We start from the raw sequence: 135,051 nt of genomic DNA on the forward strand, positions 1-135,051 counted from the left end.
GTCTTTGGCAATTGCTATTGGTGGTAGGAAAGGTTTCTTGTAGTTGTTGAAGGAAACAAGTTCAGTCTTGGCAGCATTGAATGTGACCATCCATTTTTGTCCCCATTCCACTACGGATTGGAAGTTGTCCTCTAGTGTTTCTGCCATTTCTTTAGATATGTGCTCATTTGTTTTCCTGTCATGTCTGTTATAGAGCATGGTGTCGTCAGCATATATACCCATCTCAGAGACAATTTTGTCAGGGAGGTCATTTATGAATATTAAGAATAACAGAGGTCCAATGATAGACCCTGAGGCACTCCCACATTTATATCATATTGTTTAGATGTACGACCGTCAAGTACAACCTGAATTTTTCTCTTATCTAAGAAGGATTTAATTATGTTGTGTATTCTTCCAGTGATACCGTATGATCTAATTTTCTTTAGAAGACCCTCATGCCATACCCTGTCAAAAGCCTTAGATATATCTAGAGCTACCGCTCTACCCTCCCCCGCTTTGTCCAGTGAATGGTATATACATTCTGAGTTTACAGTTAGGATGTCTGCAGTGGAACGGGCTTGCCTAAATCCATATTGTTGGTCAGTCAGAAGTTTAGCATATGTAAAGTGATAGACTAGAGCTTGGTTAATTATGGTCTCAAATATTTTTGAAAAAAGTGGGAGGAGGCTAATGGGGCAGTAATTTACTGGGTCAGTTCTTTCGCCAGAATTCTTGAAAACTGGTACCACAGAAGCAGTTTTTCAGCAGGCAGGAAAGCAAGATTCATTAAGGCATTTGTTGTAAAGTTTGGAGAGAACCGGAGCTACTTTGGTGGAGCACTTTTTTAATAGCACAGCCAGGATGAGATCAGGTCCACATGCTTTTGCAGTGTCAAGATTTCTTATGATAACATGCACCTGAGAAGGGGTGATTTTCAGATCGTCTAGTGTGGTGTCTGTCCGCAAAGGAAAGTCAAGGAGGGGGTGGTTAGCAGAGTCCAGTGTGGAGTGGAGGCAAACCGTCTGGCAAACATGTTAGCCTTCTCAGTTGCAGATGATTGTTGGATAGTGGGGGAATTGTTGATTGCATATTATTTACTACACTGTTGTAGATTTTCCAAAGTCACAGGTTCCTAATTTCTGTGCTGCAATGCGTTTTTTTGGTGGTTTCAGTAAATTTTCTCTTAGCTGTTGCTATTTCTTTCTTACAGTTATTTCTGGCTTCTATATACTTCTGTCTGTTTGATGTCGGTTAAATTTGCAGTATGCATGCTGCCTTTGTGCTATGGCAGCTGCACAAGTAGAAGTAAACCATTGAGGAGAGTGGGGGCTTGCTATAAAATTTCCATGTGGGAACATGTGCTTCAATTGCCGTTTTGAACTATTCAATGGTCTCATTTGCGCAATGTTCAGCAGGAAGTGAAAAGATATTTCTCCATGGGGCGTCCCTGATGAGATCCCTGATAGCTTCCCAGTCAGTCTTTTTATAATATCTCGTTGTTTTGAGCAGTGGCTCTTCAGTTTTTGCTCTAGAGTTTAGGGCGATTTCAACCATTACCACTGCATGATCAGTGTTCCCAAGAGGGCTGTGGGCATTCGTTACATAGTCATCGGGAACTGTGGTCAGAAACAGATCTAGAAGTGATGTGTATTTTTCTTGCTGGTCTGAGAAACAGGTTGGAAATGTAACCATCTGTGATAGAGAATAAGATATAGAGAAGTTATGTGTTGTGGTACCAGCTGCATCTGTGTGATTAGAAAATCCAAACCAATTATTGTGGTGGACATTGAAGTCACCAAATACATGCACTTGTGCGCTAGTGTTGAGGGAAAGTGCTGTATCTATGCTGTCATAGGGAATGAGATATATATATGTTGTGCTACCAGCTACGTTTGTGTACGTAGAGAATCCAAGCCAGTTACTGTGGTGGACATTGAATACATGTACTTGTGCACTAGTATCGAGGGAGAGTGCTATATCTATCCTGTCAGAGACTTTGTTTATTAGGGTAACTCCTGGGTTGAGGGAGAGCGGTAGAGAAAATAAAAGTAGCTAATGTTATGTTGCATGTTAAGTCTAAAGCACATAAAGGCTTGATCGTCAGATTCTAGTTTAGTTTCTCTAGTCAAGGGGAGGGGGTTTCGAATTTAGACCCCAAGCCCGTGCATATGTCTGTCAGAGTCCTTACGGCAGAGTGGGAGATATCCAGGCATGTTAAAGTAGTTAGAGGGGATGGAGGAGTATAGGTTAGTCTCACTTAGTGCTAAGATATCTGGGGTGTTTGTTAGGAGAAATGCTTCAACATCATTTAAATTAGTTCTAAGCCCCCACGGATGTTCGTAAATGCAAGCATCAAGGGAGAAGGCAGGTTGGTTTTGTTTGAGTTTTGGCCTTGTTTTAGCATAATTTTTTAATGTACTGTCATTTTTATTTTTAAGAGTTTCAGTTCAGCTAAGGGGTGCTGAGCAAGTGGTTATACAGAATACCAAACATGCAACACAAGCAGACCATCAGTTGTTCCTCCATCTACTAAGATTATGGCCTCAGGATAGCCCACCGGGGATGAATGCAGGGCCCCTTTCCATGCACCACATGGCAGTACAAACATCCCGATATTATAGAACTGTTGATGGAGCAGCTGATCGGCCGGTCGATGACGTCAGGAATTCAAACTTGGATCTCCATGGTCTAATGATCTTCTAGACAAAACGTTCAAGTTATAACTTAAAAAAAAATTCCCTGGAGGGCCACAAAATCAACAATAAAAGTTCTGTTAAACACTGGAACACAAAATTTTTACGTAATCACTGGACATCCATATAAACTCAATATTCAATATCTTTTTTTTTCAAAAGCCCCCAAAAAACACTTGTAAGGTTGAAAAGTTCAACTATAATTACAAAATGCTTTTTCAATAAAAATGCATTCATACAGACAATAAGATCTTTTAAAATCATATTTATACAAACAAAATTCCTTATAAGAGTACACAGTAGCTTGTTTCTGGATTCCCGTTTGTCTGCATTCTCGTTTGACAAATTTATATTAACAAATCGCACATTAAACAATGACAATTATTAACCGAATGTCGTAGTATTTTATCCTAATCTACATAAAAGCATTCTTAGGAATTTTGTGTTTACGTTTCTTGGTTTTATTTTTGTTTTGTTTTTCCCTGTCTTTTCCTTTTAGTGGCATATCTTCTTTCTTTAATACATTTTTGTTTTACATTGTCGTCGTAGTCGTGTTCATCCTTCGAACTCAAAGATGACCATGACATCAGTGAGTAGAAGTATTGTTTTTGTGCTTCCGGAGATGACTTGTAAGGACGATCCGGGCATGGAAGGCTCTCCCACAATTAGGACAGTGGTGAGCAGGTGTTGTGGGGACAGAGCTTGTTGCTCTGGCTTTGCAGGTTGCATGCTTCTGTTCTGCTTTGAGGGTTCTTCTCTCCTCACCTGTTTCAGCTCTTTTGTTGATGAGGTGACGCCAGTGAGGTCTGTCTGATGCAAGCGATTCCCAGGACTCGGTACTGATGTTGAAGTCTTTGAGGGAGACTTTGAGGTTGTCCTTAAAGTGTTTTCTTGGTGCTCCGACTGCATGCTTGCCTTGGCACAGCTCGCCATACAGGAGTTGTTTTGGGATTCTTTCAGTTGGGTCTTTCGAATGGTAGTAGTTATGCTGGGAATATTAGCACTTTTCAGGACCTCGGTATCAGGGACTTTGTCTTGCCATCTGATATGGAAGAGATTTCGGTAGAAGTGGTTCAAAGTTTTTTCATGCCTCCTGTAGGTAGTCCAGGTTTCTGAGTCATAGAGCAATGTGGTGAGGACAACTGCTCTGTAAACCTTCAGCTTGGTGTCAATGTTGATTCCTCTCCTTTCCCAGACTTTGCTTCTGAGTCTCCAAAATGCGCTGCTTGCCTTGACGATTTTGTTGTTGATTTCGAGATTGATTGTGGCTGTCCGAGATAGAGTGCTGCCCAGATATGTGAAGGTCTCAACCGCTTGAAGGTTCTGCCCCTTGACTGAGATACTTGGCTCATGATACAGATTTCTGGAAACTGGTTGGAACATAACTTTGGTCTTCTTGGTGCTAATTGTGAAGCCGAAGTTGTCACAGGCTGCAGAGAATTTGTTCATCTGGTCTTGCATTTCTCGCTCGTTGCTGGCATTGAGGGCAAAGTCATCAGCAAAAAGAAAGTCACTTAGTACAGCTTCCTTCACCTTTGTCACAGCCTGCAGTCTCCTTGGGTTAAACAGCTTTCCATCTGTTCTGAATTTAATGTTAATGCCTGGTGACTGGTCGCTGAAAGCGTCAAATAGCATTGCAGAAAACATCAAGCTGAACAGTGTAGGGGCAAGGACACAGCCCTGTTTAACTCCATTTGTTATCAGAAAAGCCTCCGAGGGTTCACTGTCGTCAAGGACGCGCCCCATCATGCCTTCATGGAATTGACGAACTACTCTGATGAAAGTACTTGGGCAACCAAATTTCTTCATTATTTTCCACAGACCATCCAGACTGACTGTGTCAAATGCCTTGGTCAAGTCGATAAAGGTTGTGTAAAGGTCTTGGTGGTGTTTGATTCATTTCTCTTGAAGCTGACGGGTGGCAAAGATCATGTCAGTGGTCCCCCGACCGGCACGGAAACCACATTGACTCTCTGGCAGGAGTCCCTGTTCCAGGTGATCAAGTAAGAGGTTGAGGAGGATGCGAGCCAAGATCTTTCTTGCTATGGACAGGAGAGAGATACCTTGGTAGTTGTCGCAAGATTGGCGATTTCCTTTTTGCTTATAGATGTGAACGATTGTGGTGTCTTTAAACTCTTGTGGTAGTTGTTCCTTCCTCCACATGATCTGATACAAGCAGGTCAGCTGCTCCCGCAAGGCTGCACCACCGGACTTGTAAACCAGCTGGGATGGCATCTTGACCTGGAGCTTTTCCACTGGTTAACTGTTGAATGGTTTTGCTGACCTCTTTGATTGATGGGGGGGGGGCGGTCGAGCTGTTGATTGATGGGGACTTGGGGGAGACGTTCAATTGCTATATCATTGATGGCTCCAGGGCGATTAAGCACTTTGTTGAAGTGGTCAGCCCATCTGTTGAGGATTTCCTTCTTTCTCATGAGTAGAGTTGAGCCATCGGCACTGAGCAGAGGAGAGGATCCCGAAGACTGTGGTCCGTAAACTGCCCTTAGTGCATCGTAAAAATTCTTTGTATCGTGTTTGTCTGCGTAGCCTTGGATTTCATCTGCCTTGGCACTGAGCCAGGAATCCTACATTGAACACAGCTTGGATTGGACTTTGTTGTGCATGTTAGAGAAGGCAGTTTTCTTTGCCACACAAGCTGGGTCATTTTGATACGCTCTTAGCAGGCAGTGTTTTTCCTGCAACAAGTTGTGGATCTCAGGATCATTCTCGTCAAACCAGTCCTGGTGGTGTTTGGTGGCAGGACCTAGAACGTCAAGAGCAGCAGAGTGAACAACATCTCTGAAGGATGTCCAGCTCTCTTCAACGCTGTTGTGATTGAGATTGAAGTTAGCAAGTTTACTATGTATGCAGCTCTGGAATTCCTCTGCTGTTTTAGGACATTTCAATTTGGCTGTTTTTTTATCCTGAGGCCTTCTCTTTGGTTGGATGAAGAAGTTGAATTTGGAGATGATGAGGCGGTGGTTGGTCCAACAATCAGCCCCGCACATAGCTTTGGTCAGTCTCACGTCCTGCCTGTCCTTGACTCTGGTAATGATATAGTCAATTTGATGCCAGTGCCGAGAGCGTGGATGCATGCATGTGGTTTTATTGCGATTTGGGAAGCGGAACATAGTGTTTGTGATGTTGAGATCATGTGATGCACAGGTTCTAAGGAGGAGGAGTCCGTTGCTATTGCATTTGCCTACTCCATGCTTTCCAATGATGTTGTGCCAGGCTTGATGATCTGTACCGACACGTGCATTGAAGTCGCCAAGAATTACAAGCTTCTCCGACTGAGGGACTGAGGAAATGGGAGAGTCCAGCTTTTCATAAAACTTGCCTTTGACCTCATCAGGGTTAATCATTGTTGGGGCATAGGTGCTGACCAACGTAACGCTGGTGTTGCGTCCAAGAGGTAACTGCATTTTCATTAGTCTGTCGTTGATACCTTCAGGAATGCTTGCTAGTTTTGGTATGTGAGTTGTTTTGATAGCAAAACCCACACCAGCTTCACGCCGCTCCTCAGCACTGTGCCCACACCAGAAGGTGTAGCCTCCACCCGTTTCGGTCAGTTGGCTTTTTTCTGCAAAACGAGTCTCACGTAAGGCTGCAATGTCAATATTGTAGTGAGCAAGCTCATGCGCTACAAGCACTGATCGTCTTTCAGTCGATTTGCATTGTATGTGGGTGATAAATCGTCTAGCATTTTTCCGTACCTTAGAACTCTATTATTCAATTATGCTTTCAATAGATATTCATGTTTGTTTTTATTCATTTCCATGACTGCCACTTTTTTAAATACATTTTTTCCCGTGCTTGTAATTTTCTTTTTTCTTACTTTACATTTTTTTCTATACTGTTAACTTGCCTAGCATTTTTTAAAGACCTTTTTGTTCACATAGATATTTCTTAATTATGCTTTAAATATATATTCGTGTGTGTGCTTTTTTTTTATTATTGTGTTTTTTTTTTCTTTGCGGCATATCGTCTCTGTTTTATTTTTAAATGCATTTTTTCCTTTCATGTGTGATTGTATGGTAAATTGTCTAGCATTTTTAGGACTCTTGTTTTTCTTTTATTTTCTCCATGTTGTGTTTGTGGTTTCCCAGGTTCGGTACCTCTCCTGAAATAGGGACTGATTACAGCAATCAAATTAACGTCGATGTTGTGTTGTGGGTACATATTGGAGACACATATAACGGGCACTCAGAACAAAAGATGATAATAATATTTATATACATTACACACAAAGTTCATATTTATAAGGCATAGGAGATGCGAATTCATTATTGAAGGAGTAGAATGTGTAATACAGTTCTTTTACATTAGAGGAGAAGAATAATGGAGGAAGCAGACAATTAATACTTGGAAGGGGATTATACAAATGTTCGTTTACAATGATAGACAAAACACATTTACCTTTTCCTTTTTGGGTGAAATGACGACAGACGAAGACAACAATTTACAAATATAGATGATTCTTTATACATACCAGCTGAATGATTGATGATGGTCAGGGATTCAAGCCTTTACGACTATATGGTCTCCTCTTCCCTCCCTCTCACCTCCAAGAGGGCATCAACTCTCACTAAATCGCTGTCCAACTCTCGACTGCTTACTGACTGTCTGTCTCCTAACTTTGAACCCTGTCTCAATATATTGAGAATCTCCTTTCTCGATGACATGAAATTTATTCATGTGGATTTTATCTATGTATGTCCAAACACACTTTTGGTAAACAAAGAATTCCCAGTTTGAATCGTTCAATATCTAACCTATTTGTTAATCATTATTTCTTAACTTGTATTGTCTATTCTTTTAACTGACATTTTTAATATCCAGTTATTTCTAAAAGAATGAACAACTGACTGCATTCATAAATCAAATATCTGACATAAATAATATTTAGTTATTTGTGAGAACAATGACAATAGTTCTGCATTCCTTTTTTAACTTTTCTTACTGGGTTCGATTCTAACCGTTTCCAAATTTCAGTTTGAAACTTATCTGGTTTGCCTTCTTACTTACTGGGGTCTGTCCCTTCATAACACACACATATATATATATATATATATATATATATATATATATATATATATATATATATATATATACATTGTTAAAAATGACAGAAAGCATCTGTTTATATTTTTCATATTATCTTTTTGTATATACACTACAGGTATGGTTTTATGGTCCAAACATTTTTTCTTCTTGAAATCTCCACAGTTTGAACTTTTCATGAAATCTTTTCACATCATCAGGAATATGTGTCGAATAATAAGGAATTATGGGAAGATTTATTTAAATTTTAGTTGAGGTGTGAACGAAGTTCGTTGTGACTACTGACTGCGGTGGGAGCATTGGTGTGGTAGGGAAAAGTGAGGAGATCATGCCTGTTCTAGGGTCAATGTCAGGAACAGGTGAGTCTGAAAGGAGCGGGTGGAGGAATTTACATCAAACCGCAAAAACCTAGACTGAATCAGATCATATTTAAGAATAGTACCAATACACTCAAATGCCTCGCATAACTCCTCCTCCCCCTCTCCCCAAACCCATCCGTTCCTGCCACTGATACTAGAAAAAAGCATCCCCTACCACACCAACGTCTCCACCACTGTCAGTAGTCACAATGAACTTTGCTTACACACCAACTACTATTTATATAAATCTTCACATAATCCCTTACTGTGATGTGAAGACGATTTCACAAAAAATTCAAACCGCAGACACATCAAGAAGAAAAAAAAGTTGAATCATACATCCATACATTTGATATACAAAAAAGATGATACGAAAATTTGAAAAAATAAAAAAGGTATTACTTAACAGAAGCTTCCTATTGTTTTTAACAATGTCTAGCTGAATGAAAAAATTTTGCCTAAATACACTCAATATATATGGACACACAAATGTATATATATATATATATATATATATATATATATATATATTAGCATGAGTGCCCGTTATTGCCCGGGTGTTTTGAGGTGTGTTGAGCAAAAAAAAAAATGGTAGTAGGAAGGCAGGCTCGAACACATAGGGAAATGTACACAGACAGACACACACTTTCACTTCTATAGATATATAGATATATATATGGACACACACACATGTATATATATATATATATATATATATATATATATATATATATATATATATATGGACGTGTATACGTGTATATATATATATGTATATATATATATATATATGGACACACACGTGTGTATATGTATATATACATATATGCATATATATATATATATATATGGACATACACACGTATCTATCTATCTATCTATATATCTATAAAAGTGAAAGTGTCTGTCTGTGCATGTGTCTGTCTGTGTATATTTCCCTACGCAATATCTCTGTCAATTTTCAGTCTACAGACTCGAAATTTGATATACAGGGTATTGAGATTTGGGAAAATCTTTGTAATACGTTTTCGGACAGAAATTTGGTTTAAAGGGTCAAAGTTCAACCATTTGACCTTTGAGAACTCTACCAAACTCCTCCGTCAATTTTGGGTCTAAACAATTGAAATTTTAGATATAGGTTCCTTGGACATGGATCTAACTTAACAATTTAATTTGAGCCCAAAACAATAAATGTTAAGGGGTCATAATAGGGGTCAAAGCTAAATAAATTTGACCGCTTCAGTCTCTACCAAATTACTCAGACAATTTCTGGTCTAAACATTTGAAATTTTACATAAAGTGTATTCAGAGATAGGGCAAGCTTTTTAATCAGTTTGGGTCTAAAATTTGAGTTACTAATATATAAATGTATGTATATCTACCTATATATATATATATATATATAAAAGTGAATGTATCTGTCTGCCAGTCTGTGTGCCTGTGTGTCTGTGTACATTTCCCTATGCAATAACTCTGTCATTTTTCAGTCTACAGACTCGAAATTTGATATAGAGGGTATGGAGATTTGGGAAAATCTTTGTATTCCGTTTTCGGCCAGAAATTTGACTGTTAAGGGGTCAAAGTTCAACGATTTGACCTTTGAGAACTCTACCAAACTCCTCTGCCAATTTTGGATCTAAACAATTGAAATTATAGATAAAGGCTCCTTGGACATGTACTTGATTTGAGCCCAAAACAATAAATATTAAGGGGTCATAATAGGGGTCAAAGTTAAAAAAAATTAGCCACTTCGGTCTCTATAAAATTACTCAGACAATTTCTGGTCTAAGCATTTGAAATTTTACATAAAGGGTATTCAGAGATAGGGCAAGCTTTTTAATCGGTTTGAGTTGAAAATTTGAGTTACCAAATGTATGTATATAAGTATGTTTGCATGTCTGCTTAAAACTTTTGACAGAGGTGATGTATTTTTACAAGATTAATATCGTTTTGAAGTTCGATTCTTCAGACGACAAATATCGAAAAATTTGCTAAAAATATTAATATCTTAACCTTCAACTGGGCACTTTTCTACAGGGAGGTCGCTTTTTTCGCCAATATTTTCGAAAGCCATTCTCTCCTTTTGATTATCTAGCGTTAATTTAAACCTACATCACTTCCGGTTTAGTGGTGGTCGTAACAGTAAAGATGTCAGGTTTTTTCCCCGTTCTTTTCCTCTTTTGCGGTACGGGTTCGAGCCTGCCTCCCTACTAGCACTTTTTTTTTTTTTGCTCAACATACACCTCCACACACCCAGGCAACGCCGGGCACCCATGCTAGTATATCTATAAAAGTGAAAGTGTCTGTTGGTCTGTCTGTCTGTCTGTCTGTCTGTGTGTATGTGTCTGTCTGTCTGTGTACATTTCCCTACACAATAACTCTGTCAATTTTCAGTCTACAGACTCGCAATTTGTTATACAGGGTATGGAGATTTACAAAAAACTTTGTAATCCATTTTTCAAATTTTGCTGGTAAGGGGTCAAAGTTCAATAATTTGACATTTGAGAACTCTACCAAACTCTTCTGCCAATTTTGGGTTTAAACAATTGAAATTTTAGATATAGGATCCTTGGACATGGATCTAACTTAATAACTTGATTTGAGCCCAAAACAATAAATGTTCAGGGGTCATAATAGGGGCAAAGTTAAAAAAATTGACCGGTATTTTTTTTTTTTGCTCAACATACACCTCCAAACACCTGCGCAACACCGGGCTGAAATGCTAGTATATTTATAAAAGAGAAGTTGTGTGTGTGTGTGTGTGTGTGTGTGTACATTTCATTCCCAAACTACTCTCTCAATTTTCAGTCTACAAACTCGAAATTTTACATTAGGGTATTGAGATTTTGGAAAATCTTTTTAGTCCGTTTCTGGCCAGAAATTTGGCTGTCAAAGGGTCAAAGTTCAATGATTTGACCTTTGGAAACTCTACCAAACTCCTCCGCCAATTTTGTATCCAACCACTTGAAATTTTAGATATAGGTTACTTAGACATGGATCTTACTTTATAATTTGATTTGAGCCCAAAACAATAAATTGTAAGGGGTTAAAATTGGGGCCAAAATTTAATAAAATTGACCTCCGTGGTTTCTACCAAATTACTCAGCCAATTTTTCCTCTAAACATATGAAATTTTACATAAAGTGTATTCAGACATAGGGCAAGCTTTTAATCGGTTTTAGCCAAAAATGTTTGGCTGTCGAGGGGTCAAAGTTCAAAAGATTTGACCTTTGCAGTCTCTAACAAACTATTCAGCCAATTTTGTGTCTAAGCATTTGAAATTTTACATAAAGGGTATTCAGAAATGCAGTAAGTTTTTTTAATGAGTTTTTGAGCGAAAATTTCGCTGTCAATAGGTCAAAGTTGAAAGAGTTGATCTTTGCAGGTTCTACCCAACTCCTCCACCAATTTTGAGTCTAAACACTTGAAATTTTAGATGTAGATTACCTGGACATGAGTCAAACTTTTTAATATATGCATACATATGAACATAATGTTATGAGCAAAGCTGGGCTATATATATATATATATATATATATATATATATATATATATATATATATATATATATATATATATATAAGTAATGTGATCTATAATTTAAAAGTTTTAAAAAATTTTTAAATTTAAAAATCAAAATTTAATTAAATTAAAAATCAGTTTCATAAGAAGGAACAACAACAAAGTCAATTATCTGTACGATCGTTTCGGAAATCCGTGCTTTTTATTTGTGGTATACATGAAGTCACGTAGAACAATTATACATAGTTTTTTTGGTAAGCACGGTCTCCTCATCAGCAAATTTAGGAGGATTTCTATTGAATTGAAAAGACACCAAAAATAAACCTAGCATTAACAGTAAGGCAGATGAATCTGAAAAATTGAAGTAAAAGGTTTGGATTTAAAATTTATAAGAAAATTAATAAGAAAATTGGTATAGGTTAGAGATAGAAATGAGTAGAAAAAATATATATTTTGAATTTACATAATAAATTTGATTTAAAAATATATAGATATATAATTACCTTTTGGTTTTTCTTTTTTTGAAATCAGGAACTGTATTTAAAGTAGTCATTTAGATGTTTGCTATAGCTTTTTATTTTATTGAATGATGAATTTTAAAAAGGGCGACGCTCGTGCAGTAAATTGTTTCCGTTAGCGTATTTTGATTTAGAGACGCTACAGTTAATATCTATAGAGAGAGAGTATTTTTTTTTTTTTTTTTTTTTTTGCAAGTTTTTAAGGGGAGATAATTGTCATGGCTTTATTTATTATTTGATTTACGAGTCTAAGGGCGGTAATTGGTTTAACTTAATTTATTAGAAAAAAAAAAAATCTATTTTTACTAATGAGTAATTTTTAATGATTTAAGGTGGTTTATATTTATTAAATTTAAACCAACGTTTATGATTACACGATAGAATCTCGTGTCTTGAATTTACTAGTTTGGTTGTGCTTTTTATATCTTCATATTTTAAAATTTTTAGGGTTTCTTTTGTACATAATGTACAAAATTTATCTCCTGGTTTATATGATTTGCAAGTCTCAATTATTTGCCATTTTAAGTTGAAAGAAATATTGCTATTTTTTAGTTGCCAAATATAGTTGGATAGAGTAGTTTGGTTTGATAGAGAGTTATTTTTAAAAGAATGTTTGTGCGTTGAAATTCTATGTTTTATTGGGCCGGATGTGGAACCAATATATATTACCTCTTGATTATTATGATTATTTTCCGTTAGGTCTATTGTTGGATTATAATGTGGTGGGTTGGTTAATAATTGATCGGTAGATTGATTTAAGTTGGTGTTATTATTTAATCTGGTAGTTGAGTTATGGCTGTTGATAGGTTCTTGTATATTTGGAGTTTTTGATACTGTGCAGCTATAGATAACATTTTTAATTTTACATGAGCCTTGTAGGGGACATTTATTTTTTCTTCTACAGTTACAGTCCGATGTATTTTGTATAGTTGCATTTTGTAGTTTATTAATTTTATTATTATTAGAGCTAATTATTTTCTGATGAAGGTTGGGCATAGTAGAGTAAGAGACTTTAATTGTGTTCTTATTGAAAATCTTATTATATCTATGGGGGGCTTTAAAGTTCTTATCTAATATTTTAAAAAATTCTCTAGCTATGTTTGTTTCTAGGTTTTTGGAATACGGGGGGTTGAACCATAGGATCTCCTTGTGTCTATTCTTACGTTTGCGGGTTTTAGTTTGTTGTTTATTTATATTATTATCTAATATTTGTAGTTTGGTTTTATCTTTTTTTGTCTCCTGGTTATTTTTCTTAACTCGTATACGGGAAGACATTGCCATATTATATGTTATTACGCTCTTAATAGGTTTATTTTTAATGCAGTTTATGTTTCTATCATTTTCATTTATGAATTTAATTTGTGAATTATATCCAGAGTTTTTAAGGGCTTCATTATAGTATTTTTCATTTTTGGTAAATATTGATTTAGTAGAAGACAGTCTAGAAATTCTTAGAGCGATATTGGGAACTATTGATTTTAATATTGATTTAGGGTGGTTTGATTGATTATATATATATATATATATATATATATATATATATATATATATATATATACTGGCAGTTCAGCCCGGCTTTTAAGCCCCCCTCTTTGGGTCGAGCACTGTCATAAATAATCTCACCCGCTAATTAATTGGCTGAAAAAATGCAAAGCTCGCTGTTTGTTTATAAACAGGTGGTTTGAGCACTATAAAAGTGGTGGACGGATGTTTGTTTAAAATAGACATTTGGTGAGGTTATTTGCAGACATCGCTTCCGTGGTCGAGTATAGAACTGCCAACTGTCAACACGATGGTTCTAGGTTTAATCCTTGGCTTGGGAGAGGTGCTAGTTTAGCGGCATCTTTAAAAAAATACTTTGCAAGTATGTGACTAAGGTAAAATAGTTTCGCTTGTTTTCTTTTCCCTATAAGAGGAATGTTTTCCATAATGTTTTATTGTTAAAGTGTTTTTTATTCAACAAGTCTGAAGAAAGGCTGTTCTTGTGAAAATTTTCAAACGACATAATGTTTGAATTTATCCAAATGGTCCTGAAACAATTGTAACTAACAATGAAATAAACTTTTTGTTGCTATTAACCCATTTTTTTAAGTCTTGGTTTTTTGTTAAAACAGTACATATATATATATATATATATATATATATATATATATATATATATATATATATATATATATATATATATATATAGACACACCCATGTATATATATATGGACACACACATGTATATATATATATATATATATATATATATATATAGACACACCCATGTATATGTATATGGACACACACATGTGTATATATATATATATATATATATATATATATATATATATATATAGACACACCCATGTATATATATATGGACACACACATGTATATATATATATATATAGACACACCCATGTATATATATATGGACACACACATGTGTATATATATATATATATATATATATATATGTATACATATATATATATGGACACACACATGCATATATATATATATATATATATATATATATATATATATATATATATATATATATATATCCATATATAAAAAATAAAGAATTACAATAAGTTTACCAAGGTAATCAAAATGGTAAACTTAAAATATATTATAAATATTAAAGAGTTAATATTTACAAGTAAAGTAATCTCAACCAGATGTAAAAGCTCAATAAAACCGAAAAGGAAATAGAGCTTATAATATGAACAAATTATTAATAAAACATGTTAAAAAACATCTTGAAAAAGAGTTAAAAACATATTTAATTTAAAAAAAAAAAAGCACAAGATAAGTGGATAGTCCTTAATCTGCGGAGTTTCGAAGAAATACTCTCCTTCTCATCAGAGGGCAGGAATTAGCAAAATGCAGGATCGGATTTTGCATATAAAAAGTATATAATGAAACTACAAGTAAGTCACAGATCTTACTTGGTTAAAAAAAGGGTGAGGTAAGGGGAATAGGAGGTAAAAGAAAAATGATAAAAAGATTTCACATGAATGGATAGTCCGGTGAAGGGTAAAAATCCAAAAATGGTAAAATCCAAAACGGTCGAATTTAAAATTTCCAATCCAATGGGTAAATTCTAAATGGTCCAAAATGATCCAAAAGGCAGAGTTCATTGGAAAAAGCGCAAATGGAATGAATTCCAAATCATTAAAAGAAAAAGCACTGGAGAGAATATTTAAAACACATCTGTCAAGGCTGGAGGAATCAAGTAAATTAAGGTTTAAAGAAAAAAAAAAAAAAACGAAAAGCGGTGAAAGTTTAAATTTGAAAAGCAAGGTCAAACTGACCCAGACAAAAAGCGCGAAAGTTAGCGTTAATAGTTAGGTCAACTTAGATATGCACGTGAAAGTCCCAGAATTAAATTAAGAAAACTGGTCAGAAGAACAAATAAATGGCTAATTTTATGAAATGGAGCGTCTATTATATTAAAAAAAAAAATGAAAGTAAATAAATTAAAAATAGAAAATTAAAAAGTTAAAAAAAAAGAAAAAAAAACCCTGTATATACACACACATATATATATATATATATATATATACATACATACATACAGACACACAAATGCGCACATACATGTATATACATACACACACACGCATATAAATATATATACATATATGTATACATATACAATAACACACATACACATATATATACATATACAGTTGTGCACAAAAGTATTCGACCCCTACCAAAATTGTCTTATTTCTTTGAATGGATACTTCAATAATCTTTAAAACCTTCTTTAACGACTAAGTTTGAATAAACTGTATAGTTTTCAACAAAAAATAATAAAAAGTAATTAGTGCTTGATAATATAAATAAATTTATTTACAAAAATAAAAAATATGGATGTTGCAAAAGTATTCGACCCCTTTTCATTAATACTTGGTTGAAGCTCCTTTGACCTTGATTACTGCAAGTAAACGTTTCCTATATCATCTAACGAGACTTCTACATCTGTCCACTGGAATTTTAAGCCACTCTTCTTGACAGTACAGTTTTAATTCAATCAAATTAGATGGTTTTCTTTTATGTACCGCAATTTTTAAATCATGCCATAAGTGCTCAATCGGATTTAGGTCTGGAGACTGGGAAGGCCATTCTAGAACTTTCATCTTATTATTCTTTAACCATGCCTTAGTGCTCTTTGAAGTGTGTTAAGGATCGTTGTCCTGTTGAAAGGTATACGTCCTTCCATGCCCCAACTGGTTCGCAGATGGAACAAGATTTTCTTTCAGTATGGACTGATATTTTACTGCATCCATTCTTCCATCGATTATGGTTAATCTTCCAGTTCCATTCATACTGAAACAGCCCCACACCATGATTGATCAACCTCCATGCTTAACGGTTGGAACGGTATTCTTCACATTATAAGCAGTATTTTCTTTTCGCCAAACATAGCGTGGCTGGTTGTGTCCAAATAGTTCCACTTTCGTTTCGTCTTAACAAATTATATTATTCCAGTAATCAATAGGCATTTCTTGGAACTTTTTTGCAAAATTTAATCGAGCCTTTTGATGAGCTTTGGAGAGTAAGGGCTTCCTTCTGGCAATACGTCCATACAATCCGGCACGATTTAATGCCCTACGAATAATTGACAAGTGTACATCTGAGCCAGCATTCTTCAAATCGTTCTGCACGTCCTTTAGGTTAAATTTAGAGTCTATTGAAACTTGTCTAACAATTTTCCTAGCCCCACGTGTCGTAATTTTTCTTGGACGACCTGATCTTGGAATACTTGATACAATCCCTTTTACTTTCCATTTTTTGATAATGGACATAATAGTCGACCGTGGTATAGAAAAACGTTTGGAAATTTTTTTATAACCTTCTCCAGACTGGTAGGCATCGATTACTTTCTTTTTAATGTCTTCAGAGTACTCTTTGTTCTTTGTCATAGTTGCAGATTTGTTGACGTTGAAAAAGAATTTTTTTTACTTGAAACAATTATTCAATCATTCAATATGACATTGAAGTTCAATTTGAACTGATTTTAGATTCAGTAGAATCATAAATATTATTTATAGGAAATAAATACAAGGTCAGACTAAAATAATAAACTTAATGACGCTTTTATTTAAACTTTAAATTAAAGGGGTCGAATATTTTTGCAACATCCATATTTATATTTTTTTTGTAAATAAATTGATATATATCCTTAATCTCGAATTACTTTTCCTCATTTATTGTTGAAAAATATACAATTTATTCATAATTAGCCGTTAAAAGGCGTTATGAAGATTTTTGAAGTATAGACTCAACGAAACAAGAAAATTTAGACAGGGGTCGAATATTTTTGCGCACAACTGTATATACAAACACACACGCATGCATAAATATATACACATATCCAAAAACATATACAAGTTAAACAAAAACATACATACTTACATACAAATTAAGGGGAGGGACTGGCCGGTATCTACAAACTCCGGAATAAGGCAAATAAATGTGTATGTAAATGCATATAGTAAAATATAAGTAAACAAATACATAGAATAAAAATGAGTAGGTTGATGTATATATTTAATTAATAGGTATACTTATACCATAAAACGGAGACAGCAGATGGAAAACCGGCCAAAGAAATAAAGAAAAACAAATAAAATTTAAAATATAAAAAGCTTAGAAGGAAAGATTATAAATAAAAAAAATTTTTTAAATAAAAATTATGGGAAAAGATATATATTTGAAGGGTTAAATTAATAGCTATGTAATTTCAAATTTACCATATTTAAACTTAGACATATGTTTGCAATAGGAGATCAGTTCGTTTTTAGAGTTTATTATATTATTACTTTGAGGGGAGATTATAATAGTTATAGCTTCAGATGTACAGAGGTGACAAGACTTAGATCTTGGAGTGTAAGACTTAACTTTTTTTAGGATGGTCCATTTAATTGAAAAGTGGGTATTGGCAGAGTTAAGCTTTTTAACCAGTGTAGTTAGAGAAGTTCCCTGGTTATTATTTGAATTTTGGTTATTGAAAGAAGAAGTGTGGTTTGAAATTCTTTTCTTTATTAAAGTTGAAGTAGCACCTATATATGTATATGTTTTATTAATAGCTCGGGGTCGAGAATTAATATTAATTTGTTGATTTATACTGGGAAGAGAATTTAAATTTTGTTCATTTTGATGAACAGGGTAGGACAGTGATTGTTGCAGGACTGGTTTGGAGGGGATAATTAGTGTTGTCAGTGTTAGGATGGCTGCTATGAAAAATATTATTATTATTATTATAGCTGGTTGTATGATTGAAAATAGAGGGGCTGGTTGATTCGTTTGTTGGATTAATAATTATATCAGAGGGAGGGTCGGAGGAAGGATAATTTGGTGGCAAAATGTTATTGTCTATTATGGGAGAATTGTGTGGGAGCTCTGTAATTGTGCATGAATATATTACATCTTTATGGATGCAATCATTATTGAGTGGGCAAAGATGTTTGTTAATACAGTTGCAGTTGCTTTTTGGTTGGATTGGGAAAGATATTTTTTGGGCTGATTTAATTTTTTTGTTATTACATGCTAAGATTCTTTGTGCTAAATTAGGCATAGTAGAATAAGAAATTCTTATTGAGTTTTTATTAAAAATTGAACTATATCTTTGAAAGAGTTTTCTACAATATTGAAGAATTCTTTAGGTATATTAGTTTTAACATTTACGCTAAATGGAGGATTAAACCAAATATTTTTCTTTCTCCTAGTGCGACAGGGTGGGTTAGAAGTATTATGATTAGCATGTTGGTTCGGATTATATTTGTGGAGTGGACCATTGCTATTGATAGCAGCAGATTTTGTTATTTGAACTGGTTTCTTGCGAGTCATATTGTGTGTGATCACAGATTTAAGACGGCATACAGGTGGAGCATAATGGTTATATTGAATCTTTTCATTGTATCCTGAATTTCCTAAGGCATTATTGAAGAAAGTAGCATTTTGATTAAAGGTTTTTTTTATCGGCTGAGAGCATAGAAATTCTTCTAGAGACGGATGGTACTATAGATTTTATAATTGAATTGGGGTGGTTAGAAGATTTATAGACGTATAAAAGCGTAAGGTTGGGTTTATGATAGGGGCTGTAAGTTTCAGTATTAAGATTAAGTGTAATGTCTAGAAAATCTGAAGTTTTTTTATTTGGTTCAATAATTATAGAAAGGCCAAAATTATTAAAAAAAGTTATGTAATTTTTTAATTGTATTATTGTACTCTTGGCCTGGCTGTTGTTGTAAATAGAGCATCGTCTCTATAAAGGCCCCCTTGGATATGTTTAAAGTGGTATTTAAGTTCATTCAGTAAGAAGAGTCCCACTAAATCTGCAACCTCAGCAGAGTCAGAAGCACCCATTAAGATGTCAAAATTATTAGGGGTATCTTTTCTAGTCCAAAACTTATTGTTAAATTGTATAAGGGATTTTCTGGCTAGGAGAATTAATTTAATTTCCAAATGAGTTAAGTCAGAATTTCTTTTAGCAAAGATTAGGGCCTTATTTAAGAGGATCGGTGAAATTGATTGATAATAATTGTTGATGTCAAAGGTTATGAAATTAAGGAGGTGTTTATTTTTGAGGTTACAGATTTTTATGTAGATGTTTTTATTTGTTTTTTGTTAGCGATACTTTTTGAATGAATTCAATTATTCATACGAAATTGCATTTTTACCTAAATTCGAGTTGGGAATAATTTTTCTTTTGACCAATTTGGTACCCCCTTAAATGGGGAGTGGCATATATATTATTTTTAAAATATAATTATCCACTGACATGTGTTTCGTCGTCTACGACTCATCAGAGTGGCTGAATCAAGCAAGACTCGAAATCGGGACCCCATGATAAGAAGCCTAAACCTCAACCACGCGGCTGCCTCACCTGACTACTAAATGTATCGTGTTTTTATGTAGATGTTTTTATTTGTTTTTTGTTATATATATATATATATATATATATATATATATATATATATATATATATATATGGAGAGAGAGAGAGAGAGAGAATAAGAATTTCGATATCGAAAATTATTCAAATTTTCAAAAAACTTTATAAACCTGTAAGGAAGGTATACAAAATTTTAATTATTCAACGAGGAGTACAAATAAAACAAGAAAAACTTATTCTATGGAGTTTCGAAGAGAACAATTCTTCACATCAAAGGGGAAATGTTTGCAAAATATACAAAAAATTTTACAGGAAACAAACAATGAAATTTATTATATTTGCATAAAAAAAAGTCATTTAACAGTTTTTAGACAGTTTATAGTGATTCAAAAGGGAAAGCCAGAAACAGGAGAAAGGAGAAAAAGTATATGATAAAGATCTGATAGGAAAGACGGAAAATTCCAAAACAGGAAAAATGTGTAAAAGGTATGTTGAAAATCTAGTAGGAATCCATAAGGAAACCGAAATATAGATGTAAATGTCCAGGTTAAAATGGGAAAAAGCATCAGGTCATGCAGCATTCGTTTTTTAAGTAACGGTCCAAGGAAATTGAGGGTGTTAAGATGGGGATTTTAAATGAGATTAGGAAATGGAGTAGTAAGAGAAAGAAAAATGAAAAAAGAGAGGTAAGGATAAAAGAGAGGAAGAAAGAATATTAAAAATTCAAAAGGAAAGGGGAGAAAGAGAGATAGGCATAGTTGAGGGGGAAGGCAATAAAGTAAGGAGGGAAAGAGGCAGGTAGAGTAATCTTTCTAAATCTGTTTTTAGAACAAATAAATATAAGTCAGTAAGGGTCAATTTCACCCAGACAAAATATAATTCAGGTTTATTTATATATATATATATATATATATATATATATATATATATATATATATATATATATATATATATATATATTTATACAGACATACAAACATATAGATAAACATATATGTATAAACATATAATATAGGCATATATATAAATATATACACACAGACACATATAGTCATACTTTATATATATATATATATATATATATATATATATATATATATATATATATAGAGAGAGAGAGAGAGAGAGAGAGAGAGAGAGAGAGAGAGCGAGAGATTAAAACGGAACAAACCGAATTATGTGTTCATCAACGTATCGTCTTTATTTCTAGACTTCCTCTGGATGAAATAAAATACAAATCGAAATAAATACGAAATGTTGATGAACACATAACTCGGTTTGTTCCATTTTATTTCTCTAATTTGTCTGATACTATTTCCATTATTCTCATCATATATATGTGTGTATGTGTGTGTGTGTGTGTGTGTGCTAATAACAGTATAGTTACATTTCAAGATCCAAATATTTATTTTTCATGCAAAATAACTCCTCCAGCATGTTTAAATTTCAGTACATTTTTTCAGGTCCGTTTCATTATGCAGAAACATACACATATATCTCCTCCATACACACACATATATATATAATATTTTTGCAAAATCAAGGCAACAAAATATGAAATGAGAACATCATGTATTGTATTTCCTTTTATTACAATTGTTTCATAACTATTTGGACAAATTTAAACATTCCATTATTCAAAAATATTCCAAAAATAGCCCCTCTTCAGACACTAAAATACATTTGTTATATTTATATAAATATATTCATAATCCCTATTTTAATGGATCAAGCAGTTGGATTCATCTCTTTCAAATCATTTTATTTTATTTTATTTCCTTCGAATTGAATAAATGCCCCATTTTTGTATTTTTTCATTTTATATGATACAAGCACCTTCAAAATTGTCAAATCGGACCTATACTGCAAAAGCACCTTTAAAATTGCCAAATCTGACCTATAGTGCACAAGTCCTTTCCAAATTTTCAAATCGGGCCTATACTGCACAAGCACCTTCAAAATTGTCAAATCGAACCTATACTTTATTTGTTTACGCTGTTATGGGTTTATGTTTGTGTACAGATGTGGAACCGGAAATGGTTACAACACCCGTTATAAGACCACCTGAGTTTTATAAGTATATAGATTTCTGCAATTTCCTATTTTTATATTCATTTTATCTTTTAATGGTTTTTCTAATTACTTTTTCCTCTCTGATTTATTTTATTGATTTATTCCCCAAATTCTATTCAACACGTTCAAATTTTATATTTCCAACCATTCTTATCTCGATTTGCTTCAGTTTTGCATCAATTTTTATTTGCATGTTACAATATATTTGTTGATTTCTCCTTCATGTTTTATGTCTTAAGAAAAACTATAATTAAAAGTTTTATTTAAATAATAATTAAAATTTAAATTCATCCTAGACCGGTTATGTAAATAATTTAAATGTTAAATCTTTCTTATCAAGTTTTATCGTAATATAAACATTATATTTTTATTTTTTAATCTTTACTATTTCGTATTATCTTTCTGCTTATGTGCATGTATGCATATGTGTGTATATTTTTTTTTTTTACTCTTTTATTCACTTATTCGTAACAACTATCATCATCGTCGTGATGAACGTTGAGGATTTGTGCCGTTATGAACGCATCTTCAATTTAAAAGCTGTACTAGCAGCGAAGTGAACGTCTGTCTATTCTATGTGCTGTGTATTTGGGATTTTTTTACTCTTTTATTCATGTTAAATTCACCTATTCATAACAACCATCATCATCGTCATCATGAATGCTCCATCATGTATATTCTACATGTGTGTGTATGTGTATGTGCATATGTGTATGTATGCATGCATGTTTGTATGTGCATGTTGTCATGTGTGTTTGCTTGTGTTCTTGCATATGTATGTTTGCGTGCATCTGTATGTATGCATGCTTGTATGTGTACATGTATATGTTTATTTCGATGTGTGTGTGGGGTGGAGAGGACTCCCAAAAGCCTTGTTAAGGCAACCCCTCTGGGTGAAGCAAATCTCTGATTAAAAAAAAACATAAAGCGGGAGACCAGTACCCGCATTAAGCTGATCTGCAGTTTGACTTGTTGCTGGCTATCTTGGTCATGCTTGTTGCTGGATCTCAACATTTTGAATCGAGAGAGAGACTTAGCTGCCGTACAAAGCTAAAACTCTGTAACCTTCTTTGTATAGATACTTCCTCAGGCATTTGTCTATAAAAAATTGTCCGTGGCAATGGAAAATTTGTCACGCATGTAGCCCTGAAATGCTGGAAGCATGTAATAATTGATCTGCCATCATTCTATATATGCATATGTGTATGTATGTATGTATGTATGTTAATATATGTACTAGTCTATGTATGTGTATGTATATCTATTTGCATATGTATGTATATATGTATGTGTGTATATATTTTTATTTATTTATTTATTTATTGTGTATATATGTTTATGTATGTTTGTATGTATATACGTATATATATATTTGCGTGTATGTATGTATATGTATATATGCATATATATGTATGTGCATAAGTGCATATATATGTATGTGTAGGTATATGTAGGTAACTTTATATGTATGCATCTCTCTCTCCCTCATCTACATCAATGACCTCCCTAAACACATACTTAAATCATTCGTCGACATCTATGCTGATGACACGACCATCTATGGCAACACATCAAAGGCTGTAAATGACAAAGTTCTCTCTGATTCTCTCTCCTCTGATCTCGAGCGCGTGGTTCAGTGGGGGAAGATGTGGCTGGTTACCTTTAATGCATCCAAAACCAAACTCCTATCTTTACATCATCAACGCTCTGATCCCCAGCTGGCATCAATTGTGATGGATGGCTCTCGTCTGGGTGAGGCCCCGTGTTTTGACAAGCTTCTGGGTTCTGGGTCCTTTACTCCTGATCTGAAATGGAACACATACATCAAGTCTGTTGCCAAGGTCGCTGGAAAGATGGTGGGATCCTTCTACCGCTCCAGAAGATATCTCACTACTCATGCAATTCTCTATCTATATAAAAGCCAAGTACGTTCAAGGATGGAATACTGTTGCCATATCTGGGCAGGAGCTGCTAAAAACAGCCTATCCTGCCTTGAGAGAGTACAAAATAGACTTCGTGGTTTAGTGGGGATGCCCTTTTCTCTACCCTGCAACCTCTCTCCCACAGAAGAGACGTTGCGAGCCTATCCTTGTTTTATCGTTATTTCCATGGCAGGTGCTCGTCATAACTCCAATCTCTGGTCCCCCCTCGCCAATCTTTCACGAAAAACACCCGTCTAGCTGAATCCACTGTGAAAAGTTTACCCCACTCTATATCTGTGCCTAAATCAAAACGCGGATTCCATGAACAAAGCTTCTTTCTTAGAACTGCACGCCTGTGGAACTCTGTTCCATCTGCCTGCTTCCCACCAGACTACAACTTGGATGTCTTCAAGTCCAATGTTAACAAATTCCTAATGAACCGCCCCCTTAATTAAACACTTCATCAAATCTCCACACTAATGTAATGTACTTGCAATAACCCTTATCCCTGAGTGGCTTCCGGGCCTTAATAAGTGGTGATCACTGAGTAAAAAAAAAAAAATGTATATGTGCATACATGTGTACGTATATGTATGTGAATATGTATATGTGTGTATGTATTTGTATATGTTTGTATATACGTGTATGCATATGTATGTATATGTGTGTGCATGTGTGTATGTATATGTTTGTATGTATGTGTCATATGTATTGTGTATGTATGTATGTATGTATGTATGTATGTATGTATGGATGGATGGATGGTTGGATGAGTGCATGTGTATATGTTTATGGGTATGTATGTGCATGTATGTGTGTACATGTATATATATGTATGTATGCCAAGGACCGTCTCCAATGTCATGTCTGCTTGAGCGTGTGAATTCGCTGGCAGGACTAAAAGAAAAAAAAGGTTATCTTCGGACTCATGGACTTTTAGTGACTCATCTGATAAGACGTTGCAATCATCATCATCATCATATATATATATATATATATCTTATTAATATTTTTTAACCAAAAGTTTTATATATTAAAATTCCGGTAATGTTAATATACCAATAAAATTAAAATCAATATTAATTGGTTCAATTAATTAAGCTTCATGATTATGGTTTTCATAATCGAGTATGAATGTGTGTGTGATTTGATAAACGCATGTTAGATTTGAAATATATATATATATATATATATATATATATATATATATATATATATAGTAATTTATAAAATATATATGGCGATTAAGCTACACTGAATATTCGGCATTTCATCCACTCTAGGATTCCTCAGGCTTATACATAAGCCTGAGGAATCCTAGAGTGGATGAAATGCCGAATATTCAGTGTAGCTTAATCGCCATATATATTTTATAAATTACTAACTAGCTCTACCTACGTATTGAGCACTTTTGAAGTAAATACTTAAAGTTTACGCATAAATCTATACTTTCGTATATTAATTTTAGGTGAGTAAATGAAGTAGTTATATATATATATATATGTATCCCCGTCTGGTTGATGCAAGTATTAGATTGATTTGTATCGCACAGACACATGCACACACGCATACACAGGCACATGCACACATGCCCGCATGCACACACACACATGCACAACTACACAAATACACCCATGCACATGCGCGCACATACATACACACACACACACACACACACACTTTGATAATAGTCAGAAGTAGACAGTTTTAATGCTTCAAAATCACACAGAAGGAAACTTTGAAGTCTTTTAAATAGTCAATTTATTTAGAATAAGTAAATAATTTTTGGCTTATAAACATGTGTCAAGTGTTGCAAAACATTATTTATTAACAACATCTACGATTTATGTAAACACAAAAGATTTAGCACAGGAGCATAAGTGTAAGACAATCGTACTACCAAAATAAAAAAGATTTACTTAGATTTAAAACAGAATTTATCACTCAAAAGCATGCATAGATGTGTTACAAAACATTAGTAACAACATATACGATTTATATAAACAAAAAAGATTTAGCACGGTAGCATAATAAGTGTATAAGAACAATTAACATCTACGATATATGTAATGTAACATGAAAAGAATTTTTGGCTTTATAAACATATCTCGATGCGTTGCAAAACATTTTTTATTAATAAAATCTAAGATCTCTGTGACTCTTCTAGACATGCAAGCAAAGAGGAAAAAGATGTTATGTATTTTCTTTTTATTTGTGGACGTTTGTTCCAGTAATTAAGGGTAACAGTATTTAAGTGTCTGTGCATGTGCGGTTAATATGTATGTACTTGTTTTTTCTGTTAGCATTAATGTCTCCTGCAAAGAGCGATGCCATTTTGGTGAATTTTTGAAGTGTTCGTTTATGTAAGCAATATATTCATTTTGGAATAAAAGAATGTCAGGTCTCAACCAATCAGATTAGGTGGAATATGGCTGGAGAGATGTTATTATTTAATAGCCGAGAAAAGGGAATGGTAATAGTATGTCTATGTGTTTATGATCAAGTTACGAAGGGTGAAGCCCCATATCTGTCGAAAATGCAGAATTCCTCCAGATGATGACTGGGGGGTGATAGAAGGACTTCATATTTAGGGGAAAAAATAGGAACCACTTCCTCTAAAGAGGGTTGTGATGGTTATGGTGAGAATGAAATGTAGGATTTTATTATAACAAATAAATATGTCTAAAATGTCGTTCTAAAGTTACATAATATAGTGGCTAATAGTCTAGACATAATAAATTTGTGTGTAGCATCGGTTGTTGCAAACCTACGGTACTTTGGTCCAGAGGGGAATTTCTACAATCAAAATATTATATAGGAGATATATATATTTAATTAAATACTTGCCAAATTTATGGAAACTTATAAACTATTTCCCCATGTTTCTAATTTATACTATTTGTGATTTCGGTAACATGATGATGCAATTTATACTTTATAATTGTTTAATATGTACCGAGCGAATATATTATTATAAGATATTAGTTTAATAATATCTTATGAATTTCTATCAGGTGCTTGAAATAAAGTAATAGTAAAAATAATAATCGTAAATAATTTCCTTGTAGAATTAAAACATTTTCAAAACACTTTAATTCAAACGTTAAATAAAAACTGTCTAGCTTTACAATATGAATCAGGATGGCTGCCAGAACAAACACACAATGTTGAGTTTTCTACAAATTTTCTTTTTTTCTTCTTGTGGCATTATCTTGTCATGCATTTTTTCTTTCTAAGCAAAGAATATCTCATTTTTCTAAGGTGTATATGCACAAAAAGAGTCGGTATTGACATAGTAATAACCAATTTTTTCTGCATAATGAAATGGATCTCCAAAAATCTATCAAAATTTTAACATACTGAAGGAGCTATTTTGCATGAAAAATAAAAATTTGGATTGTGGAATATAACTTTACTCTTATTCCTTTGTATATGCTCTGTTATATTTAACATACATTGAGCTTCTAAGCAAAAAGGATTGGTATACACAAAGAGTGAAATATAAATGAAAAAACATATTTTACCAAATATATATATATATATATATGAAACTTTGAATTAAAACAAAAAATGTAATTTCCTGCTCGTATGATTTGTCGAAACTGTGTGACAGCTTGCTAGCGTACTGTGTCCGTGGAAAGAGACATAACAAGGTTTATTTCTTTTTTTTTCCACATAGCTGTTGAGTTGGCCATATTTGTTAGCATGTTCAGATTTGAGTCAACAGATGATTTGTTTCTAGCAGAATAGTTATCTTGACAATTCCACAAGGAGGGTAAAAAACATATACATAATTATTCATGATTAATTTCATCTACATAATGATTGGAGATAGTTGGAGAAATTGTATGTTGAAGTTAACTCCATGATTGTGTGTATTATATTAGAAAAGTTGAGGCAAATTCATGTTCATTGGTTATGACATGATGGGTCTTAGTTTGGATATTAGGACTGATTTTTTGATGCAGATGTTAATACTTTGTAGTTAGTTTAACAGTCCTGTTGCTGTTGCATGTGTTGATATGTTCATTGACCAATTAGCTGTGGTACAGTGTCATATTGTTATTGGTCTTGTGTGTAGTTAGTTTTTTAAGTACATCATTGTGAGAAATACAATATTCTAAAAAATCAGCATTCATTAAAGGTGGAATAAGATAAATTCATGATACAACACATTTTTCTTTGTCTTTGTTATTTTCTTTTGAACAGGTGTCAATTTGTGGCTTCACTAATCCGGTCATACTTTCTTCTGATCTAGATAGCTCCATGGAAGAGTTGGTAGACTGAAAGTATGATGGAGCCATACTGTCTTGGGAATCAGTTATAGACTGGTTTTGTTGCAAAGAAGGTATGGTAGATTGCAAAGATGGTGTGGCCATACTGTCTTGAGAATCAACTACAGGCTGGTTTTCTTGCAAAGAAGGCTTAGTAGATTGAAAAGATGGTATGGTCATACTGTTTTGGGAACCAACTACAGGCTGGCTTTCTTGCAAAGAAGGTATGGTAGATTGTAAAGATGGTGTGGCCATACTGTTTTGGGAATCAACTACAAGCTCGCTTTCTTGCAAAGAAGGTATGGTAGATTGTAAAGATGGTGTGGCCATACTGTCTTGGGAATCAACTACAGGCTGGCTTTCTTGCAAAGAAAGCTTTGTAGATTGCAAAGATGGTGTGGCCATATTTTCTTTTGATTCAGGTACAGTCTGGCTTTCTTGTAAATGAAGTTTTATAGATTGCAAAGATAATGTGGCCATATTTTCTTGGGGTTCTTGCAAAGACAGCTTTGAACATTGCAAAGATAATGTCTCCATGTTGTTTTGTAATTTAGGTGTAGCCTGATTTTCGTGCGAAGAAACCTTGGTTGATTGTAAAGCTGACATGGACATACTTTCTTGGAATTCAGCTCTTTGGTGACTTTCTTGTAAAGATCTGGTACACTTGAAAGATGATGTAACCATATCATCTTTGGAGTTAAATGTTGACAATCTCTGTTTTTGCGAAGAATGATAGCTAGATTGCTCACACAAACTCTTTTCATTCTCTTCCTGATCATCCTGGGACTCATAACCAGAACATGCAGAAGAAAAATCAGATTTTAGAGAATTGTAGGATTTTGCCATGGCTGCTGGTACACTCTGGGAACGAACAAATTTTCTACATGTACCCATTTCTATGTACTTGGTTATTTGTGCGAGAGCATATTTATGTCCCCACTTAATGGGCTGCAGTGAATTTAAGCCAAAAGGCAATTTACATTTATCTTCTGCATAAATGATGGGAATCACTTGCCAAGGTTGTTTCTTGTCTTTATTCAAAATCGAATTCATTACACATTCATTAGCCATATAATTGGTTTCATTGTCACCAGTTTCAAAAGCTTCCGTACATAAGATAAATATGTAAGAACATCTTTTAAAAATTTTCTCCAGACGGGCAAATTTCTCAGGGTGTTCTAAGAAAATAAATTGAAACAATTCAGCTTTTACAAAATTACCATCTTTTAATTTAATTTTATTTATTTCCATAACAATAGATTCTGCTTTCTTATAATCCGTTTCACAGTAAAGTATCGCAACATCATAATATTCATCCTCTCCAGTTTCCAAATTGAATGCACAATCGAGATTCACTGAATGTATTTCACCTGAAAAATGAGAATTCAAAAAAGAGATAAGCATTTTAAGGAGAGAAAAAAAGAAAGAATTTTAATATTTGACAATCTTTCAATGACGAAAAGCCAGAAAAAAACAATGGTTGAAATGTTGTGAAAATGGCAACAACAAAGATTACATTTCTAGGCAAGATGAAATGGAAAAATTACATGGAAGATGCTGCCAAGTCTGCCACAAAAAAAGGTAGGTTTCCTTTACTGGACAAGAAAATTTCTCACACACTTATATATCTAGTAAGCCATTTGCTTATGCATAAAGTACTGCTGCCACGTTTGGATTGGCATAAAGTACTGCTGCCACGTTTGGATTGGCATAAAGTACTGCTGCCACGTTTGGATTGGCATAAAGTACTGCTGCCACGTTTGGATTGGCATAAAGTACTGCTGCCACGTTTGGATTGGCATAAAGTACTGCTGCCATGTTTGGATTGGTTCCACATTATCTGTCAAGTTTCAGCTTCTATCGCATGCAAATACTGTGCTAGTTGTAAAAATAGTTCCATGGAATGTGCTCTGATCAACTTACTGCTCTTGTATTGCATCAATGTAAATGCCTTCAATAAAAAAAAATCACACCACTTCTCTGCAGACGTCCCCAAAATCTTTATTTTGAACTTTAATAGCACCTTTCTTTGGACTGCTTTCTTTTCAAATTTCTTTTCTCAATTATACTAACATACAGCAATTTAAATGTAATGCAAACAAACACCTTATTGCCAAGTTCCTACCCAAGTTACCCCTACCCAAATCTGGCCCCTATCACAGTAACCCCTATGCTTCAGTAACAATAATATTTAATCAAGATGAACAACAGTTAAAAAAAAAGGAAACAATTCAAAACATGTACACAATTTACTTTGAGGGGTATTCTATTGATGTTCTGTTGTCATCAAACCATTCTCCCAGGAATTAACTCATAGTCTAATATATGTTCATTTATCCACCCAAGCATTATTTACTCCTCTCGAAGATAGTGTAGTGTATATTCATTCATTACATATACTAATAAAAGAGTATATTATTGATAGTAATAAGATCAATTTTCAAAAAGTGGCAATCTCCAAGAACAACATAAATACAGATTACTAGTAACAGATGTTGTGACTCATCGGTCAGAGGATAACTGATGTAAGTAAGCAAATTTGGACAGAAAATTCAGTACAAACTCTATTTCAGCAGGATAAATGAAAAAAATAAAAATAGTGATCAGATTCTCTTAAATATTTCTTTTTTTTTTAAATCATTATTTTTCTTATTTTGTTAAAGCTGAGGATAGAGTATCCTACTGAATGCCAGACATTCACCCACTATCTTATACATTCCAACCGAGATTCTAACCGTCCCTTTAAGTACAATTGTTTGTATCACTCTTGCACTTGGTTTACTGAGTATATTTACCAGGTAGTTTTAGCAATTCTTTTTCGTGAGTTCAGTTGTTCCTATAATTACTGGAATGATCTTTCTAAGATTCCAGTTTCTTTTTTATGTCATAAGATTTCATTATCTTTTCCCTCTTGTTTCTGTTTAACCCAACATCATTTGGGACACTAACTTCTAGTGATGGGACAATTCTAATATTTTTCCCAATGCTGATACAATTACCGATTCCGGTTCTTTAAAAATCTCTAATCATTTAACTATAAAATTGTTATTTTCCCTGATTTTCGTAAAAACACATGTTAAATATGCAGATATTTTCCTAAACGTCAAATTACAATTGTGGAGGATGATCTATGAATTTTTGCTTTACTGGTAATTTAAAATCAATAAATATTGATTATTTTATTATTATTACCAGCAATGGAAGATTTTGGTTTAAACAAAATCAAATAAAAAAGACAATTAAAAGAATATTTTTGGCATCGGAAAATAGGCATCAATTTTTCCGATTCCGATACCAATTTCGACACATCCAAATCTTCTGATTTTTCTGATTCCGATTAACCGTCCCAACACTACTAACTTCTTCTAAGGTTGCTTTTTTCTCATTATTGTCCTAATACATTATCTCAGGTTTAATAGCTTCGTTTTCTAGGTATGTAGCTGTAGGAATTTTATAGTCAAAGTGTGGGTGCTTTTTCTGGTATGCATGTTCCCAGGATTTGCTACTGCATTCGATATTCAACATTTACAGATGATCCAGTGGAGATATTTAGACGCTCCCTTGTGTTGCATTGTATAGTAGCTGTCACTCAGCAGAACCTGGATGTCAGGTGGCTCACACTCTCTACTTCTGTGTGGCAGAACCTGCACTTGTTGTCATTGCTGAGACCACTCATCTTTTTAAAAGCATTGATCATCAAGCCATCATCTATCATTCAATATCAAACCCAATACTGCCCAGTTTCATTACCCAACACTTGGAAGCATAATAGCAATAATACAGTATTACATTTGGTAAAGTGATATAAATTAATTAGTGTTAATTACTCTAAATAAAACAGATGTGTTCAAACTTCAGGGGAAAGAATTTCAACGTGTTTTGTTATAGTGTTGCATACTAGATAGACATCTCAGTGATACTTGGGAACAATAATAGTAACTAGTGAGACCTGTAGAAATTCCACAGAGCACTCATTCATATATTGATGTTGGCATTCTGTAGATGTTCAGCATAAATGGAGACACTCTGATATTATTGTAGCTCTTTTCTTAAAACTGCAAAAGTATTTATTTAAGCTAGCAGGGACGTCCGGCAAAGCCCGATCATAAAGTACACTTTCAAATATGATATTTTGATTCTTACAAATATCGTATATATTATTATAGAGTTAATGTTCTATTGACTTTTATCTATTTAGCATTTCAGCCTGGCGTTGCCCAGGTGTTTGGATGTGTATGTTGAGCAAAAAAAAAAAAAGTGGTAGTAGGAAGGCAGGCTCGAACCCATTTTGAAGCGCGACCCTTCAGACGACAAATATTGAAAAATTTGCTAAAAACATGGATATCTTCATCTTCAACTGGGCACTTTTCTACAGGGAGGTCGCTTTTATCGCCAATATTTTCGAAAATCATCCTCTCCTTTCGATTGTCTAGCCTTAATTAAAACCTATGTCACTTCCTGTTTGGTGGTGGTCGTAACAGCAAAGACGTCAGGTTTTTTCCCCATTCTTTTCCTCCTTAGCGGTAGGGGCTCGAGCCTGCCTTCTTACTACCACTTTTTAATTTTTTTTTGCTCAACATACACCTTAAAACACCCAGGCAACGCCGGGCTGAAATGCTAGTATATCTATAAAAGTGAAAATGTCTGTGTGTGGGTGTGTGTGTGTCTTTCTGTCTGTGTACATTGCCCTAACAACTAACTCTGTCAATTTTCGATCTACAAACTAGAAATTAGACATACAGTGTATTGAGATTTGGGAAAATATTTTAATCGGGTTTTCGCCAGAAATTTTGCTGTCAAGGTGTACAAGTTTAATGATTTGACCTTTGAAAACTCTACCAAACTCCTCCACCAATTTTGGGTTTAAAACTTGAAATTTTAGATATAGGTTACTTGGACCTGGATCTTACTTTATAATTTGATTTGAGCCCAAAACAATAAAGGTTAAGGGGTCATAATTGGGGTCAAAGTTAAAATAATTTGACCTCTGCAATCTCTACAAAATTACTTAGCCAATTTTTGGTCTAAATATTTGAAATTTTACATAAAGTGTATTCAGACATAGGGGAAGCTTTTTAATCAGTTTTTCGCCAAAAAGTTGGCTGCCAAGGGGTCAAAGTTCAAAAGATTTTACCTTTGTGATCTCTAGCAAACTGTTCAGCCAATTTTGGGTCTAAACATTTGAAATTTTGTATAAAGAGTATTCAGACATGCAGCAAGCTTTTTAATCAGTTTTGGGGCGAAAATTTCACTGCTCAGAAATCAGAGCTGAAAGAGTTTACTTTTGCAGGCTCTAGCAAATTCCTCCACCAATTTTGGGGCCTAAACACTTGAAATTTTAGATGTAGGTTACTTGGACATGGATAAAACATTTTAATTTGATTTGAGCCCAAAACAATAAATATTAAGAGGTCAAAATTGAGGTCAAAGTTAAAAAAAAATTGACCTCTGTTGTCTCTACCAACTTTTCTCTGTGGTAGTTAAGGAAGCCTTTTATATAGAAAGGCATTGCTGTACATATTCACACATTTTAATATATACATATGCATATAAAATTATGAACAGTACATAGGGCCTGAGCAAAGCTGGATGGAACTGCTAGTATATATATAAAAGTGACAATGTGTGTGTGTGTGTGTGTGTGTGTGTGTGTGTGTGTGTACGAAATAACTCTGTCAATTTTCGATCTAGAGTCTCGAGATTTGACATAAGGCGTATTGAGATTTGGAAAAATCTTTTTAATCTGTTTTCGGACAGAAAGTTTGCTGCCAAGTGGTCAAAGTTCAACGATTTGACCTATGAAAATTCTACCAAACTCCTCCACCAATTTTGGGTCTCAACACTTGAAATTTTAAATGTAGGTTACATGGATATGAATCAAACTTTTTAATTTGATTTGAGCCCCAAAAAATAAATGTTAAGGGGTCAAAATTGGGGTCAAAGTTAAAAAGATTGACCAAGCATTTTAATCAGTTTTGGGGCGAAACTTGGTTGCCAAAAGGTCAAAGTTGTAAGAGTTGACCTTTGCAGATTCTACCAAATTCATCCGCCAATTTGGGCTCTAAAGACTTGAAATTTTAGATGTAGGTAACTTGGGCATGGATAAAACTTTGTATTTTGATTTGAGACCAAAATAGTAAATGTTAAGGGGTCAATGTAAAAATTATGGTCTATACGGTCTCTATGAAATTACTCAGACAAATTTTGGTCTAAACATTTGAAATCTTACATAAAGTGTATTCACACATAGGGCAAGTTATGAACAGTACATAGGGCCCAAGCAAAGCCGGTCTGAACTGCCAGTATATTGTAAAGTTGCGATTTTAAAAAATAAAAAATATGTCCATGCATCAGCTTGAATTGAAACCAAAACCAAAACTCATCAAAAAAATATATGTATGTATATGCATATATATATTACTTGAGTTCCTCCAGCTATAATCAAAACTGAAAATAGATTACTGGAGTGTCATTAGCTATAATCAAAACCGAAACCAAAACCAAAACTTATGAAGATTCTTGGTAAAATTATTTATAAAAAAATTGATGACTTAAGTATTATCGGCTATAATCGAAACCAAAACCAAAACTTATGAAACATTTTTGATAAAATTATTATTATTTATAAAAACATAAATGACTTGAGTGCCATCAGCTATAATCAAAACCGAAACCAAAACTTATGAAGAATTCTTGGTCAAATTATTTATTAAAAGAAATGGAAGTTCATAATAATTAAACGACAGTCACTCGGATGTAAATGTGACACACAAAATAAATAATACACTCTATCCTATTAATATATAAATTTTTATTTATTAGACTGGAGATTAAGTGGAAAAACACTCTCGATCCCCCTATCACATAAAAGGAACATAATTTCGTAATCATTGTTATGTTATTATGCCAACGATATATAAACAATGATAACGGTATTTAAGAAGTTAACAGTTTTAAATAAGCAGAACTTACAGCTTTTTCTTTTTACATGTTTTATTTATATACAGAACTTCTTTAAATTTTAAGCAATAACTTTTTATAATATTTAACTATATAAACCTTAAACATTTTTAATTTTAAATAATATAAACAGAACTTTTTATAATTTTTTATTTTTAATTTTAAACAATATAAAAAGAACTTTTTATAATTTTAGACGGTAAATTTTTACTTGGTTTCTGCCTTAACATTTTCCTTTAAAATGATGACTTCAAAGATTTCTAGGTATGCTGAAAACGAATATTGCATTTAAAGTTTTCATGAAAAATATGCAAATTTCATATACAACTATGATCAGCACTTAACACATAAGAAATTATATTGTTTAATATCTGGAAAACTAGTACATTTAAATGCGATATTAGTTTTCAGCATATCCGAAAACCTATAAAAGTCGTTATTTTAAAGGAAAATGTTAAAGTAGACACCAAATAAAAATTTACCATAAACTTTTTTAATTTTAAACAATATAAACAGATATTTTTATACAATTATCGTTCACAAATGCTTTTGATTATACGGGGAAAGATTTTCCCCCTTTTCTTTTCTTCGCCACATAAATTCCACCATATGCATTTCAAAAGTTTCTGTTTCTAACTTCTCATTTGTTTTATTGTTTGCTTTTGTTTTTTTTTTAAATTCTATGGTTTGCGTGTGTATCGAAGGGTCAATTGGGTCAATAATTTTGTTATGTTGTAAGAAATTCTGCAGAAATAAGCAAGCTTTTTATTGGACAGTTTATCCGCCAACGGATTTGTTTTAACCAATCAGATTGCATGTCATAACTGCCGAGAATGTTCTCGGTGCCAAGTTCCTTTTCAGACCAGAATCTATAAAGATGTAGAGTTGGACACACGTGAATTTCTCACTCGAATCGAGGCAGCAAAATTACTTGTTGCTTCAAGACGTTTTAATGTCTAAACGCAGAGCAGAACTTTATCATTGCAATTACCAATGCCCTTAAGTAGGGCGAATTTATATCTGCACACTTGTGCTACAATTTAACATCTGTCCATCTTGGAAGTCACCTCAACATCAACAACCTGCACACTACTTTGTCAGCGAGAATTCCACCCAGCCTTTATCGAAGACGAACTATTGTTCCCTTCAGGAATGTTACCAGCCCATAGTGGCAGATAGCTGAAGATGATGCATCTTTTGCAACATGGACCTTTTTTACTTTAATAAAATTTACGTTGAAGTTTTAAGGTGAGATTGTTGTAATTTCTGTTTGGTTTTCTTCCATTCTGCCAGGGGCAAAAACCTTGTGAGAGAAAATCTCACATTGTTGATATTTTCCATAATCGAAGTATAGACTGCCCATCCATCTGATAAAATTTGTGTCCCTGGTAGGATCCACAAAGTAATTATCGGGAAAAATGTTTTCTGATCTGTGCTGTAATATTACATAGGTTTGAGCTATGTTCGATGGCCCCAAAACCAAGACCCTCTTCTCGACTCATCTTGTTATACTTTCACTTAAAAAAATAGGATTCATCTACTTCTACTTCTTTCTTTCTATCCATTGTTTCTTTTCGTCCCTCCCATCCACTATGATTTTTTTTATATATCAAGGCCAAGAGGTCACTCGAGGATAAGGGTTAAAGAGTGTACAGTAGAAATTGGACAATATAGTAATCGTTAGTAATGGAAATTCGGTAAATTTGTTAACAAGTGGGACGGCTCATCAAGAACTTGTTTACGTTAGACTTGAAGACAACCATATTGTAGTCAGCTGGAAAACAGAAAAATGGAAGACAATTCCACAGGTGTGCAGTTCTAAGAAAGAAGCTTTGTTCATAGAATCTACATTTAGGTTTAGGCACAGATAACGAGTGGGGGGAATTATTGACAGTGGTTTCAGCTAGATGAGTGTTTCTTGTGAAAGTTTGGTGAGGGGGGACCATAGACTGAAGTTCAGTCAAACATTTTCTATGAAAATAACGATACAGCAGAGACAAACTCACAACATCTCTTCTGTGAGATAGAGGTTGCAGCGAAGAGAAAAGGATATCTCCTACGAGACTACGAAGTCTATTTTGAACTCTATCAAGGCAGGACAAGTCCTTTCTAGCAGCTCCTGCCCAGATGTGGCAACAGTACTCCATCCTTATCGTACCTGGCTCTTATATAGATAGAAAATTGCATCAGCAGTGAAATATCTACTGGATCGATAGAAGGATCCCACCATTTTTCCAGCGGCCTTGACAACAGATTCGATGTACCTGTTCCATTTAAAATCAGGAGTAAAGGTCAAGCCCAGAAGCTTGTTAAAACTTGAGGCCTCCTCAAGACGAGAGCCATTCATTTCAACTGATGCCAAATGGGAATCAAAACGTTGCTAATGTAAAGAGAGAAGCTTGGTTTTAGATGAATTAAAAGTAACCAGCCACTCCTTTCCCCATTGTACCACACGCTCAAGATCAGAGGAGAGAGAATCGGAGAGAACTTGGTCGTTTACTGACTTAGATGTGCTACCATAAATGGTAGTGTCATCAGCATAAATGTCTACAAATGATGTAAGGATGTGATTTGGAAGATCATTAATGTAGAGCAGGAAAAAAGTTGGGCCCAGGATGGACCCCTGAGGGACTCCAGCATTAATACTGTGAGCTTCTGATTTTTGCTCATCAACTACTACTCTTATGAACCTGTCAGAAAGAAATGATTTAATAATTGAGAAGACATTTCCAGCTATACCATAGCTAGAGATCTTGTGAAGTAAACCTTCATGCCATACCCTATCAAATGTCAAGATATGTCAAGAACAATTGCCCTAGAAAGGTTGCCTCCGTCGAGAGATTTGCTAATCCTATTAGATATAACTGTAAGCAGATCTGCCGTACATCTAGCAGAAACCATATTGTGTGTCACTAAGAAGGTTATTTTTGATGAGATGGTTGATTACTTCTCTATTTATCACAGATTCCAGCAACTTACTCATGACGGACAGGAGACTTATTGGCCTGTACTGAGAGGCGGGGGTGAACGATCACCTGAATTCTTAAATACAGGGCATACTGATGAGATTTTCAAGGGTGATGGGAAGCAATTCTCCTTAAGACAACGTTTAAACAGTTTTGTAAGTATGAGCGCTAGTTCTGGTTGAAGTTTTTTGAATACTATAATTGGAATACCGTCAGGGCCGGGTGCTTTACTGGAATCAAGGTTTTTGATTAGTTTGGCAACATCACATACAGATATATGCATATCACATAGCGTGGTTTCTGACACAGGAGGAAATATTGGAGGTTGGCAGCCTTGGTCGCAAAGGGTAGAATTAGCTGCAAAGTTCTTGGCAAAGAGTTTGGCTTTATCTGATGCTGATGAGATTACCTCAGGTCCATTGATGATAGATGGGATAGAGCACACCCTTCTGTTCAAGACCCGGTTTGCTATTTGCCAAAACTGGTGGGAACCAAGCCGCTGCTCAGCTACTTTGGATTTGATGGACTGAGCATACAACTCTCTTGCATTCTTTATTATTATCTTACAATTGTTGCTGACAGTCCTGAAAACGGCTTTAATTTCCATACATTTATTACGTTGAAAGCAGTGAAAAAAGTGATTTCTGTGCACAATGGCAACAGCACATTCTGGGGAGAATCATGGCTGGCTGTTAGGTTTTTGCTGGAACTTTTTTGAGGGTATGAAATGGTCTATACCTACAATTAACCATTCCGTCAGGTCTGATACTATACAGAACACATCCTTTTTAAACATGGAACACAGAGGTAGATCTGATATAAATGTACGGAAGCTATCCCAGTCAGTCATAGTGTATCGATGGAGAGGTACGTCTGGGGACTTATTATATTTCATTTTTATCTTAATTGATACAACAGAGTGGTCAGAAGATCCAAGAGGAGACAGAACAGAAACTGAACATAGTTCAGGGCAAGTTGTGAGAAAAAGGTCTAGTAGACTCGCATACTAGCCGTCATTGTCGGGCACATGGGTGGGTTTGTGAACGATCTGAATGAGGCCATAAGCAATCTAGAAATCATGACAACCTCCCCTAACCTCCCCTCATCATCAGTCTTGTTTGCGTGAGTTAATCATTCCACATTGTACACATTGAAGTCTCCACATGCGTGAATATTAGCTGAAGGATAAGCAGATAGGACTTGGTCAATTTTCTCAGATATGCTTTTAAAGATAGTAACTGCGCTGTTGTGGGGTCGATAGAGAGTAAATATAAATGCAGTACTGTGAGCTAGTGCAACCCAGAAGCAGATATAGGGTAAGTTAGGATCTTCTCTGGAGATGTCCCTACCACATGAAAAGCCATCTTTAATATAGGCACATATTCCATGCCAATGGCGATTTTGGGGGTCAGATCATTTTTTTCTATTTAATTCTTTATTATTATTTGTTTATTTATTTATTGTTTAACGCTTAGGACTAGTAAGTTAACGATATTTGTATATATTGAGTATTTCAAGTTAAAGGCTATCGTAGTTTGATTTATTTATTATGGCGATCTTGAGGATCAGATTTGGAAGTTAAGTTAGAGTATCCTTTAATTACGAACCCATCTAGGGAAATAGTCTGTCCAATGCCAGTTTCGCTTAAAAATAAAAGGTCAGGTTAGTCTCCTGTAATTGGGTTTCAACCTCTTGAAGGTTAGAACGTAGACCCCTGATGTGTGAGAAGGAGACATGGTAGTGGGGGTCTGCTTGGAAGTTGGAGATCCGGGTTTAATCATATATTTTTTCTTGAAACTTATCATGATGGAATTTTGAGATTTGTGGACTAGGTCGTTAGACTTGCTCAGAGCAGGACAGAGAGGGGAAACTAAGAGAGAAAAAGAAATGAAGAATTTTTTTTTTTTGTAGAACATGATAAGGTAAAGCTGTAACAATTACCCACTAATATGGCATCGAGAGGCCCCGCCAGAAGCTACTGCATGGTCCAGAATCCATTCACCAAACTGCAATACAGCAGCCCCAGTACTTTGCACCTGCTGATAGGACAGCCTCCTTAGTGGTTAATCCAAGGTTCGGGTCCCTGACTATCAGGCGGATAACATCAGTCCAGATAAAACGTTTACCTCCAGCACCCTTACTAGTGACATGGCTACAAGGATAGACATAGAAACAGAACATTTCTGCCACCTCTGCCAACTGTTCGCGCAAAATACTGCCAACCTAGAATACAACATGGTCCTTTCTCTGCAATGATAGGATGATTGTGGCGACCTTCTTCGCAGACCTCATGGATAAAATTCATCAAGTCAACTATTATATGTGTATCTGCATCACCTATTTCTCTTCTTATAATAGTCTGCAGTAACTCGAGGTTCTAACAAAATACAAACTAAAAAAGAGAATACACATGTTTAATTAAATTTTAATTTAAATCGTTTATAATAAATCACATGATTCAATTTTCAATAAACACATGATTAATAATCAGTCATCAGGGAAATAGTTATATTTATATTGTTTAAAATTAAAAATTTAAAAAAGGTTTCTATTGTTTAACTAAAATAATAAAAACTTCTATTTATATTGTTTAAAATTTTTGAAAAAGTTCTGTATATATGTTTAAAATAAATAAAGTGTTTTTTTATTTCTTTAAGTTCTGTTTATTTTTGAAAAAGAACTTCTGACCGCTATCATTGTTTATATATTGTTGGCATAGTAACATAACGGTGATTAGGAAATTTGGTTCCTTTTATGTGATAGAAGGATCGTAAGTATTTTACCACCTAGTCTCCAGTCTTGTCAGCTTTTTATAGATTAATTTTTAGAATCTAATTATGTGTTTTATCCTGTCCACCAAAAAAGTCAGTTGTAAAATCAATGTTTTTTTTTTACTTTAGTAATCAAGTAAAAAATGGAATTCTCATTTGATTAAATAATTTGAAATAAAAAAAAGATTTTTGTTTCAATTTAATTATTTTTACTGTGCAATAGAAAAGGGGAAATTAATCAGAATTATTCAGACAAACAAAAAAGAAGTGAGAGAAATTGTGATGTTTATTTACATAACAAATGGTACTCTTGCAGAGAAAGGACCATGCTGAAATAATAACGTTATTTCGAAATCCATTTTGAACATGGTGAGAGGGTGTTTTTTTTTTGTTGTTTTTTTTTAACTAATCTGTAGTTTCACCTAGCAATTTAATAAACAAAAGATACTGTAAAACTTGAATTTAATAATAAAAAAAACTTGCATGGTCCTTTTTCTACATAAGTACCTGTATTGACAAAACTCTTATCCAAAAACAAATAAATAATAAAAATTATACATAAAATCTTAAAATATACAAATGTATAAAAAAAGAAAAAATAACTTGTAAATACTATTTAAAAAATAGCGTAGTAACATACAAATGATTTTTTCTTTTAATTTAATTTTATTTACAAACAAATAATAATTTTCAATTTTACATTCATTTAAAATTTACACAATAGAATACTCCTATAAACGATTTGTTTTTTTTTCTATAAATTTTTATTCATAAACGTTAATACGTACATACAAATTTAACTCATTCGAACAGAAAGTTAAAAACGCCATGTTTTTTGTTTTTTTTAGCTTTCATTGGTAAGCAATATTTCTTTTATCCAATCAGGATGTGGCTAGAGTTTTCATCATCCAATCAGAATTTTGCCAGGTTTTATCTTACCAGCGGTACCAAATTTTTTTGTTTTATTTCATACGTTTAATAGCCATTTGGAATATTCCATTTTTTTAAGGGATGTCAAGATGATAACAGTCGAAGCGACAAGCGTAATAATATATAGGTAATACAGGATTACATTTGGTAAATACACAATCCAAATGTACACAATATCGTAAATAGAGATATATTATTTAAACGTTGCATTAACTTCAATGTGTGTTTACAGTGCTGTATACTAGACAAAGAATTCAGCATTTGGTGAGAAAAATAGGGAGGAGAATAGCAAGAGAAATAGAATGATAAAGAGAGAAATGAAGTTTAAAAGAAAGACGTTACATACACTTTTTACCTCTTCTGTTTATTGTTTATGGTCCTAAGTCCTGTTATCTATATATATAAAAGCGAAAATGTATGTATGTATGTGTGTATGTTTATGTATCTGCTAAAAACTTTCAACAGACAGAACAAAAATTCACAAATTTGATCTCGTATGAAAGCCCCATCCTTCGCCCGACAAATATCGAAAAATTGGCCAAAAATGTTAATTTTTTCACCCTGAAATCAACACTTTTCTACAGGGGGGCAGGTCAGCAAAAACCATCCGCTCATGACGAGACCGGTTCTACGCATGCCTCAGACGACGTCATAACCTGATTTAGTTTAAATATTTGAAGAACTGACACAATTTCATGTACGTCATGTTAACTCAGTTGGTTAGAGCGTTGGGTCATTATCTAAACGTTTGGGTTCGAATCGTGGTGTGAGATGTCTTTTTTTTTTTTTTCGATTTCTTAAATTTTAATATTGAAGCGGGGTTATTTAAGCCATTTTTCATGTAACATTCGTTTTTCTGGGGTTTTTTTTACCTCGCTTATTCTTAGGTTTTCATTAACACACCCCAACCCCGATTGACCACACACACCCAAAAACACCCAGCCAACCCACCGATTTTTTTAATTTTAATTTTGAAACAGGCTTATTTAAGCCATTTTTCATGTGTTTTTTTTTTTTTGGCTTTTATTTTTCAGAAGTTTTACGTTCATTTTTCTGTTTTCTTTTTTGTTTTTCCGATTTTTACATTTAACATCGTTCCTTTGCCTTATGTTAGTTTTTTTGTGTTTTTTTTACTTCGCTTATTCTTATGTTTTGATTACCCCCCCCCCCACTGCCCGGGTACCCCCCCCCCGCTTTATTTTTCAGATAAGTTTTAACGTTCGTTTTTCTGTTTTCTTTTTTTACTTCGCTGATTCTTATGTTTTGATTATACCCTCCCCCCCACACACACACACTTCCCGTGTACCCCCCCCCCCCGCTTTATTTTTCAGAACAGTTTTAACGTTCATTTTTCTGTTTTCTTTTTCTACTTCGCTTATTCTTAGGTTTTCAATAACACCCCCCCACTCCGACTGACCACACACACCTCCAAACACTCGGGCAACGCCAGGTACCCCCCGCTATAAAGGCAAAATGACCACGCATGTTTTTATATGTCCACAAAAGGCTTTTTTCGTGGGTGTTCTCGCGTCAGTTACATTTATTTAGAAGTTTCCTTATACTTCCTAGATTATAATATCCTAGATTATAATATCTTAGATTATAATATCCTAGATGCACAAATGGACAGTATCTCTACATTTAATTTGATTGACTTTTAAAAAATTCCCTCTATTCTATCCTTTCACGTGTTTGTTTGTCTTTTTTTTGTATAAATAAAACAAAACTAATCGAAACAAACTCATTAGCCAGCCTTCTCGGCTGGGACATCCAGAAAGGCAACTAGCTTTGATCAATATGGGGGAAACCCTTCATATTAGACAATTGCTATTCTTTTGGACACTGCCAGAGCTCCCCTTTTTGGGGGGGGAGCTGGTTTTCCCCAACATCATGGAAAAACAAATAAATAAAACGGCAGAAAGTGGGAAGCTTAACTGGCCTGCAGCCAGACGTTCATTTCTGCGCCTGCATGAACTCATTCACTTAACTATTAATTTTTACAAGTCAACTTTTCAATTGACATCACTAAATTTGAACGCTTTTCACTTCCTGTCGCATCATAGCATAGCAGTAAGATGTTTTCTTTCACTTTCTTTTCCGCCTTCGTGGCACAGGTTCGAGCCTGCCTACTAATATATTTTTTTCCAGCTCAGAACACACCTCCAAACATCCGGGCAATGCCAGGCACCCCTACTATTCTATCTATATATATAAAAGCGAAAATATATGTATGTATGTATGTGCGTATGTTTGTGTATCCACTAAAAACTTTCGACAGACAGAACAAAAATTAATAAACTTGCTATCATATTGATGATCCACCCTCCGGACGACAAATATCAAAATTTTGGCCCAAAAGGACAACTAGAAGTGGGTCAGCTAACCGATTTTCTGCAGGGAAGGGGGAGTCAAAAAGTGACATTTTAATGTTAAACATTACGTATTTTTAATTTGATTTATAAGTGCCCCGAAAAAAGGGCCACAACTCTACCACATAAAGGGTACACGGGGCCCGTTTTTTTTTTGAGTCATTCAAAAACTGCTGAGTCATGTCACGTGATCTTGACGTCAGCAAGCTATAATGGCGACGTTTGTATTAAGAGACTGTTAGTATCGGATAAATTAAAAGATTAACTGTCAGTATCGTACAAATTATTATATAATCTTACACGTTATGAAAATGTTTCCAACGTGATTAACAGGTTAAAAATAGTAAATATACGAGAGTATAATGAAAAAATTAAGCTTAAAAATATTCAAGACATCATTATATTTACGCTAAAAAATAAACAGCCATTTTCTTTTTTGTATTATTAGCACATGACCTTCTACCTCTGTTAACCTGGAGGGGGGGGGGGCGGACGAGGCCGTTTGAATTAGCTAAAATTACTTGTATAATCGATATTACATTTCTTTCACTAAACATTTCATAAGCAAAAATCATAAGTAAATAAAAAAATTACGCTTAAAAATATTTAGCAGTAGACGACCGACGCACAACAAAACAAAACAAAAAAAACGGCCATTTTCTTTTTATATTAGTTACATTATGACCTGATTCTACTTAAAGGGAGGGAGGTGGGAGGCACAATATGAGTTAGTGGGAAGGGGGGCGAAAGACAAAACCGCTTTATGCCTAAGAACAGATACTACACTTTGATTTTAGCCAAAAGACCAAATAAAAAAAAAAGATGCGTATTATATATTTTTTGTATATTAACTAATTCTATTTAGAGGGAGGAAGGTGGGAGGCATAATATGAGTTAATGGGAGGAGGAGGGGGTGAAAGATGAAACCGCTTTATTTCTAAGAACAGATACTACACTTTGATCTTAGCCAAAAGACCAAGTAAAAACAAAAGATGCGTATTGGATAAAATTGGTGTATATGTACTAGCAAAATAACCAGCGTCGCCCGGAATTGTATGACATAGCACTAGCACGACATATATACTAGCTGATTACCCGGCATGGCCTGGGATTGGATAAAATTCATGGAATTTTTCCCAGCAGAACACTCGGCGACATCTGGGATTGGAAAAAATTGGTTGATATATGAACTAGCCAAATGCCCAGCGTCGCCCGGGATGGATTACATAAGTGGATATCTGTACTAGCAAAATACACGGCATATCCCAGGATGTGATAAAGTAGGTGTATATGCACTAGCAGAACAACTGGCGTCGCCCGGGATTGTATGACATAAGTGGATGTGTACTAGAAGAATACCAAGCATCGCCTGGGATTGTATGACATAGGTGAAGTATAGCTCCGATTCAACAATTTTGAAAGTGCTTGTGCAGTATAGGTCCGATTTGAAAAATTTGGATGTTGCTTTGGCATTATAGGGCCGATTTGACAATTTTGAAGGTGCTTGTGCAGTATAGGTCCGATTTGACAATTTTGAAGGGGCTTGTGCAATATAGGTCCGATTTGAAAAATTTAGAAGGTGCTTGTGCAGTATAGGTCCGATGTGAAAATTTTGAAGTTGCTTGTGCATTATAGGTCTGATTTGACAATTTTTAAGGTGCTTGTGCAGTATATTTCCGATTTGAAAAATTAAGACGGTGCTTGTGCAGTATATGTCCGACTTGAAAAATTTAGAAGGTGCTTGCGCAGTATATATGTTATAATATGCAAGTGACCTCCCTTGGATGTAGCTTCATTGTCAAATTCCATTAAATTAATATACATTCATTGTTATTATATGCAAGTGACCTCCCTAGGGTGTAGCTACATTGTCGAATTCCATTAGATTAATATAAAATCATTTGTGTAATATGCAAGTGACCTCCCCTGAGTGTAACTTCATTGTCGAATTCCATTAGATTAATATACAATCATTGTCATAATATGTAAGTGACCTCTCTTGAGTGTAGCTTCATTGTTAAATACCATTAGATTAATATGCAATCATTGTCATAATATGTAAGTGACCTCCCTTGGATATAGCTCCATTCTCGAATACCATTAGATTAATATACAATCATCATTATAATATGCAATTAGATTAATATATAATCATTGTTACAATATGCAAGTGACGTCCCTTGGATGTAGCTTCATTGTCGAATACCATTAGATTGATATAAAATCATTGTTATAATAAGCAAATGATCTCCGTTGTGTGTAACTTCATTGTTGAATTCTATCAGATTAATATAAAATCATTGGTGTAATATGAAAGTGACCTACCTTGGGTGTAGCTTCATTGTCGAATTCCATTAGATTAGCATAAAATCTTTGGTGTAATATGCAAGTGACCACCCTTGGGTGTAGCTTCATTGTCAAATTCCATTAGATTAATATACACACATTGTCATAATATGCGAGTGACCTCCCTTGGGTGTAGCTTCATTGACGAATACCATTAGAATAATATACAATCATTGTCATATGTAAGTGATCTCCCTTGGATGTAGCTTCGTTGTTGAATACCATTAGATTAATATAAAATCATTGTCATACTATGTAAGTAACTTCCCTTCGATGTAGCTTCATTGTCGAATATCATTTGATTAAGATAAATCATTGTTATAATATTCAACTTACCTCCCTTGGATATAGCTTCATTGTTGAATACCATTAGATTAATATAAAATCATTGGTGTAATATGCAAGTGACCTCCCTTGGGTGTAGCTTTATTGTCGAATTCCATTAGATTAATATACAATCATTGTTATAATATACGAGTGACCTTCCTGTGTGTAGCTTCATTGTCGAATTCCATTAGCTTAATATACATTCATTGTCATAATATGCAAGTGACCTCCCTTGGATGTACCTTCATTTTCGAATACCATTAGAATTATATACAATCATTGTCATAATATGTAAGTGACCTCCCTTGGATGTAGCTTGGTTGTGGAATACCATTAGATTAATATAAAATCATTGTCATAATACGTAAGCGACCTCCACTGGATTTAGCTTCATTGTCGAATATCATTACATTAATATAAATTAATTGTTATGATATGTAAGTTACCTCCCCTGGATGTAGCTACATTGTCAAATTCTATTAGATTAATATAAAATCATTGGTGCAATATGCAAGTCATCTTCCTTGTGTGTAGCTTTATTGTTGAATTCCATTATATTAACATACAGTCATTGTTATAATATGCGAGTGAACTCTTTTGGGTGTAGCCTCATTGTCGAATTCAATTAGATTAATATACAATCATTGTCCTAATATGTAAGTGACCTCCCTTTGATGTAGCTTCGTTGTGGAATACCATTAGATTAATATTCAATCATTGTCATAATATGTAAGTGACCACCCTTGTATGTAGCTTCATTTTAGAATACCATTAGATTAATATGAAATAATTGTTATGATATGTAAGTTACCTCCCTTGGATGTAGCTTCATTTTAGAATACCATTCGATTAATATGAAATAATTGTTATGATATGTAAGTTACCTCCCTTGGATATAGCTTCATTTTAGAATACCATTAGATTAATATGAAATAATTGTTATGATATGTAAGTTACCTCCCTTGGATGTAGCTTCATTGTCATATTCTATTAGAATAATACAATCATTATAATATGCAAGTGACCTCCCTTGGGTGTAGCTTCATTGCCGAATATCATTAGAATAATATACAATCATTGGTTCAATATACAAGTGACTTCCATTGGATGTAGCTTCGTTGTCGAATACCATTAGAATAATATACACTCATTGTTATAATATGCAAGTGACCTCCCTTGGATGTAGCTTCATTGTCGAACAACATTAGAATAATATACAAATATTGTTATAATATGTAAGTGACCACCTTCGGATGTAGCTTCATTGTTGAATACCATTAGAATAATATACAATCATTGTCATAATATGCAAGTGACCACCTTTGGGCGTAGCTTCATTGTTGAATACCTTTACAATAATATACGATCATTTTTATAATATGCAAGTGACCTCCTTTGGGTGTAGCTTCATTGTCAAAATCCATAAGAATAAAATACAATCATTGTTGCAATATACGAGTGACCACCTTTGGATGTAGCTTCATTGTCGAATACCTTTAGAATAATATACAATCATTGTCAAAATATGCGAGTGACCTATTTTTGGATGTAGCTTCACTGTCGAATTCCATTAGATTAATATACAATCATTGTTACAATATGCAAGTGACCACCCTTGGGTGTAGCTTCATTGTCGAATACCATTAGATTGATGTACAATCATTGTCATAATATGTAAGTGACCTCTCTTGGATGTAGCTTCATTGTTTAATTCCATTAGAAAAGTATACAATCATTGTTATAATATGGAAGTGACCTACCTTGGGTGTAGCTTCATTGTCGAATTTCATTAGATTAATATACAATTATTGTTAAAATATGCGAGTGACCTCCCTTGGGTGTAGCTTCATTGTAGAATACCATTAGATTAATATAAAATCATTGTCATATGTAAGTGACCTCCTTTGGGTGTAGCTTCATTCTCGAATACCATTAGAAAAATATAAAATCATTGTTATAATATATAAGTGACCTCCGTTTGATGTGGCTTCATTGTCGAATTCCATTAGATTAATATACAATCATTGTTATAATATGCAAGTGACCTCACTTGGATGTAGCTTCGTTGTCAGATCACATTAGAATGATATACAACCATTGTTACAATATGCAAGTGACCTCCCTTTGATGTAGCTTCATTGTCGAATACCATTAGATTAATGTACAATAATTGTTATAATATGCAAGTGACCTCCCTTAGATGAAGCTTTAATGTCGAATACCATTAGAATAATATGCAATCATTGTTATAATATGCAAGTGACCTCCCTTGGATGTAGATTCATTGTCGAATATCATTACATAAATATACAATCATTGTTATAATATGTGAATGACCTCCCCTGAATGTAACTTCATTGTCGACTACCATTACATTATGCAAGTGACCTACCTCCCTTTGATGCAGCTTCATTGTCGAATACCATTAGAATAATCTACAGTCATTGTTATTATATGCAAGTGACCTCGCTTGAATGAAGCCTCATTGTCGAATACCATTAGATTAATATAACTTCATTGTAATATTATGCCAGTGAACTCTCTTCGACGTGGCTTCCTAGCTGGATATTTGTACTAGCAGAATAACCAGCATTGCCGGTGATTGGATAAGAAAGGTGGATATACGTAATAGCAAAATACCCGACGTTGCCTGGGATTGGATGAGATAGGTGGGATGTTTCCTAGGAGAATACCTGGGATCGGATAAGATAGGTGGATATTTATGATAACAGAATACCCCATATAGGAAGATGGGGCGATTATGTCGTAAAATGATAAAAAATTATTGTCCAAATAAGTAACATATCCAAGAATTATGAAAAATGACGAACTGTAAGTTATTTTATTGGTGTGTTTGTAAGGAAAAAAAAAAACAGCCAGACAATGTCTCAAAGTTATTATTTTAGTAAGAGGAAGGGGATTATGTGAGTTAAATCATGAAAAACGATTGTTGAAATTAGCAACATATTCAAGAAATATGAAAAGTGATTAAATGTAAGCTATATGTGTTTATAATGAAATAAACAGCCTGTATATAGTCTGAAAGTGATTATTTTAGTAAGAGGGGGTTAATTATGTGGGTTAGATGATAAAAAATGATCGTAAAAATTAGTAACATATCCAAGAATTATGAAAAATGAGTAAATTTGAGTTATTTGTTTGGTGTATTCTTAATGAAATAGAAAGCCAAGATGATGCATCAAAGTTATTATTTTAGTAAGAACGGGGCTATAATTAGTGTTAAATCAAGAAAAATGATTATCAAAATTAGTAAAATATCCAAGAATTATAAAAAATGATGACATGTGAGTAATTTTATTAGTGTGTTTGTAATGAAATAGACAGCTCAGACAATGTCTCAAATGTATTATTTTAGTAAGAGGTGAGCAATAATGTTGGGTAATTATGAAACATGATTGTCGAAATAAGTAACATATCCAAGAATTATACAAAGTTATGAAATGTAAGTTATTTTATTTGTTTGTTTATAATGAAATAAACAGCCCAGAAAAAGTCTCTGAGTTATTTCTTTAGTAGGACGGGGTCAATTATGTGGGTTTAATCATGAAAAATTACTGTCAAAATTAGTACCATATCCAAGAATTATGAAAAATAATTAAATGTGAGTTATTTGATTTGTGTATTTGTAATAAAATAACTAGCCAGATAATATCTCTAAGTTATTATTTAGTAAGAGGAAAAGGATTATTTGGGTTAAATCATGAAAAATGATTGTGGAAATTAGTAACATCCAAGAATTATGAAATATGATAAAATGTGAGGTATTTGATTGGTGTGTTTGTAATGAAATAACCAGCTACACAATGTCACAAAGTAATTATTTTAGCAAAAGGAAATGATATAAGATGGGATCGATTATGTGGGTTACATCATTAAAAATGATTGTTGAAATTAGTAACATATCCAAGAAAAGTGAAAAAGGACGAAATATGTATTATATGATTGGTGTGTTTCTAATGAAATTACCAGCCCAGACAATGTTTCAAATGTATTACTTTAGTAAGAGGAAGGGGACTATGTGGGTTAACTCATGAAACATTATTGTCGAAATTAGTAACATATCCAAGAATTAAGAAAAATGAAGTTTTAGTTATTTGATTGGCGTGTTTGTAATGTAATAATCACCCCAGACAATGTCTCAAAGTTATGATTTTAGCAAGAGGAAGTACATTTTGTCGAATAAATCACTATAAACGTTTTTTGAAATTAGTAACATATCCAAGAATTATGAAAAATTATGAAATGTTAGTTATTTGATTTGTGTGTTTGTAATGAAATAGACACCCTAGACATTGTCGCATGGTTGTTATTTTAGTAAGAGAGGAGCGATTATGTGTGTAAAATCATGAAAAATGATTTTCGAAATTAGTAACATATACAAGAATTATGAAAAATGATAAAATGTGAGTTATTTGATTGGTGTGTTTATAATAAAATAACCAGCAAGACAATGTCTCAATGTTATTGCTTAGCAAGAAGAGAGGGGATTATGTGGGTTAAATAATGAAAAACTATTGTCAAAATTAGTAACATATCTAAGAATTATGAAAAATGATAAAATGTGAGGTATTTGATTGGTGTGTTTATCATGAAATAACCAGAGACAATGTCTCAAAGTTATTATTTTAGACAGAGGAGAGGGGATTATGTGGGTTTAATCATGTAAAGCGATTGTCGAAATTAGTATCATATCCGAGAATTATGAAAAGTTATTGTAAGGTATTTGGTGTGTTTATAATGAAACAAACAGTCCAGATATTGTCTCAAAGTTAGTATTTTAGTAAGAGGGGGTCGATTATGCAGGTTAAATCATAAACAATGATTGTCGAAATTAGTAACATATCCAAGAATTATGAAAAATGATTAAATGTGAGTTATTTGATTGGTGTGTTCGTAATGAAATATACAGGCAAGAAGATATATCAAAGTTGTTATTTTTTTAAGAGGAAGGGGATCGTGTCGGTTAATGAGGGGGGGGCGATTATTTTGGTTACTTTATTAAAAATAATTCTCGAAATTAGTAACATATCTAAGAATTATGAAAAATGGTCAAATGTGAGCAAATTGATAGGTGTGTTTGTAATGGAAAAAAACAGCCATATAATGTCTGAAATTTATTATTTTAGTAATAGGAGGTGGCGATAATGTGGATTAACTCATAAAAAATTATTGTCGAAATTAGTAACATATCCAAGAATTATGAAAAATGAAGTTTTAGTTATTTGATTGGTGTGTTTATAATGAAATAAACAGCCCAGTCAATGTAGCAAATTTATGATTTTAGTAAGAATTGGGTGATTATATGTGCGCACTCATTAAATTTGATTGTCGAAATTCATAACATATCCAAGAATTATGAAAAATTATGAAATGTGAGGTACTTTATTGATGTGTTTGTAATGAAATAAACAGCCTAGAAATGTCTCAAAGGTATTATTTTAGTAAGGCGAGATGGAGTATGTGATTGAACTAAAAAAAATGACGGTTGAAATTAGCAACGTATATAAAAATTATGAAAAATGATGACATGTTAGTTATTTGATTGGTATTTCGTAATGAAGTAGACATACCAGACAATTTATGGAAGTTATTATTTTAGCAAGAGGTGGCGATTATTTGGGTTACTTCATTAAAAATAATCCTCGAAATTAGTAACATATCCAAGAATTATGAAAAATGATATAAAGTGAGTTACTTTGTTCGTGGGTTTGTAATAAATTAACCTGCCATACAATGTCTAAAAGTTATTATTTTACTGATAGAAGGGGGCGATAATGTGGATTTACTCATGAAAAATGATAGTAGCAATTAGTAACATACCATAGTCTATGTATCAAAGTTTTTATTTTAGTAAGAGTGGAGGTGATAATGTAAGTTAAATCATGTGACATGGTTGTTGAAATTAGTAACATCCAAAAATTATGAAAAATGATGAAATGTGAGTTATTTTGATGATGTGTTTGTAATGAAAAACCAGCCAAGACAATGTCTCAAATTATTTTAGACAGGTGAGTTAAATTGTCGAAATTTGTAACAATCCAAGAATTATGGGATTCAACGAGATACGTCAACATATATACTTATCGATTACCCGGAGTCACCCTGGATTCAATGAGATACATGCAAATGTATGCAAGCAGAATACATGGTCACTTGGGATGTAATGAGATAGATGCAAATATATACTAGCAGAATACTTGGAGTTGCCTTGGATTGAACTAGATTTATTGAAATATTAGCGGGGGTACCCGGTGTTGCCCGAGTGTTTGTTTCCGGGACGGGGGGGGGGGGAGTTTTCAAAAATGTTATGGTAGGTAAGTAGGAAGGATCAAACCCGGAGTCATGAGTAAAAGTAGGAAAATAAAGTGTGAAAAAAAAAACAAAAAAAAAACATCTGCAACGTAAACAGTTCGGCCACCAAGAAAAGTCCATTCCAGTTGTTTAGGAAAACAAAAACAAAAAAAAACGACTACGGTAGGTCGGCGCGAACGTGAAAATATAATGTGAATTGTCCAGCACGCTAACCACTACGCCACAGAGCACTGCAGCTTAGTTTAGTGATTTTAAATAACTTCACATGAAAGAACTACGAAGCCAAACCGGTGTTCTCTTCTCAACTGTTCCTTGTGAACGATCCCCAAACGGTGTTAAGTGGTGGCAGGGGAAGGAGGAATTTATTAGAGAGAAAATATTTTACCACTTCCATTGATCTTAACCGATTTTGGCCGTGACTTCTCAGCAGAAAAAGTATAGAAATCTAAGATTATCGAGGAATTTGAGAAATAATAAGCCTATAACACACCTCAGATATTGTTCTGCCGTTTGTGCATATTATATTTGCATGAAATATCTTGATTTTTAATCCTATTAATGTCAAAATCATACGGGAAAAAATGAGTTCATTTTATTTATATAGAGATATACTAACAGAATACCCAGGATTTAATGAGATTGATTGAGATATATACTAGCAAAACACCCAGTGTTGCCAGGGATTGAATGAAAAAGGTGAGAATATATATTAGCAAAATACCTGGCATCGCTTGGGATTTGATGAGATAAATGTGTTGTATATTACCTGTCCTTGCATATACATGCTGTAAATTACCTACTCTAGGTAAGATACAATTATTTCATATGTGTAATACCCGTCTCATGTAGGTAAAATATTCTTTTGTTCGAAATCGCAAATGATACATAAACATACAAAATTCCTCTCTCATAAGAATAACAAATATATTACAAAACCAAATTCAATTTTCTCATTGTTTATACAGTCCCGAGCAACGCCGGGTAGCCCCGCTAGTCTAATATATAAAAGGCAAAATGTGTGTGAGTGTGTGCGTGTGTGTGTCCACTAAAAACTTTCGACAGACAGAACAAAAATTAACAAACATGGTATCATATTACAGCTTTACCCTCCGGACGACAAATATCAAAATTTTGGCCCAAAAGGACAACTAGAAGTGGGTCAGCTAACCAATTTTCTGCAGGGCAGGGGTCCCCAAAAAAGTGACATTTTAATGTTAAACATTATGTATTTTTAATTCGATTTATTAGTGCCCCCCAAAAAAGGGCCACAACTCTACCACAAAGTGTACACAGGGCCCGTTTTTTTTTTTTTGAGTCACCCTATATTCAAAAACCTTGACGTCAGCAAGCTGTAATGGCAGTCTGTATATAAAAACATTGCATATATTGGTTTTTATCGGTTAAAAAAAGGCAACAATCATACAACTTAAACTATGAACTTTTACGTTATGAAAATGTTACCAAAGTTATTAGCAGGTTAAAAATAGTAAAATCCGAGACTTAAACCAAAAACAATAAGCAAAAATAAGTAAATAAAAAAAAATTATGCTTAAAAATATTTATCATGAGACGATCGATGTCTGTTTTCACAGTAAAACAAAACAAAAACAAACAGCCATTTTCTTTTTTATATTAGTTACACTATGACCTAATTCTATTTAGAGGGAGGAATGTGGGAGGCATAATATGAGTTAATCAGCGTTTGTTTACTTATACATTTTAATATAATATGAAATGAGAGTTAATGGATGTGGTGACATCCCAGGCATAAATCCTCCTTATTTTCGAGTAACGTTTTTTTTTCTCTACAGCTTGAGATCCCAGGTATGACCTCCTCCTTATTTTCTTAGTGTGGAGGGGGGGGGCGAAAGGTGAAATCGCTTTAATTCTAAGAACAGATACTACACTTTGATCTTAGCCAAAAGACCAAGTAAAAAAAAGATGCGTATTATATATTTTTCGTATATAAAATTAAGACAAGACGTCATCTTCCAAACATCACATCCTGGGATTAGATAAAATTCATGGAATTTTTCCTAGCAGAACACTCGGCGTCGCCTGGGATTGGAAAAAATTGGTTGATATAATTAGCCGATGTAGGTGGAAATACATTGAATGTTTCCTAGCAGATTACCCAGCGTTGCCTAGGATTGAATAAGATGTACTATCAGAATACCCGGCGTAGCCCGGGATTGGATAAAATTGGTGTATATGTACTAGCAAAATACCCAACGTCGCCAAGGATGGTATGACATAGCACTAGCATGACATATATACTAGCTGATTACTTGGCATGGCCTGGGATTGGATAAAATTCATTAAAATTTTTAATAGCAGAACACTCGGCATCGCCTGGGATTGGAAAAATTTGGTTGATATAATTACCCGACGTAGGTGGAAACACATTGAATGTTTCCTAGCAGAATACCCAGCGCTGCCCAGGATCGGATAAGATTGGTTGATATATGTACTAGCCTAATACCCAGCATATGTACTAGCAGAATACCCGGCGTAGCCCGGGATCGGATAAAATTGGTGTATATGTACTAGCAAAAAACCCAGCGTCGCCCAGGATTGTATGACATAGCACTAGCATGACATATATACTAGCTGATTACCCGACATGGCATGGAATAGGATAAAATTCATGGAATTTTTCCTAGCAGAACACTCGGCGTCGCCTGGGATTAGAAAAAATTGATTGATATATGTACTAGCCAAATGCCCAGCATCACCCGGGATGGATTACATAGGTGGATATCTGTACTAGCAAAATACCTGGCATAGCCCAGGATTGGATGAAGTAGGTGTATATGTACTAGCAGGACAACCGGCGTCACCCAGGATTGTATTACATAGGTTGAGTGTACTAGCAGAATACCATGCGTTGCCTGGGATTGTATGACATAGGTGAAGTATAGGTCCGATTCAACAATTTTGAAAGTGCTTGTGCAGTATAGGTCCGATTTTACAATTTTGAAAGTGCTTGTGCAGTATAGGTCCAATTTGAAAAATTTTGATGGTGCTTGTGCATTATAGGTCCGATTTGACAATTTTTAAGGTGCTTGTGCATTATAGGCCGATTTGAAAATTTTGAAGGTGTTTGCGCAGTATAGGTCCCATTTGACACTTTTGAAGGTGCTTGTGCAGTATAGGTCAGATTTGAAAAATTTAGAAGGTGCTTGTGAAGTATAGGTCCGATTTGACAATTTTGAAAGTGCTTGTGCAGTATAGGTCCGATATGAAAAATTTAGACGGTGCTTGTGCAGTATATCTCCAATTTTAAAAATTTTAACGTGCTTGTGCAGTATAGGTCCGATTTGAAAAATTTTTAAGTGCTTGTGCAGTACAGGTCCGATTTGAAAAATTTTAAGGTGCCTTTGTGGTATGAATCGGATTTGCAAAATTTTGAAGGTGCTTGTGCAGTATAGATCCGATTTGACACTTTTGAAGGTGCTTATGCAGTATAGGTCCTATTTGATTTGTGCGGTATAGGATTTGCAAAATTTTGAAGGTGCTTGTGCGGTATAGGCCCGATTTGACAATTTTGAAGGTGCTTGTGCAGTATAGGTCCGATTTGACAATTTTGAAGGTGCTTGTGCAGTATCAGTCCGATTTGAAAAATTTTAAGGTGCTTGTGCAGTATAGGTCCGATTTGAAAAATTTTGAAGGTGCTTGTGCAGTATATCTCCAATTTGAAAATTTTTAAGTGCTTGTGCAGTATAGGTCCGAATTGAAAAATTTGAAGGTGCTTGTGTAGTATAGGTCCGATTTTAACAAATTTGAAAATGCTTGCGCAGTATAGGTCCGATTTGACAATTTTGAAGGTCATTATGCTGTATAGGTCCTATTTAACAATTTTGAAGGTGCGTGTGCAGTATAGGTATATGCTTTATGTATATACCTAAAGTTAAGCAACATATAGCCGTGTCCTTATCAGATGGGTGACTACTTGAGAATACAAAATGCTTTATGTAGATCAACAAAGTTAAGCAACATGGACTCTGATCATTATCAGATGGGTGACCACTTGGAAATGTCAAATGCTTTATGAAAATACCCAATGCTGTATGTAGATCAACAAAGTTAAACAATATGGAGTCTGGTCATAATCAGATGGGTAACGACTTGTGAATGCAAAATGCTTTCTGTCGATCAACAAAGTTAAGCAACATTGTCTTGGTCATTATTGGATGGATGACTACTGGGTAATACAAAATGCTTTATGTAGATCACCAAAGTTAAGCAACAAGGAGGTTGGTTATTCTAAGATGTGTGACTACTTGGAATACAAAATGCTTTATGTAGATCACTAAAGTTAAGCAACATGGAGTCTGGTCATTATCATATGTGTAATTACTTGGGAATACAAAATGCTTTATGTAGATTGATATAGTAAAGTTATTAATTTAGTAAGAGGAAGGGGATTATGTGGGTAAAATCATGAAAAATGATGGTCAAAATTATTAACATATCCAAGAATTATGAAAAGTGATGAAATAAAAGTTTTTTTGATTTGTGTGTTATAATGAAACAAACAGCTCAGATAAAGTCTCAAATTTATTATTTTAGAAAGAGGGGGTGTATTATGTGGGTTAAATCATAAAAAATGATTGTGGAAATTAGTAATACATCCAAGAATTCCGAAAAATTATGAAATTTGTGTTATTTGATAGGTGTGTTCGTAATGAAATAGACCGCTCAGATTATGTATCAAAGTTATTATTTTAGTAAGAGCAGGGCTATACTTTGGGTTAAATCGAGAAAAATTATTGTTGAAATTAGTAACATATCCAAGAATTATGAAAAGTGCTGAAATGTGAGTTATTTGATTGGTGTGTTTGTAATGAAATAACCAGCCAGACAATGTCTCAAAGTTATTACTTTAATAAGAGGAGGGGGATTATGTGGCTTATTTTATGAAAAATTACTGTCAATATTAGTAACATATCCAAGAATTATGAAAAGTGTTGAAATGTGAGTTATTTGATTGGTGTGTTTGTAATGAAATAACCAGCCAGACAATGTCTCAAAGTTATTATTTTAGTAAGAGAGGCGTGATTATGTTGGTTTAACCATTAAAAATGATTGTCAAAATTAGTAACATATCCAAGAATTATGAAAAATGATGAAATGTGATTTATTTTATTGGTGTGTTTGTAATAAAACAAACAGCCAAGACAATGTATCAAAGTTATTACTTTAGTACGAGGGGGGATAATGTGAATTCAATCGTGAAAATAATTGTCAAAATTAGTAACATATCCAAGAATTATGAAAAATGATTACATGTGAAATGTAGCAAAGTTATTATTTTAGTAAGAGTGGAAAGATATGTGGGTTTAATTATGAAAAATGATTGTGAAAATTTGTAACATATCCAAGAATTATGGGATTCAACGACATACGTCCACATATATACTTACAGATTACCCGGAATCCTCCGGAATTGAATGAGATACATGCAAATATATGCAAGCAGAATACACGGGCGCCTGGGATCCAATGAGATAGATGCAAATATATATTAGCAAAATACCTGGCGTTTCCTTGGACTGAATTAGATTGATTGGAATATATACTAACAGAATACCTTGCGTCGCCCAGGATTTCATTGGATTGATTGAGATATATACTAGTAGAACATTCAACGTTGCCTGGGATCGAATGAAATAGGTTAGAATATATATTAGCAAAATACCTGGCATTGCTTGGGATTGGATGAGATAGGTGGAAATATATATTAGCAGAATACCCTGCATCGCCCCGTATTGAATGAGATGGGTGGAAATATATAGGATTTAATAATGCAGGTGCAGATAAATACTAACAGAATACCTGGCATCGCCTGGGATTAAATGATATAGGTACAAATACAGAATAGACGAATACTTGGCGTCGCCCGGGATTCTATTAAATAGCTGCACTTATACAAAAGCAGAATATCCGGCATTACTCAAACTTGCATGAGATACGTGAGATAATTTATTTGCAATATCCCCGGCGTCACCCGGGAGTGAAGGAGATTGATGGAAATATATATAAGCAAAATTCCTGGCGTTGCCTGGGATTGAATGAGATAGGGGCAAATATATATTAGCAGAATAATCAGTGTCGCCCTGGATTAAATGAGGGTGGTGAAATATAAAGTTTGTACCGGAAATGACTTAAACAATTTTCTATCTCAAAATTACTCCATTTGTGAAGTCGATTCCAGACATGGCTTAAACAGTTAATGATCTCACAATTAGATTAATACATATATATTGTTGGTTTTCTATGAAAGTTTCCTAGGCTAGTTTCTATAGGGGGTGATCTATATTTGTTAAAATGTTTTATGTACTCATCCAAGAATGATGTGATGGTTGTAGTAGTGGGTAGAAAGAAGCATGATTATATTAAATTTAAACATGCTCTTGAGTTTTCTTTTGGGGGATAAGTTGGAGAAAATAATGTCCGTTTTGGAGTAAACAAAGTTTGTGAAATTGTTTAACATATCTATATAAATTACACGTCTTAGTGTAGGTACAATTATTTTAAATATGTGTTGTATATTACCTATCCCCGCAAAGGAAACATTATTTCATATATATGGTATAAATTACTTATCCTAGATAAGGTACAATTATTTAATAGATGTAATACCCGTCCTAAGGTAGGTAAAATATTCATTTGCTCAAAAAAGCTAATGATACATAGACATTAAAAAATTCCTCTATCCGAAGAATAACAAATATATTCAAAATCAACTTCAATTTTCTCATTGTTTATACGGTCCCGAGCAATGCTGGGTAGCCCCGCTAGTATATATATAAAGGGCAAAATGTGTGTGTGTGTGTGTGTGTGTGTGTGTGTGTTTGTATGTCTCACAAAAACTTTCGGCAGAAGCAACCAATTTTCACAAGATTGGTATCGTTTTAAAGCTCAACCCTTTGGATGACAAATATTGAAAAATTGGCCAAAAACATTAATTCCTTCACCGTTTTTATACAAGGAGGAGTAATTTTTTTTTTTTTGCATCGCCATTTTGGCAAGTCATCATATCGGTGGGATTGACTTTGTTTATTTTCAACGTTTCGAACTTCCGGTCGCATCATGGAGCATCGGTAAGACGTCAGATTTTCTTTCACTTTCTTTTCCGCCTTCACGTCGGGTACGAGCCTGCCTGCCTACTACCACCTATTTTTTTAAACACCTCTCTCCACCCTGGCTGCCTACTGTTGTTTTGATTCTCGCCCCAACTACTACCATTTTTTTTTTTACATCTCTCTCCACATGAGCTGCCAATTGTTTTGATTCCCCCCCACCACACCCCACCCCCCTCTATCACACTTTTTTTTTAACACTTCTCTCCACCCGGGGTTCTTTACTATACCACTTACACACACCCAGGCAACGCTGGGTACCCCCCTCCCGCTACTACCATTTATTTTTACCCCTCTCTCCACCCAGACTTCCTACTCTTATTTTACTCCCGCCCCCCCCCCCCCCCCCACACACACATCTCTGCACACCCGGGCAAAGGAATAAATGTTAAAAGAAACTATAAAATGAAATTATGATGATGCATGTTACTTTAAAGCATCAAGGAAAATTAATGTTTAAAATATACAAAAAAAAAATGAGAGTTGAAATGTACATCAAGTGGATTCATGACTTGTCGGGAGCGATTTCTATTTAAAAAAAGTTGTTGGTTTTTATCCACGTTAATTTATGCATTATTGTTGAATCAGTTCTTGTTTAAAATTGAAGTCTAACATTTTGGTCTCTCATCTGTACATTTACAAATTTTCTGTCAATTGTAGTAAAAGGATTTTCTGCTTTTCTTCAAAACAAAGACAGAGACAATATAAATATGGTATATAAACTTAAAGCACAAAATGTGAGATTTACAAAATGCAGAAAGTTCAACAAAGTAAAAGTTACTTACCTGAAGCCAAATTTGGAGTACTTGTACTCTGGATAATGTCCTTGCGAATTTCTTGATCCATTTCTATTTGAAAGAAAAGAAAATGCCAACAGCAAATCTTAACACGATTTGGTAGTCTTTAAATAAGGGAATAACTATTAAAAAACTTCACTTTTTTATTATTATTAAAAAAAATTATATTGTGAACTATTGTATTGATAATTAATTCTAATTAGTTAAATTGATTTCAGAAAATTATCCAGATAATGATGTATGGAAGTGAAACGTGGCCAGGAGTGAGGTTTGAGTGTGGACATGCATTGCATGTGATATGAGAATGATATGTTGGATGTGTAATACAAGTCTTAAGGGTGGGCTCAGATCTTATGAACTCAAAGGATGGTTAAATCTGAAGAGTATAGGGAGATGCATGTAGAGTGGGAAGCATAAATGGTGCGACCATGTTAAAAGAATGGATGAGATTCTTGGGTTAGTAGATGTATAACAATTGAGGAAGTAAGGTCAGCCTACATAAAAGACTACGGAAAACATAGAAGGAAGTAATAAGGATGGACAAGAGAAAGAGGGTTAAATAAAAACCTGGTCAGAGAGGTTAGCTTAGAAGTAAATTTCTTAAAGTTGTCCAACATATTCCAGCATGTAAAATAGATACTAAACGTAATATTAATATTTTTACTATTATTATGATTATGATTATGAGTTTCACTAACTTTTTATGTGAACAACTTGATTACATTTTTCTTTTGTTGTTGTTGTTGTTGTTGCTTCTTCTATGGACTTATTCATTGTAGAATGTTATGGGAGTAAAATGAAATATAACTTAACATAACATACGTCCGGGTTTATTATTGGAACTAAAAAAATATTCCTACTTGAATCCAAGTCAATAATACTGCTACTGCTGGCAAGGCCACAGGACAAGGGAGACAACTGAAGCAGCAAAACTGAAGCTGGTCTGCAAAACACTATATATACAAATGTATGCAAATTTCGGCATATTTTATTGGTTTGAAAGTATAGGTTCTTTTTTACCAATTGTCATAAAATTTAAACCATAGAATAGTATTATAATCTCCAAAAAGCCTACAAATTTTCATGTAGTTTTGTCTCATAGAACCAAAGATATGAGCATTTCTATATTCAATTTGGCTACGAGTACATATATATATATATATATATATATATATATATATATATATATATATATATATATATATATACATACATACATTTTTTTTAATTCAATTCTCATTCCAAACAAAACACAATGCCACTTTGAAGTAGGGGGCTACTACCGAGGACATAAGTTGCAGGGGTATTATGAAGGGAGACAAGTAGCAAGATGTATGTTCACATTACATGTGAACTTCTACATGTCAGTACAGTTGGGAAAACAGAATCCAGGAAGGGAGTTCCAAAGTCTATCAGTTCTGGAGAAGAAGCTATTGGAGTGGAAGGCCTTCTTACACCTAGGGATCTCTACTGTGAAGGGGTGGGATTTAGCTGCTTGTCGGGTTTGTTGGGGGTATTCATGTCGAGGAGGTACAAGTGCTTGTAGTTCTTCAGAGCATTCACCATTAAAGTACTTGTAGAACAGGCAGAAGGATGCAACATTTCGTCCATGGGACAGAGGCTGAAGCCTAGATGACAGTTCAGGATCTATCAAGTTGGCGACTCTCTTTTGAACCCTGTCCAGGACTGACAGACAAGTAGCAGATGCACCAGCCCAAATGTGACAACAATACTCCATACATGGGCGAATGGTGGCCTCATAGAGATACAGGATATTTTCAGGCATAAGTAGTTTTCTAGCATGGTAGAGAGAGCCTACTTTCTTCGCAGCAGCCTTGGCAATGCTCTCAATGTATCTATTCCAGTTCATGCTCCCTGTGAATGTTAGGCTGAGGAGTTTAAAGGAAGTGCTTTTGCATAGTGTGTTCTTAGCCATTGCTATTGGTGGTAGAGAAGGTTTCTTGTAATTATTGAAGGAAACAAGCTTAGTCTTGGCAGCATTGAATGTGACCATCCATTTTTGTCCCCATTCCACTACAGATTTGAGGTCATCCTCTAGTGTTTCTGTCATTTCCTTAGATATGTGTTCATTTGTTTTCCCCTCGTGCCTGTTATAGAGAGTGGTGTCATCAGCAAATATACCCATCTCCGAAACAATTTTATCAGGGAGGTCATTTATGAATATCAGGAATAATAAAGGTCCAAGGATAGACCCCTGAGGTACTCCTACATTTATATCATATTGTTTAGATGTACAACCATCGAGGACAACCTGGATTTTTCTCTTACTTAAGAAGGATTTAATTACATTATGTATTCTTCCAGTGATACCATATGATCTAATTTTCCTTAGAAGACCACCATGCCATACCCTGTCAAAAGCCTTAGATATACTGAGGGATATCGCTCTATCCTCCTCTGTTTTGTCTAGTGAATTGTATATATGTTTAGAGATTACAGTTAGGATACCTGCTGTGGAACGGGCTTGCCTAAATCCATATTGTTTGTCGGTCAGGAGTTTAGCAGCTGTAAGGTGATGGACTAGAGCTTGATTAATTAAGGACTCAAATATTTTTAATAGAAGGCTAATGGGGTGATAATTTAATGGGTCAGTTCTTTCGCCAGAATTCTTGAAAACTGGTACCACAGAAGCGGTTTTCCAGCAATCAGGAAAGCAACATTCGTTAAGGCATTTGTTGAAAAATTTGGAGATAACTGGAGCAACCTCAGCAGAGCATTTTTTTTAATAGCACAGACAGGATAAGATCGGGTCCACATGCTTTTGAAGTTTTTTATGATACCATGGACCTGAGAAGGGATGATTTTCAAATCATCTAGTGTGGCATCTGTCCGCAAAGGAAAGTCAGGAAGGGAGTAGTGTGCCGGGTCCAATGTGGAGTTTGAGGCAAACCGACTAGCAAGTAGGTTAGGCTTCTCGGTTGCTGTGCAAACCACGTCATGATTGTTTGATAGTGGGAGAATCGTTGACAGCCCATTATTTACTAAAGTGTTGTAGATTTTCCAAAAATCACAAGTTCCTAATTTCTGTGTTCGATGCATTTTCTGGTGTTTTCAGTGTTTTCTGTCTTAGCTGTCACTATTTCTCTCTTACAATTATTTTTAGCTTCTATATACTTCTGTCTGTTTGAACTGGGCTTTTATCAGTTGAATCTGCGGTATGCACGCTGCCTTTGAACAATGGCAGCAGCACAAGTAGAAGTAAACCAGTGAGGAGAGTGGGGCTTGCTATAGAATTTCCATGTGGGAACATGTGCTTCAATTGCAGTTTTGAACCATTCAGTGGTCGCCTTTGCGCACTGTTCAACTGGAAGTGAAAAGATATTTCCCCATGGGGCATCTCTGATGAGATCCTTGATGGCTTCCCAGTAAGTCTTTTTGTAATACCTCATTGTTTTGAGCAGTGGGTCTTCAGTTTTGGGTCGAGAATTTAGGGCGATTTCTACCATTATCACAGCGTGATCAGCATTCCCGAGTGGGCTATGAGCATTCGTTATACAATCAACAGGAACTATGGTCAGAAATAGATCTAGATGTGAGGCATGTGAGGCATGTTGATCTTGCTGATCTTGAAAACGTGTCAGAAATGTAACCATCTGTGATAGAGAATGAGATATATATATGTTGTGCTACCAGCTACGTTTGTGTACGTAGAGAATCCAAGCCAGTTACTGTGGTGGACATTGAATACATGTACTTGTGCACTAGTATCGAGGGAGAGTGCTATATCTATGTTGTCAGAGACTTTGTTTATTAGGGTACAGTCCTGGGTTGAGAGTGAACAGTAGAGAAAATACAAATAGCTAATGTTATGTTGCATATTTAGTCTGAAGCACAAAAAGGCCTGGTCGTCTGATTCTAGTTTTATTTCTCTAGTCAGGGGGAGGGTGTTACGAATATAGACTCCAAGCCCGTGCATATGTCTGTCTGAGTCCTTATGGCAGAGTGGGAGATAATCAAGCATGTTAAAGTGGTTAGAGGGAATGGATGAGTGTAGGTTAGTTTCACTTAATGTGAAGATATTCGGGGTGTTTACTAGGAGAAATGCTTCAACATCATTTAAATTAGTTCTAAGCCCACGGATATTCATAAATGCGAGCCTCAAAGGAGGCAGGTGGTTTTCTTTGAGTTTGGTTCTGGTTTAAACTTAATTTTTGCTTGAACTGTCATTTCATTTTATTTAATTTAAAAGTTTCAGTTAGGGTGAGTGAGGGACGCTGGACAAGTGGTTGTGCAGAATATCATACATGCAATGCAAGTAGACCATCAGCTGTCTTCTCACCTACAGGATTGTGGCCTCAGGAAAGCTCACCGGGGATGAGTGCAGGGTCCCTTTCCAAGCGCGACAAATTTATATCCATATATATATATATTATATAGATAGATAATATAAAATAAAAATCTTGTTAGTGAAAATTTATTCAAATTTTCAACAAAAGGTTATAAACTTGTAAGGAAGATATACAAAATTTTAATCATTTGACAAGAGTACAAATAAAACAAGAAAACCCTTATTCCATGGAGTTTTGAAGAATGCAGTCCTTCTTATCAGAGGGAAGAAGTTTGCAAAATATACAATAAATTTTGCAGGTTAATGCATTAAAAGAAACAAACAATATGAAATTTATCATATTTGCATAAAAAAATCATTTAGTGACAATTTATAGGGATTCAATGAGATTAAAAAAGCAAGAAACAAGAAAAAGGGAGAAAAAGGATATGATAAAAAATCCAATGAGAAAGACGGTAAAATCCAGAACAGGAAAAATCCGAAATGGGTCTGTTAAAAATCTATTGGTAATCCATAAGAAAACAGAATTTTAAATGTCCAGAGTAAAATGCAGCTTCCAGAAAAAAAAAAAAAAAAAACATCAGATCATGGAGAAGTGAAAATTCATTTTTTCATATAAAACGTTTTTGTTTTATAACAGATAAGGCAAATGGAAAGTGTTAAAATGGAGATTCTAAATGAAATTGAGAAATGGAGTGGTAAGAGAAACAAAAGAAAAATGAAAAAAAGAGAGATAAGAACAGAAGAGAGGAAGAAAAAATATTAAGAAGTTGAAAGGAGAGGGGAGAAAGAGTGATAGACATAGTTGAAAAAGGAAGCAAGTAAGAAAGGGGCAGATAGAGAATCATCTTTCTAAATCTATTTTTAGAACAGATAAATATAGGTCAGTTAAGGCCAATTTGACCCAGACAGAAACATAATTCAGATTTATTTATTTTAAATTAGGAAAGAAGTAAAGTGGATGAGGGGATAACTGATGGTTTTATAAACTAATACATGATTATAATTATAATTGTATGCATACAATATATACATATATAAATGAATATACACACATATAAAAAAAAATATAGAATTAAATCTCTTATATTAAGTAAATTTATAGCCGCAGGTTTAAGAGGTGAGCTAAATAATTTCGAATTGGTTATATTTGAATTTTTTCTTATGTTTACATTGGGAAATAAGTTCGCTTTTGGAGTTGATTGTTAATACTTTGAATGGAAATAATTATACTTATAGCTTCAGATATGCAAAGGTGACAAGACTTAGAACCTGGAGTGTAAGACTTTGTACTTTTTAAGAATAGACCAATTTATAGAGAGAGGGGTGTTTTTAGATTAAAGCTTTTTAATTAAAGTTGTTAGGGAAGTTCTCTGGCTATTACCAGTGATTTCATTATTAAAAGAAGAATTGTGGTTAGATATTCTAATTTTTATTAATGTTGAAGTGGCGCTAATATAAATGTATATTTTACCTGGCATTCGTGTAATGTTAATGGTATATGGATTTCTGTTAGGATTTGGGGTGGGATTACAGTTTAATTTAAGGTTGTTATAATGAGCACTAGTAGATTCAATTTGTACTGGGATATTTTGATTTGTATTCAGAGTTGAGTTTGGAGTATTATAAGTGTTCCGAGAAAAATGAGGTGGGTTATCATTATTAATGTTGTTATTATTATTATTATTATTATTATTATTATTATTGCTATCATCACTATATTCATCAATATTGATATTATTATTTATGTTGTTGATTGTAGGTGGATCGGTCAATTCACTAATTGGAGTAATATTTTGAGTAGTAGATGGAAGGGGGATTTCTATCATGGCAGGATTATTTGCAACTATTGTAGAGGTGTTTTGAGGTAACAGTATCAGTACACAAATATATGACATCCCTGTGGATGCAATCGTTTTTTAGTGCACAGTCTTGCTTATTGCAACAATTGCAGTTAGTTTTTTGGCATCAAGGGGAAAGGGGTGGTCTGAACTAATTTGATTTTTTTATTGTTGGATGCTATTATTGTTTGTGCTAGGTTAAGCATTGTATAGTAGGAAATTTTAATAAAATTTTTATTAAATATAGTACTATATCTATGTGGTTGCTTAAAAGAATTTTCTACAATCTTAAAAAATTCTTTTGGTATATTTGTTTTGACATTTGAGCTGAAAGGTCGATTAAACCAAATATTTTTCTTTTTCCTATGACGGTTGCGGGCGTTTAGCTTGTTATGATTATTGCATTGGGCAGAGTTACGTTGGTAAAGCGGTTGTTTATTACAGTTATTATTCAGTGGATTAGATTGTTTTCTGGAATATGATTTATTTCTAGTCATGTTATTGGTAATTACGGATGTTAAGCAGCTGGTAACAGGGTTATTATGCTTATATTGTATTTTTTCATTAATCCTGAATTTTTTAAAGAAGGTTGCATTTTGGTTGAACGTTTTTTTTTTGTCTGTGGAAAGCGAAGAAATTCTAGAGACAGAAGGAACTATGGATTTTATAATAAAATTAGGGTGATTAGAAAACTTGTAAACGTAGAAAAGATTTAACTTGGACATGGTAGGAACTGTAGAATTCTGTATTGAGGTTGAGCGTGGTATCAAGAAAATTAGAAGTTTTTTTGTCAGGTTCAATTGTTATAGATAGCCTAAAATTGTTGAAAAAACTGTAATTTCCTGATTGTTTTATCATATTCTTTTGGTCTAGTTCTAGTAGCAATTAGGACATCATCTTTTCAATGAACTTTCATTTGTTAAATTCTGATCAATAGTCACTGAAATTTGGAATTTATAAAATTGCCAAAAAAGGTGGTATATATATATCAGCGACTATTGATCAGAATTTTACAAATAAAGGCTTGTTGCCGAACTAATGACCTGAATTGTGTAGTGGGTTATGTGACATTTGCCATTAAGGGGATCATCCATCGTCTAGAGCCTATTTTTGGCACTTTTTTACGCCCATAAAATGTTTCAATCATAGTCATTTGTTTTCCTATTTTTGCATATTAATTACAAAATATCTGATATTTCCACAAAACCTCAGGCCTTGATTGAGGGGGAGAGTAAAACTTGCTGCTATGGTTTTAAATGATCTGAAATAACAGCAAGGAGAGACTTGATTCCAAATATTTCTCATATGTTATATCTTCCCTCTTTTGGAAATAGGGTACAGTTATGAATATCTCCAGTATCAAATAATCCTTATACACTGTGAAATTTACTTTATATATGAAAATCAAAGAGGAGAGATATAACATATGAGAAAAATTTGGAATCAAGTTTCTCTTTGAAACCATAGCAGCAAGTTTTAGTCTTCTCTCCATCAAGGCCAGAGGTTTGGGGGAACAAAGTCTCTGACAGCATAGACACAGCACTCTCCTTCGACACTAGTGCACAAGTACATGTATTTGGTGACTTCACCACAAAAACTTGCTTGGATTCTCTACTCACACAGATGCAGCAGGCAGCACAACACATAGTTTCACTATATCTCACTCCCTATCACAAATGATTACGTTTCCAACCCACTTCCCTGACCAGCAAGAACACACATCACTTCTAGATCTGTGTCTGACTATAGTTCCCGAAGATTGTATAACAAATGTTGACAGCCCACTCGGGAACGCTGATCATGCAGTGATAATGGTAGAAATCGCCCTAATTTCTCGACCCAAAACTGAAGAGTCAGTGCTCAAAACAACGAGATATTAAGAAAAGGCTGACTGAGAAGCCATCAGAGATCTTATCAGAGATGCCCCATGGGGAAATATTTTTTTTCTCTTCCTGCTGAACAGTGCACAAATGAGACCACTGAATGGTTCAAAACAGCAATTGAAGCACATGTTCCCATGCGGAAATTTTATAGCAAGCCCCACTCTCCCCAATGGTTTACTTCGACTTGCGCAACTGCCATTGCTCAAAAGCAGCATGCATACCGCAGATTTAACCGACATAAATCCAGTTCAAACAAACAGAAGTATATAGAAGCTAGAAGTAACGTTAAGAAAGAAATAGCGACAGCTAAGAGAGAATTTACTGAAACCACTAAAAAATGCATCGAAGCACAAAAATTAGGAAATTGTGACTACTGGAAAATCTACAACAGTGTAGTAAATAATGGGCAATCAACAATTCCCCCACTAACCAACAATCATGAGGTTGTTTTCTCAGTGACCGACAAGGCTAATATGCTTGCCAGCTGGTTTGCCTCGAACTCCACACTGGACACTTCCAACCACCCCCTGCCTGACTTTCCTTTGCGGACAGATGTCACGCTAAACGATCTAAAAATCACCACTGCTCAGGTACATGCTATCATAAAAAACCTTGACACTTCAAAAGCATGTGGACCTGATCTCATCCCAGTTGTGTTATTAAAAAAGTGCTCGGCCAAAGTAGCTCCAGTTCTCTCCAAACTCTATAACAAATGCCTTAATGAATCATGCTTTCCGGGCTGTTGGAAAACTGCTTCTGTGGTACCAATATTCAAGAATTCTGGCGAAAGAACTGACCCATCAAATTATCGCCTCATTAGCCTCCTCCTACTTTTCGCCAAAATATTTGAGACCATGATTAACCATGCTCTAGTCCATCATCTTACAGATGCTACACTTCTGACTGACAAATAATATGGATTTAGACAAGCCCGTTCCACAGCAGACATCCTCATTGTAATCTCTGAACGTATATATCATTCACTGGACAAAGCGGGGGAGGGCAGAGCGGTAACTCTAGATATATTTAAGGCTTTTGAGAGGGTGTGGCATGAGGGTCTCCTCAGGAAAATTAAATCATACAGTATCACTGGTAGAATACTTAACATAATTAAATCCTTCTTAGATAAGAGAAAAATCCAGGTTGTCCTCGACGGTCGTACATCTAAACAGTGTGATATAAATGCGGGAGTGCCTCAGGGGTCTATCCTTGGACCTCTATTGTTCCTAATATTTATTAATGACCTCGCCGACAAAACTACATCTGAGATAGGTATATATGCTGATGACACCACACTCTATAACAGGCATGACAGGAAAACAAATGAACACATAACTAAAGAAATGGCAAAAACACTAGAGGATGACCTCCAATCTGTAGTGGAATGGGGACATAAATGGATGGTCACATTCAATGCTGCCAAGACTAAACTGGTTTCCTTCAATAATTACAAGAAACCTTCTCTGCCACCAATAGCAATGCCCAGTGACTCCCTGTCTGAGAGTACATCTTTCAAACTGCTTGGCCTAACGTTCACAGGAAACATGAGTTGGAACAATTATATTGAAAACATTGCCAGGGCCGCTGCGAAGAAGGTAGGCTCTCTCTACCGTGCTGGAAAACTACTGACACCTGAAAGTATCCTGTACCTTTATAAGGCTACCATTCGCCCATGTATGGTGCATCTGCTGCTAGTCTCTCGCTCCTAGTTCAAAAGAGAGTCGCCAATCTGATAGGCCCTGAACTGGCATCTAAGCTTCGGCCTCTGTCCCATCGACGAAACATTGCATCCCTCTGCCTGTTCTACAAATATTTTAATGGCAAATGCTCTGACGAACTGCAGACACTTGTGCCCCCACAATGTAGACACCCTCGACAAACCCGACAGGCAGCTAAATCCCACCCCCACACAGTAGAGATCCCTAGATGTAAAAGATCTTTCTACTCCAGTAGTTTCTTCCCCAGAACCGCTAAACTCTGGAATTCCATTCCAGGTCCCTGCTTCCCTAACTTTACTGACATGCAGAAGTTCAAGTGTAACGTGAACCGACATCTTGCTGCCGAAATCCCAACATAGTGTCCCAGTAGTTGCTGCCCCTGATAGTAGCCCCCTACAACAAAGTGGCAATGTGCCTTGTTTGGGGTGAAAATGTAATAAAAAACTTTTTTTTTTTAAATCAAGACAACAAAATATAAAATAAGAACCTCATACGGTGTATTTCTTTATTTGTTACAATTGTTTTATAGCCATTCAAGCAAATTTAAACATTATATCATCGAAATATATTCCAAAATACATTTGTCATTTATATATATTCATAATCCCTATTTTAAGGGATCAAGCAGTTGAATCACCTCGTTTCTCTTTGTTTTATTGAATAATTACCCCACTTTTGTATTTCTTATTGTTAGAAGATAATTCTATCATTTTCTATTTTTAAATTCATTCAATATTTTTATGTCATTTTTTAATTTTTATAATTATTTTTTCTTCTCTGATTTATTTGTTTTATTGATGTACTCCTCATAATCTAAATCTTCTCATTTTTAGTCTCTTTCTTCTATTTCTCAATTTGCCTTAGTTTCGTACCAATTTTTATTTACTTGTTATGATATTTGATTATTTTCCATTTTACATACAATTTTTTAAGAAAAACTTTAATTAAAAAATTTATTTAAATTATTTTAATTAATATTATCTTTACCTTATATGTATTATGTAATTTATTTAAATGTTAAATCTATCTTTTTCAGCCTTATCTTAATATAAACAGGTTATTTTTATCTTTCAATTCCTTACTATTTCTGTATCATTCAATATTATCAAGACAGTCTAAGGGATATAACTCGATTTTTGCCCACGTTTATCGACATTATTTATGGAAATTTCTTTATATTCTTAATCTAATATAACATATGCTTAATTTTAAACTTGTAGTTCTCAATTTACCCTTTTATAGAAATCTATGTTCAATTTCTCACTTAGTTTCTCTCATACTTATATTCTGATTTAGTCTATTTTAATCCATCATAATCTGTTTATTTCAATATTTTGCAATTACTTAATATTTGAGTTTTTTGTTCTATTGAAATGTTTTATGTGTTAGTTTATTACCGATAGCACTTATTAAATTTAAATTTAATTGTATTTCCCTTATTTAGGTTATAGTTAGTTTAGTTTCTATATATTAAGTTAACGACCTATGTGTTAAATTTAAAATTATTATGCTACACTTACATTTCGTTCACAACATATTCCTAAATTAGTTTTTATACATATTATTTTAATCAGGTCTTAAGCATGATAATAGGAATTTATTTCTATGAAGACAGCTTTGTATAACATCAAACATTTTGTTTAACATTTCTTCTTTAGAATTCAGTATGTGCTATGACTCAAGTAAGCATAGATTACATCTTTTTGATTTACTAGGTTTATATTTTCTAGCTTTCTCTACTATTGACCATTTTAATTTAAATTCTATTTTATTTTTATGTAGTTCCCAAAACAATACCCTAATGTAGTCATGTGTCTCTTCTTATTTTTCATATTTATTCCTGTCCTATCCTTATTTCTATCCTTATCCTCATGCAAATGTGGCTCCTTCTCTTGTCCAATTTTAAATGAGGCAATATGGTTTCGGTATTTGTCCTTGAAATTATATTCAGTTACCTCTAGGAATATCTTTTTACTATTATCCACCTTAATTTCATATTTGTATACAATTTCAGACAGTAAGCAATTACCTTCCAATGGACATTCGTTAAGTATTCTACAGTTACATTTTTCTCAATAATTAATTCATCTGACTCAACCTATTATTATTTATTCTTTTGTTAATTTTACAATTATTTGAACTTATTATAGTTTTACTTAAATTTGCAGCGGTTGAGAAGGAAAGTTTAACTGTGTTCTTATTAATTATTTTACTTAATCTATTGTCTGAGGGAAGTTCTTTTCAATTATTTTGTAAAATTCTTTGGGGATATTATTTTGTGCTTATTTCTCTTTTTAATAACCGTATTTAATAATAGTATATTTAATAGTATTATCTGTTTGTTTATCATTTTTTTCATTCTTTTTATTCTTATCTGAATTTTTATACTTATTTTTATTTACATTTCTTTTTCTTTCATCGCAATGTTATATGATATTGTGTTGATCTTACTATCTTCATTATCCACCTCCTTAATGTATTTCATCTTTCCTTGATATCCTGCTAGAGTTAATGCTTCATTATTGTAATCCTTATTTTTATCAAATATATTCTCATTGTGATATCCTAGATATTCATTTTGAATATACTGGAAATAATTGCTTTTTTTATACTTTTAGGATGATTAGATTTATAGTTTATATAAAGTAGTGCTTGTTCCGGGTTGTGATACAGTTCATATGTATTGTTGTTAAGGTTTAGGGTTATATCCAAAAAAAATTCACTATTTTATAATTGCAGTCTAATGTTGTTTCTAACTTGTTCATTAAAGAATAGTTTAATTTTCTTTCTAGTTTTTTCTATTATTTGATTTGTTGAATTAACTAAAAATTATGCATCATCTCTATATAGTCTTCCATTTAAACCTGGTATATTTTATTCATCACCTTTAGTATGTACAGACAAGTTAAGTGCATTATCTTTGCAGAGTCTGGATATCCCATCGTAACATCAAAATGGTTTTCTCTATCCTTTCTTGTCCAGTCTTAAGTTTTTTCTCGCTAGTTTTATAATTTCTATTTCTAACCTCGTTATATCTGTTTCATTTTCTGCTAATTTTAGTACTTTTTCAAAGAGTTCAGGAGTTAGAGCTGGATAATAAGAGTCAAACATAATGAATTTACTGTTTCTGTGCTTAGGTATTTTCTGAAACCAATCTATAACCTCACCAGAAGAAATCCAAAGGTTATGTTGAATTTTAGATTTTTGATTTTGAAGCAAGTAAAATTCTGTCCAATATCTTTTTACAAATATTACCTAAATCAGAAACACATGGTGCAATTGGGTTTATTATTGAAGTTTATGATCTTTCAACAAAAACTGTGAGTTAAATGGTGTATATATTTCTACTTTATCTTGAATGTTCATTTTTTTCACTATTCTTAATGCAAATAAGTTTATGTTATAAAGATCCTCTTGCTTTTTTATATTTGCATTTAGTTCACTCAAAATAAGTTTATTACACATTTCAAAGTTTATAGTTAAACTTTTCTTTTATACTTTTATACTACTTGGGAATTATTCTTATCAAAATTTTTAGACATATTATTTTTTATCATTATTTTCTTTTCTTTTTCCTTCCACATAAGGAAATTTTATTATTTTTTTTTTTTTTATCTTTTTCACCACAAACAAGTAATATTGCTACTTGGAATGTAAAGGACTACTATTTGGTATCATGTCAAACAGGGACTGTGGAGAATTGAGTAGCAAGATGTCTATTCACATTACATTTAAACTTCTGCAGGTTAGTAGAGTCAGGGAAGCAGGAAACAAGTAGAGAATTCCAAAGTCTAGCAATCCGAGGGAAGAAACTATTAAAATAGAAAACTTTCTGGTATCTCGGGAACTCAACAGTGAATGGGTGGGATTTTGTTACTTGTCAGGTTAGTTGGGAGTAGGTACACTGAGGGGAGCACAAGTGCTATGAGTTCATCAAAGCAGACTTCATTAAAGTACTTGTAAAACAGGCACAAGGGTTCAACACTGTGGCGATAGGACAGAGGTTGAAGCTGCCTGATAGTTTGGGACCTATTAGATTCAAGACTGTCTTTTTGGATCCTGAAACTAGTGGAAGATGTACCAGCCCAGATGTGGCAACAATACTTCATACATGAGCAAACTGTTGCTTTATAAAGATATAGGATACTCTCTGGTGTAAGTAATTTTCTAGCATGGTAGAGGGAACCCATCTTTGCAGCAACATTGGCAATACCATTAATGTATTCTAATTCATACTGCCAGTGAATGTTAAGCTGAGGAGTTAGAAGGATGTGCTCTCAGGTAATATGTTCTAAATGTTTTTTCTTTGGTATTCACTTTTGAAATGTTTTTGTCTTTGGTATTCACTTTTGAAATGTTTTTGTCTTTGGTATTCACTTTTGAAATGTTTTGTCTTTGGTATTCACTTCGGAAATGTTTTTGTCTTTGGTATTCACTTTTGAAATGTTTTTGTCTTTGGTATTCACTTTTGAAATGTTTTTGTCTTTGGTATTCACTTCGGAAATGTTTTTGTCTTTGGTATTCACTTTTGAAATGTTTTTGTCTTTGGTATTCACTTTTGAAATGTTTTTGTCTTTGGTATTCACTTTTGAAATGTTTTTGTCTTTGGTATTCACTTTTGAAATGTTTTTGTCTTTGGTATTCACTTTTGAAATGTTTTTGTCTTTGGTATTCACTTTTGAAATGTTTTTTCTTTGGTATTCACTTTTGAAATGTTTTTTTCTTTGGTATTCACTTTTGAAATGTTTTTGTCTTTGGTATTCACTTCGGAAATGTTTTTGTCTTTGGTATTCACTTCGGAAATGTTTTTGTCTTTGGTATTCACTTTTGAAATGTTTTTTCTTTGGTATTCACTTTTGATATGTTTTTGTCTTTGGTATTCACTTTTGAAATGTTTTTGTCTTTGGTATTCACTTTTGAAATGTTTTGTCTTTGGTATTCACTTTTGAAATGTTTTTTCTTTGGTATTCACTTTTGATATGTTTTTGTCTTTGGTATTCACTTTTGAAATGTTTTTTTCTTTGGTATTCACTTTTGAAATGTTTTTTTCTTTGGTATTCACTTTTGAAATGTTTTTTTCTTTGGTATTCACTTTTGAAATGTTTTTTCTTTGGTATTCACTTTTGAAATGTTTTTTCTTTGGTATTCACTTTTGAAATGTTTTGTCTTTGGTATTCACTTTTGAAATGTTTTTTCTTTGGTATTCACTTTTGATATGTTTTTGTCTTTGGTATTCACTTTTGAAATGTTTTTTTCTTTGGTATTCACTTTTGAAATGTTTTTGTCTTTGGTATTCACTTTTGAAATGTTTTTTTCTTTGGTATTCACTTTTGAAATGTTTTTGTCTTTGGTATTCACTTTTGAAATGTTTTTTTCTTTGGTATTCACTTTTGAAATGTTTTGTCTTTGGTATTCACTTTTGAAATGTTTTTTCTTTGGTATTCACTTTTGATATGTTTTTGTCTTTGGTATTCACTTTTGAAATGTTTTTTTCTTTGGTATTCACTTTTGAAATGTTTTTGTCTTTGGTATTCACTTTTGAAATGTTTTTCTTTGGTATTCACTTTTGAAATGTTTTTGTCTTTGGTATTCACTTTTGAAATGTTTTTTTCTTTGGTATTCACTTTTGAAATGTTTTTTCTTTGGTATTCACTTTTGAAATGTTTTTGTCTTTGGTATTCACTTTTGAAATGTTTTTTTCTTTGGTATTCACTTTTGAAATGTTTTGTCTTTGGTATTCACTTTTGAAATGTTTTTGTCTTTGGTATTCACTTTTGAAATGTTTTTGTCTTTGGTATTCACTTTTGAAATGTTTTTTTCTTTGGTATTCACTTTTGAAATGTTTTTGTCTTTGGTATTCACTTCGGAAATGTTTTTGTCTTTGGTATTCACTTCGGAAATGTTTTTGTCTTTGGTATTCACTTTTGAAATGTTTTTTCTTTGGTATTCACTTTTGATATGTTTTTGTCTTTGGTATTCACTTTTGAAATGTGTTTGTCTTTGGTATTCACTTTTGAAATGTTTTTGTCTTTGGTATTCACTTTTGAAATGTTTTGTCTTTGGTATTCACTTCGGAAATGTTTTTGTCTTTGGTATTCACTTCGGAAATGTTTTTGTCTTTGGTATTCACTTTTTCGTTAATATTGTTCATTGAAGCGGCTTTCTAGAATATCTTTTTAACAATTAATTTCATACCAGTATTTGCTTGTGATATCTGAGTTTGGTTTGCCCAAATTAGGGCACATTTTTCTGCAACTAACAGTACATGCAGACCCAGATGATTAAATATTTTGCTAAATGCCTTCCCAACTTCCTTAACTATAATTGTAAAACGATCTTATCACAGATCCTGATCTGGGAGCCATGTATGAAAGAGATTAAAGTCTTATGATAAACCTTGTTGTCAGTGGAACACAAATTCCAAATGCTGATGAACAATGAATACTTGAAGCATGGTATGAAGGAACTGGCCAAAGCTGTTCCTGCTGGTAGTGTTTTCCTTAGGTAATTGTTCGTGTCACAGTTACCATCTAACAGTCAGACAATTCTGACACCAATGATGGAGACAGGGACTATTGAACAGTTAGCATTTTTACTGAAAGCCCCCACCCCCACCCCAATGATGACATTACATATTGTGACTGAGATTACTTCTTTCACTACTAAGTTGGCTACAGTCTTCGACCAGTATATGAATTTTTAGCTATACAGATGTCTAATAGCTCATCAAGGAAGTGTAGACTTTAAAATTTTCTCAGGCCTAATCATCCCCCCCCCCCCGATAGCATTTTTGAAATCGATTGCTTTCACCATATCGCCATCAAATGTTCAGGGATTTTGTTCTTATTACAGTCATTATGATGATTTCACACATCATTGTATCCAATGTCTTTTTTCCATTCGATGTCAAACCTAATAAAATATTGAAATGTACATATCACAAAATTAAATCAAACTTAAATTTACTAAATTAATAAAAATCTAATTGCATAAATTTGTAACTAAGTGAACTTATGATACAACTATAATGAAAACCATTAACTTCCACCAGGTAATTGCGAAATGTTTAGGATAGGAATTTTACATAGGTAGATGATTTTTAAAACAAATTTTAGGTTGAAAATCACCTATGCAGATTACATGTTTTTTTATAGTATACTCAATTCAAAAGCAACTTTTAAGATTATAAAATGTTTTCAAAAAATGATCTATTTTTAGATAATTCACAGGGTGGGTCCTGTTCACTATGTTAGTTTAGCATAAATTGACCATTTACGCAAGAGCATGCCACCACATAATATCTGAGAATCAATTTTCATGAAATTTACATAACATAACATAACATGACTAAACATTTCTCCTCATCTAAATATTAAACAGGTAAGTTTTTCAATTTCTTTATTATAAATGTCAAGCATTTCTGGTGTCAGTAATTCAGTAATTTTGACAAAGTAAGGTCATTTCAAATTTGGTAACTATAAATCGAAGGATATAAATTGAATCATGTAAATGACTTTTATTTTTTTTTAATTGCTTTTTCACCCTAAACAAGAACAGCTTACAAAAATGGAAACAAAGCAACCAACCACTCGACCAAATAAATAAATGGGTCCTGCTCCAAAAATTACATTTTTAGATAGGGAGAAATTTAATTATACAAAAAAAAAAAATTAAACGGCCTATTGAAAGAGACAGGAAAAAGGAAGATGAGGATGATAAACCTGCATGTCACGCACACAAATTTAGGAAATAATGGGAGAATTCTAAAGAAAAATCAAGTTGTGTGCAATTTGTAAAATGCACACAACTATGGGAATCACAAAGGCAAAATAAGAAAATTATAACTTAAAGACAAAATGTCTTATGTAGTTTATAAATACTTTGAGAAAATAAAAGCAAAGTAATGTGTTTTGGGGTCTGTGGTGTTTCTCACTGAGAACGCAAACACCGAGTTTGTTTTAAGACTTTATTCAGCTGAGAGCCGACTGCAAGTATCTACATGCTGTCTTTTTTGTGCACCGCCCGTTTGCCAGTGTTCCCCCTGTTATCGTCCCCTGTGTACCTACGTACATTACATCTCCCCCCAAAAAAGAAAGGTCCATTTATGGAAAAAGGTCAGGGTAAACTGCCCTTGTGACCCTTTTGTGGTCGAGGATTATTCTGCCTCAGTATGTGACCATTGAACCCCCCCCTTTTTTTTTTTAAAGTTAAGAAAAAATAAAAGGTAATTGTTCAATCTTTAGTCAATCCGGACTAAAACGATTCGGTGGTCTTATTGTACGGCCCGATCGTCGTGGCAGGGCTAGTGGGGTATGCTCACTCACTTCTCTATCTGGCTGCTCATAATCGGGAGAATTCTCATGTGTCAATGGAGTCTGTGGATGTGTGTTATTTTCTGTTGCCATATCTGGAGACATGTTTAGTTCCGTGAAAATGCGTTCTGGATTGTTTTCACTTGGGGATTGAGGTGCTGGCTCGGTGATACAACGGCGAGACCTGATGTGATCCTGATGACGACGAACCAACCGGCCATCCTGCAATCTGATTAGAAAGGATAAAGGAGATACTCTTTCCAGAATGTGACCAGCCAACCACATGGATCCGGAACCAAAGTTCTGTGCAAATACTGCTTGGTCTTCATCAAATGAACGTATCTGGGCAGATTTGTCATGGTGAAACTTTTGACATTCTTTGTTGTTATATACAACACTTGAGATGGCGGGCTTCATACGATCCAGATTGGTGCGCAATCTTCGCTTCATCAACAACTCTGCCAGGGTAGTTCCCATTATTGTGTGAGGCGTTGTCAGGTATGTCAGCAGAAAACGGGATATCTTTGTTTCCAGAGTTCCTCCCGACATTTTTTTAATACCGTTTTTAACCAGCCCAACTGAGCGTTCGGCTAGACCATTTGATACCTGATGATGTGGACTGAAAAATTTGTGTCTGATACCATTCCGTTTCATGAACTCTGCAAATTCTGAACTGGTGAAGCATGGGCCATTATCACTGACAACAATGTGCGGGAGACCATGAGTAGCAAAACAGCGCCTCAACCTTTCAATTGTAGTGGCTGAAGTAGCTGTACTTGTGGTATAGACATCACCCATTTTGAGTGTGCATCCGTAATGACAAGCAGGTATTAGCCATTGTAATCGGCATAATCAACGTGAACTCGCTGCCAAGGTTCAGCTGGCCATTCCCAGGGGTGTAGTGGTGCCTTAGCAGGTAGGCTTCTTGAGCACTGACAAGGGTAACAGTTGTTTACCTTTTTTTCGATGTCAGCATCTATCCCAGGCCACCATATATAGGTCCGGGCGAGGGCCTTCATCTTGACTATGCCAGGGTGGCATTGGTGAAGCTCATCCAACACTCTCTGCCTGAGAGGGTGGGGAATTACCACTCATGAACCCCACAGCAGGCACCCCCTTTCAACACTTAGTTTGTTTTTACGAGCGTGAAATGGTAAATACAGAGCATCATGTGGGAGATTGCACCCTCCATGTTGTGTGGCTTGAACAACCTTAGAGAGGATGGGGTCTTTGCGTGTATGAGCACAAATGTCAGTCGAGTCAACGGTGGAATTGTCCAGGTGATCCATGAAATGTATAATGCAGCCTGGTTTTGGGACATCTAATGCTTCCTGCAGGGGGAGACGACTCATTGCGTCGGCAGTGACAATGTGTGAACCAGGCCTATATTCTATCGTGTAATCATAAGCACTCATCAACAGTGACCAACATATTATTCTTGGTGGCAGGGTGTCCAATGTTGGCTTTGTTGGGCTAAAGAGGCTGATAAGTGGCTTATGATCCATAATGATACAGAATGCACGTCCAAATAAGTAGTGATGAAACTTTTTAACCCCAAAGATAATACTCAGTCCCTCCTTGTCCAACTGACTATAATTTTTCTCAGCCGGTGACATTGTTCTCGAAGCAAAAGCAACAGGTTTCTCTGAACCGTCGGCAAAGATGTGCGACAAAACAGCTCCGACACCATATTGACTGGTGTCACAGGTCAGTACCAGTTCCTTCTTCGGGTCATAGTGAACCAGGACATTTGTGGTCTGCAATGCATCTTTGGCTCGCTGAAAAGCTGTTAATTGGGGGGTGCCCCACGTCCAAGAGACACCTTTCCGCAGTAGATAATAGAGGGGGCCCAACTTATCTGCGACGTTGGGGACGTACCTAGCGTAGAACTGGAATAAGCCCAAGAAAGCCTTAAGTTCGGTCACATTGCGTGGGGCTGGTGCATCCCGGATGGCACGGATCTTTTCTGCTGTAGGGTGAAGGCCTTCAGAGTCAATCCAATGACCTAAGTAGGTTACGGAGGGTGCCATGAACTTGCACTTGTCCAGACGAACGCGGAGACCAGATTCTGAGAGTTTCCCTAACACTCGGTCAAGGGTGCTCAAGTGTTCTGCGTCTGATGATCCTGTAATTAGTATGTTGTCCTGATAGCATACGACATGTGGTTCATTTGCCAACAAATTGTCCATACAGCGTTGATAGATACCAGGAGCTGATTTTACTCCAAAACTGAGGCGGTTGAACCTGTAGAGACCCCGTGGTGTATTGATTGTAAGGTACTGCTTTGAGTTTTCCTCTAACAGAACCTGCAGGAACGCTGATCTCAAGTCAAGCTTGGTGAATTTCTTTCCCTGCACCAATTTTGCATACAAATCATCAATCCTGGAGATAGGGTACTGGTCGAGATTTGAACATTTGTTTATTGTAGTTTTATAGTCTCCACACAACCGTATTGTTTGGTCAGTGTTGACAACTGCTACTATAGGGGCAGCCCATTCTGAGTATTGTACTGGTTCGATAATACCCAGAGACTCTAGTCGATCCAGCTCCTTGTCAACCTTTTCACGCAATGCAAAGGGCACATGTCGAGCCTTGCAGAATATGGGCTTTGTTTTCGGGTCAACACTAAGTTTTGCTGTGAAACCCTTCAGTGCACCCAATTCATCCTTGAAAACATCGGGGTATTTTGCAATAATGTCTTCAATTGCAGGTGTAGCATTTACTGCTTTCAGCTGATGAATACGTTTCCAGCTGAGTTGCACTACTCGTAACCAGTTTCTACCAAGAAGTGCAGGGCCAGAACCAGGAACTAATGGCAGACGAAACTGTCGGCCATCATAGTCTACCGACACTTGACACGTACCACACGGCATGATACTTTCTCCCGTGTAGGTTGCTAGTTTCTGTGACATAGGCTTAAGTACCGGCTCATCAGGTTCACACCATAGTTTTTCAAATGCATTGCGGCTAATCAATGAAACAGCAGCTCCGGTGTCAATCTCCATCTCAACATTGCGACCATTTATGCCCACCAACACCATCAGGGGCTCGGTTTTGCTATTTGCTGGCAGGTTAAACAGCCTATGCACCAAGGCACAGTCGCTGCCTGTATCTTCTTCTACTGGTTCTTCACTGGTGACCTTGTGGGTTTTACGATTTCCAGCTCTGTCGTTGTACTTCCGGGTCAAATAGGCTGGCGAAATGTGACTGGTTTTGTGACAAAATTTACACATTGCCTCTTTGAAACGACAGGAGTCGGGGTAATGTTTTCCGTTATATCGGAAACATGGTCTTTGTTTTTGTCTCCGTAGTGGAGTAGGCCGTTCAACCTGGTTGACTTTCGTTTGTATTGTAAAATTGAATGTTGAACAGGCTGCCATCTCACTAACATTCCTGTCTGCACTTTCCATGGCAAGAGCTATCTGTCAGGCATAAGGAAATGTTAGTTTCCTCTCGGAAAGCAGTCGCCGACGGATTCGGTCATCCATCAATCCAACGACAAGCAAATCTCTCAACATCTCTTCTATCGTATTTCCAAACTCACAAAACTTTGTAATTTTTTTTAAATGAGCAATAAAATCCGAAATGGACTGACCTGGTTGTTGACGGCACATGTAAAAGTTGAATCGCTCAACAATTACGGACGGTGTTGGGTTGCAGTGCTCTTTTAACGAGAGTTCCTCATAACTTTTGTCTCTTAAGCTGTGCGGCGTAACGAGATCCTTCAGTAGAGAAAATGTTTCACCACCACAAACAGAAAGAAGGACGGCCTTTTTCTTTCCTGAATCTTGTATTCCGTTAGCCTCGAAATAATACTCCAATCTTTCTGAGTATGTGTCCCAATCATCTCCACTCGGCGAGAATTCGTCGATTTTACCATAAGACGTCATGTTTTTAAAATGCGTGTGTGCAGGTAGAAATATGTCACTATTTAATTTCTATTAAATGCGATGTTTTTCGGAGAAAAAGTTTAAATAACTTTCCCCTTTATGAGAAATGATCTCATCCTCGTTGCCATGTGGTGTTTCTCACTGAGAACGCAAACACCGAGTTTGTTTTAAGACTTTATTCAGCCGAGAGCTGACCGCAAGTATCTACATGCTGTCTCTTTTGTGCACCACCCGTTTGCCGGTGTTCCCCCTGTTATCGTCCCCTGTGTACCTACGTACATTATTTTATTGGGTAACAAATATATAAAAAAATGGAAAAAAGGTAAAAGCAAAATCTCATACGTGCACAAAAAAGAAAGTAAAGTCACGTAAATAAAGGCAAAAGGAACAAATGGACACTAGACTTTAAAAGTATATCAATTTAGTCCAAATTTGATTAAAATGAAATAAAATGATGTTGCTTTTATTTCTCAAAGCAAAGGTCAAATTACCCTTAAAGTAACAGTCAGTAAGAAATAGAAAGATACATAAAAAAGGTTTCTAATTAAGAAACCATTCCAGAATTAGCTCTATCAACTGGAACAACAAAGTTAAATTTATCATCCAAATGATAACCACAAATTATAGGAAGAAATGGGAAAATTCTCGTTTTCGTCTTTAAAATAAAAGAACGATTTTCCTTGACATAAAAACCTGAAAGGCAAGAAACATGCAAATATATAAAAGGTCTTTAAAGTGTTTTCTTCTTTCAGCCTTTCTCTTTGAGAAGCGCTCTCTCATTCTTCTGGTTCTAATATATTTTTTTTAATAAAAATGTCCTTCTTTAAAGGGGACTTACTCTGAAACAAATAATTTCCCCATTGATAGGACCTTTTTTCCTATAATTAATGAGGAATGAAGCAAAATATGAACTCATCATTATTAATAGAAAAACTTGTAGGAATTCTCATGAGAGAATCTCTTTCCTTCCATTCACATGACCTGCATGGAGACAGATGAAACTCTGTCTGTTTTCTTCTTTTCAGGTTGGTTCACAAATTTAACTTTGGTAACTCTTACAGAAGCCGTCCCAAATAGCGTAATCCATTCTCACAGTGGTCTTCTTGCAACAAATACTTTCCTCACAGATAGGACCTTTTTGTCCTGTAATTAATGGGGAATGTAATTGTGTTGAAAGTTTACAATCAACAGAGCTCCGAAAAACGTCTTTTTTTAAAAGGAAGGTGGCAGGCTGAGAGTGATGATGAGTTAAAGGCTCACCCAGCCCCACTGTCACACCGAACAGGAAGAGGGCAGACATAGCAAAAAGTGTAGGCTTCCCATCCCACAAAAGCAAAAAGGGCCAGACTGCCATCTTCCTCTCAGATGGCTGAAAATGTAAACATTAAAATTCCGAAACTGTTTTTTTTTTTTCAATGTCATTTTGAATATCTGCTAGTGATATGAAACTACATGAAACTTATTTAGACTAAATTTGAACATAGACACACAAATTTGGAAAATGTCTAATAAAATAAGTACTTGCTTGTTTTGCTTAAAATTTGAAAGATTTTGGTTCACAATAACATAATACATTGTGCTTGTTCTAATGCAAAATTTTATTTTTGAACGTATATAAAATTGAACATTAATACCCATGGATATCTATTCCGATAGCGCACATCATCTTTTTTATCATCTATCAGTGAAGAAGAAATCCCTCTAGACTGAGTCAATTTAAATGTTTGTCTTAATCCAGAGTACCCCTTTTGGAGGAGGTGGACTTTTATGTCTCAAATTCTGATCTTGTGGGGAGGCAAGTAAATAGAGACTGGAAATGGAGAACTTGTTTCTTTTTGTATAAAATAAATATTCAAAGTTTTCAATTCAAATATTCTTATGCTGAAAATTACTTTGTGTTGAATGCACTTGATTTAAAATGTTTCATTAGTCATTGTTTCAGTTGATAACTTCTGTTGGCTTGAATGAGATGGTTTTTGGTTTCCTTGGGACAGACGTTCTGCATTGGTAGACATCTACATGGGGGCTAATTCCTTTATGTTCCTCAAGAGGTTATTCTACAAGAACCTGGCCAGGAAATTGAAAGGCAATAAGGTCATTTGTAATAAATAAAGCTCTTTTGTTCCCATTTTTATGTGCAGAAACAAGACACCTCTGATGTGTAAACAGCTGTCCATTATGCCCAATATCCAATGAATGGTTAACACAAGGTACTCCTTTGGGTATCAAAGGGGTTTCTGAGTTTCGGGCACATCTGTATCTGCTACAACGACTGTGCAGACTCACTATTTCTTTTTCAGGACATATCTGAATCTTTCAGATATCATAGTCACCTCCATTGTCACTGAGGTGGGTAGCTCTGGGGTGAACACCTGAAATTGCTCTCCATCCCATTCAAGGACATGTTCGTTCACTAGCTGTGTCTTCTTGTGCTTATTATCTGGGGTACCATAAATTTCCTTGAGATCATCATAGAAATTCTTCATGTCGTTCCTATCTGCATATATTGGAATTTCGTCTGCTTTCTTGCTTAGCCAAGAATCATGCATGTGTCTGAGCTTCAACTGAACGTTGCTACGCAAACTCTTCCATATGTCCTTCTTTAGTTTGGAAGATGGATCTTTAATATGGGTTTTGTATGCAGAATGCTTCTCCTCTAGCAACTAGGTAATCTCCAGGCAGTTCTCATCAAACCAGTCCTTGTGTTTCCTGGAGACTGGACCTAGACACTCCATGGCTGTGTTATACACTGTCTCACGGATTGTCATCCATGCTGTTTTCACATCTCGGTTGTCCATTCCAGCAGGTTCAAAGCACTCTGACAGAGTTTGAGAGAAAGATTTCTGGACAGTTTTTATATTCAATTTGTTGATATTAAATCGTTCTGGAGCTCTCTTTCCTTGAGGTCTTCTCTTTGGTTGGATATACAGATTGAGCTTAGCCACTATGAGATGGTGGTCTGTCCAGCACTCGGCTCCACACATGGCCCTAGAGATACATATATTTCGCCTGTCCCATTTTCTAATGATGATATGATCAATTAGATGCCAGTGCTTTGATCGAGGATGCATCCACGATGTCCATTTGTGAAACACAGTGTTTGTTATAAGCAGGTCATGCTCAGAGCAGGTTTGAAGGACAAGAAGCCATTGCTATTACATTTTCCAATACCATGTTTTCCTATAACACTTTCCCAAGCAGCACTGTCACAGCCTACTCGTGCATTAAAATCACCAAGTATGATGAGTTTGTCTGGAGTTGGTGTTGCACAAATGGAGTAAAACAGGGGTGTGTTTTGGCTCCCACCCTGTTCAGCCTCATGTTCTCTACGATGCTGACAGATGCCTTCGGAGACACTGATGTGGGCATTGGAATCAGGTACGGATTTGACGGATCAATCTTCAACCTCAGGAGGCTACAAGCTAAATTTAGGGTTGCATCAAACACTGTAAATGATCTTCTGTTTGCCGATGATTGTGCCCTTAACGCAACCTCTGAGGCAGGCATGCAACACAGTGCAAATAGATTCTCAGAGACTTGTGAAAATTTTGGTCTCACAATCAATACAAAGAAGACTGTGGTGATACATCAGCCTGCTCCGGGAAAACCATATGCAGAACCCAACATTTCAATCGGGGGACAAAGACTCAATGCAGTTGACAAGTTCACCTACCTTGAAAGTACGCTCTCCCGCAATGTAGTCATTGACAATGAAATCAACACTAGACTCACTAAAGCAAGCACTGTGTTTAGCGAACTCCACAAGAATGTATGGGACAGAAGAGACATCACCTCCATGACAAAGATCAAAGTCTATAAAGCTGTCATATTCACCACCTTACTCTATGGATGTGAGTCGTCGACTGTCTACCAACGGCACACTAGAAAATTAAATCATTTCCACACCACCAGACTGAGGAAACTGCTTGACATAGGCTGGCAGGAATGGATACCAGACAGAGAAGTCCTCACTCGTGCTGGACTCCCAAGCATCCCTACTATCCTGATGAAGGTTCAGCTTCACTGGGCTGGTCATGTAACCCGCATGACAGACTTACAGACTACCCAAGAAACTTCTGTTTGCTGAGCTCCAACATGGCCAGCGCTCCCATGGCGGCCAAAGAAAACGATTTAAAGACACTCTGAAGGCATCACTGAAGGCCTTCAACGTAGATCCGTCATCATGGGAGCAGACAGCTTTAGATAGAGCCAAGTGGTGGGTTGCTGTTCATAATGCCGCCTGCAAATATGAAAGCTACCAAAAGGTTACTGGAGAGAAGCGCAGAAAGGACAGGAAGGACAATGTTTTGAAACCCTTGACATCTCCTATGATTCCCTGTTCCCATTGCAATAAAACTTTTCAAGCAAAGATTGGGCTTATCAGCCGTATCCGTACTCACCGATGATGACTCCCCCCACCCTACCCTACCGGATGATCAAATGGTCCTCGTTGTATCGATGGACGAACACACACACACATCTGGGGTACCATTCGTAAATATGGATGACTTCATACATCTTCATAATTTACTTGTAACTTCCATTCTGGACCCTTCAAATATATGGCATACCTTTTTCATGTGTTCACCCACTCTGCAAAAGTGGCACTTGAGTCACTTCAAATATATGTTTCCATGTGTTCACCCACTTGAGTCCAGCTTCTGGACAATCCTTCTAACTCATTTACCCAGCATTGTTTTGAGTGGTTTAGGGATGAGTTCCATACTACACAAATATTTTCAGTTGAAAAGGTTTTACATGGTTTATAATCAAATGTGAGAATACGAGAGACATTGTTATGTGGTAAACAAAACAATGACACAAAATAGATATTTCATTTATGTTTAAAATGGAAGTTTACAGCAATAAGAAAAACATAGAATGTTCGTGAATATTTTTAGAGTTCTTGTAAAAATAAGGAAGAATTCATTAGTTGAGATATCAAAGTTGTCTGAATCTATAGTTTAAGAGCCATACATTATATGGGTCAGGAAATCATAATCAAAACTTCTCCGCTCAATTAAATAAATTAAAATTCATTGAAAGTTGTTTATAAGATCAATGTTTTTTGTTTATCATATTGGAAAAATAGTTCAGTGTGAAAGGTCGGAAATATTTCAATAAAGTTTATACAGATTGGCAGACAATAATAAGTCAATGCATTGTGTTTGTCCGCTAATGTTTGTTTGTGTGTAAGTGGAGAGAGATATGTTGCAGAGAAATATCGTAGAGATGCGGGGTGCCCAGCAACACCGATCTGTGGTCTTGGATCAACTGGGATTCACTGGTTTATTGAAGAAAAATCTGGCTGTTAAAGAATTTAGGTGGCTCTCAGAAAGATAATCTATAATATAAAAGCGAAAATGTGTGTGTGTGTGTGTGTGTGTGTGTGTGTGTGTGTGTGTGTGTGTGTGTGTGTGTGTGCGCGCATTTTTTTCGTATGCCCACCAAAGGCTTTGAGGGAGGCACTCAGAGGGGGGGGGTCACTGTTTCTTAGAACTTTTTATATACTACTTAGATTATAATATGTCCGATTTATGAAAGGAGGTCGTAAATATATTTTATTTGAACGACTTTTACATGCTAAAAATTATCATTATTCTGCCTTCTTGTCAGTTTGTTGTTTTCATATAAAACAAGGAAACTAACGACAGTGACGCCAATTATCCGGCTTCATGCCAGGGACATCCAGAAAGTAATTAGCTTTGATTACTGTGTGGAAACAACCCTCATATCAAACAATTGCTATTCATTTGGACACTCCCCTATTTATGGGGAGCTGGTTTTCCCTCCCAACATCTTGGAGAAACAAAACCAAAAAAACTGCCTCGCAGTCAAAATTAAGTGCAGGATTTCATTCCCCATTGCGTGATGTTTGACCTCATTAAATTTATGCATCTCTCACTTAACTTTTTAATCGTTAAATTAGAACGCTTTTTAGTTCCTGTCCCATCGTGGCTGAGTGGTAAGATGTCAGGTTTTTTCATACTTTCTTTTCCACCTTCGCGTCAAGGGGTCGGGTTTGAGCCTACCTGCCTACTTTTTTTTTTTCTCAAAATACACCTATAAACACCCGGGCAATGCCAGGCACCCCACTAGTTACAAATAAATTCAGAAAGTTTTCTGATTGGTCCAAAATCTAATTATTTGTTTTTATTCAGAATAATGTACGCACAGATAATGTGTATACAAACGAGTTTACACATTTTGATTTTGGATGCCAATGTGTAAACATCGGCCACTACAGTGGAGATATATTTCTGAGTGGTGAAATTAAAGAAAGGTCATCTATATATATAAAAGCGAAAATGTGTGTGTGTGTGTGTGTGTGCGTGTGTGTGTGTGTGTGCGTGTGTGTGTGTGTGTGTGTGTGTGTGCGTGTGCATGTGTGTGTGCCCTTTTTGTGTATGTCCGGCAAAGGCTTTTATGAGGGGCACGCTCGGTCGGGTCACTCCTTCTTAAAACTTTTTATATACTGCCTAAATCATAATATCTACGAGTTACGAATGTCTGTTATATCAGACAATTGCTATTCATTTAGCAGGGGAAACTGACTTGCAGCACCAAATTTAAGTCGCGAGATGTTTGACCTTATTAAATTCTCACACCTGTCAATTTCACTTATAAACGTTAAATTAAGATAGTTTTCACTTCCTCGTGGCCGAGTTGGTTAGCTGTCAGGCTTTTTCCCCCTTTCTTTTCCACCTTCGCGTCAAGGCGTCGGGTTCAAGCTTACCTTCCTACCAAAACTGTTTTTGTTCTTTTACACCTCCAAACACCCGGCCAACACTTTCTTTTTAAACAGGGTTGTTTTGATCTACCCCCTCAACACATACACCTCCAAACACCCAGATAACGCCAGGCACCCCTGCTAGTCTATAATATAGATCTCACCTGTCTGTTTAAATGTATGTATGTATGTATGTATGTATGTATGTATGTCTGCCTAAAACTTTTGACAAAGGCGACAGATTTTTATGAGCTCAGTATTGTTTTTAAGCTCTACCCTTTGGACGACAAATATCGAAAAATTGTTTAAAAACCTCAATTCCTTCACCCTCAACTGGGCACTTTTCTACAAGGAGGGGTCGCTTTTTTCGCCAATATTTTCAAAAGTTATCGCCTCTTTCCGATTGACTAGCCTTAATTTAAACCTTCGCCACTTCCGGGTTCAGCAATTGACGAAACAGCAAAGACATCACGTTTTTTTGTTTTTCACGTATTTATCCTCTTTTGCAGTACAGGTTCGAGCCTGCCTGCCTATTACCACTTTTTTTTTCTCAAACACACCTACAAACATCAGGGCAATGACATGCAGCCAGGCTAGTTTATAATATAAATCTCATCTGTCTGTTTAAATGTATGTATGTATGTTTGTATGTCTGCCTAAACTTTCAACAGAGTCGACGAATTTTCATGAAATCGATATCGTTTTGTAAGTTCGACCCTTCAGATGACAAATATCGAAAAATTGGCTAAAAAGATTAATTCCTTCAGCCTCAACTGAGCACTTTTCTACAGGGAGGGGTCGCTTTTTTTGCTGATATTTTCAAAAGTCATCCCCTCTATGGGATTGACTAGCCTTAATTTAAACATTCGTCACTTCCGGTTTGGCGATAAGCACAACAGCAAAAATGTCACATTTTTTTCCTCCTTTGCAGTACGAATTTGAGCCTGCCTGCCTGCTACCAATATTTATTTATGTTTTTTTTTTTTTGTTCAGCACAACCTCCAAACACCCGGGCACCCAAGTTAGTCTATTATATAAATCTCACCTGTCAGTTTAAATGTATGTATGTATGTATGTCTCATAAAAAGTTTCGATAAAGAACAAGATCTGTATCCTTTTCAAGCTTGAAGTCTCGGATGACAAATATCGAAAAATTAAGCCAAAAACATTAATTCCTTCACCCTAAACTGGCCAGTTTTGTACAAAGAGTGGTCGATTTTTTGCAAGCCATTTTTTGCAAGTCACCCTATTGGTTGGATTCACTTTGCTTAATTTTAACGTTCCAAACTTCCGGGTGGGTCTGTGTCATGGAGCATTGATAAGATATCAGATTTTGTTTCACTTTGTGAGCCTGCCTGCCGCCTACTACCACTTTTTTTTTAACACCTCTCTTCACATGGGCTGTCAACTATTGTTTGGTTCCCTCCCCCCCCCACACACACACCCCTGGGGTTTCTTACTAAACCACCTACACACACCTACTTTTTTTTACCCCTCTCTCCACCCGGTCTGCTTACTGTTGTTTTGATCCTTCCTTCCGGCTACTACTTTTTTTTAACACCTCTCCTCTCCATCTAGACTTCCTATTGTTATTTTACACACGCACACACACAACACCTCTCCACACTCGGGCAACGCCGGGTACGCCCCCCCCCCCTCCCCCGCTCGTTCAAAATATAATTTAGTTTATAACTCTTTTGGTGGGTTGTTTTTCTTTTACAGCATATCAACCCTTTTCAGGTTATTTAATGCCAAATCCAAAGATTTTAATAGAATATATTTGTTGTTTTCAAGTTGGTTTCTATTTAACCCATAGTTGGGACCCAAACAGATACTACCACTCCGGGTCAGAGTGAGCCTGGGATCAATGGCAATTAAAGGGTGGTTCCACACTCCCCAAAGCAAGCAAGCTGGGGCCTCACCACTAGATATAGTTTAAGGTCATATCCAGGACCTATAACTTTTTTAATAGGATTTTTTTTAATTCGTATTAATTTTCCTTATTTTTTATTTCAATATACGATTAATAGTCATTGATTATTAGTCAATAAAAAAATAATTCAGTGTATACTTATCAAAGTTGCGTATGAGCAAAACACACATACAATATCTCATTTGATAGTTTTTTATTGGTTTGTTCAAGCTAGGGATGGGGCATCCTATCATATGCTAAACATTCATTTGAGATAGTTTTAAGATTTTTATTGTCCCTTTAAGTGCAATTGCTTGAATCACTCTTGCACTTGGTTCACCGGGTATATTTGTCAGGTAGTTTTTGACGTCCTTTTTCATGAGTCTAGTTGCTCCTATAATTACTGGAATGATAGAGATCCTCCTAAGATTCCAGTTTCTTTACATGTTGTACATAAGACCTTGGTATTTCGTTATCTTTTCCCTCTCAGCTCTTTTTAACTCAGCACTCAGGGAAACTTCTACCAAGGTTGCTTCTTTCTCCTTCTTATCTCATATCACAATGTCACAATGAAAGCTCCGTTTTCAAAGTACGTAGCAGTAGAAATTGCATAGTCATAGTGGATGTATCCAACTGTTCTTTCTGTTTTACTAATAGAGAAATGCGTGCGAAAGAAAAGATGAGATTTTTTTTTAACGAACCCCGTTGTCTCGCAAAAAATGTCAGATTGACGCAAAATCTCTAAAAGTTCACAAATATCCATATTGAACTTCAGTAAAAATCTATTAAAATTGTCATTTTCCAAAACTAATTTATTTTTTTTAGTCGGGGGAAAAAATTTATTGTAGAGTTACTACACCCACCACAAAATAATTAGATTCTACGTTTTTTAGGTGATTGCATATTGATCATCTTAAAAAGTTGGTGGGAAAAAAAAAAATATTTTAGAATATAGAGGAGGAAATAAGTTTCGCATATAAATGAGGAGACATTTCCGGGCTATTCTAGCATTTTAGGGCAGTTAATCATTTGCGGCGGGGGGGGGGGTAAATTATGTGTGTTTTTCTTGCAGGGAGGGAAGTACTTCGGGCTAGTAATAAAAAAAAAAATGTCAAATGCTCTCAAAAGCTGGAGTGGCCCGGAGACTGGAGATCATTTTACGTTAAATTGATATTAAAAAAGAAAAAAATGACTACCGATTATAAATACTAAACTACTTGGTTGTTGTTCTTCTTATTATTTGGGGGTAATTTTTATTATCGCACTCAACGTAGTTTATCTCTTTAAAGATATTTACAAATTCGCACGCACGCTATTGTTTTGCGAGAGTGTTTGAAAGCAGATTTTTCAATGGACTCTATGATATAATTGAGTTCAAATCGATAAAAGTTCATAGAATTTATTTAAGTAATTAAACTTTTGAAAATTAATATTGAAATTCGTCCAAGATTTATTAAAATGGTCAACTTCAAAACTAATTGATGTTTTGTAATTCAAAATAAAAAAATATTAAAATCTAGGAAAAACTTGAAAAGTGAAAGTAAAGTTGTGTTCCTTAAAAAGAAAAAATCGCCCGATCAAACAATTTTTATCTAAAAATAACATACAAATTAGACTTCTTGTAAGAAATACCAGAAAAAAAGAAAACTTTTTATTTTTTTCGATTAATCTTTAAATACTCGAAACCAAAGCAGAACTTACTTGGATTTCCCCTGTTTCTCGGAGAAGGAGGAAGCAGACGGAAAGACAGAGAGAGAAATTAACTTATTCAACCGGTGTTGTATATGAGTAATTCCCGTTGAAACTTTTTGTCACTTTATGAAACTTAAACTTTTTTAACAAAATCTATTTATTTCCATGTTTCTATGATATACAGCCAGACTAGAATAGACTGCCAATCAATCAGCGCGCGTTTGCAAACTTAACTGGCTGTGACGTCACACTTTTCAGTAAAACTTTTACAGCATTTTCTTTTCGATCAGGTTACTATAAATAAAAAATAAAAAAAACTGGATTCTTGTCAGCATTCAAACGACATTTTTAAATTTTGACCCGTTCAGTCCGATTCTTCTGAACTTAAACCCCGCCATCTTGACTTTAGGGTTTTCATTACCTCAATTTAGTGTGTAACCTCATTGATATGCAAATTACTGCCTCTCAAACTATATTCTACCCGATCCTGAAAGAGCATCTCATAAACTTAAAACCCTGAGGAAATTTTGGGTGCGTCACCAAAATCCGTTTTTCATGGTAACAAAAAGAAAAGAACCTAAGGGGGAAAAAAAGCATTTATGGCAAATTTCTCGGAAAAGAGCAACTAGTGGAAATGAGTAAACGAAATACAGACCCGAATAAGTTTAAAATGATCCAAGTTTATTAAAACAAACAGTTATCGATTGCCTTTATTTCCCAAGGCTGGGGTTAAAAAAAAAAAACCCTTAAGAAACATTTAAAATACATTAAAAAAAAATACAAACAAGACGTCAATCCTTACTTGCAAGAAAGGCTGAAAGAAAAAACATATAAAAAACGGAAAACAGTCCTTGTTTTGAATTCAGTCCTTTTAACAAAATGTTCAGTCTTTCTTTGACAAAATGTTCTCTTTTTTCTTTTCCGAAAGGACAAACAAAAAGTTTCTTTGACCTAAAATAGGAGAAAGAAGTAATTTCCTTTGTGAAGGCTCTTGTGCCTTTTAATTCAAAGGGTAGAGAAGACCATAAAGCCGCTTTGGTAGGCTTTATGTGTACAAATACGTGGTAAATTCTTGAATTAGGGAAGATTTCTTTTCTAGGAGCGATATTCTGCTCGTCTCGTTGGCGAAATAAAATTTTGTCCTTCTTAGAAAAAAACTCCTCAACACACGGTAGTTTCCTTCATTAGTCCTTTGAGAATAATAATTTACCAGTTGTAAGACTCGATTGACTTTTAATAACCGGTATTAATATTCCCGTCGTAAGACCTTGTTGTCTTATAATGACTGAGAATAAAAAAAACGTTAATAGTTTAGTTCTAAACAAACGTCTTTCTCCAAAGGAGGAGAGAAAAAAAACATGGAATTTAACGTCAAGAATCCTTTCTGATCTGACGAAGCCGAATAGCGTCCTTCTTCTTGGCCGGCTAGATTCGAACTGACGAAAAAGGGCAAAAGGCCCATCGTCCTCGTCCTCCTCCTCCCCCTTCCAGAGGGTAGGAGAGGGGATGGCTGCTAGAAAACGAACTATACCTAAGATGCTGCTGATGATGATGATGACCCAAATGCGGAGATGTTGAATGGGTATAAATAAAAAAATAAATAAAAATTATTTCTCTATTAAAAATTTCCACAACCCTGCTAGTCTCTCTATTAGCCCCTAAAAATCCTGCTAAGCACTGCTAGCCCACACTACTCAACTAGACAGCTAACACACGATACTCAGCTAGATACCACTAGCCCATGCTACACGAACAAACACAGCTAGCCCACGCTACATGGCTAAACACAGCTAGCCTACGCTACACAACTAGACACAGCTATCCCTCACTACACGGCTAAGCACACAGCTAGCCCTCAATACACAGCTAGCACTCACTACACACATAGCACATAGCTAGCCCTTACTACACGACTAAACACAGTTAGCCTTCACTACAAGTGACTTTTTACTTTTTAGACAAAATTAATTTAAATGGAATCATCAAACTCCCAAGCTACTTTTGATTGCATAAATTTCGTTCTGGAATTAATTAGAGTTGTTTGTTTGTCTTATTGGGAGCGACACATCTGACATCACGCTAGCCAAATGAATATAGCCAGACTTGGCCCCAACATGACAATTTTTAGCTGGGTGCCAGCTCGGACGGCCGGGGAGTAGGAAGAGGCTCCCGAAATGGTGACGTTGATGCGACCAGGCACGTCGACCGAACCCACCAGCTGAAGGATTCCCAGCGACACGAGCCGTCTCAGCAGCAGTTCAAACAGCCCTTATCAGGGCTAAACAACCAGCCCTTATCAGGACTAATAAGTTTTTTCACTAATGTGATTCACTACTGCTTGCCTCCTGAAACTCACCAGCAGTGAACTTCATTCGCAGTCTTCAATGCTTCCAGCTCACTGCAGCGGCGTCCTGCTCATTCCCACAGCCTTTCCAGCTCACTCCAGCGCCTCCAGCTCACTCCTGCAGCTTTTCTGCAACCTTGCTTGCACCTTGCTCCTCCAGCCTGCAACCTCGCTGGCAACTCGCTCCTCCGGCTTGCAACCTTGCTCCTCCAGCCTGCAACCTCGCATGTATCTTGCTCCTTCGGTCTGCAACCTCGCCTGCACCTGGCTCCCTACCGACCGTCCGTTCCTTAACACTGACGCTACGTTCTCAGTGTCGTCCATTTCTTAACACTGACCCTACGTTCTCAGTGTCATCCATTCCTTAACACTGACCCTACGTTTTCAGTGTCCACTGACCGTTCCGGATCACCCTGACGTCCAATCGATCATTCCAGACCCAGTGATCAACCCTAAACCATGCTACATCTAGAGTACCTGTTCCAGCCCTCCAGACCTTAGCCTCCGGTGATGTGCAACCTTCCGGACAACCAGCATTCAGATCATATGACTTTTTTACTTCCTTTACAAATAAAAGGCGAACCCTCATCTTTAACCAAACAACCTGTGTCTGTCATTCTTCTTTGCCTTTTTTCTGTTTACTTTTTGCCTGTGTCTACCTTGTTAGTTGTTGGGTCCATTGTCCCCGGACAACTGGCTCCGCAACATACTTTTTGCAAGTCCACCATCTTTGATTTCTGTCTTCTGTCCTCAAGTCTCATTCTGATATGAGATTAGAACCAAACTACAGAAAGGGTTAGATCACACATGTGTACTTCATTTGAATTCACATTCTCAAAGTGACAATAACTCAAGTAGCTTCAAGATATGTCAAGCAAAAGTGAATAGCAACAAATCCCAATAATAAAAAAGAAAATATCATTCTTTGGATGTGTTTCTTCACTAAAAGTCAAACAGACTCGCCTAATGTACATTGTCATGGACTATGAAATCAAATATAAATTTTATTTACGGAAGAGGTGGGAGGATGGAATTGCCTGTATATTTATCTTTTTATTAGAGAGGGAATATCTAAGGGGAATAACTCATACTATGGCATCCCTCTTTTCCTAAAACAATAAAATAGTCAAAACACAAAGGAACTATGACACATTAGGACGTAGCCTGGTTGTCCAACTAAGGACTATCTTCATCATAAGTAAACTTTTTCGATGGTCTTATTATACAATTGGATCTGGATATTCTTTCAGTTTCATGATGAGTGTTAGGTGTTTTGTGAGGTGTATCTGGAACAAGTCTGCCATTAGTTGTGGCAAGGCTGGTTTGTTCCATGAGTGCATGATCCATTGCTATGCTGACTGCTGATCCTCCATTAGATTTTGGGGATATCATGGCTGAGGATGCAGGTGCTTCTGGGTTCAACCTTGCTCCAGACTTATCTTTCCTCCGATGCTTGCGCTTTCAGCAAAGCAACTTTCCAGATGAAGTCTGCACCATGTATGATCTGGGTTCAACACACTTCTGTGTGACCTCTGCTGGGGACCATTTACTGGAATCCGGGCCATATACATGAATGTGTTGTCCTTCTTGTATTTCTGGTAAGTCTTGAGTGTGCTGGTCATGTTGAGACTTTTGGTATGATTGCCTTTGATACAGGCAAGGTGCTGTCTTTTCTTTTTGGGCTGAATTGTTGGGACACTTTGCTGGTAAGTTTACCATGAGCTTTTGGTGCAATAGTAATTTGCCAGCTGATGGAATTACATGGTTAATAGAGGTTGACCGTAAACATAGTAATACTGTGTCTAAGTTGCGACCACTTGAGACAGCCTTTCTAATGGTAGATTTTAAGGCTTGCACATAGCACTCTGCTAGACCATTTGATTGAGGTTATCTAGGAGTCTGATGTATATTGTAAATTGCTTGAGCTATAGTCAGGAGCATTGTCACTGATGACTTTCTCTAGGATTCTGTGTTCTCCAAATATTTGTATAGTCAGTTTGATTACTTCCTGACTGGAAAACTCCTTTAATTTCATCAAAAAAAGGGAAAATGGAATAGTAGTCCACCATTAGCATGTAATTGTGACCTTCACTATGGAAAAGGTCAGTGGCCACTACTTGCCATGACCTCACAGGAATCTCATGTGGCATCAGGGGTTCTGTACTCTGTGCTTTTTGGTGCTGTTAACATAGGGCACATTGTTATACGATGCTGTCTATGACTTTATTAATGTTGTCCCAAAAGACACAACTTTTTGCTCAGAGCTTACATTTTTCCATTCCCCGATGACCATAATGGATTTTTTGTAGAATTTCCGGCTACATAACTTTGAGTATAATTATCTGATCACTCTTCATTAAAATACTATTTCCGATGGCCAGCTTGTCCCGATATGACCAATGAGGTAGCAAGTTTTTGCTTATTTCTCTGAATGTGTTAGGCCAACCATGTAGGATGGTTTCCTTAAGCTCACAGAGTAGTATGGGGTCAACTATGTGTGTTAATTTTTCTGTGGAAAATTGACCAAAATCATGGCCATTGAGATATAGAAGGTCTGTTAACTGAAAAATGCCTGCAGGCAATATAGGTAAGATTTGTTGAACTGTTACTGTCAATACTATATGATGACATTTTTAAAAAGAGTATTAAAACATGTCAAAAAAGAAAAAAAAGGAACCCAATTCGATTAATAATGAAACTGAAGTTTATTCAATATATTCTGGACAGTTTTTATATTCAATTTGTTGATATTAAATCGTTCTGGAGCTCTCTTTCCTTGAGGTCTTCTCTTTGGTTGGATATACAGATTGAGCTTAGCCACTATGAGATGGTGGTCTGTCCAGCACTCGGGTCCACACATGGCCCTAGAGATACATATATTTCGCCTGTCCCATTTTCTAATGATGATATGATCAATTAGATGCCAGTGCTTTGATCGAGGATGCATCCACGATGTCCATTTGTTAAACACAGTGTTTGTTATAAGCAGGTCATGCTCAGAGCAGGTTTGAAGGACAAGAAGACCATTGCTATTACATTTTCCAATACCATGTTTTCCTATAACACTTTCCCAAGCAGCACTGTCACAGCCTACTCGTGCATTAAAATCACCAAGTATGATGAGTTTGTCTGGAGTTGGTGTTGCACAAATGGAGTAAAACAGGGGTGTGTTTTGGCTCCCACCCTGTTCAGCCTCATGTTTTCTGCGATGCTGACAGATGCCTTCGGAGACACTGATGTGGGCATTGGAATCAGGTACGGATTTGACGGATCAATCTTCAACCTCAGGAGGCTACAAGCTAAATCTAGGGTTGCATCAAACACTGTAAATGATCTTCTGTTTGCCGATGATTGTGCCCTTAATGCAACCTCTGAGGCGGGCATGCAACGCAGTGCAAATAGATTCTTAGAGGCTTGTGAAAATTTTGGTCTCACAATCAATACCAAGAAGACTGTGGTGATACATCAGCCTGCTCCGGGAAAACCATATGCAGAACCCAACATTTCAATCGGGGGACAAAGACTCAATGCAGTTGACAAGTTCACCTACCTTGAAAGTACGCTCTCCCGCAATGTAGTCATTGACAATGAAATCAACACCAGATTCACTAAAGCAAGCGCTGTGTTTGGCGAACTCCACAAGAATGTATGGGACAGAAGAGACATCACCTCCATGACAAAGATCAAAGTCTATAAAGCTGTCATATTCACCACCTTACTCTATGGATGTGAGTCGTGGACTGTCTACCAACGGCACACTAGAAAATTAAATCATTTCCACACCACCAGACTGAGGAAACTGCTTGACATAGGCTGGCAGGAATGGATACCAGACAGAGAAGTCCTCACTCGTGCTGGACTCCCAAGCATCCCTACTATCCTGATGAAGGTTCAGCTTCACTGGGCTGGTCATGTAACCCGCATGACAGACTTACAGACTACCCAAGAAGCTTCTGTTTGCTGAGCTCCAACATGGCCAGCGCTCCCATGGCGGCCAAAGAAAACGATTTAAAGACACTCTGAAGGCATCACTGAAGGCCTTCAACGTAGATCCGTCATCATGGGAGCAGACAGCTTTAGATAGAGCCAAGTGGTGGGTTGCTGTTCATAATGCTGCCTGCAAATATGAAAGCTACCAAAAGGTTACTGGAGAGAAGCGCAGAAAGGACAGGAAGGACAATGTTTTGAAACCCTTGACATCTACTATGATTCCCTGTTCCCATTGCAATAAACCTTTTCAAGCAAAGATTGGGCTTATCAGCCGTATCCGTACTCACCGATGATGACTCCCCCCACCCTACCCTACCGGATGATCAAATGGTCCTCGTTGTATCGATGGACGAACACACACACACATCTGGGGCACCATTGGTTAATATGGATGACTTCATACATCTTCATAATTTACTTGTAACTTCCATTCTGGACCCTTCAAATATATGGCATACCTTTTTCATGTGTTCACCCACTCTGCAAAAGTGGCACTTGAGTCACTTCAAATATATGTTTCCATGTGTTCACCCACTTGAGTCCAGCTTCTGGACAATCCTTCTAACTCATTTACCCAGCATTGTTTTGAGTGGTTTAGGGATGAGTTCCATACTACACAAATATTTTCAGTTGAAAAGGTTTTACATGGTTTATAATCAAATGTGAGAATACGAGAGACATTGTTATGTGGTAAACAAAACAATGACACAAAATAGATATTTCATTTATGTTTAAAATGGAAGTTTACAGCAATAAGAAAAACATAGAATGTTCGTGAATATTTTTAGAGTTCTTGTAAAAATAAGGAAGAATTCATTAGTTGAGATATCAAAGTTGTCTGAATCTATAGTTTAAGAGCCATACATTATATGGGTCAGGAAATCATAATCAAAACTTCTCCGCTCAATTAAATAAATTAAAATTCATTGAAAGTTGTTTATAAGATCAATGTTTTTTGTTTATCATATTGGAAAAATAGTTCAGTGTGAAAGGTCGGAAATATTTCAATAAAGTTTATACAGATTGGCAGACAATAATAAGTCAATGCATTGTGTTTGTCCGCTAATGTTTGTTTGTGTGTAAGTGGAGAGAGATATGTTGCAGAGAAATATCGTAGAGATGCGGGGTGCCCAGCAACACCGATCTGTGGTCTTGGGTCAACTGGTTTATTGAAGAAAAATCTGGCTGTTAAAGAATTTAGGTGGCTCTCAGAAAGATAATCTATAATATAAAAGCGAAAATGTGTGTTTGTGTGTGTGCGTGTGTGTGCATTTTTTTTCGTATGCCCACCAAAGGCTTTGGGGGAGGCACTCGGAGGGGGGGGGTAACTGTTTCTTAGAACTTTTTATATACTCCCTAGATTATAATATGTCCGATTTATGAAAGGAGGTCGTAAATATATTTTATTTGAACGACTTTTACATGCTAAAATTTCTCATTATTCTGCCTTCTTGTCAGTTTGTTGTTTTCATATAAAAAAAGGAAACTAACGACAGTGATGCCAATTATCCGGCTTCATGCCAGGGACATCCAGAAAGTAATTAGCTTTGATTACTGTGTTGAAACAACCCTCATATCAAACAATTGCTATTCATTTGGACACTCACCTATTTATGGGGAGCTGGTTTTCCCTCCCAACATCTTGGAGAAACAAAACCAAAAAAACTGCCTCGCAGTCAAAATTAAGTGCAGGATTTCATTCCCCATTGCGTGATGTTTGACCTCATTAAATTTACGCATCTCTCACTTAACTTTTTAATCGTTAAATTAGAACGCTTTTTAGTTCCTGTCCCATCGTGGCTGAGTGGTAAGATGTCAGGTTTTTTCATACTTTCTTTTCCACCTTCGCGTCAAGGGGTCGGGTTTGAGCCTACCTGCCTACTTTTTTTTTTTTCTCAACATACACCTATAAACACCCGGGCAATGCCAGGCACCCCACTAGTTACAAATAAATTCAGAAAGTTTTCTGATTGGTCCAAAATCTAATTATTTGTTTTTATTCAGAATAATGTACGCACAGATAATGTGTATACAAACGAGTTTACACATTTTGATTTTGGATGCCAATGTGTAAACATCAGCCACTACAGTGGAGATATATTTCTGAGTGGTGAAATTAAAGAAAGGTCATCTATATATATAAAAGCGAAAATGTGTGTGTGTGTGTGCGTGTGTGTGTGTGTGCGTGTGTGTGTGTGTGTGTTTGTGTGCCCTTTTTGTGTATGTCCAGCAAAGGCTTTTATGAGGGGCACGCTCGGTCGGGTCACTCCTTAAAACTTTTTATATACTGCCTAAATCATAATATCTACGAGTTACGAATGTCTGTTATATCAGACAATTGCTATTCATTTAGCAGGGGAAACTGACTTGCAGCACCAAATTTAAGTCGCGAGATGTTTGACCTTATTAAATTCTCACACCTGTCAATTTCACATATAAACGTTAAATTAAGATAGTTTTCACTTCCTCTGCCCTCGTGGCCGAGTTGGTGAGCTGTCAGGGTTTTTCCCCCTTTCTTTTCCACCTTTGCGTCAAGGCTTCGGGTTCAAGCTTACCTTCCTACCAAAACTGTTTTTTTTCTTTTACACCTCCAAACACCCGGCCAACACTTTTTTTTTTAAACAGGGTTGTTTTGATCTACCCCCTCAACACATACACCTCCAAACACCCAGACAACGCCAGGCACCCCTGCTAGTCTATAATATAGATCTCACCTGTCTGTTTAAATGTATGTATGTATGTCTGCCTAAAACTTTTGACATTACATTTCGGTATAAACAAAAGCGAAACTCGACTCTAATCACCGGCCCAAATCCCTCCGGGGACCGGGCGACAGGATCAAGGTGTAGTATCTGTTCCGACAGATGCTGCAAAGCTATGACTAGCAAAGACCAGCTATGACTAGCAAAGACCATATGTGGGGCCAACCCCACATATCTGAACTTGGTCACTGAAGGGGTAACCCTTCATACCAACAGTTTCTAATCCAGCTCCCATTTCCCACCTCTCGGGAGCTGGTACCCCCTTTCCCTCCCCCCTTCCCTCCATCTCCACATTAAAAAACGGCCTTGTGCCTAATTTGCTCAGTGGGGAAGCAAATAAATATCACCGGCCCAGAGCCACTTCGGTGGCCGGGCGACAAGATCAAAGTGTAGTATCTGTTCCGGCAGATGCTGCAAGCAAAGACTAGCTATGACTAGCAAAGACCATATGTGGGAGTAACCCCACATATCTGAACTTGGTCACTGAAGGGGCAACCCTTCATACCAACAGTTTCTAATCCAGCTTCCATTTCCCACTTCTCGGGAGCTGGTACCCCCTTTCCCTCCCCCCTTCCCTCCATCGCCACATTAAAAAAAACGGCCTTGTGCCTAATTTGCTCAGTGGGGAAGCAAATAAATATCACAGGCCCAGAGCCAGTGTCGACTTCGTCATATCAGACGGGCGAGCGGGTTTTTCAATTGACCTCATTAAAAACTGTCCGGTACAAAATCGCCATCACGTCAATCAAAACCGAGCACCTGTTTGTTTGTTTTTTCACACTATTTTCCAACTGCGCGTCGGAAAAGCTTCCTTTTTTTTTCAAACCCACCTCTTTTTTTTCACACACAACCAAAAGCACCCGGGCAACGCCGGCTACCCCTCGCTAGTTATAATATAAATCTCATCTGTCTGTTTAAATGTATGTATGTATGTTTGTATGTCTGCCTAAAACTTTCAACAGTCGACGGATTTTCATGAAATCGATATCGTTTTGAAGTTCGACCCTTCAGATGACAAATATCGAAAAATTGTCTAAAAAGATTAATTCCTTCACCCTCAACTGAGCACTTTACTACAGGGAGGGGTTGCTTTTTTTGCTGATATTTTCAAAAGTCATCCCCTCGATGGGATTGACAAGCCTTTATTTAAATATTCGTCACTTCCGGTTTGGTGATGAGCACAACAACAAAAATGTCACATTTTTCTCCTCCTTTGCAGTACGAATTTGAGCCTGCCTGCCTGCTACCAATATTTATTTATGTTTTTTTTTTTTGTTCAGCACAACCTCCAAACACCCGGGCACCCAAGTTAGTCTATTATATAAATCTCACCTGTCAGTTTAAATGTATGTGTGTATGTATGTATGTCTTATAAAAAGTTTCGATAAAGGTGACGGATCCTAACAAGATCTGTATCCTTTCCAAGCTTGAAGTCTCGGATGACAAATATCGAAAAATTTAGCCAAAAACATTAATTCCTTCACCCTAAACTGGCCAGTTTTGTACAAAGAGTGGTCGATTTTTTGCAAGCCATTTTTTGCAAGTCATGTATTGGTTAGATTGACTTTGCTAAATTTTAACATTCCAAACTTCCGGGGTGGGTGGGTCCGTGTCATGGAGCATTGATAAGACATCAGATTTTGTTTCACTTTGTGAGCCTTCCTGCCCGCCTACTACCACTTTTTTTTTTTTTAACACCTCTCTTCACATGGGTTGTCAACTGTTGTTTGGTTCCAGCCACACACACACACACACCCCTGGGGTTTCTTACTAAACCACCTACACACACCCGAGCAACGCCGAGTACCCCCCCCCCTAATTTTTTTACCCCTCTCTCCACCCGGTCTGCTTATGGTTGTTTTGATCCTTCCTTCCGGCTACTACTTTTTTTTAACACCTCTCCTCTCCATCTGGACTTCCTATTGTTATTTTACACACGCACACACACACCTCTCCACACTCGGGCAACGCCGGGTCCTCCCCCCTCCCCCGCTCGTTCAAAATATAATTTAGTTTATAACTCTTTTGGTGGGTTGTTTTTCTTTTACAGCATATCAACCCTTTTCAGGTTATTTAATGCCAAATCCAAAGATTTTAATAGAATATATTTGTTGTTTTCAAGTTGGTTTCTATTTAACCCATAGTTGGGACCCTAACAGATACTACCACTCCGGGTCAGAGTGAGCCTGGGAGCAATGGCAATTAAAGGGTGGTTCCACACTCCCCAAAGCAAGCAAGCTGGGGCCTCACCACTGGATATAGTTTAAGGTCATATCCAGGACCTATAACTTTTTTAATAGGATTTTTTTTTAATTCGTATTAATTTTCCTTATTTTTTATTTCAATATACGATTAATAGTCATTGATTATTAGTCAATAAAAAAATAATTCAGTGTATACTTATCAAAGTTGCGTATGAGCAAAACACACATACAATATCTCATTTGATAGTTTTTTATTGGTTTGTTCAAGCTAGGGATGGGGGCATCCTATCATATGCTAAACATTCATTTGAGATAGTTTTAAGATTTTTATTGTCCCTTTAAGTGCAATTGCTTGAATCACTCTTGCACTTGGTTCACCGGGTATATTTGTCAGGTAGTTTTTGACGTCCTTTTTCATGAGTCTAGTTGCTCCTATAATTACTGGAATGATAGAGATCCTCCTAAGATTCCAATTTCTTTACATGTTGTACATAAGACCTTGGTATTTCGTTATCTTTTCCCTCTCAGCTCTTTTTAACTCAGCACTCAGGGAAACTTCTACCAAGGTTGCTTCTTTCTCCTTCTTATCTCATATCACAATGTCACAATGAAAGCTCCGTTTTCAAAGTACGTAGCAGTAGAAATTGCATAGTCATAGTGGATGTATCCAACTGTTCTTTCTGTTTTACTAATAGAGAAATCTGTGCGAAAGAAAAGATGAGATTTTTTTTAACGAACCCTGTTGTCTCGCAAAAAATGTCAGATTGACGCAAAATCTCTAAAAGTTCACAAATATCCATATTGAACTTCAGTAAAAATCTATTAAAATTGTCATTTTCCAAAACTAATTTATGTTTTTTAGTCGGGGAAAAAAATTTATTGTAGAGTTACACCCACCACAAAATAATTAGATTCTACGTTTTTTAGGCGATTGCATATTGATCATCTTAAAAAGTTGGTGGAAAAAAAAAAATTATTTTAGAATATAGAGGAGGAAATAAGTTTCGCATATAAATGAGACATTTCCGGGCTATTCTAGCATTTTAGGGCAGTTAATTAGGCACCGCCAAAACTGGGGGTGCAGGTCAGTACTTTTTGACGGACCGTCTTTTTAAAAATCTACCAAAAATCAGGTAATTATCCGATCAATACGAAATTTTCAGCGATTATTAGGAGAAGAATGAACTTTATAACAGTGTACTTATTTTTCATAAGCGATATTTATATATATTTTTTTTTTTTGCTTACAAAACCCCCCCTTGTTTTGAAGTGGGAACAAATATGCTTAAAATAATCATCTGAAACTGAACAAAACATATTGTGTTGTTGTAAGGGAGAGATTTATAGATTTAAAAAAAAAAAAAAAAAAATTGTTTGCATACCTTATTTTGACGTCTGAATATCAGAACTTCGATTGTGTTTAATTATCCCGCTTTTGAGTTTTGAAGTGTGAAATTCGGTGAATATTTTAAGTAAAATAATTAATTTAAGTTAAGCAAAACAAAAAAAAATTTTTTTTAATATTTATACGAAAAAAGCCATTTTAAAATTTTTGATAAATAAATTAACAATTTTTTTTTAGCGAGCCGAATAATGCATGAACATTATTAAACAGGGCATGCTTTGAATAATCGATACAAAAAAAAAAAATTCAATAAATGTTGTGCCCTTTGTGTTAAAAATAGCATCATTTTTTTCGATCCCGTTTGAAAACGTTTGCCGCCTTTCGACTACGGTGGACCAAACGCGCTGAAATAATTTTTTTTTATTCTGCTTTAAATTGCCCCCCCCCATTTTGGGGAGCCTGGCCCCCACACACATACACATTACAAACCAAACTCATACAAATGGTCACCCATCTGGTACTGGCCAGCCTCAGCTTAATAATACATTGAAATTTTCGTCACTGAAAAATAAGTTTTTTTGGCTTGTTTGGTCTTCCATAGTTTTCTTCTTATAAAACGCAAAGGTAAACAGAGTCGATCTCGACTCTACATTGACGCGAAATATCTAGTTACCTATATGAATAAGTGGAATTATTTGAAATTCAGGTACTTATATTATAATATTTTTGCATATTCTCTTAGAAAATCATCCTAAATCTTAGTTAGACAATAAATAAATAAATTAATTATTTCAAAAACCTTTTTTTTTTTAAATATTTAAGTACGTTTTTTTGTGCAAGACAAAAGATGTCACTTGTTAACTTTTTGGGAAAATTTAACATTTAAAATTTAATTAAAAATAGTAGAAAAAGTTTTACATTATTCTGTTTTCTATATGATAAAATTCAGGGTTTTATCTTTCTAGAAAAAAAAAAGTTACTCAGAAATAATGGATTTTAATAAATGTAATTTAGTTTTAAAAAATGTGAGAAAATGAAAATAAAAAAAGGAGATTGCTTACTTGGTGGCGCCGGCCTCGAGGGCGGAATTCTAATCTGAGTGGTTGAGAGAACGAGTCTCTTATAGACTTGGAGGAGTAGGGGGAGGCACTATTCTTCTGTTATAAAAGAATTGTGTCTCTGACTAGCGCCAGTTCTGTTAACGACTTACTGGTGAACGGTTGGCACAAATTAGTTACTCGCTGCTCGCCGTACTACAAAACTTGTTACTCGACCCAGTAGGGGGGGGTCGCTTAGGGCATCCTTTGCAACCCCTCGGAGCTTACGCTATCACCGGGTAATCTACTTTACCCTCTAAATAGTTTTTTTTTCCACATCTTGCAAAGGATTTGCTGCTTACTCTTTCGTCGGTTAACTACTATCATGAACGTCACGAAAGAGCAGCTCCTACGCAGAAGGGAGTCATTGACTCAGCAGATTCAGGGACGACTGAAGATGTGTCGTGATGGAGTTAGGCCATCGGCGTACTCATTCTTAAGGACGGAGATTCAACAATTCATTGTCGAGTTAGAGACTTGTATCACACAGCTGGAGTTAGGCTCCTTTGATGAGAGTACACCTGCCGAGATTGAGGGTGCTTGGCTGCCTCAACTAAAGGATTATTATGAAGACTTGGGCGATTTGGATCAAGCATACCGACAGCCAGAGCCCAGCCCTTACTCAGAATCTGCCTTTGAGTTCTCAAGGGCTTCTGCAACTACCGGGAGAGGTTCTTCCTTCATTGTTAAACCCCCACGTATACAGATCACAGGGCCTACATTTAGCGGACAGGAAATGGAGTCCGACCGCATGAGTTTCAGAAACTTCTTGACTAGGTTTGAGAACTGCGTGATCGGCATGGCCAATGATGCCGAGAGGTTGAACTTCTTGAAGTGTTCACTCTCAGACAGAGCCTTGAGGCTGGTAAATCACCTGAGTTGCACTGACACCAATTACCAGCAAGCCATGGCTATACTGAAGAGGGAGTATCTGGACCTGGATGAAATCATTGACCAAATATTCCAGGATATTCTGGACTATGTACCAAAGAAAGGTGGAGCCCTTTTTGAGCTGGGGGACTTCGTTTCCAGGACGGCATCGCTGTTGGAAGAGCTGGGGAATTCCTTTTCGTGTGACTTTTCTGTGGACGATTCTGGCGGAGCCAGACTGATGGCTAAGATTCTGTTTAGGAAATTTCCTCTCAAACTGAAAGGCGAGATAATAGCGCTAACAAATAGACGGGTGCCACCTTTGTCCTCCATATTGAGACTAACTGGAGAAGCAATAAAGAGATTGCAGATTAAGGGCGGTGTCTCCACTGCAGTTACATCAACAGTAAGACAGAATACGTCTCAAAAGTTTGGTAGGGGGAACGCTATTACTCCTTCTTTTCATGTGGATGTGAACAATGCAACTTCAACCGGGTATTCCCGCACGTTGCCACCCATTCTCTCAGTTACATTCTCTTGTGGACCAAAGACAGTGTCAGTGAATTGCCTACTGGACACGGGTAGCGGGCGGACATATCTGGCGGCAGATGTACTGAGAACTTTGTGCCCAATCGAAACCCTTGGTGTCAATTGTCAGCTGAGATTGTCTACCTTTCTAGGTGAGTGTCAGCGTGGGTTCACAGAGGTAGTCCTGGGAGTTGACTTGGGTTCTGGAAGGACAGTGACATCTCCTGTCTTGGTAGCCGATGGTATGGACTTGTCGGTTCGAGTGGCCAACCTGGAATCTCTATTGCGTGTCTTTCAGGATGCAAAATATGCTTTGGCCGGCCAGTTTGAGACCGGAAAGGATTTAATACCGATCAAGGGAATAATTGGGTTAGACCTGATTGAACACCTGGACTCCTTAAAGCTGATCCCGTGTTTGAATGGATGGGCCTTTGCAACCCCGCCTGGATTGGTCCCGTTTGGAGCAGTGGACTCTTTTTTCTTGGAAGATAAGCCCCTCTCTGAGGTTACTCACCTCTCGTTTAATTCGGTAATGGAACATACCCCCCAGGTCGATTCATCACATTTATGTTTTGTCCTTGAAACACAATCAACATACCTGGATCCCATGGCGGAGTGCTTTCCTGACAGTATGGTACAAAGAGGACTAGAACAAATGTTTACGTTGGAATCTCTGGGGCTTCCCAGTCAGGAGGACTTTTCTGATTACGATAAAGTTCAGATGAAGCGATTTGAGGAAACGGTAGAGCTTCGGGATGGAAGCTATTATGTGGAGCTCCCCTGGCATCACGATAGATTAGCCAGAGTCCCCTCTAATCATGCAACTTCCTTGCATGTTTTAGACCGGGTAGCAGCAAACTTGACTAAAAGAAAAATATATGATGAATATTTGGAGGTGTTTCGTCAGCAACAGGAGGACGGTATAATTGAAGAGATTTTTGTCTCCCCTCAGGAGTTCGACAAATATGTGTGGATACCACATAGACCAGTTTTCAAGTCGGACCCTACGGCAACTACCAGGATAAGACCAGTGTTCAACTGTAGTTTGAAGACAGGAGATGGATTATCGCTGAACGAAGCAGCATATTCTGGCGTTAACTTAACAGGGGACATCTTAAGGTTGTTGCTGGCCTTTAGAGCCAACAATTATGTGCTACTAGCAGACATTCGCCGAGCCTTCCTAATGATTCGGCTTAAGCTGGAGGCGGATAGGAACCGGTTTTGCTTTTTTCTTAAACAAGGAAATTGTTTGCGCTGTTTCCGCTATACCACCTTGATATTCGGGTTTACTTCCAGCCCATTTGTGTTGGGGTGCATCTTAAAATTACATGCGGCAAAATACCCTCAAGATGCTTGCCGCAGAATGATGGAGGACCGGTTTTATGTGGATAACCTTGTGGCATCCGTGGCAGACGCGAGTGAGCTTACTACATTGTATTCCCTTGTTAGAGAGCGTTTGCTGGAAGGGGGCTTTATTATCCAGTCATGCAACTCAAACAGTCAGGCGCTCCGCAATAGGATGAAGGAGGATGGTACTCTAAGTATCCATGAAGAGGAGTGGGAGAGAGTACTGGGCTACCGATACTCCCCACATTCGGAGGAGTTGTATGTCGCTCCGGTAAAGTGCAATCCTGACGTGACAACTAAGAGAGGTGTTCTTTCAGAGTCAGCTAAGGTCTTCGATCCGTTGTCCCTATGTCTCCCGGTTACTATCCGCAGTAGAGTGCTAATCAGGTCCATGTGGAAGAATGGTGCAGGTTGGGATGATCCACTCCAGCCAGCGATCTTGAGCGATTGGAGAGAGCTAGCCAGGGACCTTTCAGGGTTGAGTGATTTCCGTTTTTTGCGCAAGGCGCTTATGGCAGGGCTACCTGGAGATATGTACCTGTTTTGCGACGCGTCCAAGGAAGCATATGGGTTTGCCGTGTATATCGTACAAAATGGTCGGTCATCCTTATTATTTGCGAAAGCTAAGGTGGCACCTATGAAGGACAAGACTTTGCCTGTGTTGGAACTAATGGCCGTTTTCCTCGCCTTCAAGTGTCTCCCCACAATCCTGGACAATTGTGAAGGATTTGTTCCCGAGAATTTGTGTATAGCCACGGATGCACAGGTGGTCTTGTCCTGGATTTTATCTCAAAACATGGCTAGCAAAAATGTTTTTGCAAAAAATAGACTTAAAGACATTCTGCAGATGAAAGTGGAGTTGGAGTCTCGCTATGGCTTGAAGACTCTCTTCAGATATGTTGATAGTACACTCAACCCGGCGGATTTGTTAACAAGAGGATTAACATTGAGAAAGTTCCAATCCAAGATGGAATTTTGGTGTTCAGGCCCTTCCTGGCTATGCGAAGGAATATCTCAATGGCCAGGACAGGATATGCCCTGTTTGAGTGAGATATGCCAGCGAATGACCCGCAGTTCAGCAAATTGTTCCTTGATCCATGATCAAGAGTACACTTCGGCCATACCTTTTCAGAGGTTTTCCTCATTCTCTGGTTTACTGACTGTTACTGCCTTGGTGTTTAAGTTCCTAGCCATCCGATTTAATCGACAATGGGACTACAACTCTAAGGCAGCGATCTACCTTATGAAGACAGTGCAACGGCAAGAATTTCCCGTGGAAGTGGAGTACCTAAAGGAGCCGAGTGGTAAACCCATGCCAGTTAGGGTTCGTGCTCTGGATCTTTTTCTGGACCCTGACGGTTTGATTCGATCTAGGGGAAGAATCAACCAATCTTCCCACTTTGGTTATGAAGTTAAAAACCCCATTCTGATAGGGAAACATCATCCTGTTACCAGACTCATCATTTTAGATTGTCATGAAAGGTGTTGCCACCTTGGAACTGGGTCAACTCTAGCGGAGTTGAGGCGAAGCGGTTATTGGGTCCCGCAGGGTCGACAAGCTGTGAATAAGGTACTGGCTGTTTGTGCCAGATGTAAACGTTATAATTCAACGCCAGTGACGCCGAATGCTGCTGCTGCTGCCCTGCCGTCGCACCGTACCGATTTCAGAGTCCCCTATCAACACACTGGGATTGATTTTACTGGCCATCTTTGGGTGAGTGACGGGAAACGAGATACGAAAATGTACTTGCTCCTGTTCACTTGTTTGAATATCAGAGCAATACACATTGAAGTAGTTCCCAACATGAGCGTACCCTCTTTCTTCCAGGCACTGGTTCGATTTACTAACAGATATGGCGTTCCCGAAACCCTTTATAGTGACAACGCGAAAACGTTTATAGGAAGTGGAAAGATTTTCGATCGTCTCTCTCTTTTTACGGACTATCAAAGAAAATACGGTCCTTGTAAGTTAAAACTTAAAACCATTCCCTTGTTCTCTCCTTGGTATGGAGGAACATGGGAGCGATGTATCAAGACCATGAAGAATTGCCTATTTAAGATTCTTGGCAGGGGTAGATTGGATTACTTTACCCTTCTGACAGTGTTATCGGATATTCAGAGGTCTGTTAATAACCGGCCTCTTACTTACCAGGTGTCAGCCGACAAAAATGCTACTCCAATTACCCCTAATATGTTCCTTAAGCCCAATCAGAGCCCCGGGCTATTGATACGACTGGATAGAGAGGATAGAACAACCTTGTTGCCTCCCAGCAGGGAGAGGCTAATTCAAACCTTGGAACTTAGGGACCAATGTCTGACAGATTTCCACAAACTATGGTATGAGGAGTACCTGCTAGAGCTGGGAAGGAAGATTCCTGGTCGATCCCGACTCAGTACAAGAACCCGCCTCCAGAAGGATGATGTTGTGCTGATTAAGAGTCCTTTGAAACCCAGACCGTTTTGGGTCTTAGGAACTATTACTGAACTGATTCCAGGCCATGATGGTGTCGTTAGAGCAGCACGTGTACAAAAAGGGGAGGGCTTGGAGGAAGTACATTCCCTGAAACATCTGTACCCCTTAGAGCTTTCTAGGACTCCTGAAGGACCTCCTGTTGCGGAGGGAGGGGAGACGTTGGATTCACCCCCTAGTGTTGAAGAGCAGGTCTGGTTGTGTCCCCTGTGCAGCTCTCCGCAGCAGAATCAGAATATGATCGGGTGTGACTCGTGCGACGATTGGTACCATTTCCGATGTGTCGGTATCGACTCAGAACCTCCCAACAGGCAAAAGTGGTATTGCCCAGAATGTGCGCCCCTTAAAAAACGACGGGGTAGACCTAGCCTGCTGCCTGCTTGATTGATATCTGGACTGATCGACTACTGCTATATTGTACTAACAGTTGTTTTTTGATTAAGTATTTTGGTGGTCTGTCATTTTTATGTAACTTTTTCTTTTTCTTTTCTCTCTTCTACCTTTTGTTTTTTTTTTCTCGTTTTTGTCGGGAGTGTGTGAGAAAATGAAAATAAAAAAAGGAGATTGCTTACTTGGTGGCGCCGGCCTCGAGGGCGGAATTCTAATCTGAGTGGTTGAGAGAACGAGTCTCTTATAGACTTGGAGGAGTAGGGGGAGGCACTATTCTTCTGTTATAAAAGAATTGTGTCTCTGACTAGCGCCAGTTCTGTTAACGACTTACTGGTGAACGGTTGGCACAAATTAGTTACTCGCTGCTCGCCGTACTACAAAACTTGTTACTCGACCCAGTAGGGGGGGGTCGCTTAGGGCATCCTTTGCAACCCCTCGGAGCTTACGCTATCACCGGGTAATCTACTTTACCCTCTAAATAGTTTTTTTTTCCACAAAAACAACAACAACTTGATTTTGCGGCCATTTTTGGCGGTGCCTACAGTTAATCATTTGCGGGGGGGTAAATTATGTGTGTTTTTCTTGCAGGGAGGGGAGTACTTTGATTTCACTCCCTTGCCACTCAAACTTCGGGCTAGTAATAATAAAAAAAAAATGTCAAATGCTCTCAAAAGCTGGAGTGGCCCGGAGACTGGAGATCATTTTACGTTAAATTGATATTAAAAAAGAAAAAAATGACTACCGATTATAAATACTAAACTACTTGGTTGTTCTTCTTATTATTTGGGGGTAATTTTTATTATCGCACTCAACGTAGTTTATCTCTTTAAAAATATTTACAAATTCGCACGCACGCTATTGTTTTGCGAGAGTGTTTGAAAGCAGATTTTTCAATGGACTCTATGATATAATTGAGTTCAAATCGATAAAAGTTCATAGAATTTATTTAAGTAATTAAACTTTTGAAAATTAATATTGAAATTCGTCCAAGATTTATTAAAATGGTCAACTTCAAAACTAATTGATGTTTTGTAATTCAAAATAAAAAAATATTAAAATCTAGGAAAAACTTGAAAAGTGAAAGTAAAGTTGTGTTCCTTAAAAAGAAAAAATCGCCCGATCAAACAATTTTTATCTAAAAATAACATACAAATTAGACTTCACACAATCTTGTAAGAAATATCAGAAAAAAAGAAAACTTTTTATTTTTTCGATTAATCTTTAAATACTCGAAACCAAAGCAGAACTTACTTGGATTTCCCCTGTTTCTCGGAGAAGGAGGAAGCAGACGGAAAGACAGAGAGAAATTAACTTATTCAACCGGTGTTGTATATGAGTAATTCCGGTTGAAACTTTTTGTCACTTTATGAAACTTAAACTTTTTTAACAAAATCTATTTATTTCCATGTTTCTATGATATACAGCCAGACTAGAATAGACTGCCAATCAATCAGCGCGCGTTTGCAAACTTAACTGGCTGTGACGTCACACTTTTCAGTAAAACTTTTACAGCATTTTCTTTTCGATCAGGTTACTATAAATAAAAAATTAAAAAAACTGGATTCTTGTCAGCATTCAAACGACATTTTTAAATTTTGACCCGTTCAGTCCGATTCTTCTGAACTTAAACCCCGCCATCTTGACTTTAGGGTTTTCATTACCTCAATTTGGTGTGTAACCTCATTGATATGCAAATTACTGCCTCTCAAACTATATTCTACCCGATCCTGAAAGAGCATCTCATAAACTTAAAACCCTGAGGAAATTTTGGGTGCGTCGTCACCAAAATCCGCTTTTCATGGTAACAAAAAGAAAAGAACCTAAGGGGGAAAAAAAACATTTATGGCAAATTTCTCGGAAAAGAGCAACTAGTGGAAACGAGCAAAAGAAATACAGACCCGAATAAGTTTAAAATGATCCAAGTTTATTAAAACAAAAAGTTATCGATTGCCTTTATTTCCCAAGGCTCGGGTTAAAAAACCCTTAAGGAAACATTTAAAATACATAAAAAAAAAATACAAAAAAGACGTCAATCCTTACTTGCCAGAAAGGCTGAAAGAAAGAACATATAAAAAATGGAAAACAGTCCTTGTTTTGAATTCAGTCCTTTTAACAAAATGTTCAGTCTTTCTTTGACAAAATGTTCTTTTTTTTTCTTTTCCGAAAGGAGAAACAAAAGTTTCTTTGACCTAAAATAGGAGAAAGAAGTAATTTCCTTTGTGAAGGCTCTTGTGCCTTTTAATTCAAAGGGTAGAGAAGACCATAAAGCCGCTTTGGTAGGCTTTATGTGTACAAATACGTGGTAAATTCTTGAATTAGGGAAGATTTCCTTTCTAGGGGCGATATTCTGCTCGTCTCGTTGGCGAAATTAAATTTTGTCCTTCTTAGAAAAAAACTCCTCAACACACGGTAGTTTCCTTCATTAGTCCTTTGAGAAGAATAATTTACCAGTTGTAAGACTCGATTGACTTTTAATAACCGGTATTAATATTCCCGTCGTAAGACCTTGTTGTCTTATAATGACTGAGAATAAAATAACGTTAATAGTTTAGTTCTAAACAAACGTCTTTCTCCAAAGGAGGAGAGAAAAAAAACGTGGAATTTAATGTCAAGAATCCTTTCTGATCTGACGAAGCCGAATAGCGTCCTTCTTCTTGGCCGGCATATATTCATAGATTCGAACTGACGAAAAAGGGCAAAAGGCCCATCGTCCTCCTCCTCCCCCTTCCAGAGGGTAGGAGAGAGGCTGGCTGCTAGAAAGCGAACTATACCTAAGATGCTGCTGATGATGATAATAGAAGTGACCTGCCTGTCAAGAAATGTGTTCCTTGACCCAAATGCGGAGATGTTGAATGGGTATAAATAAAAAAATAAATAAAAATTATTTCTCTATTAAAAATTTCCACAACCCTGCTAGTCTTTCTATTAGCCCCTAAAAATCCTGCTAAGCACTGCTAGCCCACACTAGTCAACTAGACAGCTAACACACGATACTCAGCTAGATACAACTAGCCCATGCTACACGAACAAACACAGCTAGCCCACGCTACATGGATAAATACAGCTAGCCTACCCTACACAACTAGACACAACTAGCCCTCACTACACAGCTAGCACATAGCTAGCCCTTACTACATGGCTAGACACAGCTAGCCCTTACTACACGGCTAAACACAGTTAGTCTTCACTAGAAGTGACTTTTTACTTTTTAGACAAAATTAATTTAAATGGAATCATCAAACTCCGAAGCTACTTTTGATTGCATAAATTTCGTTCTGGAATTAATTAGAGTTGTTTGTTTGTCTTATTGGGAGCGACACATCTAACATCACGCTAGCCAAATGAATATAGCCAGACTCGGCCCCAACGTGATAATTTTCGGCCGGGTGCCAGCTCGGACGGCCGGGGAGTAGGAGGAGGCTCCAGAAATGGTGACGTTGATGCGACCAGGCATGTCGACCGAACCCACCAGCCGAAGGATTCCCAGTGACACGAGCCGTCTCAGCAGCAGTTCAAACAGCCCTTATCAGGGCTAAACAACCAGCCCTTATCAGGACTAATAAGTTTTTTCACTAATGTGATTCACTACTGCTTGCCTCCTGAAACTCACCAGCCGTGAACTTCACTCGCAGTCTTCAACGCTTCCAGCTCACTGCAGCGGCGTCCTGCTCATTCCCACAGCCTTTCCAGCGCCTTCAGCTCACTCCTGCAGCTTTTCTGCAACCTCGCTTGCACCTCGCTCCTTCGGTCTGCAACCTCGCTTGCACTTTGCTCCTTTGGCTTGCAACCTCGCATGCATCTTGCTCCTTCAGTCTGCAACCTCGCCTGCACCTGGCTCCCTACCGTCCGTTCCTTAACACTAACGCTATGTTCTCAGTGTCGTCCATTTCTTAACACTGACCCTACATTCTCAGTGTCGTCCATTTCTTAACACTGACCCTACGTTTTCAGTGTCGTCCATTTCTTAACACTGACCCTACATTCTCAGTGTCGTCGATTTCTTAACACTGACCCTACGTTTTCAGTGTCCACTGACCGTTCCGGATCATCCTGACGTCCAATCGATCATTCCAGACTCAGTGATCAACCCTAAACCATGCTACATCTAGAGTACCTGTTCCGGCCCTCCAGACCTTAGCCTCCGGTGATGTGCAACCTTCCGGACAACCAGCATTCAGATCATATGACTTTTTTACTTCCTTTACAAATAAAAGGCGAACCCTCATCTTTAACCAAACAACCTGTGTCTGTCATTCTTCTTTGCCTTTTTTCTGTTTACTTTTTGCCTGTGTCTACCTTGTTAGTTGTTGGGTCGATTGTCCCCGGACAACTGGCCCCGCAACATACTTTTTGCAAGTCGACCATCTTTGATTTCTGTCTTCTGTCCTCAAGTCTCATTCTGATATGAGATTAGAACCAAACTACAGAAAGGGTTAGATCACACATGTGTACTTCATTTGAATTCACATTCTCAAAGTGACAATAACTCAAGTAGCTTCAAGATATGTCAAGCAAAAGTGAATAGCAACAAATCCCAATAATAAAAAAGAAAATATCATTCTTTGGATGTGTTTCTTCACTAAAAGTCAAACAGACTCGCCTAATGTACATTGTCATGGACTATGAAATCAAATATAAATTTTATTTACGGAAGAGGTGGGAGGATGGAATTGCCTGTATATTTATCTTTTTATTAGAGAGGGAATATCTAAGGGGAATAACTCATACTATGGCATCCCTCTTTTCCTAAAACAATAAAATAGTCAAAACACAAAGGAACTATAACACATTAGGACGTAGCCTGGTTGTCCAACTAAGGACTATCTTCATCATAAGTAAACTTTTTCGATGGTCTTATTATACAATTGGATCTGGATATTCTTTCAGTTTCATGATGAGTGTTAGGTGTTTTGTGGGGTGTATCTGGAACAAGTCTGCCATTAGTTGTGGCAAGGCTGGTTTGTTCCATGAGTGCATGATCCATTGCTATGCTGACTGCTGATCCTCCATTAGATTTTGGGGATATCATGGCTGAGGATGCAGGTGCTTCTGGGTTCAACCTTGCTCCAGACTTATCTTTCCTCCGATGCTTGCGCTTTCAGCAAAGCAACTTTCCAGATGAAGTCTGCACCATGTATGATCTGGGTTCAACACACTTCTGTGTGACCACTGCTGGGGACCATTTACTGGAATCCGGGCCATATACACGAACGTGTTGTCCTTCTTGTATTTCTGGTAAGTCTTGAGTGTGCTGATCATGTTGAGACTTTTGGTATGATTGCCTTTGATACAGGCAAGGTGCTGTCTTTTCTTTTTGGGTTGAATTGTTGGGAAACTTTGCTGGTAAGTTTACCATGAGCTTTCGGTGCAATAGTAATTTGCCAGGTGATGGAATTACATGGTTAATAGGGGTTGACCGTAAACATAGTAATACTGTGTCTAAGTTGCGACCACTTAAGACAGCTTTTCTAATGGTAGATTTTAAGGCTTGCACATAGCACTCTGCTAGACCATTTGATTGAGGATATCTAGGAGTCTGATGTATATTGTTCAAATCCCGATTCCCTTGTAAATTGCTTGAGCTATAGTCAGGAGCATTGTCACTGATGACTTTCTCTGGGATTCTGTGTTCTCCAAATATTTGTTTAGTCAGTTTGATTACTTCCTGACTGGAAAACTCCTTTAATTTCATCAAAAAAGAGAACTTGGAATAGTAGTCCACCATTAGCATGTAATTGTGACCTTCACTATGGAAAAGGTCAGTGGCCACTACTTGCCATGACCTCACAGGAATCTCATGTGGCATCAGGGGTTCTGTACTCTGTGCTTTTTGGTGCTGTTAACATAGGGCACATTGTTATACGACGCTGTCTATGCCTTTATTAATGTTGTCCCAAAAGACACAACTTTTTGCTCAGAGCTTACATTTTTCCCTTCCCTGATGACCATAATGGAGTTTTTGTAGAATTTCCGGCTACATAACTTTGAGTATAATTATCTGATCACTCTTCATTAAAATACTATTTCCGATGGCCAGCTTGTCCCGATATAACCAATGAGGTAGCAAGTTTTTGCTTATTTTTCTGAATGTGTTAGGCCAACCATGTAGGATGGTTTCCTTAAGCTCACAGAGTAGTATGGGGTCAATTATGTGTGTTAATTTTTCTGTGGAAAATTGAACGAAATCATGGCCGTTGAGATATAGAAGGTCTGTTAACTGAAAAATGCCTGCAGGCAATATAGGTAAGATTTGTTGAACTGTTACTGTCAATACTATATGATGACATTTTTAAAAAGAGTATTAAAACATGTCAAAAAAGAAAAAAAAGGAACCCAATTCGATTAATAATGAAACTGAAGTTTATTCAATATATTCTGGACAGTTTTTATATTCAATTTGTTGATATTAAATCGTTCTGGAGCTCTCTTTCCTTGAGGTCTTCTCTTTGGTTGGATATACAGATTGAGCTTAGCCACTATGAGATGGTGGTCTGTCCAGCACTCGGCTCCACACATGGCCCTAGAGATACATATATTTTGCCTGTCCCATTTTCTAATGATGATATGATCAATTAGATGCCAGTGATTTGATCGAGGATGCATCCACAATGTCCATTTGTGAAACACAGTGTTTGTTATCAGCAAGTCATGCTCAGAGCAGGTTTGAAGGACAAGAAGACCATTGCTATTACATTTTCCAATACCATGTTTTCCTATAACACTTTCCCAAGCAGCACTGTCACAGCCTACTCGTGCATTAAAATCACCAAGTATGATGAGTTTGTCTGGAGTTGGTGTTGCACAAATGGAGTAAAACAGGGGGGTGTTTTGGCTCCCACCCTGTTCAGCCTCATGTTCTCTACGATGCTGACAGATGCCTTCGGAGACACTGATGTGGGCATTGGAATCAGGTACGGATTTGACGGATCAATCTTCAACCTCAGGAGGCTACAAGCTAAATCTAGGGTTGCATCAGACACTGTAAATGATCTTCTGTTTGCCGATGATTGTGCCCTTAATGCAACCTCTGAGGCAGGCATGCAACGCAGTGCAAATATATTCTCAGAGGCTTGTGAAAATTTTGGACTCACAATCAATACCAAGAAGACTGTAGTGTTACATCAGCCTGCTCCGGGATAACCATATGCAGAACCCAACATTTCAATCCGGGTACAAAGACTCAATGCAGTTGACAAGTTCACCTACCTTGACAGTAGAAGTCCTCACTCGTGCTGGACTCCCAAGCATCCCCACTATCCTGATGAAGGTTCAGCTTCACTGGGCTGGTCATGTAACCCGCATGACAGACTTACAGACTACCCAAGAAGCTTCTGTTTGCTGAGCTCCAACATGGCCAGCGCTCCCATGGCGGCCAAAGAAAACAATTTAAAGACACTCTGAAGGCATCACTGAAGGCCTTCAACGTAGATCCGTCATCATGGGAGCAGACAGCTTTAGATAGAGCCAAGTGGTGGGTTGCTGTTCATAATGCCGCCTGCAAATATGAAAGCTACCGAAAGGTTACTGGAGAGAAGTGCAGAAAGGACAGGAAGGACAATGTTTTGAAACCCTTGACATCTACTATGATTCCCTGTTTCCACTGCAATAAAACTTTTCAAGCAAAGATTGGGCTTATCAGCCGTATCCGTACTCACCGATGATGACTCCCCCCACCCTACCTTACAGGATGATCAAATGGTCCTCGTTGTATCGATGGAGGAACACACACACACATCTGGGGTACCATTCGTAAATATGGATGACTTCATACATCTTCATAATTTACTTGTAACTTCCATTCTGGAACCTTCAAATATATGGCATACCTTTTTCATGTGTTCACCCACTCTGCAAAAGTGGCACTTGAGTCACTTCAAATATATGTTTCCATGTGTTCACCCACTTGAGTCCAGCTTCTGGACAATCCTTCTAACTCATTTACCCAGCATTGTTTTGAGTGGTTTAGGGATGAGTTCCATACTACACAAATATTTTCAGTTGAAAAGGTTTTACATGGTTTATAATCAAATGTGAGAATACGAGAGACATTGTTATGTGGTAAACAAAACAATGACACAAAATAGATATTTCATTTATGTTTAAAATGGAAGTTTACAGCAATAAGAAAAACATGGAATGTTCGTGAATATTTTTAGAGTTCTTGTAAAAATAAGGAAGAATTCATTAGTTGAGATATCAAAGTTGTCTGAATCTATAGTTTAAGAGCCATACATTATATGGGTCAGGAAATCATAATCAAAACTTCTCCGCTCAATTAAATAAATTAAAATTCATTGAAAGTTGTTTATAAGATCAATGTTTTTTGTTTATCATATTGGAAAAATAGTTCAGTGTGAAAGGTCGGAAATATTTCAATAAAGTTTATATAGATTGGCAGACAATAATAAGTCAATGCATTGTGTTTGTCCGCTAATGTTTGTTTGTGTGTAGGTGGAGAGAGAAATGTTGCAGAGAAATATCGTAGAGATGCGGGGTGCCCAGCAACACCGATCTGTGGTCTTGAGTCAACTGGGATTCACTGGTTTATTGAAGAAAAATCTGGCTGTTAAAGAATTTAGGTGGCTCTCAGAAAGATAATCTATAATATAAAAGCGAAAATGTGTGTTTGTGTGTGTGTGTGTGCATTTTTTTCGTATGCCCACCAAAGGCTTTGGGGGAGGCACTCGGAGGGGGGGGGGTCACTGTTTCTTAGAACTTTTTATATACTCCCTAGATTATGATATATCCGATTTATGAAAGGAGGTCGTAAATATATTTTATTTGAACGACTTTTACATGCTAAAAATTCCCATTATTCTGCCTTCTTGTCTGTTTGTTTGTTGTTTTCATATAAAAAAAGGAAACTAATGACAGTGACGACAGTTATCCGGCTTCATGCCAGGGACATCCAGAAAGTAATTAGCTTTGATTACTGTGTGGAAACAACCCTCATATCAAACAATTGCTATTCATTTGGACACTCCCCTATTTATGGGGAGCTGGTTTTACCTCCCAACATCTTGGAGAAACAAAACCAAAAAAACTGCCTCGCAGTCAAAATTAAGTGCAGGATTTCATTCCCCATCGCGTGATGTTTGACCTCATTAAATTTACGCATCTGTCACTTAACTTTCTAATCGTTAAATTAGAACGCTTTTTAGTTCCTGTCCCATCGTGGCTGAGTGGTAAGATGTCAGGTTTTTTCATACTTTCTTTTCCACCTTCACGTCAAGGGGTCGGGTTTGAGCCTACCTGCCTACTTTTTTTTTTCTCAACATACACCTATAAACACCCGGACAATGCCAGGCACCCCACTAGTTACAAATAAACTCAGAAAGTTTTCTGATTGGTCCAAAATCTAATTATTTGTTTTGTATTCAGAATAATGTACGCACAGATAATGTGTATACAAACGAGTTTACACATTTTGATTTTGGATGCCAATGTGTAAACATCAGCCACTACAGTGGAGATATATTTCTGAGTGGTGAAATTACAGAAAGGTGATCTATATATATAAAAGCGAAAATGTGTGTGTGTGTGTGTGTGTGTGTGTGCGTGTTTGTGTGCCCTTTTTGTGTATGTCCGGCAAAGGCTTTTATGAGGGGCACGCTCGGTCGGATCACTCCTTCTTAAAACTTTTTATATACTGCCTAAATCATAATATCTACGAGTTACGAATGGGGGGTCATGTCTATCTTTAATTTGCTTGACTTTTACACGCTATTTTCGAAATTTTTTTTGATCGCCACGTCTTCGTTTCGCTTTTCAGTATAAAAAAGTGAAACTGTGAAAACGAATTTGTGTTCTCAGTGCCTAGATGTCTAGAAAGCAAATAAGGTTTGATCAATGCTAGGGAAAAAACCTGTTATATCAGACAATTGCTATTCATTTAGCAGGGGAAACTGACTTGCAGCGCCAAATTTAAGTTGCGAGATGTTTGACCTTATTAAATTCTCACACCTGTCAATTTCACTTATAAACGTTAAATTAAGATAGTTTTCACTTCCTCTGCCCTCGTGGCCGAGTTGGTTAGCTGTCAGGCTTTTTCCCCCTTTCTTTTCCACCTTCGCGTCAAGGTTTCGGGTTCAAGCTTACCTTCCTACCAAAACTGTTTTTTTATTTTTACACTTCCAAACACCCGGCCAACACTTTTTTTTTTTAAACAGGGTTGTTTTGAGCTACCCTCTCAACACAGACACCTCCAAACACTCAGACAACGCCAGGCACCCCTGCTAGTCTATAATATAGATCTCACCTGTCTGTTTAAATGTATGTATGTATGTATGTATGTCTGCCTAAAACTTTTGACAAAGGCGACGGATTTTTATGAGCTCAGTATCGTTTTTAAGCTCTACCCTTTGGACGACAAATATCGAAAAATTGTTTAAAAACCTCAATTCCTTCACCCTCAACTGGGCACTTTTCTACAAGGAGGGGTCGCTTTTTTCGCCAATATTTTCAAAAGTTATCGCCTCTTTCCGATTGACTAGCCTTAATTTAAACCTTTACCACTTCCGGGTTCGGCAATTGACGAAACAGCAAAGACATCACGTTTTTTTGTTTTTCACGTATTTATCCTCCTTTGCAGTACAGGTTCGAGCCTGCCTGCCTATTACCACTTTTTTTTTCTTAAACACACCTACAAATCCGGGCAATGCCAGGCAGCCAGGCTAGTTTATAATATAAATCTCATCTGCCTGTTTAAATGTATGTATGTATGTTTGTATGTCTGCCTAAAACTTTCAACAGAGTCGACGGATTTTCATGAAATCGATATCGTTTTGAAGTTCGACCCTTCAGATGACAAATATCGAAAAATTGGCTAAAAAGATTAATTCCTTCACCCTCAACTGAGCACTTTTCTACAGGGAGGGGTCGCTTTTTTTGCTGATATTTTCAAAAGTCATCCCCTCTATGGGATTGACTAGCCTTAATTTAAACATTCGTCACTTCCGGTTTGGCGATGAGCACAACAGCAAAAATGTCACATTTTTCTCCTCCTTTGCAGTACGAATTTGAGCCTGCCTGCCTGCTACCAATATTTATTTATGTTTTTTTTTTTTGTTCAGCACAACCTCCAAACACCCGGGCACCCAAGTTAGTCTATTATATAAATCTCACCTGTCAGTTTAAATGTATGTGTGTATGTATGTATGTCTCATAAAAAGTTTCGATAAAGGTGACGGATCCTAACAAGATCTGTATCCTTTTCAAGCTTGAAGTCTCGGATGACAAATATCGAAAAATTTAGCCAAAAACATTAATTCCTTCACCCTAAACTGGCCAGTTTTGTACAAAGAGTGGTCGATTTTTTGCAAGCCATTTTTTGCAAGTCATGTATTGGTTGGATTGACTTTGCTTAATTTTGTTCCAAACTTCCGGGGGTGGGTCCGTGTCATGGAGCATTGATAAGACATCAGATTTTGTTTCACTTTGTGAGCCTGCCTGCCTGCCTACTACCACTTTTTTTTTTTTAACACCTCTCTTCACATGGGTTGTCAACTGTTGTTTGGTTCCAGCCACACACACACACACACCCCTGGGGTTTCTTACTAAACCACCTACACACACCCGAGCAACGCCGAGTACCCCCCCCTAATTTTTTTTACCCCTCTCTCCACCCGGTCCGCTTATGGTTGTTTTGATCCTTCCTTCCGGCTACTACTTTTTTTTAACACCTCTCCTCTCCATCTGGACTTCCTATTGTTATTTTACACACGCACACACACACCTCTCCACACTCGGGCAACGCCGGGTCCTCCCCCCTCCCCCGCTCGTTCAAAATATAATTTAGTTTATAACTCTTTTGGTGGGTTGTTTTTCTTTTACAGCATATCAACCCTTTTCAGGTTATTTAATGCCAAATCCAAAGATTTTAATAGAATATATTTGTTGTTTTCAAGTTGGTTTCTATTTAACCCATAGTTGGGACCCTAACAGATATTACCACTTCGGTCAGAGTGAGCCTGGGAGCAATGGCAATTAAAGGGTGGTTCCACACTCCCCAAAGCAAGCAAGCTGGGGCCTCACCACTGGATATAGTTTAAGGTCATATCCAGGACCTATAACTTTTTTAATAGGATTTTTTTTTAATTCGTATTAATTTTCCTTATTTTTTATTTACATATATGATTAATAGTCATTGATTATTAGTCAATAAAAAAATAATTCAATGTATACTTATCAATGTTGCGTATGAGCAAAACACACATACAATATCTCATTTGATAGTTTTTTATTGGTTTGTTCAAGCTAGGGATGGGGCATCCTATCATATGCTAAACATTCATTTGAGATAGTTTTAAGATTTTTATTGTCCCTTTAAGTGCAATTGCTTGAATCACTCTTGCACTTGGTTCACCGGGTATATTTGTCAGGTAGTTTTTGACGTCCTTTTTCATGAGTCTAGTTGCTCCTATAATTACTGGAATGATAGAGATCCTCCTAAGATTCCAGTTTCTTTACATGTTGTACATAAGACCTTCGTATTTCTTTACATGTTGTACATAAGACCTTGGTATTTCGTTATCTTTTTCCTCTCAGCTCTTTTTAACTCAGCACTCAGGGAAACTTCTACCAAGGTTGCTTCTTTCTCCTTCTCATATCACAATGTCACAATGAAAGCTCCGTTTTCAAAGTACGTAGCAGTAGAAATTGCATAGTCATAGTGGATGTATCCAACTATTCTTTCTGTTTTACTAATAGAGAAATCTGTACGAAAGAAAAGATAAGATTTTTTTTAACGAACCCTGTTGTCTCGCAAAAAATGTCAAATTGACGCAAAATCTCTAAAAGTTCACAAAATATCCATATTGAACTTCAGTAAAAATCTATTAAAATTGTCATTTTCCAAAACTAATTTATGTTTTTTAGTCGGGGAAAAAAATTTATTGTAGAGTTACACCCACCACAAAATAATTAGATTCTACGTTTTTTAGGCGATTGCATATTGATCATCTTAAAAAGTTGGTGGAAAAAAAAATTATTTTAGAATATAGAGGAGGAAATAAGTTTCGCATATAAATGAGACATTTCCGGACTATTCTAGCATTTTAGGGCAGTTAATCATTTGCGGCGGGGGGGGGGGGTAAATTATGTGTGTTTTTCTTGCAGGGAGGGGAGTACTTTGATTTCACTCCCTTGCCACTCAAACTTCGGGCTAGTAATAATAAAAAAAAAATGTCAAATGCTCTCAAAAGCTGGAGTGGCCCGGAGACTGGAGATCATTTTACGTTAAATTGATATTAAAAAAGAAAAAAATGACTACCGATTATAAATACTAAACTACTTGGTTGTTCTTCTTATTATTTGGGGGTAATTTTTATTATCGCACTCAACGTAGTTTATCTCTTTAAAAATATTTACAAATTCGCACGTACGCTATTGTTTTGCGAGAGTGTTTGAAAGCAGATTTTTCAATGGACTCTATGATATAATTGAGTTCAAATCGATAAAAGTTCATAGAATTTATTTAAGTAATTAAACTTTTGAAAATTAATATTGAAATTCGTCCAAGATTTATTAAAATGGTCAACTTCAAAACTAATTGATGTTTTGTAATTCAAAATAAAAAAATATTAAAATCTAGGAAAAACTTGAAAAGTGAAAGTAAAGTTGTGTTCCTTAAAAAGAAAAAATCGCCCGATCAAACAATTTTTATCTAAAAATAACATACAAATTAGACTTCTTGTAAGAAATACCAGAAAAAAAGAAAACTTTTTATTTTTTCGATTAATCTTTAAATACTCGAAACCAAAGCAGAACTTACTTGGATTTCCCCTGTTTCTCGGAGAAGGAGGAAGCAGACGGAAAGACAGAGAGAGAAATTAACTTATTCAACCGGTGTTGTATATGAGTAATTCCGGTTGAAACTTTTTGTCACTTTATGAAACTTAAACTTTTTTAACAAAATCTATTTATTTCCATGTTTCTATGATATACAGCCAGACTAGAATAGACTGCCAATCAATCAGCGCGCGTTTGCAAACTTAACTGGCTGTGACGTCACACTTTTCAGTAAAACTTTTACAGCATTTTCTTTTCGATCAGGTTACTATAAATAAAAAATTAAAAAAACTGGATTCTTGTCAGCATTCAAACGACATTTTTAAATTTTGACCCGTTCAGTCCGATTCTTCTGAACTTAAACCCCGCCATCTTGACTTTAGGGTTTTCATTACCTCAATTTGGTGTGTAACCTCATTGATATGCAAATTACTGCCTCTCAAACTATATTCTACCCGATCCTGAAAGAGCATCTCATAAACTTAAAACCCTGAGGAAATTTTGGGTGCGTCGTCACCAAAATCCGCTTTTCATGGTAACAAAAAGAAAAGAACCTAAGGGGGAAAAAAACATTTATGGCAAATTTCTCGGAAAAGAGCAACTAGTGGAAACGAGCAAAAGAAATACAGACCCGAATAAGTTTAAAATGATCCAAGTTTATTAAAACAAAAAGTTATCGATTGCCTTTATTTCCCAAGGCTCGGGTTAAAAAACCCTTAAGGAAACATTTAAAATACATTAAAAAAAAATACAAAAAAGACGTCAATCCTTACTTGCCAGAAAGGCTGAAAGAAAGAACATATAAAAAACGGAAAACAGTCCTTGTTTTGAATTCAGTCCTTTTAACAAAATGTTCAGTCTTTCTTTGACAAAATGTTCTTTTTTTTTCTTTTCCGAAAGGAGAAACAAAAGTTTCTTTGACCTAAAATAGGAGAAAGAAGTAATTTCCTTTGTGAAGGCTCTTGTGCCTTTTAATTCAAAGGGTAGAGAAGACCATAAAGCCGCTTTGGTAGGCTTTATGTGTACAAATACGTGGTAAATTCTTGAATTAGGGAAGATTTCCTTTCTAGGGGCGATATTCTGCTCGTCTCGTTGGCAAAATTAAATTTTGTTCTTCTTAGAAAAAAACTCCTCAACACACGGTAGTTTCCTTCATTAGTCCTTTGAGAAGAATAATTTACCAGTTGTAAGACTCGATTGACTTTTAATAACCGGTATTAATATTCCCATCGTAAGACCTTGTTGTCTTATAATGACTGAGAATAAAATAACGTTAATAGTTTAGTTCTAAACAAACGTCTTTCTCCAAAGGAGGAGAGGAAAAAAAACGTGGAATTTAACATCAAGAATCCTTTCTGATCTGACGAAGCTGAATAGCGTCCTTCTTCTTGGCCGGCATATATTCATAGATTCGAACTGACGAAAAAGGGCAAAAGGCCCATCGTCCTCCTCCTCCCCCTTCCAGAGGGTAGGAGAGGGGCTGGCTGCTAGAAAGCGACCTATGCCTAAGATGCTGCTGATGATGATAATAGAAGTGACCTGCCGGTCAAGAAATGTGTTCCTTGACCCAAATGCGGAGATGTTGAATGGGTATAAATAAAAAAATAAATAAAAATTATTTCTCTATTAAAAATTTCCACAACCCTGCTAGTCTCTCTATTAGCCCCTAAAAATCCTGCTAAGCACTGCTAGCCCACACTAGTCAACTAGACAGCTAACACACGATACTCAGCTAGATACCACTAGCCCATGCTACACGAACAAACACAGCTAGCCCACGCTACATGAATAAACACAGCTAGCCTACCCTACAAAACTAGACACAGCTAGCCCTCACTACACAGCTAGCACATAGCTAGCCCTTACTACATGGCTAGACACAGTTAGTCTTCACGAGAAGTGACTTTTTACTTTTTAGACAAAATTAATTTAAATGGAATCATCAAACTCCGAAGCTACTTTTGATTGCATAAATTTCGTTCTGGAATTAATTAGAGTTGTTTGTTTGTCTTATTGGGAGCGACACATCTAACATCACGCTAGCCAAATGAATATAGCCAGACTCGGCCCCAACGTGATAATTTTCGGCCGGGTGCCAGCTCGGACGGCCGGGGAGTAGGAGGAGGCTCCCGAAATGGTCACGTTGATGCGACCAGGCATGTCGACCGAACCCACCAGCCGAAGGATTCCCAGCGACACGAGCCGTCTCAGCAGCAGTTCAAACAGCCCTTATCAGGGCTAAACAACCAGCCCTTATCAGGACTAATAAGTTTTTTCACTAATGTGATTCACTACTGCTTGCCTCCTGAAACTCACCAGCCGTGAACTTCAATCGCAGTCTTCAACGCTTCCAGCTCACTGCAGCGGCGTCCTGCTCATTCCCACAGCCTTTCCAGCGCCTTCAGCTCACTCCTGCAGCTTTTCTGCAACCTCGCTTGCACCTCGCTCCTTCGGTCTGCAACCTCGCTTGCACTTTGCTCCTTCGGCTTGCAACCTCGCATGCATCTTGCTCCTTCGGTCTGCAACCTCGCCTGCACCTGGCTCCCATCCGTCCGTTCCTTAACACTAACGCTACGTTCTCAGTGTCGTCCATTTCTTAACACTGACCCTACATTCTCAGTGTCGTCCATTCCTTAACACTGACCCTACGTTTTCAGTGTCCACTGACCGTTCCGGATCATCCTGACGTCCAATCGATCATTCCAGTGATCAACCCTAAACCATGCTACATCTAGAGTACCTGTTCCGGCCCTCCAGACCTTAGCCTCCGGTGATGTGCAACCTTCCGGACAACCAGCATTCAGATCATATGACTTTTTTACTTCCTTTACAAATAAAAGGCGAACCCTCATCTTTAACCAAACAACCTGTGTCTGTCATTCTTCTTTGCCTTTTTTCTGTTTACTTTTTGCCTGTGTCTACCTTGTTAGTTGTTGGGTCGATTGTCCCCGGACGACTGGCCCCGCAACATACTTTTTGCAAGTCGACCATCTTTGATTTCTGTCTTCTGTCCTCAAGTCTCATTCTGATATGAGATTAGAACCAAACTACAGAAAGGGTTAGATCACACATGTGTACTTCATTTGAATTCACATTCTCAAAGTGACAATAACTCAAGTAGCTTCAAGATATGTCAAGCAAAAGTGAATAGCAACAAATCCCAATAATAAAAAAGAAAATATCATTCTTTGGATGTGTTTCTTCACTAAAAGTCAAACAGACTCGCCTAATGTACATTGTCATGGACTATGAAATCAAATATAAATTTTATTTACGGAAGAGGTGGGAGGATGGAATTGCCTGTATATTTATCTTTTTATTAGAGAGGGAATATCTAAGGGGAATAACTCATACTATGGCATCCCTCTTTTTCTAAAACAATAAAATAGTCAAAACACAAAGGAACTATGACACATTAGGACGTAGCCTGGTTGTCCAACTAAGGACTATCTTCATCATAAGTAAACTTTTTTGATGGTCTTATTATACAATTGGATCTGGATATTCTTTCAGTTTCATGATGAGTGTTAGGTGTTTTGTGAGGTGTATCTGGAACAAGTCTGCCATTAGTTGTGGCAAGGCTGGTTTGTTCCATGAGTGCATGATCCATTGCTATGCTGACTGCTGATCCTCCATTAGATTTTGGGGATATCATGGCTGAGGATGCAGGTGCTTCTGGGTTCAACCTTGCTCCAGACTTATCTTTCCTCCGATGCTTGCGCTTTCAGCAAAGCAACTTTCCAGATGAAGTCTGCACCATGTATGATCTGGGTTCAACACACTTCTGTATGACCACTGCTGGGGACCATTTACTGGAATCCGGACCATATAAACGAACGTGTTGTCCTTCTTGTATTTCTGGTAAGTCTTGAGTGTGCTGATCATGTTGAGACTTTTGGTATGATTGCCTTTGATACAGGCAAGGTGCTGTATTTTCTTTTTGGGCTGAATTGTTGGGACACTTTGCTGGTAAGTTTACCATGAGCTTTCGGTGCAATAGTAATTTGCCAGGTGATGGAATTACATGGTTAATAGAGGTTGACCGTAAACATAGTAATACTGTGTCTAAGTTGCGACCACTTGAGACAGCTTTTCTAATGGTAGATTTTAAGGCTTGCACATAGCACTCTGCTAGACCATTTGATTGAGGATATCTAGGAGTCTGATGTATATTGTTCAAATCCCGATTCCCTTGTAAATTGCTTGAGCTATAGTCAGGAGCATTGTCACTGATGACTTTCTCTGGGATTCTGTGTTCTCCAAATATTTGTTTAGTCAGTTTGATTACTTCCTGACTGGAAAACTCCTTTAATTTCATCAAAAAAGGGAACTTGGAATAGTAGTCCACCATTAGCATGTAATTGTGACCTTCACTATGGAAAAGGTCAGTGGCCACTACTTGCCATGACCTCACAGGAATCTCATGTGGCATCAGGGGTTCTGTACTCTGTGCTTTTTGGTGCTGTTAACATAGGGCACATTGTTATACGACACTGTCTATGCCTTTATTAATGTTGTCCCAAAAGACACAACTTTTTGCTCAGAGTTTACATTTTTCCCTTCCCTGATGACCATAATGGAGTTTTTGTAGAATTTCCGGCTACATAACTTTGAGTATAATTATCTGATCACTCTTCATTAAAATACTATTTCCGATGACCAGCTTGTCCCGATATGACCAATGAGGTAGCAAGTTTTTGCTTATTTCTCTGAATGTGTTAGGCCAACCATGTAGGATGGTTTCCTTAAGCTCACAGAGTAGTATGGGGTCAACTGTGTGTTAATTTTTCTGTGGAAAATTGAACGAAATCATGGCCATTGAGATATAGAAGGTCTGTTAACTGAAAAATGCCTGCAGGCAATATAGGTAAGATTTGTTGAACTGTTACTGTCAATACTATATGATGACATTTTTAAAAAGAGTATTAAAACATGTCAAAAAAGAAAAAAAAGGAACCCAATTCGATTAATAATGAAACTGAAGTTTATTCAATATAAAATATAAATATTATCTATGTAAAATTAAGTAATTTTAAAGCAATATACAATCTAATACTGATAAAACTGAATTATGAATTCAGGGAACAATCAATTAAAGAAACATAAAACACTTCGGGACAAGATCACAGTGAAATAGTATCTGTTCTGGTGCTACAATTCACCTTTTCTGTCCTTGGCCGGTGGAGAAGAAATCCTTCATGACTGAGACAATTTTAATTTTTGTTACTATCCAGAGTGCCCCTTATTGGGGAGCTGGATTTTCCCCACAAGATTATATGTTGAAATATTTAAATAACTATTACTTTTAATACAGAAATTATATATTAATACAGAAATATACAGTTTTGGTTTTCTGTTCTTCTATGCTCATTGTTTCCCCATGTTTTTCATCAAAATTTGTAGTATATTTTCATCAGTTACATGGTTAAGAATCCTATACTCCGCTATAGTCTCCATTTTCATATCAGTGCAGAATACATGAATACGGAAATGAAGTTCACATAACTACTAAAAGACAATCATATCATAATGTGAACATTGGTTACAAACTAAGAAAATATAGTAAACATCTACGATATTAATTCAGTTTGGTGATGAATTTGGGAGAAGACATTATTATTATTATTATTATTATTATTATTATTATTATCATTATTTTTATTATTATTTCACTCACTAGGAGTTGTCTCACAGGTCATCATCAGTGATCGCTCACTGGCAGTAATCTGTGGTATTTGCTGGAGACTGCATGACAACAAGTCTTCACAGATTTCCAATGTTCTCCACCTCTTGACCACCCGTGCAGATGATTGCACATTATCGCAACAACCGTTTGCCATTGATTTCTCGTTGGCATCAGCCATTGGTGTTTCCTGGGGTTTGGATGACAAAATGCCTCCCCAAGGTACCAGATTTGAACTGCACACTTCCAGTGGAGATCTGGTTAGTATTCTCCCGCCTCGGATTTGTAGAGGACCGGTGGTATAGAAGGAAATGTGTGTTCAACTCACGTTCGGGTGTCACCAATTTGTTGCGGTGTGACAAAATAGGAAAAATGAATTGTTTTGAGAAAGGAAAAATGAATTGCTTTGAGGAAGGAACGAACAACGCGTTTATTTGAATTAAACGAACTATTATTCATTTTGTGAAGAAACAAATGAAAGAAAAGGGTACAGCACGTGTTTAGTTTGGTGTGCGTCTCTTGCTGTTAACTGGTGAGAGGGAAAGTCTATTGTTGTATAGAGAGAGAGAGTGAGAAAGTCAATCCAGTTTGGCGCGCGTCTCTCGCTGTTAGCTAGTGAGAGGGAAAGTCTATTGTTGTAGAGAGAAAGAGAGTGAAAGAGAAAATCAATCCAGGCCATGGAGATAGAAAGCGTGTAAGGTGTACGTACTGTCTGTTGACTCTTGCCCCCACACATAGTAGCAGGTGACATGAGGCGCGTGGGCACACGCTTCCCAAAAGGGAGTGAATGTTCCACTGACCGCTCAGGTCGGAAGCTAAGTCGAAAAGAGAGAAACCAGGTCAGGTCTCTTGCTTTTATAGTTGTTTCCGGTGGTCTTTTGCACATGTGTGGATTTCCTTTAAAGAGGAAGTGACGTTGCCCATGTGTGCGTATGTGTGAGTGTAATGTGTGTACATGTGTGTACGTTAGCGTGTGTGTGTATGCACGTGAATGTGGATGTATGTACGTGAACGTGAATATATCTAGGTGTGTGTACGTTCGCACGTATGTGTGCATACATGTGTGTACGTTAGCATGTGTGTGTATACACGTGAATGTGGATGTATGTACATGAACGTGAATATATCTATGTGTGTGTACATACACGCGTATGTTTGTGTGCGCATATGTGTATGACAAGAAAAATGGCTTGAGATGTGAACGCGTGTTTTTGTGCGAGACTAGAAAGCCTCGTACAGACTTTCCATCCTCCCTGACCCTTCACAACTAGTTGGTGTGGCGCCAGTCGATGTCATCTACAGTGTTTTTTGGCACATTACGGGGAACGTCGACCCTGCGTAAAGAGTTTTAATTTAATGGCTGCTCCCTGAGGTTTTCTTTCACTTTCTTCGCATATATCTCATACACTTTTTTGTAACCGAGCGTGTATTTTACTTTTTAATTTCTTTAATTAAATTGGATTCATACTTTTATTTTGTGCTTGTTTTTATTTTATTTTCATTTTATTTTAATTTATTTTCATTTTATTTTTATTATATTATATTTCCCACACTAAATATTTTTATTTTTTCATACATATTCAAATAATGCTTTTGGCCTTTTCTTTTACCTCAAATACTATCTTCAAAAAAGTTTTCATGATTAAATAAACCAATGAAAACCTTTTGCGTACGCACTTTTTAGGGAGCAACCATTAAGTTAAAACTTGTTTACATAGGGTCCACATTCCCTGTGAAGTACTTTTTTTTATTATTGTTGTTATTGTTATAATAATAATAACTCGCGGGACCTGTGAAAATTCCACAGCGGCATTTTTCATATGTAATATATTGTTGCTGGGCATTCTGTGGGCGTTCTGTTTAGCATGAATGAAGGCACAATCATATTATTCTAGCCCTTTTATTAAAACTGTATCGCCTCCTTACTAAAAAAATAACTTTGATATATTTCTTGGGCTGATTATTTCATTACAAACACACCATTCAATTAACTCACATTTCATCATTTTTTCATAATTATTGAATATGTTACTATGTTCGACAATAATTTTTCATAATTTTAACCCAAATTATCGCACTTCCCCTTACTAAAATAATAAATTTGATATATTGTATGGACTGATTATTTCATTAAAAAACACAACTATTAATTAACTCACATTTCATCATTTTGCATAATTCTTGGATATGGTACTAATTTCGACAATAATTTTTCATCATTTAAACTCACCATATCGCACACCTTCCTAAAATAATAACTTTGATATATTGTCTAGGCTGATTATTTCATTACAAACACACCAATCAATTTACTCGCATTTCATCATTTTTCAGAATTCTTGGATATGTTACTAATTTCGACAATATTTTTTTATATTTTTAACCAACATTATAGCCCAACCTTACTAAAATAATAACTTTGATATATTTGCTGGGCTGCTTATTTCATTACAAACACACCAATCAATTAATCATTTCAATTAATCAATTTCATCATTTTTCATACTTCTTGGGTATGTTACTAATTTTGACAATCATTTTCCATAATTTATATCCACATTATCGCCCCCTCCTTTATAAAATAATAACTTTGATATATTGTCTTGTCTGATTATTTCATTGCAAACACACTAATGCAATAAATCACATATTATTATTACTTTTCATAATTCTTGAATATTTTACTAATTTAGACAA

General features: G+C 36.2%; 2 protein-coding genes across 3 annotated transcripts; both read right to left on the reverse strand.

Annotated features, from left to right (window-relative positions):
* Window positions 1-5,260: 5,260 nt before the first annotated feature.
* LOC145259654 (protein CFDP2-like) lies at window positions 5,261-6,100 on the reverse strand. Its single transcript, XM_080117311.1, has one exon. The coding sequence runs from the start codon at window positions 6,098-6,100 to the stop codon at window positions 5,261-5,263; it is 840 nt and encodes a 279-aa protein (XP_079973437.1).
* Window positions 6,101-27,685: 21,585 nt separating this feature from the next.
* Window positions 27,686-114,233, reverse strand: LOC145259893 (uncharacterized). Of its 2 annotated transcripts, none has more exons than XM_080117789.1 (3): window positions 93,546-93,681; window positions 61,238-61,300; window positions 27,686-29,675 (listed from the first exon to the last, which is right to left on the reverse strand). In XM_080117789.1, the coding sequence occupies exons 2-3, from the start codon at window positions 61,296-61,298 to the stop codon at window positions 28,192-28,194; spliced, it is 1,545 nt and encodes a 514-aa protein (XP_079973915.1). In that variant the 5' UTR covers window positions 61,299-61,300; window positions 93,546-93,681; the 3' UTR covers window positions 27,686-28,191. The 2 variants fall into 2 exon arrangements, with proteins under 2 accessions (XP_079973915.1, XP_079973916.1); XM_080117790.1 differs by lacking the exon at window positions 93,546-93,681 and adding an exon at window positions 114,135-114,233 and having other exon boundaries at window positions 28,047-29,675.
* Between the last annotated feature and the right edge of the window lie 20,818 nt (window positions 114,234-135,051).

This window comes from Euprymna scolopes, chromosome 35, assembly GCF_053919585.1.
Source record: "Euprymna scolopes isolate OS-2025 chromosome 35, ASM5391958v1, whole genome shotgun sequence".
Classification (NCBI taxonomy): domain Eukaryota; kingdom Metazoa; phylum Mollusca; class Cephalopoda; order Sepiida; family Sepiolidae; genus Euprymna; species Euprymna scolopes.

What these genes read in the sequence shown, in the direction of transcription:
- LOC145259654 (XM_080117311.1), bottom strand. Translation starts at nt 6,100, where the DNA reads ATGCAGTTACCTCTTGGACGCAACACCAGCGTTACGTTGGTCAGCACC.
- LOC145259893 (XM_080117789.1), bottom strand. Translation starts at nt 61,298, where the DNA reads ATGGATCAAGAAATTCGCAAGGACATTATCCAGAGTACAAGTACTCCA. An exon ending in TACTCCAAATTTGGCTTCAG is followed by an intron (nt 29,676 to 61,237) that starts GTAAGTAACTTT and finishes CTCATTTTTCAG; the next exon opens with GTGAAATACATTCAGTGAAT.